The 137,162-nt window shown below is 39.0% G+C and overlaps 1 protein-coding gene across 2 annotated transcripts; it reads left to right on the top strand.

Annotated features, from left to right (window-relative positions):
- The first annotated feature begins 20,153 nt into the window (after positions 1-20,153).
- Positions 20,154-101,272, top strand: tmtc2b (transmembrane O-mannosyltransferase targeting cadherins 2b). Of its 2 annotated transcripts, XM_068312878.1 has the most exons (12): positions 20,157-20,687; positions 58,816-59,392; positions 75,335-76,184; positions 77,703-77,817; positions 78,268-78,353; positions 80,019-80,203; positions 81,610-81,688; positions 84,944-85,065; positions 89,800-89,881; positions 91,107-91,221; positions 95,260-95,323; positions 99,071-101,272. In XM_068312878.1, the coding sequence occupies exons 1-12, from the start codon at positions 20,605-20,607 to the stop codon at positions 99,248-99,250; spliced, it is 2,538 nt and encodes an 845-aa protein (XP_068168979.1). In that variant the 5' UTR covers positions 20,157-20,604; the 3' UTR covers positions 99,251-101,272. The 2 variants fall into 2 exon arrangements, with proteins under 2 accessions (XP_068168980.1, XP_068168979.1); XM_068312879.1 differs by lacking the exon at positions 99,071-101,272 and having other exon boundaries at positions 20,154-20,687; positions 95,158-95,286.
- The last annotated feature ends 35,890 nt before the right edge of the window (positions 101,273-137,162 follow it).

Raw genomic sequence — 137,162 nt, forward strand, 5'->3', positions numbered from 1 at the left:
CACTGAGATAAATGATGAGAGTGGATGATATCCATAACATCTGTGTATGTAGTAAAATAAAACTTGGCTCATAAGTCTCTCATCTGTTGTACTCCCAGACAAACAGACACACAGGGTGAGAAGGGCGAATCAGTTCTGGGCGTCTGCTTTGCTTCAGATAATGAATACAATACTTTACACAAAGGATCCACAGTGCAGTTTAGCTAAATTGTCCCAAACTTGGCTTTGTGTTTTGTGTCCTCCATCAAACCACTGTGCTTTCTACTAAACATGTGGATGATTTCCTGGACCTTCCATTAAAAATAGTCTAACTTATGTTTTCGAAGCTTTTTCGGTGCCTTCAGCAAGGCTTCGAACCAAAACCCTTTGTTTACAAATCTGCTCCCACAGAGGAGCTGTATAGGAAAATGTAAAAAGAGAAGAAACACACATAGAAACAATGTAAACCCCCCAGGGCAGCTACTTTTTAAGGGTTTAGTGTGAAATTAAATCCTCCTACACGCAGGAAATTGCACCCTTTGAGCTACATTAAATATACACTTGTACTTGTGATGAATTGCCATACAGCTAATGAAAGAAGGGGTAGCGATTGTGAATCACTGTATTTTCTCTGTATTTGAAATCAAATGAGTGTTAATCTGCTTGTCATACAGACAAATGTAGCAAATATGCAGGTAATTTGACAGGCTGGTTAATGCTTCTTTCATGCCATTCATGTTAATGATCAAATAAATGTATGATGATTAGTTCAATGTGTGAGAAATGTTAACTTGAATTATCTTCATTATTATTTATTATCTAATAAATAGATTTAGTCTTGTATTAATTAGCATTTACTCTTGTCTTGTGTGTTTTTCATGAAAATTTTTTCGTCTCATTTTTTATTTTTTACTTGTTATTCATTTAAGTGTGGTGGGCAGTGTTGCTGCCTCAGAACTAGGGTCCAAAGCCACCTGAGGACCAGGGACTTTTCTCTGTGGGTTCCCTCTGGCTTTTCCGACCACCAAAAAAATACGACACACACGTGAGAGTGAATGGTTGTTTTGTCTTTTTATATACAGCCTTGTGATGAGCTGGCAACGTGTGCAGGATGCAGGGTGTTCTCCACCTCCCTCCCGGCCAGCTGCTACAGGCTCCATGCTTACAGACGGTTGACCTCCAAAATGTTACTAAAATAAAAGATGATCGAAACAGCTGCTTTTCAAATCTAATGATGTTCTGCTTATATCGGATTTTTTCTCCATCTTGTTGAGTTACTGTCAGTATGTTAAAACCATGGCTATCATATATGAATTCAAGAGGCAACACCAGAGGTTGTGATGATTTGAATTTGATGAATTCAACCTTTAAACCAATAGACATCAAGCAGACAAGCCTCAAACATTACTGGACAGGTTTATTGGTTTTTTGCGAAATAAAAGCTGTGTAAAAAAGCTTTACAGACAGATCATGAATAGTTTTGGGGGTTTTTTTCATTTGAGCCTGCTGAGGTTGAGTTTGCTGTAAAGTGAGTTCCACTGACTCATCACCAAGTTTGTGAAGCTGTGAAAAGTGATGCAGGCCATGCATTCCAGACTTTGCATATGAGGAAAAAAATATCAAGTTAATGATGATGATAATGATGATGATAATGATGATTATCAGTGGGTGGAGCAGCCTTGAATTTTTCATTGATAATTACACAACAAATCATTCTGTCTTAAAAGGCTGCACAAAGTTCAGGCTAACAAATTGTTTTCATAATGGGAAGAAAAATAACAGAAACGCCCTGATGGAACAAAATACCACAACATTTTATTTCACTTCTACCCAAAGTCAAAATAGACGAATGCAAACATTTGTGCACACCCCTGCATCGAGGCTTTTTTCTGATGGTTTGGGCAGGTAAAATAAAGTGGATAGTAGACAACCAACTCTTTGACTAGAATACATCAGAGTAAAAAAGGGAAAGAAATTAGAGGGGGGGGGGGACTATGTACGTACGACAGTTTATTAGGCCAAAAAAAAAGAAAACATTTTCAAAGCTGTCTTTTTAAAATCTTCTTCAACATTTTGGTTTTAGAATGTGAATGAATCTTGTTTATTTTGAACTAATATTTCAAAATGCATGTTGTTTGTGTTTTATATAATTGTGATAAACAATCTTTTATTAAAATTAGTTTTTTAACCTAACCTGTAAACTATTTTCCGATTGTTCCTGTTCTGGTTACGTTGGCATTGGCCGAGGTAAGTGGTCTCTGAGTTCTGCCATCAATGCTGCGTTGAGCTCTCCTCAAGCTGTTTTCTTGTCAATCACAGTTTGTGTCGGAGCCCTAAAAATGTGTTTTCTGCTCTCAACAGTATAATGCCTCTTTAGAATGCCTCGGCAGGTCACACATCTGAACACCAGGCCTGTCCTTAAACACAGCCAGTGTGTGCAGTGAGCTGCTTTGTGTGTCTGAAATTAACTAGCTCATCCACACTTGTTTTCTACTACATAATAATATGACACAGAAATGTTTTTAGGTCTTGGACAGGTTTTGCGTTAGATGTTGAAAAAGACCTCTGGAAGCCAGAACTCCCCTCTGTTACACACTTTCCACATTATTTGTGGAATAATTTCACTGTCTTTTCAGCTCCTATTAATTTCTTTGAAGTACTCTTCCAACCCTCTATTCTACTTTTTAATTTCCTCAAAATGTTTTTTAATAATTCGTGTCCTAAATCTAAGGGCAGTGAAGGATGTTCACAAGTCCACTTTGCCAGTGTGTATCTGACCTGGCAGATCTGGGTGCTTTGCACGAGCATCAGAGTAGGAAAGCTCACACCATTACAAACAACTGCACTGCCCCAAATGCCCCCCCCACCCCCACCCTCTGCTTTCAGCTTTAAACCAACATATGAACATCTTGAAGTGCTTAATCTCATCAAGACTTCTCTTTTTCCTCTTCATGCAGCTGCTCTCTTTTAGAAGTGGCAGGCCGGCTGGATTGAACAAACTCCACCCATATGCAGCATCCCAGAAAGTGTTGACCAAGGCCTGCGAGAAAGCAATTAGACGCTGAATAAATCCTTTTGATGATGGGCACTAGTGAGCTGAGGAGATGCTCTTGAACCTAACAAAAAGTCCAACACTTCCTGCACGGCCGCAACACTGAGCAAATGAGACTGAATCCAGGTGTGCTATCTGCAACAGAGGCACCAGAGATGTAGAAAGTGCTCCATGGTGACATGATAAAATTTACACCCAAAAGTACCATGAGGCTGTAGGATGTGGAGGATTTATTTTTCGCTTGACTCTAATCATTGCCAGAGGTGTTTCTTTTCCTCTCCCACTGTCCTAGAGAATATATCAGGAACAGGCAGTTCCAAGGAGTCCCGGGCAGAAATTATCAGTACAGACCCGTCATTTGGGGGTAGAGAGAGAGAGAGAGAGAGAGAGAGAGAGAGAGAGAGAGAGAGAGAGAGAGAGAGAGAGAGAGAGAGAGAGAGAGAGAGAGAGAGAGGCACGTTTCATTTGTGTCCGAGCATCAGCGCAGGACTCACATCTCTCTCCGGGTCCATACACTCACGTTACAAAGCCACTGCTCATCCAGAAATCTCCACTATCAGGCCATCTGGAGCCCATCTTCACACTCTTCAGCACACCAAGCGCTCTCACACTGACCTCACAGGAGTCTGATGTACAGAATCCCAGTCATGATATCACTCCAGTTTATTTCACTGTACAAACACAAGATCATCTGTGCAAACATGTGGAATTTCATTAGGAAATACAATGCAAACACACATGCACAAGTATTGACAGACAGATTGGTAGGGGGTGTTGCAGCAAACAAAGAGAGGATTTAGAAGTTGAAAGTGCTGCAGAGCACAATCGCATGAGCTTGGTGTGACACAGGCTGTTGTGCTTATGTGTGTCAAGGTAGATATTCATTCACCTCCACAAAGAGCCACATTTCACTTTAATGGCTCGTAAGACAAAATTTTGTATTTTCAAATATTGCAAAAAAAGTAAAAGAAAAGCAAGCAGGTGCAGCTTTTGGCAGCTCTCAAACACAGAACACATGTAAGGGCATTAGACTAGCTTCAGCAACATAAATAAAACATCTATACAGGAACAGAGCATTGGAAAACTGTATCATTGCAGTGCAAGATGATGAAGAAAACTTCCATATTGTATTTCACCTGGCCTTTTCTGCCCAACTCATCTGAAAGTAAATAGTAATGGTCTCCACGGGAAAGGGAGCAACTGGGTAGCTTTTCTGTAAGAAAAAAAAAAAAACCCAGATCAGTCTACAAGGCCAGGTGAAGTCAAATCCATTTATTTATTGACAACACTCTGTGCATGTAGGTGGTTCAACATTCCACCTGGAGCCAAACAGGAAATATCTAGGTTTCTATTTTAAAATTAACCAAATTCAACCCACTTTTGTTATTTTCTTATGTTCTCGTCTTTTCAATACCAGTGAGGAGAAGTGCCAAATCCTCTAGTTGTTTAGATATTGTAGGTCTGATGATTGTTTAGTTTGTGACTAACTTTTTAAAGTGTGTTGCTTTTGTTTTGTTTTTTTCAGTCTTGGAGTAATTCATTTTTATTTTACTCGGTTCTACAGAACCGAGCACACTATTTACAAAATTTGATTCTTCAAGCATTTACAATTAGTGTAAACCAGTTTTCCCTTTTTTTATCCATTTGAGTGAGAAAATTTAAATTATCGTCACTTTATGAGGAAAAATAATACATCCAAAACTCTTTAAAGATGTCACCTTTTTAATTTGTTTCCGAATTAATTGATAACTATAGACTGGAGAATATACATCTTTTCCTCTACACAAATGGCGTCCTGTAAGAAAGTCAACGTTTTGCCTTCTGTCATCTGATGCATTGTTACTATACAGAATATCAACATTATTCTTCAACTGACCTAAAGTTCTTTATTAACTTCCTTCACCTCTTTGCAAATCAAATCAAATGAAATCAACTTTGTTCATAAAACACTTTTCATACAAAACTCTCATAGATACAATGCAAAGTGCTTCCATAAATAAACAATAACAATAAATAACAATAAAAAGAAAAAATAATTACAAAAAAGAAAAACAATTGCAAAGGTAAACCCCTCCCTCCCACCATTAAGACACACACACACACACACGCACGCACGCACGCACGCACACACACACACACACAAAATCATACACAATACAATACTCTTCAAAACAAAGTGTATTTTGAATGTCCAATGCCAGACAGTGTGGTGTTTGTGGTCCCAAGAGTCTCAGACTACTGCACCGAAACAACCAGTGGCAGACTTGCACTGCAGAAATCAGACACTACTTCCAGAAATATGGATTGCTATAATATTCTCATGTGACACAGAGATAAACTGTAATTCATTTATCTTTAAACATTTTGATAAGTTATTTTCTATAATGTTTTATTGTTACTTTAGGAAGATGGGTAGACCTGACATCCAGGTATATGGAGAGCCAGTTCAATAATTACTTACAGCTTTGTTGTCAGTATTTGTGAAGAACATGTTCACATAATATTCAGGCATTAATTCAACAAACCTTCACATTTATATTTACATGCACATTTTTGAAAACCTTGCAAAAAATATTGATTTCCCAATCCTGAAAAACTAAGTTATTTGACATGCAAACAAAGCAGTAGACTGAAGCAGGACTGTGTGTCAGACCATCCCCTCTTTTTCTGCACTGTTTCCATAAATCAATGCTCATACTCCCATAGAGCAGTATTTATATGGAACAATAGAAAATATATGAGCCTCATGGATGCACAAGAGCAGTTTCAGCCCCAGGTGTGACTGTTTATTAAGCAATTATAAGGCGAACAGGTCTCCCTCAGGGGTCAAAAGCAGTCACCAAGTGGCCTCTAAAACAGCAAGCTTTTAAACCATAATGGCTTGTTATTCCTGTCTGTCCTCCTGTCATTATGCATGCAGATGGCTGAGGTCCAGTTTTTCTTATCCAATGCAGGAATAACCCTGTCCTTCTTCCAGCTAACACCGGAAGTAGAGCAGGGTGTACCTCGAAATGGTTGCCAGTTCAACACAGGACCAATACATACAGACAATAATTTGTGCTCACAATCACACCAATCCTCATCGGATTTGGACTGGAGGAAGAGGAAGAATTCGAGGCACCCACAGCAAACCCACAGAGACACCCGAGGAACCCCCACACTCCCTCAGAATAACGATCTTGGAATATTTGTTATTGTGCTTTAAAAATCTGAAGCAGAAATATAAATTTAACTCAATTATTAACTCCAGCCGAGAGTTTCAGCTGTGTAGTTCATTCGTTGCAACTCAGCCATCTTTACTGCATTATAGAGAAATTCCACACAATAAAATGAAAACATCAACTTTGAAAATGAAGGACTGATAAACACAGGGAAACATTTGACCCGATGATTGTAGTTTCTGCAAGTCTTGTCTGGTCTGAATGTACTGCGCTAAAGTAGAAACAATACAAGAGAAGCTATGCAGTTCTGTTGATGCACACGAATAACTGTGAAGAACACCGGATACATCTACCTTGTGTCTACTTTTCTCAGTTGTTGATTGAAGATTATTTCCCTGATAGGCAACCAATAAACAAGCCAGTTTTTTACGCAATTACAATCTCATGTTATCGAATAAATTGATGTTTTGTTTTTATCTTTGTTCAGAAAGGAAGAGTGTGAAACAGACAAAATGCATAAGAAAAATTTGTGCATGGGAGTAATGGTCCAGATAATGTGTAGAAGTGATGGTCCAGTAAGACAATGGGCCTGTGAAACACAGGTCAATCCTCCAGTATATCTTTGCTCACAAGAGTAACATGGAATAAAAATATATCCCAACTCTCTAGATGAGACGATGAAATGAAAGGCATGTACTCCCTCATCACATATGGAGGGTTCAGGCACAGGTTTGCATCCATGGTAAATGCTCTATAAAGAGATGCCATTTCATAATGCTCATAATGTCAAGGCCAAGATGCTTATGTTTACCAAGTTTATTGTTTCCATGCTCACAACAACTCACCACAACGTACGGATGAGGCTGATTGGTCTTAATTTACACAGTAAAAATTTTGTCAAATGAGGTTAATTTAATTTTAGCCATAAATTAAAAAAAAAAAAATCTTAGCAATCTGTGCAATAGATGCCATTCATTACTGTAACCAGTGATGAAAAAGATGTTTTCATTTAATTCATGTAAATTTCTGTCAAATCACAGTTCTTACTGTGGCAAAACCTTGACAAAACTCTGTAATAATTTTGTTCACGAATCTTATTTTAATGAAGATATTTTATATATACTTAGCAGTTTTTGCTAGGCAGCCATAGCTGCCAGTGCTATCAGGGATCAGGGATTGCCACTGATTTAAATGGAAATTATGAATGTCAAAAATACATTTATTGTAAATCCATCAACTAAATGTTGTCATGTTTTACTCAGAGTAAAATACAGTGGTCATAATAAGGATTAAGTAGGAAATCATACTTTTCATGTACCGATAAATGTTTCCTCAAAAAACAAAGTTTATCAGTGACTTCAGGGATGAAGATCTAAAATTAAGCCACGAGTTAACAAAAAGAATGAATACCAGAGATTTATGTGTCCCATGTGATGAAAAGAAATTAATCTGACAACATGATGAAATTAATTGGGAACACTGAGTAACTTGTAATAAAATCAAATGAAATAGCTGTAATACCCCAGAACTGTTGATGCAGATAATATTGTATTCTCTCCATGGGAAACATAAACCTTATTACAAAAATAATAACATGACCTGAGATCCCCAGCTTCATTAGATGCATTTTTGATAGCAGCCACTAAACCCTAGTGGAGACGTGTGTTATAATAATCACGAGAATAACATCTGGTAGAGTGCTGCAGGAGCACCACGCGGCCCTCTGATAAACAAGCTAAATTACACAAAATCACAGGGTTTGCATGGTTCTTATTTGATTTTCTTGGAAGCACATATAAAATGTTTCAATCGCTCTGATTAGAATTTATCTTCCACAAAAAGCAGAGGGATTACTAAAATTATGTCATGTCAAAGACCAGTAAGTCAGTTTAATTAACAATCAACAGCATAATAGCCTCCCACATAGATAGTCTCAGATCTGCTTGCACCACAAATTCCCTGTAAAGTGTTGAAGAACTGCTCTTCCCTCACTCACTTTTTTGACTACTCGATTATAGCGTGCTCCCACTGTGTACTTCTCAGCCAGGTGTGGGATTGCACAATTGCTCAGGGCCCTGTACCGTGCATGATATACTATATATAAATATAAGTTACTCTTCTCAGGTTGCAATCATTGTTCATGTGGTTCAGAAAACTTTAACCACATCGCAAGGAATGCTTTACCCTCTCTGTTGATCTGTGTCTTGTATATGTAATCTAAATCGCACAGCAACTTTTCTGCTATTTCCGATGCAGTAAGCGTATTTCTCTAAGATGTATTGGATGTGTTGAAACCTGGACATGTGACATGGTCAATAGTAATAAACACAACAGCATTGGAGGGACTTCAGGGCTTTGCTCAACTCGCTGAATGAAAACACAGACGAGTCAGAGAGAAGTAACTGCACATGGCATCATCTGAAAAGTTGTGAAGCATTTAATTTGAGTGAAGTACATCCATAATATAGTCGTTTTGTTGATTGTTACTGCTTGTGTTTGTTTTGTTTTGTTTGAACATATATATTTATATTCAAACCCTTGCCAAAAAAGTTAACATACAGGGTAATGCTGTCACAGTTAGATTGGCTTCTCTGCATATCACAGTTATTAAATCTGTTCCAAACACTACATCCTGGCTCTGCACCAGCTCATGTTAAAGGGGTATTTTAACGACTATTGGGCACTAAAAAGTTAGCGGTGAGACCTGCTGATAAAAAGGGTGGTCAAAATTGAATCAGCAGAAGCCAAGATTACCTGACTCTATGGAGCAACTTTCGAAAACGCTGAGTCCAGCAAGTCGTAAAATATATTTTTCATGAGACTCTGGTGATGAGTGTCGAGTATTAAACTGAACTTCATATGTGGATTGAATGGCACAATATATTAGTCTGAATTTGATAAAACATGATGGTGTATTAATGGCAGTGGATCATAAATGCACTATAAAGTGATTTCTATTGCATCAATGTGTGAGACAAGCAACATTATAGAGCAGCAGGTCAGCAATTAAAGTCAACTCATAATCACTTTCCACTATGAAATACATAACATAAACACTACAGCAGGACGTGACATAAATATTTGCCTGGTTTCCAGCATTAAAGAGAAATATGTGAGTCTCATAAAATTGTAAAAGCTGTCCTTTTTCTTTATAGGTGAATGTGTGGTGGGGTGAGTGCATTAGTAAAGCCCCCATAGAACGAATGAGAAAGGTTGCGGACTGTTTGAAGCTTACAACTAAAAAATGTAATTATTGAATCTCTTAGAAAAATTGTGGGATTCCTATCTGTGTGTTTTTGTCTGAAAATGACCGACAGTTCAGCGGGGTGGTGAATGTTTGAGTGTCAGTGGGTAGTTCATTTATAAATATCATGTTACGTTACAGCCATCTGCACAACAATATTGTTTGCATGGAATGATAAATTTACAAGTCATGTATGTTTCTGTGCAAAAGCTGAACACTTTATAGAAACAAAGTCAAGCATGGAATCAGGCAAAATTACGTGAAAGACGGCAAGCCGGTTGATCAAACTACTAAAAGCTGCAGCTCCTTATCGAATCGCTCCCAGATGTTTAGGACAAAAAAAAGTCAACTCAGACAAACACACGGACCTGCAAAACACAATCTCCTTCAAAATGAAATGTTGTAGAAAAATGTCCAAACATTATCAAGACACTGTTTATCACCATTCAAAATATTTTCTTCAACATCCTCCACATCTGTCCCCACCCCTGTCTGCTGCACCCATTCCCACTGTTGAAAGGATGTGCAGATTAAAGGGCCCATTGGTAGTGGCCTCGGTGACACTGTACCACGTATCACTGGGGAGTCTGGGTTGGACTCACAGAGCAAAACGTTCTGTGTAATCTTTCTTGATGATGTAAACAGTTAGAAATAACACACGAAGAGCAGCAAGAACAAAAGATATCATTATGTGTAAGGAGGAATTTTCCTCAAAGTCATTATGTGTGATGTGAGGCTGCAGAGCTGCAGCATCAGAGCGCTTGAGATAATTTCATACACTGGAACCATTTTTCTCTTCTCATTATCTCCCAGGCTTTGGTGATGAATACGTCTGATTGTGGACTGATTGTGGACTATGCATTTTTAAATACAATCTGCCTGCCACTGATTCAGTCCGGAGTAACAATAATGGCCTACCACACTTACCACATCACTGCAATAGAAACACACCACCATACTTTATAATATCTGCTCTAGAGGCACATATGAATCCAATTTTCATTTTTAAACCTTGTGCTTGAGAAGGACTTTTTTGCTCTTTTCATTAATTTTTTTACAGAGAGAGAGATAGATATAGATATAGATGTAGATATATAGATATATAGATATATAGATATATTATAGATATATACTGTATATATATATATATATATATATATATATATATATATATATATATATATATATATATAGAGAGAGAGAGAGAGAGAGAGAGAGAGAGAGAGAGAGAGATATATAGATATAGATACAGTATATATTGGTACTTCAACATTCACTTACATTAAATTGCTTCGGAAATATACATTCAGTCATTTTAAGAACTTTCTAATCAAATTAAATCATCTCAAAAAGTACATGGACATTAGGCCTGCCAGTCTTTGTGTATATACAACATTAAATCCTTTTTCTTAACTCTTGACTGAAATATGTAGAGGCTGTTTGTGGTATTGTGGCATTTTAAGTACTCAGCTTAGTTTAGTGTCTGTCATCTTTTTGCCGTTGCATTGTGTGCACTGGCAAACGTGAGCGTGCTGAAATCCCCCATGCTGCTGCCCTCAGCTGGTTTTTGAGAATTGCACAGTAGAACCAAAGACATGTCGTATAAGATTAGATCATTTTAGCTACAATCCATCTTGAATCCAAAGGCCACTGGTGAAATTCATGTAGTTAGAGTACCTTATTCTCAGTCTCCCGGCTTGCGAGGATTATATTTTCTTTATTCATGCTGTTTCTCATCGTACCTCCACTGTGAGAGATAGAACACCATGTTCTGATGAACCTGGCTTAATCCAGTTAAACTCTTTTTTGTTTTTTGGAAGTTTTGTGCTTCAGTTTTTTGTCTGCCTGTTACTCAACATTCTCAGATTTTGATAATGGTTTTTTTTTCGTAAAACAAAGATGAGAATGCAGTAGACTGCATAATGTAACTGAGATAGGTGACATTATACCTCTTCAACTAGATGTCAAATTAGTGACGTATAGGTTTCAGTGTGTAGGTTGTCATGGGAATGTGCAATATCAGGTGCAATATCATAATGGGAATGAGAGCTTCCTTGACTGCAACTTTTCTACATGCTATATTATAGGTTCTATTTGACTTTGACTTAATTAGTATGCATTGAATAGATATTAAATAGGTCCAGTCATGCCAATAAGGAGAGGAGAAACTCACTGAACCTAAAGTTAGATCTCTGACACATAAAAATAACTATGTTGCTGTTTGCAATTGTGTTACTTTATGCTCTTTATCCCAATTGTTTGTCCCTGAAATGACTTGTCTCTGTTTTTCATGTAGCGACATTATTACCAGTATAAAGGATGTTGGTTTTCATTTGATGGTCTATGTCAATGATAATCTGCTTGACCATATTTGACAGACAAATTATAGTTTTTGAGTCATCATAAAGTGAGGTTACTGAGCAATTCTTCCATATCAACCCTGGTTTGTGTCTCCACTTCAGCGCTAAAGCACCTTGTAAATATCTGCATCCGATCACTGAGAAAAAAGAAAGAAAGAAAGCAGCAAGAGAGCAAAGGAAAAAGTCAAAGCCTCTTTCCCTCCCAGTTTATGTGTTATTGTGTCCACTGATGAAACTATTTGACCAGAGAACCTGAGAGGAGCTCAACAATTTGTCAGCATTGTGTTGTCACCTGAGAGTGTGAAAGCTGGAGCAGAAGAGCAGATATAAAAGAAGGAAAGAGAGGAGTGACTGAAAGAGGAGCACTTCAAGAAGTGTGTTGGCAAAAGCAAGACAGGGAAGACATTTGTATGCAAGGCCTAACTTTGGCACATTAGTATTCAGTGACTAGTCACTTACCACAGTGTTCACAAACAGAATGTTTACAGCATGGCAGCGCACCGAATGGGGGATTATTGCTGATGCCAGGCACGCCATGAAACGGCTCTGAGCGTTACTCATTTGATTCTAATTTTACGTGCAAGGCCAGTCTTCTCAATGAAATTGATTTGACCAATAATACGACACACAATAAAAACCTCTTCCAGTAATTCATGCAAATCAGTTAAATGATTTTCCATCTCAGAGTTTCCACTGAATATCTGCCGTAAAGACAACACATTTAAAAGGTCCAAGAATATCACTGTTCCTCAGGCAGAGATAAATGAAAAGTCTCAAAGTTCTTCTACCCTTAATCGATTACAATGAACCATTGAAGAATTATGTATTAAATTAAATTAAGTATTAAAGTTAGATTATGAAAAGTTGGTTAGCTGACACAGCTATCTCATATAGATCTTAGTTTACATGGCAAACTTTATTGTACATTTGGAGTTGTGTTTGTGATTGGCAGGCAATGCCAGTTTTTATCATTTATCATGTTATTTGTTTTTATTAACAGCTCAATGTGCAGCCACTAGTCCCAAAATTAATCTGCCTCTTTTGGTTCTGGGTGAGTTTATTGTCCTGAAAAGTCTTAATGCCACAATTCGCTAACACACTATGAAAAAGGTATGTAAATATCACACAGCACTTGTACATCAGGCCCAGAAGATGCCTTTGTGGACATGTTAAAATTCATATCCAGGTTTCTAGATTTCCATATCCATGTTTTTGTTTACGTTTGGCAGAAAATGTTTGTAGGGTACTTGCACCAAGCCAGTTTAGTGAGTTTTATTTGGAGAAAGGGGTTTGTGGTGTTTGTCCTGATGGCAGAAGAAAATAATGTCACAGTTAATGGTCTACTGTTACTGGCAGCTCATCAGCTGTCCTATATGTGTGTACACATAAAGCATCTATATGTAAGTATATGAATGTCCTCAGCCAAGCAGCAGCTGAACATTGGTGGTGGCATTGGGGATAGATGTGGGGGTTTCCACAGTAGTAAAATTGTCCTACAGGCCAGAAGTGATGCAAATACAGTTGTATGACTTTAGTTTGTGTTTGAAATGGTTTTCATCTGTAAAACCAAACATGGCATTACGCTGGCATGGCTTTAGATTTACCCTGCAGGCCCCAATGAGTGTTCCAAACAGGATTGTCTAGTAACTGTCAAGTCGAGGACAGGACCAGGAAACATGCAAAAGGTTGTCTCTGCGTAGAGGGAACACAGCAGCACATCATGATGAGACATTGACCCCTTTAGTGCTTAAGTCCAATATTCTGCAGATAGACTCATAACAAGTTCCTCTTCTCATTCAGGTTTGATGTTATACAGTTTTTCAGTGCCTGTATGCATTAATTGGGGATGTAATGGAGAAATAAAACCTTTCCTTTTAAAGGTCATAGCAAGCTCCTCCAGCACTGTGGCAAGAGGGTGATCAGGAAAAGAGGGAAATGCATTCTTAACAAAATGTTGATTCCAAATTTTTTAAGAAATAATTATGCAGGAGGTTATATTCTTCAGTAATGTGGATAAATCTGTGATTTATCCACATTCAAACCATTGTCTAAAAGTTGGGTCAGGTGTAGAAGATGGAAATAGCTGGTTTCTAAAAAATAGCACCTAAAATGGAAACTTACTATGAGTTTAAAGTGACAATTACATTGACTGACAATTTTGTGAGTGGACCCCACGCCGGCAGTGAGGGGTATACTGAAGTGAGATGAGGGTGGTAGAGGTGCTAATTTAACACTTTCACAGTGATTCACATATAAAGACTGGTAAAGCCTTGAATCCAACCCCGGTGCTGTTAAAGTTCTGATTTCGAATTTACAGTGTAGCTGCTTCCAAGCCCTTATACACACACCTACAGTAGTGTGCACACTTACAGATGTTTTCACTCACTTTTACTGTTTAAAATGTGTTGGCTGTGAGGAGACTGTGTCCTCACTTTCTCTTGAACGTCTTTAGACAGAACTCACACTTATGGTTATGTTTTTGCTGGCAGTGTGTTGTTCCGTCAGCAGGATTGCTAAAAAAAACAGAAGAAGTCATGAACAGATTTTGATTGATTGTTTTTGGGATAGGTATGCTGCATTCAGGATGGCGGTCAACTCGGTGTTTGTAATTTGGGAATTTCTGACCTAAAAGTGTTTGTTCAACTCAGACAGCAATGCAGATGCTGTATAAATGACCGACTGTGGTAACATCATTAATGTTGGAGCTGACAAGTCAGCCAAAATCAGTTATTGCAGACTTTGCTAAAACAGTAACAAAGAACGCTCTTCTAAGTGTGCAACTGATATCAGCTGCAGTAAGAAATGATTTCTTAAAATCAATTTTTAACATTTTGCAATATGGATTTCACCAGTCACTTGAGCAAACAAATATGAACAGAGGAAAACAAGATATAGAAATGGTTTAACTTTCCGCTTTTTTCACGAGAAACAGTTTTTGACTTGTCACCTAATGAAAAGCAGAGCTGTAAAGAACAACAAAATTATGACTTAATATCATTCAGTTATTTCAGTTTCAATGGCCTTATTGTGCAAAAGTGACTCACTGTCACACTGTCATAACTTGCTGGGACAGACATTGCTATGTCATTAGCTACCCACGTGCCTTTCCGACCAGTCCAAATATCTGCAATGAAAAAGACCAGTTGTCATAGCAAAAATTGTAATCATGATAATTTTAGTGACTGGTCAGATAGGGGGTCTTCCTCAACATGTTTCTTGAGCTCTTTCTTCTGGTTGTCATTTTCTTAAAAACCCACTCATTCTAACATCTGCTAAACTGCAGCTGAACCGTCAGATTTGTGACCAATGACCGTGTAATTTTGTCTCATGATACGACATCCAAAATACATAATTCCTTTTCAGTCACAGTCAGCCCCTTCTCTGGTGTGCACTTACCAAAGGAGCTGAGGCTGAGAGGGGGGAAGAGACCTGAGCTGATGTTTAAAGGATACCTCAGCTCGGCACTCCTCTTCAACCCTCTGCAGGCAGCATTAACCCAGATCAGCTGCGGTTCTCATCAGAGGCACTCATGATGAGGGCCAACTCTTACACATCAAAAATGACTGGGATTTATGTATAAACCTCTGTTTGTATAAGCAGATACACCTTTTAAGGTGCATGGGATAAACACACATTACTTTGCTCACATGCCAAAGGCAGCGTACTTATTTTTTAACACACATATGAGCACAACCACTGCTTTGGGATTCACAACTTGCTCTACTTGCTGGGACAGGGTCAGGGAGGTGTGTGTTCATTAACATGGATGTAAACACTACTCACTGAATACATTTCTGGAGTGGTGGAGACGGATGTTCTTGCTAAGCCAAAGCAGTCCACTGGGTCTCATTAAAATTATTATCCTATAGGTTGTTTCCAGGGATAGGTCATATTTTGGGTTGTGATTTCACACATACTCACAGTCTATGTTTTATTTACTGATGCATATATCATGGCAGGTTTACTCACTCTTTGTTGCAGTTGATTGTGCACTTAAATGTCTTCAAATCTCCTTCCAAAACAAGCAACATGTCTGGATGCATTCAGCATCTGAGAGATTTTCTGACGCAAATGTCAAGCATACTGCAGCAGATGCCATTTCAGGCTTTGGAAAAGCACTTAGCTGAATGTCCTTGCTCTGAAAATTGGATGTTTTTGTACTTTTATACTTACAGATAGGATCCAGGTAAGCTCCAACATGCATCGCAGCGTGGCATCTGCTGTTTATGAGGGTCTCAGAGGTTAGAAACAGCAGAGGTTTCAGCAATTGGCTCTGGAGTGGAGAAGTTGAATCATCAGTGGTAAGACCTTGCTCCGGGTAATTTCATTATGCAGATGATTCGTAGTGCTCCTGTGTCTGTGACCGTGCTGAAAATGGCACAGATAGCATCCAGCTGGCAGGATATGTATGGGCTGGCAGTTGTTCACATACCATCACCACCACTACAGTGGTCTCCTGATCAGTTAGAGTTATCCATTTTCCAAGGGTTTACAGGAAAAAATTGCATTCTGAAAAAAGCCACAGCATTCCTCTCACAATGCCTATGTCTGAATAGCATAAACAGATGGGAGTTCTTGGCTGTGCAGCGCCTCAGCTAAAACTTTTTTTACTTGAGAACCTATTGTTTTTATTTATAGAAGGCGGCTGCCGTCTTGGCATATTGATCCTGAGGAGAATTTGGTGCCCAATCAAACAGAATTCAGAGTTATTGAACCTACTGACCCTTTATTACTAATGATTACAAAAGTTAAAGTACACATTAAAATAAAAAGCTCCATACATGGTGCTGAAATACGTACAATGTAAGCTGATGATTTTGGGCATGATCCATTGGCCTTTCTTTAAGCAGCTTTAAAACTGATTATACCAAAATGTCAAAAACTGATTGCAAAGATGAAAATCGCATTGCATTTTATATGTACGTATGTCAAAATGAAAAAGGAGGACATTCTTAAGTTTCTTCTCATGTCATTAGGTTAGAATGTTTCTGATTGAAATCACCAAAATGTCAGTATTGGCATTTCACTTGAACATGAACAAATATTCAAATCAGTCACAATTTCTGTTTTGTTCTTCAAACAGGAGGCACTTTTGCCAGTTATATGCTTACATTCACTTAATCTCCGGAGCTCTTTTTTCAAAGGGGGGAAACTTTCAGTAATTACTGAACAATAGAGAGTGTTTCTGACACGGTAATTGCATTCTCTTTCTGGAAACACATCATTCATGGTTATGGTCAAAGTGGTTCAGAGACTACAATCACTTTATTTTGGGAATGTCATTATAGGTGGGGTTTCTTTTTTCTTTTTTCACAAAATTAGGGTGAAGTGGACTTGATTAAATAGTTTTTTTTGTTCTGCATCTTGATAGTCTTCATCCCTTCTGTCAAATGTGTTGAACAGTTTATCTTCCTGACCTTTAAATTTTGTGTGAATGAACAAATCTGTGTGTATGTACTGGATGCTTTTGCAATACAATTTATGTGGATAATGTTGCAAAAATAAAAAATGGCAGTATAAATTCAATGTTTTCATGCAAGTGTCACCCTCTTCACTTGCTTCAGTTTAAAATAATTACTCTAATACCTTTCTGAATGAAAAAAGGCTGGGTTCCCTTTCTAGCCTAAGATCAAACCTTTTCCACCCTTTGGCTTGTGTGAAAGATGACAGCGTTGCTGCTGCTGTAGGGGGCATCAGTGTTCCAGAAGGAATGAGCTGAAGAGTCTTAAGATGGGGATTTTTATTTGCCAAGTGCTAGTGCAGCTCTTTTGAAAAGACAAATGGTCCTTGGATTGTGGCTGATTTAAACAGGATAATCCAAAATATAATAGCAAGTGTGGCTTTTCATAAAATATTCATTCTCCTATCACTTTTCTGCTTAAGATTTAATTGCTTTTTAAATTAGAAATGTTGTCTGCACATCATTGCATCCTGAGCTGTGGCGAAGGGAAGATGTGCAAACATACGAGTGTGTGAGCTCCATGTATTTTGACAAAAACCAGGTTCCATGCAGTCATTATCTCCAAACATAAGGCGGCCAAGCAGCTTGAAATTCCGTAGACCAGTGCATCAAAGTCCCTGCTCCTCCAGTACCGGTAACAATTAATGGACCTGCCACATGGATTGACTACCTACCGCTGTAATGAAAATGAGAATGACAAATTCGATTAACTGAAATGCCACTGCATTTGTTTGATAGAGACACTCTTCGTACACCTCCACTCCATTTGTCTGTCAGCCGTGTGTCCTTTCCGGCTGCACTATCAACTCCTAAAAATAACTTAGGAATGACATCTTACTGCTGAAGAAGTCACATCAAGATGAATATTCAGACCTCATGTCTGAAACTATTGATCTCATGTTTTTCCTCACAAGAGGATCTTCTTTGGAGTACAGTACACAAATCACACAAGGATGCTTTGTCATACATGCATTATTCATACATGCATTCATAATTTTGCCTAAATTTCTACTTTATGTTTTCTTGTTAGATATTTGTCTAAATGTCAGTCTTTCCAAAACACCCAGTAGATCAGGCCTCTTGGCTTTGTGCAAAGCCATACTTAAGAAAGCCTCTGTTAAGCATCACTTTCTATTTTTACCACACTCATGTTTCTTCTTCATTTTTTTTCTACATGCAGAAGTGATTCAACCCTCGGACATGGGTCCAAATCTATAATTATCTAACAGACAGGACCCCTATAATTCATTCAAACCATGCGGGATCCGAAGACATTCATGGAGGTCTTCCTCTGTCACCCCACCCCTTTTCTCTTCTGAACCCACACACACACGCACATGTTTTCACTTTAGAGGACACTTCACATGTGTGAATCTGAGAACTTATCAACACAGTGTACAGTTACTGTTTTTCACAAGCACAGACTTTACACAGAATATTAACACTTTCATAAATTAATAGTGATCCAAATACCCATAGTGTACCCTTTTCTATCTGCTTAATTTCAAGTTGCAATAATGAACCGTTCTGTTTAGTCAATATATTTAGTTGTATAAGAGAGACAGAAATACTTTTCATTCACAGACTTGCAACGCTGGTCGCTGTGGGTTTACAGTTGCAGTGTCCCTGCATGTGTGTTATGTGTTTAAACTAAATCCATGGAAATTATTTATTGATACAAATACTGTATGTCATGTAGTCTGTGCAAAAAGTAAGGATTCTTTTTAAGATTTAGTTAGACTGGTAGTTGTTTTAATCCGTGTCATGATGTAATCAGTCAGCAAACAGATAAACGACCCTTTAAAATACCTATTTTTAAGACAGGTAATGAATAGTCCTTGTTTTTTTTTTCATGACAAACAGAAGTCATATGTCCCTGTTGTGCAGATGACATCATTTATATTTGGTTTATTGGACCAGACAAACATAAAAATACATTTTTTTTAAATTACAGTTGATGATTTTACATCAATTTAGCTCATATATTATTAATCTAAATTAAATAACTGTATTTAGGCCTACTGGTCTATACCCGAATGTGCTCTATTTAGATTGAAATCGTCCTTGTGGTCGTGAGTTTGAATTAAATTATAATGATGTTGAATAAAATATTAGCGGTTATGCCTTGGGGATCAATAGTGCGCAGCTGAGAAACTCTTGCGTGTCGTCGTACGTCACGCAGAGGACCACCTCCATTTTATGGACTACTGTTAGTGGTAATAAGTGACCCTTAACTCTCAGCATCATGTTGGTTGATTTATCTCCATCTACTTCTGTGTCGCAGTACGCATGCGCAAAAGATCTCCCACACCACACGGCCTCGGATGGTAACACAGTCAAACGCACGGACACGAAGAAGAAAAGGCGGAAGTGCGTTGGATTTAGCTCAGTGTTAAAGCATGGGCAGAGTTTCTCAGGAAACAGTCTGCTTCTAGGATATAACGTCGTAATATCAATACATTTACTGTCATTTATTGTCAGTTTCAATTGTTCGGTCTACTTTGTCACCGAGAATACTGGTAATATTCATCCACCCACCATGAAATATAACAATTCATATCCCGCTTTTGTTTGCTGTATGACTCGTTGTCATTTTCACGCATTTCCATCATTTTCACGTTCTCGTTTTTTTGTAATCGCACTTCTCTATTACAGTTCATGAAAAGTATGAGCTCCTTTAATCGGTATGTTTCCCTTGCATTTTGCATTGTTGACATTGTCTCTGACAGTAAATTAGAAAGGCGTCGATCTTTAAATGATCGGAGACATTTACTCAAGTAATATGCAGCTTTGTGTTTAGATGTAAAACATCAGATACAAACATCATACAAACGACATTTCTTTTCTTCTTTTCTTTTTTTTAACTTCTTTATCGAGGTTACTGCGTCAGTTTAACGTTATCAAATCCAGTTTGGTCCGATGCTGATAAAACGCGAGGATTAGGAGTCTTATTTTTAGAGCCCCGCAGGATGTAGTAGACGTGTTGGAGGCTGACTGGACCACAGTCTGGATCAGTATCCAGCAGCTGAGAATCAGATCGCTGATACTCTTGTGTCAGGAAAGCTGGCGGCATGCTGTCAGACATCCTCTAAACGCTGCTCGTCTTGGCGTTTAACTCCCAGTCAGATCAGACGTCTCTCCTCCCAGACGCAACATGGGTTAGAAAGAAAGCGACACATGGATTATCCACTTTGTGCACTTCAACGAGGATGATGGAGGACTTGTTTGCGCAGGGACATCCTGACAAAGACGGGGACTGAGAGGGAACAGAGATCACTGCTTATTTCCGGCTCGCTTTATTATTTTACTTGTTTTAATTTTTATTTCCTCGTTTGGGAGACAGAGAAATGTTTGCAGAATTGCTGTGCACCGCCGTGGCTCTGGTCCTCTATGTCAGCACTCTGGGCGCCGATTTTTGCTACGATGACAGGTACTTTGGAGAATGAATGACATCCAGCTCCATGTTCAAAATGTCACTGGCTTCCTTGATGTATTTTACCACCCTAAGGAATAATTACAAACTTTCATGCATTTGTATTCATTCGTGTGAGTCTGCCCTAGTCAGTACCAATTTATCAGTTGAGCACTAGAGGAGTTGCAGTAATTGTTTTCTCCTATACTGTGTTATTTATTATTACTTGTGTTATTAGTGCACATTTCAACAAAAAAAAGTCTTTAAAATTAGAAACTAAGTAGAAAAAATACCATGCAATTATTCATCCCTATGGTTTATTAGATTTCAAACTATTCAACAGCAGTTTGCAAATACAAAATTACATAGGAGCTGTGGTTCCAGATGACTTTACAAAAAAAGAGTTTATAATGGCAGTTCCAATGTCATTCAGCACCCGGTTTGAACGGAACACATTTGTAAATCAGATGTTGTCGAAACATTCTGCCAAACTTCCCATACTTACTCAATAGAGTTCTATTGTTCTTTTTATTTTTTTGGAGTGATGAAACAGAACTTTTAATTCTTCAGTGTATGGGTCGGCAGCATGTCTGGAGGAGGAAAAATGATGCACATGCTGGAAATAACATCCTACCTACAGTGAAACATGACGGTGGCTTGGTGATGCTCTGAAGCTGATTTGCCTCTGGCACTGCATCATGTAGATGAATGATGGTCGTTGGAGTCCATCAAGTATCAGGAAATCTTTGGAGAAAGCATGTCAGAGAGGAAGATGAAACTTGGGTATCGCTAAATATTCCAAAAAGCCAATAATTCCAGGAAGACAGTAAAAACCGTCAAGGCTTGGTTTCTGAGGAAGTCCTGGAACATTCGAGAGTATCTGTGATAGTGACATGATTTGACTCCCACTAAGAGTCTCAAATGGAATTTGAAGATATAAGAAGAAGATACACTCAGGAATGTAGTACTTCTAACAGTTAGATTTACAGCTATTTTGCAGTTCAGTACACCAAATCAACCCCTTTTAATAGAAAAGTTTCCAGAACAGAGAATATTTTACGCGTAACAATGACGTTTGGTGGCTGAAGAAAAAACAAGCGTGTTTTTCCAATAGTGTGGAATCATCATAAAGCCCTCACTTACATTTTTAGATTGAAACATTTGTGTTGTCACATCAGATTCAATAATCTTTCTTAATAGTATGCTGAAATAAAAATAAAAACTGCCAACATTCTGTTTCATGGAGCTTGTTAGATTCTTGATTATGTCAATATTTTGAGAAAATATGTTTCCACGGCAGTATTATGATCCTGTTCATTGGATTGTCAGTGAAATCAGTAGGACACAGACTATGTACTAGGGTGCGTCTGCACAAAGTGCTGCAGTCTCCAAAGCATGGACCAGCTCCAGGTCTTGAGTTTTGCTGAGGAAGTAATTGATCTCTTGAGGAGAAAGTTGTGCTCTTACTCCCCAGCACAAATCCCCCACTCATCTGTATGTGCAGCCTACTGAAACTTTGAGAAAGAATTTCATTAAATACTTCAAAATAGACTGTAAGCCATCATACTCCCTCCACCTCAGTCTGAAAATGCGAGGGCAGCGCATGGGTTCAGCAGGGTAATTCATTACTCAGAGCTGGCCTTTTGATATCTGATGGCTAAATGGATGTCAGTACTTCAGGCTCATTAATGAACCATCCATGCCTTCAAGTAGGTCAGAGTCATTATGTTCTCCCATTTTCATGATGCTGTCACTTACAGCTAACACAGATCAAATAATAATGAGCTATGAAAAATTATGGCTACTTCTATATAATTTGTGTATGCATATCAGGTTTTGGTCAACTTTAAAGATCGTGGACATTAACACTCTACATGTCAATTAGTGTTATTATTCTTTTTATGTCGTCTCTCACTTGTCTATCTAATTCACAAGAACACTTTCCCCAAAGCCTTTTTGGATGAAATACTGATGCCATTCTTCCAGTTGAATCACTATGCCTTTGCACTTTTTGCTATGGTCAGGTGATTCTGGCAACTCCAGTGTAAGAAATATTGTGCTGTGTGTCGATAAACCTGTCAGAGAGCTGGCGTGCTGTGAAGAGGTGAGAGGCTACTGCTGCTAATGACTGCTACTGCAGAGTCAGCCGCTGTGTGCCTGCTGGAGAGGCTTGAGTCAAAGTTTTTTAAATATTGGACAGAAATCCTGATTATACAGAGAAAGGGCGTTAGTATAGTGTTATTTATTGGAATGTGAGGTCCAGACCAAGTTATTACATAGTCGTTAAGAAACAGATGAATGTCTAATTTTTTGCTGAGGATTTTGTCTGAAGTTGTCTGTGACATGATGTTCATGTTGTTCTCTCTCTTTAACATTGTGTGTTTGGTCCAGCCTTGTCATTAACAGCCGGCTCCTGGGGGGGGGGGGGGGGGACAGAGGATGGGAGGTTGAGACAGATGTAATTATGCTAAGTAAAACATCCTTGGACACACAAACTGATCTAATTTGGTAGTCCTGCTTTGTGTGTGGAAAAAAGTTCATGTGAATTGTGATGGTAAAGAAGCTGTCATCGTGGAAAACACTGAATATGTGGATGATGATAAATTAAAGTGCAAACATGTCATTAAACAATACCCTGTGGTTTGTAGGCAGGATTTATTTCAGCTGTGTCTGACGGTAATGTTAGGATCATTTACATGATTTTATTCCGCAACTCAAAGGAGCCTTCCAGTTTTACAAAATGTGATACAGATGCCGCTCTTTAAATGATCTGTACTTCATGTCTTATTTGTTGGGTATTTCAAAGTCTTGAATTGAATTTTTGTGACGAACGCTTGTGGCAAGATTCAATAAGAATTGCTTGCCACAGAGGTCATTGATTCCTCTTTGCACATGAGACATAGCTGGTGTGAGAGACACCTGATGAGCTGTGATTGATTTACTGGCAGTCTAGCGTGACAGCAGTCAACACAACGATTGGCTGATTTCTTTATATTGTTTTCATTGTAGAAAAAAAAATAAAAAAAGACACTTAGATTGGAGTGACAATGTTCTTATGAAATGTGAGTCAACTGTTTACACATTTATTTAAGCAAAGTGTATAAATTCAAGCACATTCCTTTCATAGCAATAAAGGCCATCATGAGGTCACATTTGAAAGAAGAGAAAATATTCTTTTGGTAACAGAACTATCGTACTTGGGGTTGCAATAATAATAATAATAATAATAATAATAATAATACTAGTAATAATCATCATCTTACATAGGGTACTTTCCTTCCATTTAAAGCAGCTACTCCAGGGACCTTCCCTATCTCCCACTGGACAAATTCATCATTAACACACACACAGCTTTTATACCTGTCCTGGAAAATGTGAGTCATACATCATGTAGTTCATCTCTGCTGGTATAATCTATAGTTAAGCCAGACTGCAGAAATGAAAGAGCCCACGTAAAAGTCAGCTGAGAAATATGGTTGCAATATTTTCTGGCTCACCATGAACATACATGCTACAAATGTGTGCAGTAACCCGAGGTGTGGTTCTGTTTGTTTAAGTACCTGACGCACCTGTGAAGGGCAGGCTTTATTGTTCCCAACCAGATTGGGTGGTAATTCCAAAGCCACTAACCTTAAAATTATGATTACATGGCCTTGAGTTTGACTTTAGATAATTCAATCAAAAATTGTGAAAAGAATTTTTGTACACTGTCTGAACTTGCAGAATTACATCCATTTGCTTCTACTTGTTACTAAATATATATGTAATTATATGTAAAGTTGTCACACACGATTTCTTCTTGAGGCTTTTGCTTTATATTCCATGAGATAAATGTGATTTGTTGTGAACAATCGGACTGCTAAAGGTCTTGTACTGAAACACGGACCAACAAATATTTGATGTATTCTGGAAGTCCATTTAGAGTTACCTTGAAATAGATATGTGAAATACATTTTTCTTACTGGATAAGGCTTGATGTAACAGAAGGAACTGTAAAAATAAAGACACATTCTAAACGTCCATGCTTAAGAAGGTTTTGTTGTTTTTTTTCCGTGAAATGATCTGTACTGTCAACCACAGGAGACTCTTATGGCTCTTTGTCTGGATAATGAGGGGCATAAAAATGCTCAATCACATTTTTTATGAATTGCAAATATTTTTTTACTTTCTCACTTGGACAACTGTTGTGTGATCTGGTACATTTTGGCAACATTACACCTATAGTTACAACAACAAAACCTGGTGAAGCCCAAAGCCCTTTATTAACTTGGTTTTAGTTGTTCATCTATTATCGGTTTTCTGATAATAGATAAACATGCATCAGGTACTTAAACAAACAGAACCTCACCCCGGGTTAATGCACATGTTTCTAGCATGTATGTTCCCAGTCAGCCAGAAAATGTTGTCAGCCAGGTTTTCCATTTGTCACCTGTAACCACCAAACTCTCTTCAAGACGTATGATTATACCCGCACTTGTTGGTTTCATGAGTTACTGTTCCCTCATAGTTGATGTGATAAACTACACCTCATTTTTCTGGCCTGGTGCAATGCTGTTTTGACTTGTTAGGCTGTGGGAAGGTTGCCGGCGATGCTGAAGGGCACAGCCTCCCTGGGCGTTGGCAATGATTTATAATGCCCAGACAGTCGGTAAAGTCGAGTCGCTGCTCCGCTCTGTCCACCAAAAGCTTTATTAGAGAAGTCGGGATTGAGGGCAGACCTGAACACTTCATAATGATGCAGTTTGATGTGGGATCTGGGTTGATGATGGCAAGAAACCACACAGAGCTGTGGGCGGTGAGTCATGTTGTTTAATGATCATACCAACTGGGTTAAGGAAAAAACAGTTGGGAATATTTATTTATTTTAGTTTTGTGTTTAATGTGTTAGTGTGGTTCATTTTTGCTTAATTTTATTCCATTTTTAATCATATACAGTACTGTTGGCAGAAACTTAGACTGAATATTCAATAAAAATCCAAGTCTTTTGCCAGCGGAGTGTTTCCACGGTATTCGTAGAGCCCTTGTTAATTGAAGGCTCTGGGTGGTCTTTTTGTGGTAGGGAGCAGATTGTCCTGACCTACCTGGCCTGACATAGCCTGTCGTTGCACATGGCTGCCTTTCCCTTCACACTGTGTGTCAGTGCGCTGATCTAAAACCCCAGTTTCATGGCCTCCACTGCAAAATGGGCTGGTTGCGGTTATGTTGAGGGCAGCCCAGCAGTTTGAGTATCTCTGCTTTTTTCCCCAGTCAGGGTTTCTTTGTCTATGCCTTGTAATTAGCATCATGCCTGCAGAGCGGACTCACGACATGGTTTGCTAGATGTAGCTCCTCCACAGTTTTCCTCTCCTTCTCTGTCTGCTTTCCCTTTAACAACCCCGCAAAGCCATTTAGACCTCAAGCTCCCATCATCCAACGGCTGCCTCCAGATGGTACAATTTGGTAAGCAGCTCATGGTTGTTCTCCATTTGGAAGGAAATGGTTTGAAGTTCATTCAAATGAGGATGTTGTTTGCTTGTAAGTTTGAAAATAGAGGTATGAAAGTTCCCAATGCCGAAGACAGATGACCTCATGACCAATGCACATACATACTTAAAGTCACATTTTGCTGATGACTTTTGCTCACAAATTTTTTTCACCCCTTGAAAAGGTAGAAAGCTGTGTGTTTGCAGCATGTTTCTGCTGCACCACACTGACCTGTGAAATCAGGCATCACAGCTTTAAGCAAATGACCAAAAAACAAACAAATGAAATGCTAATAATCAGTTTAAATTACTGATACTGACAGTGATTACTATTTTATTCATGCACTTCTATTAATATACCAGTTCCTGTATTTATTCCCTCAAATCACAGGAGAAGAACACTGCTGGCAGAAGTGTTAGGAGACACAGTAAGTTCGCTTTCTCAGAAAAATCTTCTCAAATGATGAGAAGAGTGTTTGTGATTCCGAGTAATGTTTATACACAAGTACTTTGTGCCAAAATTTGGATTCCATCAACAGAAGCAGTTGAGAGTCAACAAAGTTGATGTCGAGAGTTTGTTGGAAATGTGCATACCAGACTCTTCGTCAATTTGCCAAACTATCACAGAAACTGCATCTAGTCAACAATCATTTAATCGTGTAAGTGAAATTGATGAATGCTTTGTTTGAATATTCTGCCACTGTATATGTCTGTACTTGAGTAGCACCATCCAGGAAGGGTTTGCTCAGTGTCAAACCATGGGCAGATTGGATCTCCATTTTCCAAACTTCTCAGTTTCCAGGAAATAGCCTGAGATTGTAGAAACTGTTATTTACCCTCACCATAATTGCATAAGTTGTATGTATTTGTGTCTAAAAATAAAATTAATGAGGGATTTTGATATGTTTTGGAGCTGATAGCCTTGTCCACAAAATCCTACAAAATTCTGTGTACATCGGTAATCTTGGAGTGAGTTCATATTTAGGTCAATAGGAAACAGCTGACTAGATATGATGCTCCCTTCTCTCTCTGAGAAGGGAGCATCTTATTAAAGATGAGTAACCCCTTATTAAATTCAATCCAAAATTCATTTAAAAAGTTTGCTTTTGTACTGCACTCCCTTTTCGTGAGGATAGAAAGGAAAATCTGAAATATCTATGTATTTGGAAAATGTGCAATAGCAATTACATTTGTGAATGGGTTTTATTTGTGCACTTCCTAACAAGTTAAACATGTGGGAATGCACATGCTGCAGCAGAACACCACATTCCTTTCGTCTGTGCATTCTACACTTACCTTTCCATTCTAGTTCATAAGGTTTCTCAATAGCCCCATTTATACATCCTATTCAAGATAATTTACCTTCATTCCATCTGGATGTTCTGCATAAACACAATGAAGCCATATTGAGGATCTGTTTTGTTCTTATGTTGAGAAGAGGATGCAGAAGACAGGGTTAGATGGAGGCAACTGATTCACTGTGGCGACCCCTGAAGGGAAAAGCCGAAAGGAGAAGTTGATACCAAAGTAAAGGCAGTAACACATCGGTGTAAATGTGGTAAAAAGATGTAGCTTTCATTGTACGTTATGAGTGCAGCCTAACCTGGATGACATAAGAAAGCAGCTAGCAGCACTTAGCAGCTGATTCAAAGAATAAACAAAATAAGTGGTAAAATTGGGGAGACAGCTCAAGGTCTTAGAGCTTATTATCCAATTAGAAGATAAGACTATCCGCCATGTAACAGGGAAGATGTGTTTTTTTTCCATATTAGTCAATTTTTTTACAAAGTCCTTCTCAACACATACATTATCACTGTTGTATTTTATGGCTACATATCTTTTGATCATGGAAGCCTGGGTTGTAAATTATACATTGGAGCAGTTTAATTAAGAAACCATCTTGTTCAGTGAAATCAGTAAAAAGTGGTGTAAAAAAAAGCCTAATGATTTAAACTGTGAAATTAGTTCCTCAGACTGCTGTGTAGCCCAAAGATGATAACTAGCTTCCACTTTGTGATCTACTGGTTGGTGGGTGTGTAACACTTCCAGGTACTGTCACAAGTGGTTTGGACTCACATGCAGTACACCAGTCCACAGTCATACTTTAAATTCAAACTAAATCCTACAACAGGCAGTCGGAAGATCAGGTAAGGGGCAAACAAACAGGCAAAATCCTGAAAGCAAGAAAGAAATCACTAGTAAGTCAAAGAAACCTGGAGAGTAGGACACTAGATCCAAACTAAGGTCTGAACCAAGCTTAAGTAGGTGGAGCCTGGTTGGAGATGGACAGCAGGTGGCTGCAGCAACACAGGTGAATGGATTGATTGGGAGTGAAATCAGGATACAGAGAACAGGAGGGAAAACTGGACCTGGTACATAGCAACTATAGGAAGAATCTCTGTCACTGCTCCGGATATTGAGAAAATGTTGACAATTTTTGGTTAGCAAGTCTTGTAATGTGTAGCACTTTACAAGAATTTTAAAATTTTGCTAGGGCATTTGGTCATGTGGTAAATAATTGAGGCAAAGAAATGCCAAATATTTTAAAAATTATATTTACGTATTACAGACCTGCATGGTCCAAGCATAGAGTCAAAATTTTCTTGGAGTCTCCCCAAGACTTATTTGGTAAAATAACCAAATTATTGGTGTTCCCTTTGTGTTTCCTGAAAATAAGCAACTGTTTTCATCTTAAGTCACAAAAAATATGTATGGTATACATCAGTGGTCCCCAACCCCCGGGCCTCAGACCGGTACCGGTCCGTGGGTCATTTGGTACCGGGCCGCTCAGAAAGAAGAACTTATTTACATTCTTCCTTTTTATTTATTTCGGAGTCTGAAAGACGTTAAATTTGAAAAGTGACGTCTGTGTGGAATGACGCACTGACAAATTCATGCATCTGTCCCGCTTGACGGGTCTCGGTCACGTGACAGGTTATCAACACACACACAATGAAGCGCCCATAAACGCACCAGTGTTCTGGATTAAAGTCAAGGCAGATTATCCTGAGATCGCCCAAAAAGTAGCTAAAACCCTGCTTCCATTTCCAACCTCCTGTCTTTGTGAAGCGATTTTCTGCTGTGACCAAAAACCAAACCAAACTGCGCAGTAGACCAGACATATGGTACACACTTCAGGTGTCATTGTCTCCCGTTACCCCGAGATCAGCGGTCCCCAACCACTAATTCTCATTATTGTAATTATTATTATTTGATTGACTTGTTCACCCCTCTATTGGAAATGATCAATATTTCTCCTGCGTTGAATGCACTGATTGTAAGTCGCGAAATTTCAAAATAAACCTCATCAGTGCAGTCACTTGAATCAAGTTTTTGATGTAATTATTTCTTATAATTATTTCGTTTACAGAGACGAAATAGAGATGTTGATTATCAATTTATGAAAAAAAGATTGTTTATTGTCTATTGATGTCTACATTTTACATAAAACCACTGCAGACGGTTTATTATTAGACTACAGCTGTCCTGGCGTCATTAACGATTATCGAGCAAATGAAGACCGGTTCGTGAAAATATTGTCTTAGATGAAACCGGTCTGTGGCGCAAAAAAGGTTGGGGACCGCTGGTATACATGATTGTTTTGTGCATGTTAGCATTTAGCTCCAAGCACCATTGTGCTCAAGTACAGCCTTGTGTTGACCTCTCACATTTTAAAAAAGAAATTTGAAATGTATTTTACAATAAAATATAATATATTGAACATCGTCAACCTCTAATTCAAAACATTTTACACAGGGAACGCAATATATTAATTTATCAATCCCACAGTGGGGAAGTTGCATGCAATTCTGATTTCATAGGATACCACAGAACTCTAGATCCTAAATATCAGTGATAGCCTGATGTGCATTTGATCACAATGTGGAGCTGAAAGTGCCTTCACTCTGAAGCTGCAACCTGTCATTGTCTGAGACTATAAAGATTTGTGTGAAGGAGCCAAATCACTCTGGTGATTGCCTGCCTTCGCTGATTGCCATTTGTGATACACTACAGCACCAGTCCACTGGTCTGTCTGTGGGATTGAAGGCTGATCATGAGCAGTCACCATGGCCATTGTTTCTTGAAAACCCATGCTGTGTTCAAGCCCAGCCAGAGCAAGCTGCTTTAAAGCTGCATTAATCAGGCTCTGGTGCATTTAAATCACCCAACTTCTGTGTAGGCTGATGAGAAATGGGCCATATGTAGATGTCGGGTTCCTGCCTGGTGGTGGATTGAGACATTAGAGATTGTCCTCAGTCCTCTTTTGGTATTCACCATGCTCCTTGCTGAGCTATTTAATTAAAAGCCAACAGATAATCTCTCCTAATACATCATGTGGACATAGCAACCAAGACACGGTATTCTTTATAGAGAAAGATACAACAATATTAATCACCTGAAAGAGAATAAGTTTCATACTGGGCTGAATATTCCCATAAGCATAGTTTTAAAAACAGACAACGTAGCTAACAGTAACACTAGAAAGGATTTAGCGCTACCAATGAATGGTAACTGAGGGTTTTTGTAGCTCAGACTTGACTTGAGAACTAGACGAAGACTGGTTCTAGAGCAGTCTGGACCATAAAATGGAGTGGTAGTTGAAGAGGGACCAGTTCACTTCCAGGGCACTGCCAAGATTAAAAAAACAAACAAAAACATACTAGGGTGAAAGAAAAGAATTTTCCCTTGAGGGATGAATGAAAAAATCTTAAATACTATTGTTTTTTTTATGGATCAAATGGATTCCCATAGATCCAATTATGGATCAAATGTGGAGCTTGAGAGATTAGTCTTGATTCTTGTGGTGTTTTTGCCCTATGCATTACTAAAACAAATCAGTGAATAATCACTATTAGATTATGCACCCATCATTAAACATCAGTGTCATTATTTGACTATACTGAATTTGAAAGTTGATAATGGGTCTAGACAAGGTTTTAAATTTCAAGGGCTAACACTGCCTGTTGGCCCTAAAGCCATGGTCACTTTTGGGCTCTCGGCCCTCTTCATATTAATGGGATTAGCAGGACTGTGGATGAGAGGGGCCATGACGTGTAAGCAGAGAACCCCAAGCCATTAGAAACAAATACTACCCTGTCCCCAAAGTCCAACTGGGCTGCCTTTAGTTTTCCCTTAAGAGGAGAATGCCACCACTCTTCAATGGGCCTCTCTGTCTCAGGAACTTTATTTTGTTAGCACTGGATTGTTTCAAAAAGGTTATGACACAAGTTTGCTCACAATGACAGTGTCCATTCTAAGAGCAAGGGTTCTGTGTGCTTCCTCTGTTCTCCCTAGACCCAATCAAGCATGCCATTTGTTCCCAAACAGAGGGGAATTAAGCCCTGGTTGTGTTGGTCCGTAGTTTATGAGGGACAAACAAGCAAAACTTCACTGTTTGAACAGAGCAGGAAATTGCTTCAGTTTTGGCAACCAAACTTGTCAGAACCAATTTTAGGAACTTATTGCAGTTGTATGTTTAGTGGTTTGTATTCAAAAGAGGTGAGATGACGGAAGAGGTAAAGTATTTGCGATGAGTGATTTAACAGGAGCTTCTTTGTGTTATGAATATGCATTTTCCTTTGTTGCATGTTACTGTCTTAAAGATGTTAAACTGGAAAGAGGATGTGCCAGTAAATACCATTGGGGGTATGATTAGAGTTTATTGCCAGGCTGAAAATCAGCCAATAGCCTTTTATTGCTAAAGTTGACAGAATGTAATGGGTTTTTTAAATTATAATAAGCCAATTATAGTATGATTTAATTTTTAACTTTATCTTGGAAATTAAAATGGAAATAATAAGACCACATTAGCTTATATGGCAAAACGCAAACATGCTTGCTAATTTTTCAGAGGAACAAGATAAACAATTAATACTCAACTACCATGTGACTTGCAACGACAGTGTCACAAAAACATTGTTAATGTGAAACTGCTTCATTTAAGGTTTTTATTGTTTTTAATTACTGGGTCCTATTGTTCTAGAGAGGAAGGCTAATTCAGTTCCTCAGTAGGGACCAAGTGAACAATTAAGATTTACAGATGTGTAACAAACCGAGCTAACATTACCAACAGCTTAACTCCCATCAGGTCTGTGTCTGCCAAAGAGTTTGGGAGGGACACTGACTTCTTATTTGAATGTACTTAAGTAACGCAAGCAAACACTGTTGTATGTTCAATCGATCAAGTGGAAAATAAATGTGATGTCCAATATGATATTATCTAACAGTAGACTACATAAAAAGTGGCTGAAGTGGAGAATGTGAAAAAGTGATGGCAGGTCTGATTATTTAAATTTCTTTTTTCAATATTTCAGCAGTGCAATATTGAAAATATCCTCTAGGAAAAGTGTTTGAAGAGGAATGTTTGTTCCACACGTGCTTGAATTTCTTTGACTTGTGTTATTGTTGTGGTTAAAAAAATTTTAAGTAAGATTACAGTAGCTGGGGCTTCCTAAGTGTGGTTGCTTCAGCACAGAAGTTCCTGTGGTCTATTCAGCCACTGTGGGTAACCTGCCGCTCCCTTTTGACTTATAATACTGGGACAAAACTAGACTTGTGCCCTTCGTGGCCTTTTTTGATGCTATGTCTTCTCCCAAATGATTGAGTTGGTTTCTACATAGAGGGATGATTACTGTCCTTTACAGATGAGAGAGTGCAAGTGGGAGAATTACAGGTATTGTAATAAACTTTTCTAACTTTTTTTGCACCTGCTGACAGAGCAAATTACAAGATGAGTAGTCATAGACCTGAACATCCCTGCTCTTAGACTTGCCTCCAACCTCTCTCTTCCCTCACTTCCTAGTTCTGACCAGACCACAGCAATGAGGAAAGCACATCTTTTCACTAGCTGACTCAAATTGATACCGTTGAACCTTGAAAACCCGGTGTGTGGTTTTAGTACTTTATAAAATGCATGCAAAGCACAATAGCCTGCATGCCACCATCCAGGACACCACAGGTTATTTACAACCAGACAACCAGTCTGGCCCGTGATCTTGTATAGTTTCATTTAAGTAAGTGTTTCAAAAAAAATACCAACCGCACTAGGATTGGCCCTTGCCAAGCGTTGTCATCAAATAGCTACACTGAGAAAGGGCAAGAGTTGAATTCAATCCAGGGCTGTAATCTCAGCTTCAGGGGGCTTTTGACTAAATGGTTATGTCGGTTATGAAAGAATGAAACCAGATATATATAGAGATGGAGATTTTGCTCATATTACTGATTTTTTGCTACTGTTTGTCTCAGTAGGTTTGCTGTTCCTCACCAACTACACCTGTAAAAAGATATTCAGAGCCAATAAATAAGTTGTTTTTTTGTAATTAGTCATGGCAAGTAAAGTTTCGGGCCATATGTATTTTATGTCATACACGTATGTCGGATCACGAAATCCAATCAAGTGTGGTGTAAATTGACAAGTTCTATTGTAGCTTGTCATGTGTTGGTGAGGCAGACAAGTCTGACATCTCTCCAGATGGAGAACAGCTTGTGTTGTATTGTATTTCACCGACAGAGCCAACTCACTCGTTTGCTCATTTTTTTCTCGTGCTCAATCTCTGTCATCATGAATAAAATCACACTGCTGACAGATTGATGGAATCATGATGGTTTACAGGGTTGATTTCAGTGGTTTATTTTAGCTGAGCACTGACCCTTGGTGTCCATGGTGTTTTTCCTCCTTTTTGACCTTTATGCATACGTGACTTTCTCCCCTGGCTATTTTGCTAAGTGAGGTTGTTCTCATCGGCAAGAGCTGGATGCACACAATTGGCGGGGGTTTATTTTTTATCTGAAGAGGAAGTTTTGGATGAGTGAAAGTGTGCACAACTGTTTTTCCTTAACCAGCCCCTGAGGTATGAGGATCTGAGAGAAGTGTTGTCAGCTGCTTGTGTAAGTGTGACTGTGAAGACCTTGAGGCTATCCATAGTGAACACATGTTGTCCTGACTGTGAACTTCAGCTTTTTAGGGTCTTACAGCATTCATCCGATGAGATGATAAGAAGGCCGATAAGCACACCAGATACCCCAAATGGCTATTCCAAACTTCCATGTTCAACCTGTACAGCAGACACATGTCTCCCCACCACATGGTAGAAACATCAGTGGTTTTTCTAATTAGAAAGCCTTTTCAGGGAAATCACTCCATAGCCCTGCTGTCTTGTAACATTTGTTTTCATTTGCATGTGTGACTGTGTTCGTGATGAAAACCCTTGCCTTCAGACACACAAGATTCTTCATGTTCACTCAGAAACGTCAAACTATCTTTTTTCTGCTCAAAAATGTTGTCCTTCTTAAGTCTTTTGGCCAGGTGTTAAGAAAAACAAGCAGCATTATCTCAGAATACATTTTCCTGAGAATAACACTCATCGAGAAACTTAGAGGTGGGTAAAACATGAAATGATCTGTCCCTACTGGCATATTTCTTTCACTCCTGTAAAGAAAAGTACATTATCATCACTAAACACTAGATTCAATGACATCTGTAGTGCTCCCTCTTCCTCAATTTCTCATTTAGTGCTACTCTTAGACATTTTCTAATGTAGTGTACCCATCTATCTACTTGATTGATGAAGCTGATGACTCTCACACATGAGGTTAAGTAAAGAAGGCAGGCTTTGAAGTCATTCTATGTGGCCTTGTTCTCTACCTCAAGACATGGCTCTGATATGGAGACAGTGGTGGTGTCTATGATTTTGTCATCTTCTAAACCACATTTCCTGCAGCTCACATTTTCATTCTGCTCCGGAGCTAACACATACACCAATGTCTCACTGTGAGTATTGATTTTTTTTAGCGCAGGAACAATCGACCATTGTTCCTCCATGTGAGCACAGATGGCTTATGAGGTAAGTGTGAATTAAATATCAATTGTCAGCTATTGCAGGGTGAAGTCACTCATTCAATGGATGTTAATGCAGTACTGTACTTATTGATAGAAAAAAATGGCATACTGTTGTTTACTGTAGTATGGATCTATTGATATTGATAACAGTAAAGCATAACACTCTGAGTCTCATATACTCATAGTTCTGTACCCAGAACGCAGAAGAAACTTGTTATCGACAAGTGCTGAGTTGTAAGTACAAGAAGGCCTCAACATACAAACATTTAATTTACGAATATTCAGAGATATGAACAAACATGTGCCACCATATCATATTATTGTACCGCAGTTCCCCATTCTGTCTAAACCCCAGCCGAGCAGCACTGCTTCATATGACAATTTCCATAACTTGTGTCCCCCTCTTGTTCTTGTTTGTTATTGTCTCTGTGAGCATCTCAGAGTATCAGGCTTCGAACGTTGGGTAATTAACTGTTTATTATGGATGATAAAGCAAAGGCTAGTGAATATGGTGGTGACGATCACTCTGATTACAACTCTGCCTCCCATCAATAATAACTGTTGCACTAGTTTCCATCCTAAAGTGGTTTCAAATTAGTATTGAGACAAATTAGTATTACCAGGAAGTAAAAACTGTTTTTATCTAATTATTCAAATAACCAACAACTGCTTATCCATAGTTCCTGCATAGTATCCACGTAGGATCTGATGATGTATGTTGAAGTCCACTGGTGGAGATTTCTGGCTGTTAATCATGAGGATGAATGATTGATGCAGGTTGCCACAATGAACAGATGAGGTAGTAGCACACACGCTGGCATGATTTCCTGCAGAATGAGCTCTTAATTTGCAGCAATAATGTCACATAAGCAAATCAGCTACATTTGGAAAGTAGAAAAATCTTTTTCAGAGGAAGAAATTTAGTTTTAAAAGTCATAACTAATATTCCCTCAAATATTCCCTCTTGCTACTATTTGGTAGATGGGGATTATTAACTTCCTAAGCATTTTGCTGTCTCACGGCAATAAGAAAAAATACATACCACCACAGTCCAATGTATCATAACAATGGATTTAGTATGATGCAAGCATATTGCAAAATGTGGGCCAACTGAGATACCTCACAATGTCGCCTTGTCCTTTCCTCATTCAAATGCTGAGGACTTCGAACACATTTCAGTAGACATGTGCGGTGAACAAAAACAGAATAAATAAAATGTTGTGTAATGTGTGTTTACGAGGTTTCAATGGATTTTCTTGTTTGCCGTATTTTCAGTAGCTGCAGTCTGGATTTTGAGCACGGACAGTATCATAATGTGTTTGTGGTTCTTAGGACTGTGTTTATTTGAATTTAAGGCTGTTTATTCGGGACCAGCTTTTACAGGATATAAAAGGCCCAGTCAGATAATCTTGTGATTTATGAGTGGGATAAAATACGAGCTCAGGGTCCAGCAAGTTTTCTTCCAGCTAAATCTGTTTCTTTAGAGATATTCATGAAGGGATTTTCCTTTTTTCAAATTATTCACTCAATGCCCCATAATTATGAGATGACATTCATGACTGGCTGATGTCTGTGAGACTGAAAACATAAATCATGTGTAAATAAGACAATTTTACAAATATGCACGTAGAGGGAGTTAACTCTGTTAAGTGTCTGGTTCTTTAGGTCTAGGTAAATGGTACAATGGTACTAGGTACAAGAGGTGTAAATAATGCTCTTATCAAGGACTACTTTCACTTGAGGATAAGTAATTATTTTACTGAGTAGAAATTGCAGTTTGACACTTTTTATGAAAATTGTCCATATTAATTACCACTACCAAGTAGGTTTGTTCATCTCCTATGTTTTTCCCTTGGTCGGCAGATCTTTCAGCAGGATTACACAGAAGTTGGTGAATCAGTTTCCATGAAATTAGTCAGGGATGCATTTTTTGTCAAAATTTACCTAAAAAAAAGATTTTTTTTTTCAATATTTTCTTAATATTTTTTAGGGATAAATGTATCAATCTTTAAACAAATTTAACTTATTTAAGGTGTTGGGGCTTCGGTCTATAAATGTGTCTGTTCGATAAATTATGCACTAGACTTAAATGATTGGTGATAGAAATTGAAAAAACTTTATATTTCCAGGATTACAAATTCGGTAGATGTATTCACTTTAGGTGGCACTCAAAAATGAAGCAATATAGAGCTGTTTTGGATAACTAAATCAGGGATATTTTTCACCAAAACAAGGAGTCAGTAAAAAGCTGGTATGGATGTGTTAAGGCCTCCCTGCTGGCTTAGTAAAATAATGTGACATGTGCAGTCCAGAGTTGACTGGAGGGAACAGTTGGGGGGGGGGTATCCATAACCCATGAGTTCAATACTACATAATGCGATTTTGGAAATGTTGCTGGAACTCCACTGTCCTGATGAAGTTTTGATTAAAAAAAAGAAATAAATTCTGAGACACATATCAACAGTTTTTATCATCCATATCTTTGACCGTGTGGTTTTCCATACAAAATTTAGACAATAATTCATTTTTGCTGCAAATCATGTGAAGTGATATGAAGATCATAAAATACAGTGTGTATCCCCTATGAAAGCTTGAAGGCAAGAAATTGAGACACATATTACAAAGATTAATGACCTCGGTTCTGCTCTTCTTTGATAACAAATAGATCAGCTCACATCTTTGGGATGTATGTTTGGTTGTAGTGTATTATTTCTGACCAGAGAGAAATATAGTGTCCATTAATTCCACTGAATTCTTCACTGGGTGCAAAGCATAAGTAATTTGTTAATATGCCATAAATTACAAAGTGAAGGACACCTTTATGGCGATGGCATGACCTGTTTCTTTTTACCATGTGTCACCAACTTTGGTCCTTTTCGCATGCAGAGTATTGAATGATCCCACCATGTACTGAAGCAATACCTTTCAAACAAGATGTTTCAGCCAGAAGGGGTGAACGGGCAATTTTAAGTACACTTTTCAAGTCATAAAAATCCATATACAAGTGTTTTCTTTGGGGTTTAGGGAAAATTCTTAACCTTCAGGAAAAATAGTTGAAGGTTTGATGGGCATAAAGGCTCACTTTGCACCTCATAAATACCTGTGAGCACACCTAGAGTGCTGCAGCTGGAGTCCTGTTCAAGGCCTTTACTTACAGCTTTAAAATTAGTCCCGGCTGATAATAGAAGGGATTAGGAGAGTGATGCAACAGTGTTGTCTTCACCATAAACACCTTCAGTGTGTTAGAAGAGTGACAAAGTGTGTGTGTGTGTGTGTGCGTGTGTGTGTGTGTGTGTGTGTGTGTGTGTGTGTGTGTGTGTGTATACAGTATGTGTATACGGTATATACAGAATGTGTATACTGTATGTGTGTATTTATTTATTTTAAAAGAGGATTGAGCAACCTTTTCGTGCTGGGTCTTCTTGACAGCCACAGCTGCTGAGACACTACTGTCTATTGGTCTAGATCAGTGGTTCTTAACCTTGTTGGAAGTACCGAACCCCGGCAGTTTAATATGCTCACTCACGGAAGCCTACTTTAGTAAAAAAAAAATTTTTTTTTTTCAAATTTAAGACCTAAGTATATGTTTTAATGGTGTATTTAATGAACCGAATTAATGTCACCTTTTTCAAAGAACAAAACCAAGACAGAGTATCAACTCACATGAAATGACCTACCTGCAAATCAGTGTGACTTCTGCTGTTGTTATTGAGAGACCAGTTCAGATATGTGTGGCTTCACCTTAGCAAGTGCTACTCTTATGTTATTTTCACAGCAAAGTCTGTTTCTTTTGTTTTCCATGCAGCTTAAGAAAGTATTCCTTTATTTTTGCCAGTGCGAGACTAGAGTTGCTCAACTTGACATTGCAAATCATGGAGATAGAACGTTGACTCCCACCATTTTCCGTAATACCTGTAAATCCATGTAGCACATATTGATCCGACCACTTTGTTTTTTTGCTCAACATTGTTATTATGAATTAAAATATTAAGAAAGAAATCAGACAACGTAGCATCACGACAGGCATAAATCGACTACTGAGCACGCAAAATCCCATGTAGCACAGGGTGATCACACTACCAGTGTAGCGTGATCACCTGCAGCCAGTGATGTCATCACAATGTGTCACACGTACAGTGATTCTTGTGTGTTCGGCAGAGGTCCAGACGAAACAAAACACCCGACACGTGTGTGAATGTTATCAAGTGAATTAGTGGACAAATGTATCTTCAGGTACATGATGAAGAGTCAGAGGAATTAGTAGACTTACAGTATGTATCTGGAGGCTTAAAATATCTGTAGCACATGTCGCACCAATCCGTCCAGCAGTCATTCTAAATCAGTGTGGTGGACAACGGGCCACCATTCAGTTCTGTAGTGCTAAGCCAATGGCAATGCTAAAAGTTCCCCGTGAAAAAAAATCTACATACACAACTGAATGTTCCTGCACCTGCATTGTAAGTCAAAATATAAGAGAGTGAGATATACTAGAGTATGCAGTATGAATCCAAGAGTGTTTGACCTAATCGTAATTCTGCGATGTTTATGGCTCACAAGGTAGGAAGCTGAAATAAAGCTTTCCTCCCACTTTTAAACAGACTGGTAAATCTTTCCTCTAAGAAGGCCTGTCCTCCCTCCTCTGAACTTTGCTATCAGTAATCTGACATGCTAGCAGGTTGCTACGGTTAAACCACCTCTCTGTCGTCATCTGCATGTAACTTGTTGGACTTGAATGATGTGTCCTAATGTCTTCGCTTCCTTATGTTTTGCTTAAATAGCAGTTTATGTTATATAACTTTCTGTGTCATGATATTTCAAGTAGTTCTGGGCTCTTCAATATCACGCTGATTTTAATTTGCAGATGAGATCATTTTTAACCTTAATTTTACTCCAATTTAAGTTTACATCTCTCTTAGATTCTGGTTCTTTCCAGATATGGAAATCAGTTTCACATCAGTTTTTTTCTGATCTATCTAGTGTGGTTTAAAATACCATACAAATGTTTGGACGCTAACAAGCTGAATTATCGAACGTGTGGTTTTTAACCCTACATGTAATCATTGTGTTCTTTATTGATTAATATATTCTTAAAAACATACTTACCATTTCAAAATATACTAACCATTTTTACAGAGAATAAAAGCCTGCATTACATAAGTTCAAGAAATCTTCAAAAGCTGACGGCTGATGCTTAACGTCCGCTGTATCAATGATCATTTTGCAGACTAACCAGCTTGTACTGTGGGTGCTACACCTGACTATCGTTAAGACACTACAACGTCGTTGAATATTTCATCACTATTAATCAGCTCCTGACTCAGAGGATTTCAAACCGCATACAGTGTAATTTCTCGCCACCTTGCTGTTTTGGCCATTACCACCTTGGCACTAACATCAAGATGAATGCAGAGCTTCTGTCAAGATGTTATTTTTGAGATTATGCCTTCCTCAACTCCTTCGTGAGGAAATTGGGTTGACACAGTAAATTTCTTTCCTTTTAAGCAACCTTAATACTTAATGCTGTTTTGTCTGCCCCTGGGGCCTGCTGAGTGTGATTTGCACTTTTCCAGTTTGGCACGGATTCTTGTTACCCCTGGAAAAACTTCCTGCGTTCATGCAAAACAGTGTAACCTAACCCTGAGTCACAAAATACTTTGTGGGAGACTCAACATCTTCCACAATCCAGCGGAGGTAACACTGCAGCCTAAGGCGAGCCACATAAATAGAAAATGGCTCAGCAGATGTAAAGAAACAGCATGTGCTTGTTTAACTCCTATAAATATCCAAGGTGAGGTTGACATTATCTCTCTAGTGAGAGAAGACACTTTCAGAGCTGTGCTGTCTCTGCTATACTGTATCTATGACCTCATCCCTAAATGTATATGTTGAGGTATGATTCAAAGACATCACCACTCATGTTTTAATCAGTTTGTTTAGGGGTAAGATCATAGGCTTACAGATTGATCGGATGGCATGTGATAGAAGGTGATGATGGCCACAAGCAACATGCTCAAACAAAACTAACATTTACAAAACATCATCTGTTATTTCCTTTTCCCCAGTGATATTTTAAGCAGCAACTTGTCACCCTGCAGCCAGGGGAATAGAAAAATCAACCAGAAAGACGCTGAACAACAGGCTTTTGAATCCTTTGGGACGGGTGATAGAGATTGTCTGTATTGTCTTTTGCGATATGTGTGTGTGTGTGAGTGTGTGTGTGTGTGTGTGTGTGTGTGTGTGTGTGTGTGTGTGTGTGTGTGTGTGTGTGTGTGTGTGTGTGTGTGTGTGTGTGTGTGTGTGTGTGTGTGTGTGTGTGTGTGTGTGTGTGTGTGTGTGTGTGTGTGTGTGTGTGTGTGTGTGTGTGTGTGTGGGTGGGTTGGGGGGGGCATTGTGTGAGCCTTTTATGAGCTTGTCTGAGTGATTTCCCAGTGAGAGTGTGTTTTATAGGCAGATTCCTCCAGGATGAGTCTGACTGTTGGATGGAACAGCCCTGTGGCAGCCTCCCAGTCTCCAGTCTAATGAGTTGCCAGTCAAGCAGGTGGTCCATCAGATCAATGAGATCCAATAAGCAAATGGCATCCAGTATGCAACTTTTCTTAGATGGGTGCCTATGGAACCGATCAGTTTCTGAGAACCTTAAAGTTGTTGTTTCTGTTCTACTATGAGAGAGCCATCTGTATTTTCATGAGCCCCTTGTGAAGAATGTATAAAACATGGACAAAATTTACACATCAGAAACAATGAGAGCTGTAAAAGTCATAATTGTTTCCAGTTGTTCTTCCAGTTAATATAAAGTAAATGACACAGGTTTATTATGTAGTATTTGGAAATTGTCTGTTGATTTTCAGCAGTAATTGAGTTAATGACTTATTCAGAAACCAAATTTTCAATAGATGAGCACCACAACCATCCAGCGAAGCCCCACTGGTGAGTTATTTTACTTTTGATTCCAGATTACACATACAGAAAGGTTTATTTTCATTTTGTCTTGTAAATCTTTGTGAAATGTTTATTTAACTGAGTTTATAATGTTGGTTAATGTGCTAGCAGTGAGCCTAGTCAGTCCTCAGCTTTGGTCCAAATTGACTAGCTCACAAAGATGTTGCTGGATATCCGTGATACTGTCATTGTCCCCATTGGACGTATTCATATGACTTTGATTGTCCTTTTCCAGTAGCTCCACGATCTTCTTCTTTTCCTTTCGGCTTTTCCCTTCAGGGGTCGCCACAGAGAAACAATTGCGTCCATCCAACCCTGTCTTCTGCATCCTCTTCTCTCACACCAACTACCTATGAGGTTTATAAATGTGGTTTTGAGTGAACTTTCTCACACGCTTCGCCCCGTCATCGATTAATAATCTGTCTAATTTCAAAAACAAAATGACAAAAAAAAAACTAATGATGTTTCCACTAACCTCTAATTGTCTTGTGGTTAGTTTTAATTAGCAAATGTTACACAGTGTGTCTGTGTGTTATCATGCTGAGATCAATGCTTGGCTCAAAGTCAAATCTTAAAAAGGGTCTCTCAAACATAAATTCTGTCATAACACGCTGTAAGTTTGTTTTACCAAGAATGCTCCATTGACATAAGCATCGGCATCTAAAATTATTATCAATAAAAGCAAGTACATGACATTTGGTTTTTGTACCATGTAACCCAGTGGTAACATGTTACTGTCTTTCTTTGATAAATGTATTCAGTCTCTACGCTCAACATCTAGCCATCTTTGTTATTGCAGATAGAATTCTTCTACATTCTTTTCAATGAACTGCCCTTTGTGACAAATCTGAGAAACCCTGCATTCTCCTACTGATCACTGGGAGCTCAGAACAATTTAATAAAGTCTTTCAAATTAGATTTGCTTGGATCAACTGATGGGCGGCATGGTGGCGCAGCGGGTAATAGTTCCAGGTTTGAGTTCCGCTCTGTGTGGAGTTTGTACTGTATGTTCTTCCTGTGTCTGTGTCGGTTCTCCCTGTGCTCTCTCTTCTTTTTCCCACCTCCAAAAACATGCACTTTAGGTGAATTGGCCAGCTTCAAATTGCCTGTTGATCTGAGTGTGTGCACTCATGTTTGTCTGCATGTGGCTCCGTGGTGCACTGGCGTCGCGCCCGGAGTGTCCCCCGTCTTACGCTTCCAGTCAGCTGGAATAGACTCTAGCACCCCGCGGCAGCGGATGAAGCGGGTCATGTCAATTAAGGAATGAATGAATGGATCAACTGATGGCTCTAAAGTTTGATGCTTGTGTTAATTTTTCTGTAGAGGCCTTTAATGTTTGAACATTTCATGTTGTTTTATTGCGGATTTTTGTATGACGTGTAATTTTTTTGCATTTGACATATATGATTGGCTTCTACTTTGGTATTGTCTCACTTGTAAGAGAGATTTCTTATGTTTTGTCTGAGTGAGACTTCCTGGTTAGATTGTGGTGTAATAAACACAGTTTTCTTTCTAAGAGTTACACCTTAAAAAACGTTACACAGGCTTTTGACATAAAATTTTTCTGTCTTGAGAACAGGTGTGCAGTTTTTCTTGTGTTGTTCACCAACATCATTTCATGTAACGACAAAAGCTGTGTTGTAAATCCTCCATGACCAGCATACAGTATATCAGGAACAAACCACAAGTGTTTAGCATGGCTGTCTCTTGTTTTGACAGTAGCTCATTAAATTATGGTGTGTTAGAATGCAGCCAGCTCAAGGTGGGGTCGAGTGCATGCCCCCCTCCTCTGCATTACTACTGCAGCTGACTTTTAATGGAATCTTATTTCAAAGCTTGTGAGTAAGTCCTGTGGGCTTGTGGTTTGTAGGTCATTGTGCCATTATGGTCTGTCTGAGGGAAGAAATATACATTGGAGTGTGTGTTGATGGGGGAGGGAGAGTTGGGAGCTGAGGCTTCGTCTGCATGTCTGCATGCATCGTAGCGTCACTCTATATTTTCTCTACTGCTGGAGGTGGACAGAGTGAAACCCCCACCCACCCCTTCCCAAACCCTCAGAATTGACCCACAAAATCCCTTCCACTGGGCAACAAAGGGATTATGGGAGAAGCAGACTAATCTACTTCTGTGAAATTACTTATGCAAAGTGTTTTCCACAGAAGCCATGGCATCAGCCTTGTATTAAAGAGCAAAAAATAAAAGCGGTTTAAATACTGTTTGCTGTTTTTATCAAATCATCCAAAAGCTGCACTTCTCTGGTCTTTATAGTCTCTGTTCAGAGCGAAGAAAGAAAACGCTGCAATTCCAATCTCGGAGCCTTTGTTTTCCTAATTTGGAATACTTGAGAAGAAACACTGGGTTTGCAAGAGGCCACCTGCAATAACAAATGACTCCCCAGTGTGTAGGGAGTCCAAAAACAGCAACCTGATGATTTTTTTTATTTTGATTTATTAATATTCTGCATATGCCCGAGAATTGTTGGTGATATAGCTTGAGGTTTTGCAATACTAAAAATATACATTTGTAAATCCTATAAATGCCAGCAGAACAGGTCTCACCTCCGAATGGTGGTGAGAGCTGACCAACTTAAACATATTTGATCAGTTTATCTGAATGTCCTGTCTTTATCTTCCAGTGAGCCGATGGAGACTGAATGATGATAAACTCAATACCTTGTCGGTTCTTTTGCCAAGCAGATTGTGTTTAGTATTTCCCCATAGCCAGCTCCGCTTTACTTGTTTGAGTGCTGCTGTCATGATGGTGTTACGCAGAGTGTCCCAGGCTAGGCCGAGGGATTTTCTTCAATAAAAGTTTGCATATTAGTTTGGCTGAAAACAAAGACACAGTAAAAGCCTTTTGGCAGGCATTCCCCTGAGACTCGCTAGACTTTTGGAAATTAGCCTACATGTTTTCACATACTGTAAAATGATTGTTTCCCCTCCACATTTGGTTCGTTGATGACAGATGGTGCGATGTTCTTGATGTGTTATATTTATCTTAGAACAAAGAGATCTGACTTTGCACCACAAGAAGAACATGTGGGTTGTCTTTGTGGTGCACACTGTTGGATTTGTTTGTGTCATTCCCAGAACAGATTCCACTCCAGATGCTTAGGCCTAGGTGGTCACACCCATGTTGATGTTGCACAATGCCTTTTCAGTATCTCCTTTGTTGAGCAGATACTGTTCCTGTGTTTCCTTGTCTGCGGAAAAAACTGACCCCCATCAAAGATGTTTAACTAGGAGTCAAATTAAAAGAGATCGCCACTAAATAGTCAGCATGATATTTCCCTTCCAGATGTTCTAATGATGGCCTCTTTAGCTCACACCACCTCTTTTTTCACTATGTGTTCACAAGGCGAGCCAGATGGGTTGCTCTCTTCTGAATGTGGAACAAGATGCTTCAACGACATGGGGCAAGCTACAGTATAAAGTATTCTTCTCAGAATGGGAAATGACAAGATGACCAAACATTTCTAGCACATGTAGTGTTTAATTAAACTTTTCTCCTAATAATTATATTTATTTTAGTTGTTCTGCCAGGAAAAGACACGGTTAATCTACAGAAAGGATAATCCTAACCTCCAAGGACTTTCCTTTTGTTGAGGGGAAATATCTCAATCACAGCGAAATTCTTCCGAGCAAACTACAATTCAGCTATTTTTTAATCAGTCACAAACTGTTGTGCTGTTGGCGAAAGACAAAATCAATTTCTTCAGTCAAAATAATCACCTCACATAAATCATCAGAAACTCTTGTGCATTAAAATAAACTTCCTAAACTTCTAAGGAAAACAAAATCTGTGAGAGACCATAAGCACGGAGTCATAAATTAATTGGCTTTGTTAGATTTAGTCAAAATAGAAGAAAATGACAGTTTTTGCAAAAATGTAATGGTCCATGTCAAAGCAGTTCGTCTGTGTTTTGCCCAATACATTATCTTTTATAATTATTTTGTGCTAGAAAAATACCTAAATCAAGTTACATTAATGTAGCCATTTTTTTCTCAAGACATTTGATTTAAAACATCACATAATGAGAAACAAAACTCTGTGGTGGTAAAAACCGTTCCTAAAATGCCTCTCCCAACATGTGTCAGTAAGTTTTTCGTATTGGCTTGCACGAACATGAACAGTTGCTTGTATTAGCTGATTAAGCATTGTTTCCCATTTATAGCTTTAATTAATACTTATTAGCAACAGCAGCATTTGATTCCATTAATGAAAAGAAATAAAAAAGGAATGTTTTTTCTTTCCCCCTCTCCCAATTGACGTTAATAATTTTGAATATTGCAGTGAGAGAGGGAGGGCACACAGATTTATTGGCTGTTAATGGCTGAAGTTAATGAAAGAATCATACATGGCAGCTTTTACCAGCTCTTGGACTCCTTGCGAGCTTTAATATCCCTTCTCTCTCAGGTCTGCATAAGAATGAATGGCCCTCTAGTGACTTGTTGATCTTGTTACTTGTAGAGTGAACGCTCAGTTTGACAGACTTCTTCATTTTATCACTTAAATGCTACCATGAGAGGAGCCCGGATTAAAAAATGAATGTGTTGCTACAGCTGCGTAACATTAGTCTCATATTTTAACATTTAAGCGCTCTGTCTGTGTTGCAGTTTATCTAACCTCATCTGAACTGATTTCAAACATGGCTGTTTCATGGAAATGGTACTGTTAAGTTTCTGGAGCACAACAAGGCCACTCACAGATACCCATCAGTGTTTGGAACGAGCTACTGAGTGTATATGTGCCGTGCATGCTCAGCGCTGACAGATATGTTGTGACAGTTGTGAGATATGGCCTGCTGGACATCCAGGGCAGGGATTGCAGTGGCTGATGAGAGGTTTCATCCGCCTGCTGCTCTCTTAACCCTCTTCTCATCTGCTGTTAGTGGTGGATAGTACTGCTCTAAAGCCCCTTGTGTAAGAGACCTGGTCACAGAAGATATAAGATGGGAGGGCAGGGGACAGGGAATGACGTAAGTGTCCTCCTATCCTTCCTTCCATTCTCCTCCAATCTGTGATTCTGATCACTATGGAGGTCAAGGAAGCAAAGCCACTGACCTTAATTCCTTAAGGAAAGATTTCCTGGGAAGAGTCGCTGTCTTCTTTTTGCTCCTCTTTTGGCAGTTGACCTGAAACGGGGGGCAGGGAGGGAGCAGCTGACGTAAACAGCGGCTGTGTGTTTTGAGAGCCTACAGACAAGGCGCTGAAGGGCCTGAACTGTCTCCCTATTTTTTCGGTCTGATGAAGGACGTGGTTCCATCTGTTTCCTGCTCCCGATGGCTTCAGCGTTCACTCAAAGTCAGATCGAATGAAGACAAATGAGTTAACGGAAGGATGAGTCACAGCTTTGTTCTTGTGTTATGACAAGTTCTTCTGCTTCAGCAACTCTAGTTTAAAATATTGACATGTTTGCTAAATGACTGCGAGGGTGGTTGTATGTCAGGCATCAATTCAAACAGATAAACAAACAAACATGAGAATGTTCCGGTGACAGTATTTCTTGCTAAAGCCGTAATCTAATTGAAGGCACCATGTTTACTCGGCTGGGTTCCATTGTTTACTCTGTTAATAAACCAGGCAACAAAAATGGACAGAAATACTTGTGTTCCACTCAGGAAGCTCTCAAGAGCGTCTCCCTTTTCTTCAAGCTCATCATCTACCTCCTCACTGAAACCCTCAATCCCTGTTCTCTTCTCTGTCTTCCTCCTACACCTGTCAGTTCCATTGTCCTTCCTTGAAGAGGAGCAAACCCATGCAGTCATGCTCCTGAGATCCTTTTCAATAACCATGTCCCAACGTGCTGAATGCTTTTGTTTTTGTCTGTTTTCATCAGGCTTTGGGGTAATCAGCAAGGGGGCATCCATCTTCCCATTGAGGTAGGGATGGTGCTCGATGCTGGTTGGGTGTGATAATGGACCACACATGGTTGTGCTCCAGCGGCTAAACAAGCCCAGGATCGGGCTGTGCCTCCTCTTCTTCTGACTGGCTCATAAAGCACTCTTCTTCTCAGCCCTTTGTCTGAGCCTTTTCACTTAGCCTGAGCTCTAGTGGGCTCTTTGTCCTCCTATCTGGGGGCCCAGTGCCTCATCAGCCACTCCCTCAGCTTTGTTCATTCTACCTACAATATGCCACCAACAAGTATTCCAGATATGCAATGAATGCAAGTCTTTCTATCAGTGTGACTGTGCCAAAGTAAAGAAGAAAAGGGGTCTGGGTTTCATGTTGTTTTGCTGATGATTTGGGCTGTTTTTTGAGCTTAGTTGATATTGTGGATAAATTCATTGACTTGTAAAAGAAATCCAAGACATTGCCACTTCCATTTCCTAAAGTTTACAGAATAATACAAAAAATGATTGCCATTTAAATTGTAACTATTCTTAAGGGGTCTTAAGGTGTCAGTTCATGAAACTTAGTGGAAGAATTATCGTTAAAACCTTAAAACCTCCATGAATCTTTCATTTACAGCAGACCCTAACCCTAACTGTCTCAGGCAGTTGAGTAACCCCCAACGTAGACCACATGAATCCCAGAAAGGGCTTTTTGATCAAAACTGTAGACATATTTATCATACTGGACTGTATTAAAATGCCAAAAAATAGACATCAGAAGTCTGGATAAAACAATAAAAAGTTAATATACATTCCTCTGTCTCCACGTCTAGTAACATGCTTGTCTTTGCAGTAATAAATCTTAAAATCTGAGACTTATTAAGTTTCCTTTTTTTCTCTTTTTATCTAGAGAATGCAGCTTTTTGATGTTTGACACACATGTTGGGGTGGTTGATTTTGCCTTGTTTTCATTAGAGGCGTTGCTAATTTAGAAAACTCCTGTCAAAGCCCTTTAGCAGCAGTACCACCCTGACACTTTATTAACATGGGGCCTGGAGGATGATAGTGATGTAAATTTAATGAAATTTCCATTCTTCTTTGATTGGATCTCATTGTAACCAGTAGATGGGATGTCATTCTATGCACCCCATGACATCATTCTCCAGGTTGTTCTGGTTTACCATTGGAATGGTTTTGATTTGCTGGTGCTGCCAGGCTGCCTGCACCAACCTGCAATAGTGAGGCTTAGAAGCATAACATGCAGCTCGTAGTGCTGGTCCACTTAAGTAATAAGCCCTCCACCACACATAGTCTTTTGTTGCTTTGCCGCAAACCAAAAGTACAGTCTGGGGGAAACATCAAAGGGAAATGCCTACCTCTTCGGTATCCATGGCAGGGGTCTTTACAAGTATATAATATATAGTATGCATATAGTATATAACACAGTTTCTACAAGGGTGGTGTATTTTGCTGAGGAAGTTGAAAAAGGTCTATCGACAGAGCTGTCTTCATATCTATCTGACTAAAATGTTCAACCTGTTTTTCTGAGCCACCAACTCTCTGCACCATCAGATATCATGGATTTCAAGTTTTTTAAGACCCCATCAAGAAAATGCTACTTTCATAACCTCACAACCCAGTGAGCTGCTCTTACACCCACCTCTGTAGTAGCATTTTTCAAAATTGCAGGTGATTGTAAAAGGTAGGTTTGGTCAGATTTCATTAGAAATGCTCCAAGGGAAATGATAGAAATTGAGCTCCACTAGCTTTGGAGTCACATGACTCAAGCCAATTAGGAAAAAGCAGATGAGCAGCTGTCAGTTAAACAATCAGACCAGCCCTCAGGACAGAGCAGCTAAAACCTGATGTTGTGTAATACCTACTCCCAGAGGAAACAGCAAACCACATTGATTGCTGTCTGTTTTGTCTATTGACTCTCTTCAGTTCATTGCAGTAATTCAGAGGTAATGATATAACATGATCGATATGCACAACTTTTTTTTGTGTGTGTAAAGTGCTATATTTTGTGATGCTGGCTGTTGTAGTATACATATATTGTGCCTAAGTATGGAATTCAATTAAGCCACACAATAGAACATGAAAACACTGTCTCTGTTATAGAGAGCGAAAATAAGTGACTGAAATAGTCTGGTATTGTTCATTTACTACCGTGACAATGCATTGCTGAGAACCCATGGAAACACAAGGAACTGCTGGTGTCCGCATTGAAGGATTTGCCTCTTTCCTGTCTATTAATAGTAATAGTATAATCCCAGAGTTCTATTTTTCTTGCCAAAGTGGTGTTGTAGTATTGCTTTTTTTTGTGATTTGTTGATTTCACAAACCATTGTAAATTGTCATAGTGTGCAAATGCTCCATTCGTTGCAATTAAAGTGTACTTTTTTGTAAGTTTGAAATACGCTAAAAGATAAGCCATGTCTAATGCTTGCTTTTTTATAGTTTGAACATAAGGAATTTTGTTGGATCAGCGTGTACAGTCATGGTTATTCATGCATTTGAGAGATTCTATGCTTTCTGACTGGAAAACTTAAAGTCTGTACAAAGAACACGCACTGGTGGTGTGGTTTGTGTGATTTGGTGGCCATAAAATTTCAAATGTGTAAATGAGCATCTTTGAAAAAACTTTTAAGTGACACCATGTGTAAGACAGAACATTTAAAAACACGTAAGAGGCTATTTGGGTTTCTCCAAACTTGTTTATAGGTTTACAAGGCAGTGCCGTCTCACGCAATGGCAGGCGGCACTGCAGAATCCTTTTGCAGTAACGGCATGTTTCAGGTACTTGGAAATGTATGAATTAATATCTTGCTTTTTCCTGAGTTAGCTCTTTCGGCTGTATATTTAAAAGATATTCAGCCTTCAGTGTACCTGATTTCTCAGCAGTCTGCCTAAAATGTAATTTCCCACTTCCAGCTTAACTTAAAATACATGCCATTCTGTCATTTCATTGATTCCTCCTTGTGCATTAGCTCTTATTGTCCTGAATTATCGTTCATCAGATAATTTGGGCATCCCAAATAATCTGATGAACACCATCCAAGGACTATGTTGAAACTTATGTGAATACCAAACCTGAGTTGTCTAGACATGTGGCTGTCGGGTTAGGGGGCTCTCAATCTTTTTTTGAAAGGGTTCCTTATGCTACTAATTAGAGCCTGGAACCACAGCCCAAATGAGAGAGTTTTAAAAAGGCTATATTTAGATCAGTTTGAGAACACTGGCCTGTCGTGAAGGATCCAATTATATCATTGGGCGCTGCATCCTTGCATGCTGTCATTGGTTCATTTATGCTTATTTGTATATTTGTGGATGTCTCAATTCATCAAACAAACTTTGATGAATCAATGGCAAGCTGACAGAAGCTGCAAGAAAAACAAATCAGTCAATTGCTCCGGTTCTTCTGGTGTCTGTCTGCTTACCTTCTCCTCCACTGTTAGCGCCTTTGATTGGTTCAATTCTGTTTTCGTTTGTGTTTGATAAATTGCACAGGGTTTCTTAGAAGACAGCCACAAATCAAAAGGTACAGGTAGATGGAGTGCCTGAATCCGGCACTTACACAGCATCTTCATTTTTAAACAGAAGACCCTCAAAGCAGCTAAGAGAACTGGGACAAGACACAGCTGTTTCAAATGCTAGAGATATAAGATGGTTAAAGTACTAAAGATGTCTTCCCCTTTCTGCTCCACTGGCATTCTGAAAGGCTTTTCATGCACCTAAGTCCCTATGCAATAAACATCAGTGAGTAGAGGCCCCATGCGTTGATGTGCCATGATTCAGACTCATCCTCCAGTGCTGTTGTGCCTCGTAAAAAGCCCCTCCATGCTGAAAGGTTCAGGAAAAAGAATGGTGAATGCTGAACAGACAATCCATTCACTCATTTGTTGCTTCTCTGCATAGGCTCTGGCTTCCATGGGATTTTTCCATTCCACACTTCTGGTCCCCTCCATCTGGGTCTCACTGAACCTCTCCATGGGTCAGCATCTTTCAAGCAAAGACCAGAACGCTTAATCGACCCAGTGGTGGGCCAGGCCCGGATGAGTCTTGCATGCAACGCGGCCACAAGCCCAGAAGGAGTAGCCTCCCCTGCATTGATTGTCCTCTCCTTGTGAAAGAGAAGCACTCTGAACAAAAAAGGGAGAACAAATCAAACAAATTTATTACTACATGGACGAAAAGGTCAGAGCGTGACAAAAGCCCTCCTGTTGAGAGGAGGAGTGCAGTGGAGTGGCCCCCCTCCAAACATAGCCTGGGTGACTAGCACAGCATTAGACATGGGTCAGACTAAGGGGAAACACTGAGGTAGAACAAAGACTTGCTTCTTGTTGATATTTATTTAATAAAAAACACTTTGGTGAAAAAATTTGCTGAATGGAATGAAAACAATGAAATATTTAATTTTTGAATTCCATGACTTTAAGTGAGCATTACAAGCATTTCATTTAATCCAAGGTTAGTTACATTTATATGAAATTAAGTGTTATTTTAGACTCATACAAAGCTACCTGAGGTAATTTTCATGGAATCTGCTTGGCGGTCTTTAACTTAATATGTCTTGATAAAAAAGAAAATAATCAAATTAAGTCTGGAGTAATCACTTTGTATGGGATGATCCCCATGTTGGGACCAGACTGAAATAAAAAAAAAATTATTGCATTTAAAAACTTTTATGTCATGTTTAGTCTCCATCATCTAACAGTTTTGAACTTCCCGTGCTTACATGGTTATATATTCTCACTCTCAAACATTGAACTAACATGGCAAACATCACTGTATCAACATTCTAATGTTAGCATTAGGATTAAAGTTTAACCCAGGTATAAGCCTCTTAGAGCTGCTAGACTGTTTGTTTCATTTCCACTTTTGTCCTCCTCTTTGTTCAAAAGACAGGTGCTTATGTGGAAGTGCGGGGGCTCCAATTTAATTTTACCCTCTAAGAGGAAAATAACTTTTATGAAAACCATCTGACCTGTAGGAGTAGAAAATTCCTACTTCTGACTGCCCACCACATGTTCCCAATGAGACAGACATTTGGAGATAGAGGTAGTGAAATATACAAAGCAACAGTTTCTGTTTGGACGAGGAAAAGAGAAGAGTTAATGTGTGTGTGTGTGCGTGTGTGTGTGTGTGTGTGTGTGTGTGTGTGTGTGTGTGTGTGAGAGAGAGAGAGAGAGAGAGAGGGTACCCTAGTAATTCTTTGCTGTCTTGCCATTGCCCCACAGATGATGACAGATTTATTGGATGCAATAATCAAAGTGTATATCAGCCCTCTCTGTTCTGCACAGACAGCTCCTGTAATTGGTTCCTACACCTGGAACCGACTATAAACATCCTGCAACTGACTTGGATTTTAAGTGATTTTTTTAAGACTTCTCCTAGTTTGGATGGTGATCTGATTTCTTTTCTACTCTTCTCTCTTTATCACAAGACGCAACAACATCTCCAGCCAGAGGGTATTTCATCTTAATGAAATACTGCAATTCTATTTATGAAGTGAAGTTGTTGGAACTACTCTTTGGATTCAAGTACTGTATTATTAATTTCCTTTTTGATTTGGGTGTCTTCCAGGTGAGACAGTAATGTTTTTGTGGCAGTTCCTCTCCTCCTGCATCACATGGCAGGGGTGTGTGAGGTTAATTTTTGAAGCACATCTTGTAAATTGTGCATTCTGTCAGAAATTATACAATTTATCAGACATTGTGGCAATTGTATTTTTTTAGTCGGAAGGCTCTGCTGGACATCAGAGGACTGAACAGGAACTGTTCCTGCCCATAGCAATTTAACACCACAGGATTTGGATGTTGGCTGCTAGGATTCTTGCGCCGTCAACCCAGTTCGCTGGACAGAAGTGTGGCTTGCTGGTTGGTTGGTTTCCTGGCTGGTTAGCTCTGGGGATCAGCATTCAGGTCATTCCCTACTGTGCCCACCCCTTGCAGGACAAAGGGCTGATCATGGATGCTGAACAGCAGGCACGGGGTTTCACAGAGCTTGAACACACCACTGTGCAGGGTAAGCCTGTTTGGCTCTGGTCTCAGTGTCTCGGTGTACTATTGTTTGATTGTCTGTGTTGCCTTGACATGGAGTCAGTGTGTGTGATTGTATCAGCAGAACAAGCAAATACCCTCCTTGGAGTTAAGTACTATTCCACTGAGGGAATGTAAATAGTTCAAAAGTGAAGGCATAAAAATTTATAATTCTGAAATAGTTTTACACCAAACCTTTCCCGTATTGGCCCTCTTAATGTGGTGGGGAGTATTTCCTCTCTGATATAGTCATAAGGGGCAGGACTAGCTAGTTTGTCTTTCTCTTTGGCAGGTTGGTGATCATGGTGGGGGGAGGGGGATGCAGCCGCCCCTGCAAATGAATAGTAGTGGAAACATTTAAAACGTACCTTTAATTACACTGGCTTTTATATCCACAACAAGTGAAAGACAACAACAACAGTTGAAACACCACCATTTAAAGGGAGATGTCTGCAGCATAGAATTTAAGTGTAGAATCAAATCAAAGTGCTTTTGGTGCACCTTGGAAGTAAAAGCTTGTAATTCTGTAAATTGGAAAGTTTAAAAATATTGAATAGAAGAATTAAATTATAGAGCAGTGAGTAGATTCAGCCCACATCCACCCCTAATTAACATAGTCCCAGACCTTTTCCCAGATTGTCCATTCTCACTACCTCATGCATCAATACTGTGTTCCCTCTCATCAGTTGGAATGATGGAATGATTTGTCAGGTGTCCAGAGTCGGAAACAAGAAATTAAATTAAAATCACTGCAAATTAAAATAATTTTGGTCAGTTTGATGGGAAGGCAAAGATGAAAGGGTGAAATTGGTGGCCCTGAAGTACTGTGAGAAAGCTCTTCTGCCTAAATGACAAATTACCTAAAACCCTAAATTCTGTCTTGTGTAAAAATACACTCCTCAGTTCTCCCTGAGGCTACAGTCTTTTCTCAAGAGCTTTCATTATGGGCTTACTAATCACATATGTCAAACAGGAGAAAACAGCCATTTACTCTTGACAATAGGGACTTTATGGCGCCCACGGCAGCAGTGTGTTGCGTATAGTTAAATACCCCACAACAACTTTGTTTGTCCTCTCGATCCTTCATAATCTTCCCTTCACCACTTTTGTAGTGTTAGAATGTTAATTTTTGATTACTCTAATTTACTTTGATCCATTGTCATTGACTTCTCCTAATCCTCGCATTGTTTGTAAGTGCCCCACAAAAACAGTTTTAGTTTCAGTTCACATGCAGAAGCACACCTTCATGCATTTCATTTCCATCAAACTGAATTAATAACAGAAACATTTTAATCAATTTGTGTTGTTCTTCTAATGCTATAAAACCCTGTCCCTAAAGACGCCAAAAAGAGTAGTATGTATTTGAGTTTTAATTGAAGGAAAATAATTGAGCCCAGTACTTTGTTATTGAATAGCCTATTAAAATGACATTAAGGTCATATATATTAATATACTTCCTTAGTTACACAATATTTAGTAAAGAAAACAAACCAAATATGTGCTCATTGCTAAAACAATAGTAATATCTATATTAGGACCATAAGTGAAGTTGAGGTATTCCTTTAATGAGCTGCTAGCTTGCCCATGGGAAGAAATATTAGACAAACTCCTTGCCGGAAACATTGAGTGGGCTTCCCTCTGTAGCCAGTCTAAAAATACTGTTGCGCGTCTGTCAGATATTGAAGCCGGGTGATGACATATAGTTGGAAGAATTTCGATCACTTTCCTCAAACTCCCAGCAGTTGATGATTTTCTTTACACATGCTGAAAGATTTTGAATGCCTCGTATTTTTAAGAGCCAGCGTTCTCCTCAGTGTTTCATAATTCAAATGGCAGATCCTCTGTGAAATCAGAGTGAATATAATTAATTGGTTTCCCTCTTGTCTTTTTTGTGTATCCATTCACTAGTGTATTCAATATACTGTAAATATGTATTCATACAATTAAGCGTTTTAGGACTGGAAACACAAGGACTATATTTTTTTGGCAGAGCATAGTGACTTCCGCAAGACTTGTCATCGTAAAGAGGTTGCCAGGTAACAAGCATAGACAGGAAATCACTGCTTCTAGTCAAGAAATAGTCTGGCTCATAATGTGGTGGGCAATTATTTATGCTTTGACAGAAAAATCCTATCATGTTACTTCTGTTCCAAGAATTCATGCTAATGCAAACTGAACACATGCCAGCTGAATATTGGCATAGCTTTATGTTGATCCTACAGCAAGAGGCAAAACTTGGTTTTGGTTACTAAGATTTAACAAGGAATACGTATGCTTCCGAAAAAGTTAACCTTTTAGTTTAAACTTCTGTTAAATTGGTTTATTTTCTCACCCAGTGGGGCTGGTTGTTTCGATTCCTGGTTACTTGGTGTGTCCTTTGGTTTATTCCAAAATGTTTAGCCACACAAAGTGTGTTATTTAAAATTAAACAGAGGGGTTTTTTCTCCCCTTTTTGGTGTCTCACTGGGTACCATTATATACTTACACTTCAGGATTGGAGAATAAACTTTCATTTCGGTCATAAAGCTCATTCATTCATTGATTCCTTGCAATGGGAAACCTGGTGACATGTCTGTGTGGGCTCAGCAATGCAAAGCCAATCAGTCATCAGTTGTATTAAACCTGTGTATTATTTCTAACAAGGATAAAACTTCACATATCTTCTATTCCAAATCTTTTCAAACAAACAGATCGTGGTCTGTGTTTGAGATGCAGGTGAGTTGTGGAAGATTGAAGTTGAAATCAAGAATTGGACGATATAGACAGAGTAACAGGTGGTAGAAATGTTTTTCGGGGATTTCGCTTGTTAGTGGCCACATGATCCCCCTCGTTCCTTTAGGAGATGATGTTGAGGAGTGTGGTTTGCGTAGGAATGCGTTTCTGGCTAGAAAGGTTTGTGATGCACAGAAATGGGACCAACAAGCCACGGAAACTCAATCTACCTCTCCAGCTTTCCTCTTAACTAGTGGAGGGTCCGATGATGATAATGATGATGGAAGCCTGCAGTGGATTAGTGCCATATATTGGGAACTCTGACCATGACTAGTTGGACTATGATGCAAATTTGTTAAATCAGATGTGGGTGTATCCCATTAGCTCACTCTGAGGAGTTGCGGCAGAATGGGCTAAGAGGTTAAACCTCATCCTTTTTCTTGTGTTCCTCAATTCTCTGCTTGTCAACCACAGAACACTAAGTGATTGCCCGCCTCCTGAATGAAAGCAGGAGACAATCGGAGAGGTGAACCTCCTGCATGGCCACTCAGGAAGCATAAACTGCGAACGTGGTGGGTTTTTGAATGACTGGCCCTGGCTTTTGCCTGTTTTGTTTTTTTATTCCAAAAAAATTTGATGTGGTTTTGAGGCAATATATAATATATCTGGCCTCACTGACTCCACTGCACTGTGCGATGGAAAACAAGGGCACTTGCCTCCAAAATGGCTTTGAGATGTAATTGAACCATAATGCCTCTTATGTGAGCATCTTGCGGTGGAATGAAGAGTTCACTTAACGAACGGGCCAGAGAAAATAGATTGGCATTTCTGCATCCTGTAGATGAGGTTTGGACCCTTCAGCCTGGAGCCTCTGTCGGTTCCTACAAGAGGCTAGTGAAACCAAATCATTTGTGTGCTGACATCCAAGGCATTCTTTTAGAATCCGCAAGATTATTTCTTTACATCTGTCAACATTTCATGGCCAGGTAGTAGTTATTTAATTTAGATCTATTGTTAGAGGGGCTCCATCTACACACCTAAATAGTTAGCTCACTTAGTGAGTTGATGAATGTTGTAACATCACCTGCTGCACATCACCAAATCTCCCATAGGCTTTTGGGGTATTTAGAGGTGTCAGCCACCAAACATAAGTGTTATGCTTTTATTGGTTCTTTCATTTTTGCCTCCTTTGAATGTTTTAATTTGCAGATAAAAATAATTGACTATGTCTTGTACTCTCTGTAGTACTCCCCCCCTTCCCTCCCCCCTCTCTATGGGAACTAAATGAGTGCATTAATAATGACTGCCATGGAGACTCATTACAGCCTGGTGTTCTTCGCTTGTTTTCGCATGTCATGTCCCATCTATCACTGCTTTAATTACAGAACCTCTGTTCTGTGTTTATCAAGCAGCTTCCTCTGCTGAGAATCATTGAGTTTCTTTTCAGTCATTTGCACCACCATCTCCCTGTGACAGACGTAGAGATCTTGTCAGAAAGACCTTGTAACATGGCAGAAAAGATAGAAAGAACGTTTAGTGCTCCTGAAGGGACAAATGTACCTCCATTTTTTTCCCCTTCCTGTTGTGCGCCGCTGACATGCACAGCTTGTGGCTGATGTAGCATTGTTATAGGTCACACTGGTTCATCCCTCACAGGGTGAGATGATCAGCCCCATACTCAATGGCCATGCCTGCCTCAGGCTCAAAGTATATATTCGGTGTGTAGAAATATCTTTCTGGTTGTATCTCTCTAATTTGAACGACATCTGCCTCATCCTCAGCATTCAACAGACAACCTCTGAGTCTTCATGTCAGTTGTCCCCGCAAATTGATTGTTCCCTCCATTTTGCCAGCATGGCATTCCCCTTTGCATACCTCTATTTGTCTCTGGTTCAGGGTGTGGCCCTATGTTAAATCCCAGTCCACAGCTGTAGAAGCTGTGACCAAGCCATCCAGAGCCTCAAACTCACCCTCTGATTTTCTCTTTGAAAATGTCACGTGACCAAACTCTCGAGGTAAAGCTGTATGCAAATGTAGTTTCATTTCATAGCAACCCATATTTTCTACATTGTCAGCACTGGTAAATAATTGCTGTAGATCCTCATCAGAGAATCAGCTGTGATTGCCACACAAAACGTACCTCACAAACACATTTTTCAGATATGGCACTGTTAATGAATATGAAAGGGTGGCCAAGTTGTCCATCAGGGAAGCCATGTGTTATCACTTAAATTGACAGTGTCAGTTCTGTGTGGAATATAAATCTGTCCATCTACAGTTTATACATCAAGTTCTGTAATCTTTTCTTGTTTCTTTACAGCCGTGCAATCAAGACTAATCAAGACCTTCTCCCTGAGACCCCCTGGATAAACATCTTTTATGATGACTTCTGGGGAACCTTACTCACGCACAGTGGAAGCCACAAGTCTTACCGGCCCCTCTGCACCCTCTCCTTCCGTCTTAACCATGCAGTGGGTGGGCTGGATCCATGGGGTTACCACTTTGTTAACGTGGCCATCCATGGGGCTGTGACCGGCTTGTTTACTTTGCTGGCTCGGTTGCTGCTCGGGGGAGGCCTATGGAGCCTTCTGGCTGGTCTTCTCTTCGCCTGTCACCCCATCCACACTGAGGCCGTGGCAGGCGTTGTTGGTCGAGCCGATGAAGGTGCCGCCCTTTTCTTTCTGTTGTCCCTGCTGTGTTACATACGTCATTGTAAGATGCGTGGCCAGGCTAGGCCCTTGTGGCTTGCAGCCTGGTTCCTGGGCAGCCTGGGCTGCGCAACCTGCAGCATGCTCTGGAAGGAGCTCGGAGTGACAGTCCTGGCTGTATCTGCACTGTACGATGTCTGTGTTTTCCACGGGCTCACACTGCGACAGATCATCATGCTTCTTCACAAGGTAAATAGTTTCCAGTCTCCCTGTGGTGCTACCTTTTTTGCTGGTAGCTTATTTCCTACCTTCATTCCATGAATCTGGCAGATGGCCATGGAATGCTAAGTTGTGTGTGTCTGTGTATGAGTGTTTTACTTTTCAACGCAATGTAATTCCAAAACAATTGCCAATGCATGTACCGCTGTGCCGTTTATGTCAGGTTGTCTCATTTTCCGTTACATTGAAGAAAACACACATGTTGAGAAAGCAAAGCAAATAGATTTTTGTTTCTGTGCAGAAGGCAGTTATTTATTATAACATCTATTGTTTAGAAATGAATACATAATTGTAACTGGTGAGACTGATGAGTTGATTGAATGAAGAATGGGTAATCACTAGGAGTGATTTTCTGAGTAAATCTGTCCTTACATGTAACATGTTTTCTCATCAAAGCCATTACTAAATTGGAACAAGTTGTTTCAGTCACATTTAACCCTTTCTTTTTATATTCTGAGAGTGCACTCATATGAGTGGGTCTGCCTACATTTTGTCTATCGTCATGACACACAGTAAGTGAAAAAGGAGAAAATGGAACAGAAATCCAAACAAAAAACTGAAATATGCTTTGATTTTTTTAATTCATTTATTTTTTGCTTTTGAAGCATTCAGACATTAAATAGCCTTTTTCCCTAACAGCTTCTGTCAGATGTTTTTACTGTTTACTTTCTAGTCCTTGATTCTCTATTCCATCATGACAAATTCAGTAGGACTTGTGCACAAATGTGTCAAAAGGGCCCTGGAGCAGTCAATGTCGGACTGGCTGTCTGCACCATCCAGAAGAATAACACTTATTTAAGTGTTATGAACTGAGGAGGGATAAGAGTCACTACAATTGTAGGTGAAAATTGTGAGAAATACAGACAGAGATTAAGGTTTCATTGAAGAACAAATTCTATCTGTCTTTTGCTGCGCAGCATTGTGTGAAAATGAAGCCAGAGGGCATCTGCTGCTGTGTTCTCCACGGTGTCTTCTCATCTCATGATTTAAGCCTTATCTGATGCCGTCCGTCCTCTGGAGAGTGGCCCATCTATTTGTGCAGGCAGACCGGCTTTCTAATGGCATGTCAGGCATGGCTAGACTGGAGAGGAAACAAGGGTAAGAGGGCCAGAGCAGATGATGCCTTATAGCCTGACAGTTCTTCAACCTTTTGATTGAAAATCCACACAGCCTGCTGATCCAAATGTCTTTGGAAGAAAACCTGAGCTGGCAGATATTTGTACTTCTAGCTGGAGAAAGCCCTGAAGATTTCTTTCATGGTTTGCCATCGTGGTTAACTAACTTGGCACACTTTTGCAAGGCCAGATGTGCAGCTTCTGAATTCCAGACGGCAGTGTTTGTAATTTTTGCCTTGATGCTTTGTAGTTTTGTGTAGAAAGCATGTGATCAGAATAATATTGAGTTAGTAGTGGCACTTCACACACTCGGGATACACTTTACATGTATTTACATAAATTTGCTTAAAATGTTTAAAACATATAAAAGATTAAAAGTTTGCTCTCGCTGTTGAATATAACAGAATAGAGTAGCAGAAACAGTTTAATGGAGGTGCTAAATAATTCAGAGCCCTCAAAGTAATGTACTTTTAAGGAATATACACTAAACGGATTTCAAAACGCACTACTGTGTTTATTTGTAGATTTGCATGGGCAATTTGTGAAAAGAACAACATATATTTTACTAACTTGTCATGGCTTACTTTTCAAGATCAACGAGACAGGAAGAAAAAAAGAAAAAGAAAAAACACGAATTGATGAAATTCCCCAAATGACACAAAAGGACTGTACTGCATTTTACACACTCAGTAATTAGTCCACCTCCATCAGCATTCATTCCAGCTGTAATCCTCCACCTTATGGACTTCCACAATGGGAAGTTCCACACAACTTCCACTTATTGGAAGGTTAGTGGTTCAAGCCACGGTTCCCCCAGTCAACATGCCAATGTATCCTAGGTGCCATAAGAGCTACCCACTGCCCCTCACGGATGGGTCAAATGCAGCAAAACAATATTCACAACATTGTGTAGAATTGTTTTTGACATTGTTTCTTCTTAATGAATGTAAACAGCATGTCGATATATCCTTGTCACCTTCTGGTTGGAGGAGTGTATTACCAGAACATCGAAAAGCTGCACTCAAGACACCAACCAAACCCAATGAGGTCCAAAGGGGTTAAAGTTGGTGTTCATCATGTGTCATTACTGAATAGCGCTATCGTTCTCTAAAATATGGGCACATGTGCATGCAAGTTACATGAGCAAGTATGATGGCAAATGCCTCACTGGGATGGATGGTGGTTGCAGGATATCTCACACTGCCACCTTAGCCGTACCGATGGATACACCCCATCTACTCAGCTGGCAAACACAAACAGGGCTTAATTGTTATTGTAACATTTCAGCGCATTAGTCTTTGTGGGCCAAGGGTAAAGCAGGCAGGTCCAGCCAAAGTATATATTGTAACAAGTGGTCACCTAGAAGGGAACAAAATGTCATTATTCCTCTGTTCACATAATGTTGGTATTTTTCCAATATTGTGAAAGCCACCACCCTCTTTACTTGTGCCTCCACCTTCACTTTCTTCGATGTAATTCTCTTTTTCTGCCAAATCTTCATAACAGTAACCTGTAATGGTGATGGGTTAGTTTACAGAGTGGTCATTTTGGATTAGTTGGACAATATAATCTATTTGTCTATAAAATATGTTGTTAGACCTTCATGTATTCTTTACATCTACGAACGAAACTATTCCTTCAAACTCATCAGTGAAATGTTAATTAACATGATGTAATGAACCTATAATTTTTAACATGCATCTATTCGAGAAAGTTTGTATTGGATTCAGTCCTGAGTATACTTTATGAAAGTAAAACAAATTAGTCAGTTTAAACATTCTGTTTAAGTCCTCCAGACAGTTTTATACATAAAACAAAGAGGAAATATTATGTGTTTCTTTCAACATGTTGGAACTAATCAAACCGCTAACACTTGTATAATGAAAATTTGGCTAACTAGCAAATTAAACTGAAAGTACTTTTTTGCAGCAAAGAGGGAAAATGAATCTACGTCTCTCTCCCTGTGGGTTATTTGCATGGAAAAGGCCAATTAAGAAAAACGGTGGGTTGTGTAGAAAACAGTTTTCTTTTTTTTTTCTTGAAATGACACATGACTTACTTACCATAGCATTCTATACAGTCATTGTCATTACATAAAACACAAGAGCACAGACAGGGAGCCGTCAGCGTCACATCAGTCATATTGGCTTTGGAAGTTTCTTTCACATCAGCATAGTCCTTCTACAATGTGATATTACTCTGTGGTCATAGATGAGTATATATGAGCACCGGGACATGATCTGTTATACTCATGGCAAGCAGCCCACCTCAACAATGTGTGCATTCGTCTCTCTCTTTCTCAGCTTCTTAAGTCATGGGAGTTATTCCTCTGAACAAGTTGAGCCTCCAGCTGAACATTAGTTGTCAACAGCACTGTAAATGATCACAATACTTACAAAAATGCAGTGTCCTCACAAGTTAGGGCTTGAGATCAATGAGGCACTGAAATCTTTCCCACTAATTCCCTCAACCAAAGAGAGTATAAATGAGTAAATGTGCTTAGCCATCTAATTTTAATGTTGTGTGATAAGAGGTTATAAGGCGTAAAGACATGGAATTGCAATTGTCACCACTTATTTTTATGTGTTAAAATACATAAAACTTAAGTCGAGTGAAGAATCCGCCTCACTGGATGAATGACAGCCCACAAAGAGCCTGCTCTATGTTTTATCACAAAACTTTCCAACCCGCTGATTTCATTTGTCATTTCACGTCGGACATGGTGAAATGGGCCTCCTTATCTGATTGTGGAGCACAGTCAATTACAGTTCACTTTATATCAGCTGCAAATCTCCCCTTGTGTCGTTACAGCTTCTGTGTGTGGTTTGAAGGTTGAAGGAAAGACACAGAACTTCTTGTAATAACATGCAGGGTCATAACTCATTTCGTCAAGACTTACGACTTTCTCTGCATGAAAATGTTAGAAAAAATATCCTGATTTTTTGGTTGTGGAACCAGAGGATCATGCACAACAATTAATCATTTTTAAAAAAATTACCATTGTTTCAACAATCCCACATTCAATTAATTTACTATGTGACATCCTACATTATTGCAACCTCTATTTGAATTAAGTTAGAGCTTTTCAGACTGCTGAGAAGATGCATTTGTTTCACATGTGTTTCTTCTTGCAGGCTTCTGCCTATGCAGTGCCGGCTTCAGAGATAATATGGATCCAATTCTTCCTTTCATTAACTTCAATTATTCCCCAGCTTTACAAAAACCTTCAAAGAGTAAAAAAAAAAAAAAAAAGACAAGCCAGATTGATTGTTTTTTTTTTCTCGAATGTTTTACATTTAATGTTCAGTTCTCAGGATAAATTCATATTATTATGGTGTTTATTACTTTGAGTTAGATGAGCTGTTGAACTTTTTTGTGGAGGCTGGCCCAATTAATGGGCTATAGGCTTTGCCTGCAACGCATCTTGGGCTTGTTAATTCTGCGTCATATTGACACCATTATATCAAATGTTTCTTCAAGTTGACCATCACAGTGGTGATGTTCTTCATATTTATTTGCGTCTGAATAAAGTGTTTATGGCCATGTGCTCTTATGGATTCAACGACTCCCAGGCAATGACTTTAAGAGATTCAAATGGAGCGAGGTTGGCACAGGAGTGAGTGTGTGGTTTAACCACAATTTATGTGGAAAAATGTGCTTTTTATGAGACTGTTTCCTGCATAGCATTAGATAATGGGCTCATTTTCACTAACAGATGAAACACAATTGCAATGCTAAATTTAGTGGAAGAAAGAATGCTTTTCAGCAAGATTTTGCCTTGTTCTTCCCACACTATAATGCTGTAAATTTTCTGTCCTGAGGACTTGCTCTCTCTTTTTCTTCCTGTAATATAAAGGTTTGGACAGTAGAAGCGTCACAAGCATCAGTGTGAAAAACAAGCTCTGTTTGGCTCTTTAACTCAATGAGAACATCTACAATTTGGCTTTACGAAACCACAAGGGTCCATTTTCTTATGTTTAAATGATGACATGATGCTCTTTACACAATGGAGAAAGGATACCATTAATACGTAGGTACAGTATGAGTCACTGTCCCTCAGGGGCTGGCACTGCTGACATGACTGCAATGAAAACATCCCTTTGAAAACACAATACAGAAATCTGATGCCTTAAAAGTGAAAACTGGATGAAGACGAATTATCTTGGTGATGTCATGTCAGTACTGTACATGTAGCGGGAGCTCTTGAGTACACTAGGGCTCAATTACATGTATCTTCAGAGAAACTTGAGATGTTTCTCTGTGATCACTTTTGTTCACATCTATGTTCCATCTATCCATCCATGCAGTCTCTGGAAAATTATTCCAAACCTGGGACAAGACCCAGCTGGCCCTCAGTGAATGTCATGCAGAGACACTCTATCTTTTCACACCTCCAGTTTTCTCTTCACACTTTGGCTATTAGCGGAAGGTCACTGCTTACTGTGTGTGTGTGTGTGTGCGTGTGTGTGCGTTCGTGTATGTGTGTGTGTGTGTGTGTGTGTGTGTGTGGCCACAATGACAGACTGGCATTACCTGTGATGAGAGGTGAGATGTTGTGGACCAGGTGTGACCAGAGTGGTGTGAAATATGGAGGAGATCGTAGGAGGGCAGCTATGAACTCTGAGGTTCCTCTGAACATATGTATGTGTGCTCTCTTCTGTGTATATATATGTGTGTATCGGGGGGGGTGGACTATAGACCCTGCAGACAAAACGTCAATACATACCTTGCATCTATATTAGATGAGGAAATGCAGCCCGATGAATAGATCCTTACCTGGGGGTCCACAGATGTGCTTCCGTGCTCTAATGACTTCTGTCACTTTGTGATGGATTGGACCCGTTGGGTCCAGCTAGTGCCCACTGCCCTCACCCACCTGCCTCTCACATGGGGATACACACCACCGCTTCTGGTCAAGATATAGAGACAAGCCATTGGAAACATGAATAATGGAACTACATTTACAGAGGAAAAATAGCATGCAAAGGACATTTTGGGGAAATTGAATTATTTTTGACTAGAATTTAGATTTGAAGATTGGTGCCACTTTCATATCTGTGTACTTAATATGAAGCTAAAGCTGGTTGCACAGTAAGTTGTGTTATTTGTTCATCCATAGTTATTAAATCTACCTCTTAGTTATTTAGTTATTTTTATTCATTTGGGCTTCAAACTAAAATGTGCCCCACCATGTGTTGTATATTTGGCTCTGCCCATAAAAGATCCACGATATGCCTGTCAGTAAATGGTAGAAGTACAACCATTCACTAAAGGTTAATTTTATTATTTTACACCTAAGTGATGTTACTTATGCTTGCCTTTCAGATATCAAAGACATATCATTATCACAAATGGAATGAACAGTGAAATAAATAGTCTGGATTTTAGCCACTACTGTGGGTTTGCTGACATTCAATGGAGACTCCTGGAAGACTCCGCATCTGGACCAAGGTTTTGTCCTACAGATAACCCTCTGTAAATCCCCAACCTGTGTTTTAATATTTTTTCCTTCTGAGAATGTCTTTTTTTTACACATCTATGATAAAATTTATCAATAAGAGTTAGTAGTTAGCAGTTTGTTTCTGGACAGAACCAATTAAGTTCTTGCCCCTCTGTCGCTCATCTTCATGCTGAGCTAACAGAGTCCCACACTTCACATTTGCATTATAAAGTTACTGATCTTCTCATCCTGATTTCACAGAGAAAGTCAATATCCCTTTCCTTATAGCACAAGAACACCACATACAGTAGCAGGGTAATAGTTAGGACATTCCAAAAGCACGATTGATCACATTTGAATGTCGACGCTTTGAGGTAAAATGAGGCAAGCGTAAAACACAGTGATAGTGACTTGCACTGGGTTTGCTTCAGCCTGCTGTTCATCAGGCATAAGTGAAACTGACAGGCAGGGTGCCAGCGACAGCCAATGCTGTGACCCTGACTTTACTTACTATATGACGATAGAAATGGAGAGAAGGAATGAAAAGCCTTGTGTTTTTATGAACAGCAAACAGAAAATACAGCACAAGCTTTGGAGTACACATTGTCCTTTTTTCTTCATTCCTTCAATAAAATGATTGGACATCCAGTTATTTTTATGGCCCAAATGTGTTTGAATGCATAGATGTTGTGTAAGACCTTGGTACAGAAATAAATCTTCCACAGTGCTTGTGTCCTGCAGCACTGCTGCATTAGTCTGTTCATAGTTAACAAACTGTCACGGTGTAACCGTCAATCACAAGGAGTGGACCAAAAAGTGGAGCAGAGGCTGACAAAAGGTGCAACAAAAATCTTTACTGTGAACCTAAACTAGAAGCTCATAATAGGTGTAGTCCAGAAAAACTCAGGAATATAAAACTCCAAGACAGTCAACTCTCACAGAAGCAGAAATTTGACCAGAATAAGTGGAGTTGATTACACTTAGGCAACAAGTGTATAGGTAGGTTGAGTGCCACAGCCACGCTGAGCCTGCAAGAAAATGCAGAGAACATCTCCACAAGGAAAACCAAGTCCTTCCAAAATAAAATTTGCATAATCACCACACAAACTCACCTTGGGTTGATTAACTAAGACCTGTTTCTGGTCCGAGGAACCAGATTGTTAAATGGGTCTCGATGAGTATGCAGTTCATGTTTCAGTGAAATTTTGATCAGTTCCAGATTTTAATGGGTTTGTATAACACAAGATGTTTATAGAGGAGGGGAGATGTAAGAAGTTGTCAAATTCTTCCATTTAAGTTTCATTCACTCCCATAAATGTCACTCAAGCACACATTTGTGCTGATTCTGTTGATGTTTAGCACTGTGAGACACTATAAAGCAGGAGTGTCAAAATCATTGTCACCGAGGGCCACATCAGCATAACGGCTGTCCTCAAAGGGCCAGATGTAATGAAGAAATGTAACTCAATGTAACGTATAATAAATAAAACTACTCCTTAAAGTTAAATAACTCTGATTTTATTACTTATTCAAGTTACAAACATTACAGTTGCGCAGAAAAATCTTTGGTTTTTTCTCTGTTATAACATAAATCTTTTTAATTTGTCACGTTATGAAACCCACATAACTCCACCAATCAAGGATCAAACTATACAAGTGAATGAAGACAAATAACATCAAACACAAGATAGGACATTTACTTGGCTCACGTTCTTGTCATTTAAAATTTGCTTAATGACTGCATTGTGGTAAATGTAGTTTTTGGTCAAAAACACTTTTGACCTATTTATTTTTAGACACTCTGACCTTTTATGCTCACGCAGGCCACATAACATGATGTGGCGGGCCACATATGGCCCCTGGGCCTTGAGTTTGACACATGTGCTCAAAAGCCCTCTGGGAGGCCACAATCAAATTACACTCCAGCAGACTGCCTCAGGGACATTTTAACTTTACCTGAAAATTCTTTAGGAAGGTGAACAACTTTCTTTCCAGCATTATGAATTTAAATTTAGACCCTTATCCACACAAATTTAAAATGTTAATACGATCTAGATAAAATTTATTACAAGGTCAGTTAATAGAATGCATGTCTTAGCAATCCCCTGAAATTTAATCAAGTATTTTCCAAATAGAAGTCAACCCTGTCGAAAAATGCTTTAGCTTGTTATGTTTCAAGTAAATCTGAAATTTGAAAAATTGAACTTACTTTTGAACTTGAACTTACTTTTCCAAATCCACACCAAGATCCATCCTCCCACCAGGTTTCATGTAGATCCATTGCAATAGTTATTACGAAATCCTCAGAGTACCCAGAGTTGGATACAGTACAAGTATGAGACTCATATGAATGCCTGTTGTAAGGAGGGTCAGTGTGCCCCATTTTACAGTCTTATCCAGTAAATCTGGTCATAATTTTACGATCAAGAATGTCTTTCTTTGTGAGATGAACACAAAGCAGATTTTATGAATTTTGAACAGTAAATCTGCAAACAGATCAGTCCATCTTCTGAAAATCCCAACTACTCTGAAATTCTTTTCCACTCAGTTCTTCTTCAAGTCTTCTCTATTTATCCAATTTGGAGTTAGAGTCACTTTATATCTACTGTCACCCTTTTAGATTATGTACTCTTTCATATGTCATAGCATTAAAGCACGGCCAAGAATAAGCATCCAGGGTATTCTCATGCCATGTGAATCTAAAAGCCTTTGAGATTGAGCTCATGCAGAATTTCGGGTATGTTGTGCAGCAGTGAGGTTGTTCTTCAGCTGTTTTCCTGCATGCTGTAATTGTTCTCCACGTTTACTTGTTTGACTTCTCAGCTGCAGTTTTTGTCTTTAATTGTGCAGTTAATGATGTGAACTAAATCTGGCCCACACCTTGTTCTGTTTTCTCTTCTGTGACACATTGGAATGATTTTTGCAGCAGTAAAGCAAAGACACATGGGACAATCCACCAGTTGTAAACATTAATGCAAATCATGGAACGAATCCTTCTCCTTAGGAGACTCTGTAAAAAGGAATTTCAGACGTGAGATGTTGATTAAATCCTGTGTGATTGAGCCCTCTTCTAGTCACAAAATATGATGTTGAGTTGAGCAGATCTGATATTTTTGGTCATAAAATATATTGTGACAGACAGGCAAGCAGGTGCCAGCACATGTGGAGATTATTCTCTCAATGTGTTCATTTTTAATCTCAGTCTATACTGATTTAGACTTGACATTTATCACCATTATGTGAACTAATATTGAGGATTTGTTTGGTGAACTCTTCTTATGCTCTTTACTAGAAAATATAAACAGAAAGAAATGGCATTCTTTCACTGAGATATGGTGGTCAACCGTAACAAGATGCACCAGGGTTATTTTAAAAATGTGGTACTGAGATAAAAATGCAATCAGTTACTTTCTACGTCCAGCATTTGCCATCCGTCTGACGGCAAATCTTCTCTGTCATGGGAGCTTTGGCTTTGTGTGTCTCATTCATGCATGTCTTGGAGAAGCTTACTGTTTCTGTAAATACTGTAATACAATGACTTTGATCCCCCAGATCCATAGTAATGAGTGGAAATCCATGCATGGACAGGACTAATCTAATTTTGCTACAAATGGCAACGTGTCGCACGAAGCATTTCTATTTGTGTTTTTCAGTATGTTCTTTTTTGATTATCATTTGAAGAGAGAGCTCATGAGCAGCTCTAAAGCACTTTCCTATAACACTCTCCACACACACACACACACACACACACACACACACACACACACACACACACACACACACACACACACACACACGTGCGCAAGAGCACAGCTTGAATCAGCGTCTTGTCACAGCAAATTTGCAGTAGTGGTCACACAGTCTAGTTGGCCCTTGCCATAGAAATAAATATGAGAAATGGAATACAGTACCAGAATTTAGGAAAATACAGTTTTCTTTTCGAACCATTACTGTGGTTTGACTCATTAGGTATCTCTTATAAAATGTTAATGGTTCTGACTTGAAATTGGTTTTCCACTGTCATTATGTGCTTACTGTTGGGTCTGCGGTATTCTTTTGCCTGTCATGAAGATGACTTCTGTTTGTTTTCAATGCTATTGATGATAAGTTGTAATTGCATTTCTGTGATTGTCACTTAATTTAAAGAATTGTGGTGCATTAACTTGAAGTGGCTGTGGGACCCAGTAAATTCAAATAACTGATAGATATTTTTTTTGTGTTTGCAAAAGGTGAAATTCAAAAAGAAAAACTGGAAAATTTGTTTTAATCGGCTTTTTATTTCTTTTCCATAGATTCTATTAGCTAATGTTTCAGCAATCATCAAGTAATCAGCAAATTAGAGGTTTTTCTGTCATTTAGCTGTTTGTGTATGTTTGCCTTGAGACGTCTTTCATCTTCTGTCTCCTGCCTGTCTTTTGGTTCTTTACTTTGTCCCTTCCAGAATCAAGACTTTGTGACAGAATTAGATCAGTAATAAACAAGTGGGTGTCTGATTGACACTAGTACAAAAGAAATATATTGCCATTATAACATAAGGATAGAGTAATCCTTTTCCAAGTCTTATAATGATCATATGAATTCAGCAGGAAAAGAAGACATTTGTGAGCATAAGAATGTTCAAAGTGAGATGACTTGGAATGAAGAGTGAAGGTTTCTCGAGAAATGAATCCAATGTTGGTTCAATGATTATGGTCAATATAAGGTAACCAAGAGAGCATGAGCTGGCATGTTTTACGACAGCTTGGTTGGAAATTTGGATTTGTTCTCTTGTGCAAACCCTTTTCACTGATGGCTATTGGCAATAACACCTAAAAGAAAAAATATTCCTTCTTAAATTCAGCCTAGACATTTAGCCTATCAGACTTTTTCCATTATAGACACTATAGATCTCCGTGTTTGCATACATACAGTTCATATCTACCTCACCACTGGAAGATGGTGAGATCATATGAAGATTATATATAAAAGCACCAACTGAACACAGATTCACAAGGTTTCCTGCTGTTAAAACTTTCTGAATCTGGATTTGATGATGAACTCCGTGATGTTTCACACCATGTTGTCCAAGATCCAGCATCTGTGAAACAGCACTACAAAGAAGACCTTACTCTTTTCTATCATATTATGTAACACCGCAGGTCATGATTCATAAGGCATTGTTTGGTTGGAAAATATGTCACACCCTTATCTTGTCTTTCCTGCTAACAGTTGGTGTTTTTGAACCCAAAGATTCTTTACTTCTTCAGAGGAACAGCTGCTCCTGATAAGAGTACGACAGATAGTTAGTTCAGTCTAGTTTCCTCAACCTCAAGTTCACTGATTGAAAAGTCAAGCAACAAGGACATGAGCTGACAGCATATCCATCAAAGCTGCAGAAAGATTTATGCTCACTTATTTTAGGCAATCTGATGGTCTTCACAATTATGAAGAGTGTGTTTGTGTTTGTGTGTGTGTGTGTGTGTGTGTGTGTGTGTGTGTGTGTGTGTGTGTGTGTGTGTGTGTGTGTGTGTGTGTGTGTGTGTGTGTGTGTGTGTGTGTGTGTGTGTGTGTTTACTCATTAATTGGTAACTTGTGCTGAATTTCTCTTCCATTACAAGTCCATCAATGTGAAGACGGTTGATGAAAGGCCTTCTGCAGACAATTGATTTCAGTAATGATGAAGAGGAGGGGAGAGGTCAGACAAATTACCTCTTCTTTCACAGGATTTTCTCTGAGGTGCTCGCTGAAGTGTGAGCCAGTCACGGACTGTAGTTTGATGGTTTAGTTAGAAGTGTTACGTGATGGATTGCTTTTACAATTCTCTTGAAAAATGGTTTGGTGTGATTCAGCGGAGTATGCAAGAAAGGCTTTTTTCACTCTGACAGTGGACTACCATCTTCTAATTACTGTAATTTGATTTTCTCTAAGCTTTCTGTTCTCATTTTACAGCAACTCTTCTCTCTCTCAACTATAGTGAATTTTGTCTTTTTGTTTGTTTTTGTTTTTTATTAATTCAACCTAATCAAACTATAATGAAAAAAGGTACAAAATAAGGTAAATAGGAACTCCATCATTGGCCTGCTTTACATTTACATATGCACGCACTTTCCTTATAAAGGCTAAATTGTTTCATTTCTAAACTGACTGTGCCTGGAGCTCAAATGGAAAAAAACCACACTGCCCTCATGGCTCCTTTGGGGTTGTGCAAAAGCACTTGTTTCTAACTAAACTGGATTATAGACAAAGTACACAAAGCTGGATTGCCTTAGCTTTGCATAATATGGCTATTGCACCCGGAGACGCATTGCCCATCTGGTTATTGAACTTATACTTTTGAATGGTATCCGTGAGCATACTGAAAGAATGCATGTTTGTTTATTTAAGAGGTAAGAAGGCTCATGTTGTCCCTCCAGTCATATATCCTCCATAACATCCCTTTCCATTTCCCGTTTGCGTACCGCCTATATGATTCTTGACTTTTACATTTACTTTCTTTAAAAAGTTAAAGGAGTTTAAAAAGTAGGCCAAGAGGAGGAGCAATGGGTTTACAAATGGGTGCTAAAGTGCAACCGAAGGATTGTGCTACACTTTCAATGTAGCCCATTCTGCATAGAGAATGTGGGATCTCAATGTGCGGCACAAGAATCATAATAAAACCCAGCTTTAAGCGTCAGCATTGACATATGGATGTGGTTAAGGTGATGGTGTCTGAGTCTGTACTCCGTCTGGGAAGAGTTAGGATGACATATTTGGATGTGTCACAGAACCAGGCATGAGTATGTATGGGAGTGTTCTGCATCAGCACTTTCATGCATTCAGAGGTGTACATAAAAGTTACTGCACCACTGACAATAGTCTTAAAACAGGAGCAAATCCACTTCAAAATGTATTTTAAAATAAACCCAAACTGCTCTCTTATTGTAAATTGGCCATATGACATTCAATTTACCAAAAATATATTTTCTTTTTTTTTCTCTTCAAAAACACTCAATTTTAGTTAGAAGTAGTACCACTGAAGGTTATGCGTATGCCAGAGAGGTGACTTGGAAGTTTGAGGAAAAGCCTTGCAATTCTAAGCTGATCTCCCTGGAGCAGTGATTGAAATGTTCTAACTGCACTGCAAGCATCTATCAGAAGGTCTGCACAAAGTGCTGCTCTGGGTCCCACAGGCAACTTCAGTCCACTTTATCTCTTTGTGGAGTTTATGCTCATATGCTGAGAATGAAAAGTGGCCACATGACCTTTTTCTCCAAAGAGTTTGTGTTAAGTTGAATCTGGCATATTCTGGCATTCATAGAGAGCATTCCTTTTGAAAATTGGTAATTTTAAATTTCTCTGGTATTCTTGGGTTGTTATCATAAATTACATTGATCTTGTAAGTATGTGTTTTTCTAAACACACATTGAGTCGAGAAGACACGTCAAGAAAGGTGCCAGATGGAGTGGATACCCGTGATAAGACAAATTATAATGGAACTTACTTTTGTTTTGAAATGGTTTTTTGCTTCATAAATATGTAAAATGGCTCTGTTTCAGGGACTAAGTGATTTTTTATGACAAGCCCACATTGTTTCCGATTTTGGAATTTTGCATGTTATTAGTTGTAGTGGTGGGTACAGACAGATGAATATTGTTTTGTACAGGTAACTGTGATTGATTGCCATAGTCAGTTATTTTAATACGGTACATCTTATGTACCATATTAAATATTTTATGGTGATAAATAGTTTTCTCTTTAAATTTCTTGGAGCCTGAATGTAACACATTTCCATTGCTGAAATTTATTTACATTACAAAACCATAATATGACTTGACCAATAACCTTCTGTTGCCTAGCAACTGAGTAGCAGCTGCAAAATTATCTTATGAAATACCAAAACACTGCAGGCTATTGTCAAGTTCTCCCAAAGCATATGACAGCTTTGACCTTATGTAAATTTTTGTTATTGTTTTTTTTAAGTGATATTTCATGTCAATGATATTTCAAAACTCAACCACAATGTTGTTCACATTGATGCATGGAGTCCATCAGAGCATGCCTACGCTGAATGGAATGACGTTCACAGTGAACTTATTATCATGTTCACTTTTCTAGTGCACCTCAATAAATATAGCAAGATGGCTAGAGGTTTACTCAGATCAGCGTCATGGTGTTCATCTGTGTTTCCATGGTTACTGAAGCCTCTCTTCACACATACAATGTGCAAATGACAATAGAAAGGACAGGAAATCAATACCCTTAAAGCAATGGTTGGTATGTATTTCATTATCACAGATGAGTCACATTTAAGCCCTTCGGCATATGAAAAATGATGAATGTAACTGTCAGTGGAATGAGAGTAATGTGATGATAGTTTGTGCTGCCTCGGGTTAAAAGTGATCATTTAAAAGCATCCCATCTCATATTATGATGACTCATTTTGCCGTCACGAATAAAACAAGCCATTGGTACCTAAATCGAATACTGTGTACAAATCTGTTTTTGCTGCATTCTGTTTTACTCATTATTTTTGAGTTTTATACATAATACTATTTAATATGGATTAACACAAGTGTGCAGCTCCAGCTGTGGAATTTAGATCTAAATTTGGTTCACTGGTTGGGTTTCCAGACTGAACAAAATAAGAAAGGTCAGCTGGTCGCAACGCTGGAACATGTTGGCTGGGAAATCCGTCCAGTAATTTTTCAATACTCTGCCAGAAAAGTATTAAACAACCAAACACTGTATAAATATTTTAGAGTTTCCACAATGCTTGGGAAAGGGCTTAATATCCAGTCTGTAATGTGATGAATGGAGCTCATATGGCTCTGTTTGTTTTGTCTGTGGAGGACATGAATATTTTTCATTAATGGTCATTTTCTATTCCAAACAATAAATGAATTGATTCAGTGTCAATGATGTAACTTTAAAAAGCATTAGTTTGCCTCCTGGACAGGTTAAAAGTTCAAAAATGGCAAAACTGCAACAAACCAACATGTTTTTGCCTTACATGTTCTTAAAAATGATCGCAGCATTCTAAAAGTACCATTTTGAAAGGAGAAATCATAATAAGGCATTATTAATTTGTAAAAATTTTCTGAATTGAATTGAATTGTTCTTGAACTCTATCATTTCTTTCCAGACGGCCTCATTGAGCTGTAGCATAGCAGAAAGTCTATTCTTCAGAGGTGAAGTGACGTAGGATCAGGCATTTATTCAATTAATTTCCGACCTTAACCGCTGGTATAGTAAATTAAATGAGCTATGACTGTTACTATTTGGGAAACTATGTTAGTGTTGATGCTGTCATGTGCTGTAAATTTTCTAAATCTTTTGTTCCTTTCTTTTCCAATGAATTAAGGGTTTGATCCTTGTTCCTGTGGTGTGTTTGTCTTTCAGAGGAAAAACGTCCAGCTGCTGCTGAATGTGTTTTTGCTGGCTGCCTGGGGAGCCATCCTGTTGGCCTGTCGCTTCTACTGGATGGGTAACAAACCCCCCAACTTCTCCAACTCTGACAACCCAGCAGCCGACTCACCCTCATTCCTCAGCAGGACACTAACTTTTTTTTACCTGCCTGCCATCAACTTCTGGCTTCTTCTTTGCCCGAACACACTCAGCTTTGACTGGTCAATGGATGCCCTGCCTTTGATCAGGGGTCTTGCTGATTGGAGGAACTTTCATACAATGGCTTTCTACCTTGGATTGTTCTTGCTGGCTTGGTTCAGCCTCCGGACACACCAATCAGCTAAGGGCAAGGACACCAATGGCAAATTACATCATTATATCAATGGAAGAAATGGGAATAGTAACGGACACAGTTACCAGTATAATAATCATGATACACTTGTAAGCAGTTCCCTCACAAATGCTCACATTATTAGTGCCCAAAATGGTACCAAAGAGCACTATGAAAGCAGGACTCCACTGCCCACCACTGGGAATGTGGTAGCGTTTTCTTTAGGTCTGCTGGCTGTCCCTTTTCTCCCTGCCACAAATATTTTTTTCTATGTGGGATTTGTGATAGCAGAAAGAGTTCTTTACATTCCCAGCATGGGCTTTTGCTTGCTTGTGGCAGTAGGGATGAGGTCTCTTTACGTCCGCCTGAGACGCAGGTCCTCCAGAGCCATGCTCATGTACTGTAGCGCTGCCCTGGTGGTGCTTTTTAGTGTCAAAACTGTTTTGAGGAATCGGGACTGGCAGAATGAGGAGATGCTTTATAAATCTGGGATTTATGTCAATCCTGCTAAAGGTAAGGTCCAACCCCAGTGAATACGGTCTTTATATTGTGATGCAAACAACTGTTTTATATGTTAAGTATTTTACCAGTCATGGCAGGTTGTCTGAAGACTGAGCTAGACCATTGAATCAGATGTCTGCTGCCTCTGTAATGCAGCCCTGAATAATTCAAAGTAAAGCTGTCTTCATCACTTACAGCCCTGCCTCTAGATGGCCTTAATGTCTCAGAAGCAACATAAAATAAGGTAGCACCACTTATTCTTTAAGGCATTCTATTATACGGGTGTTCCAAAGAATACAACACCTCTTTGTCACACACCATTTTATGCCCAGCATGCAATTTGATAAATGTCGGCTTGGAAGGACACCAGCATGAATCTTTGATTGACACTTTTAAGAGCAGATAAAATATTTAGGAGCCTTCAGATTCAAGGACACTTTTCTGATCCAAAGAAAAGTTCCCATAGCTGCACAGGGGTGAAGCAGGACAGAGTCCCCACAAGGCAACTGTGGTAAATGTTTTTGCTAATTTCCTTTTCCGATTTCACAGTTAAACTGTGCTAAAACAGCTGTTTGTTTTGGCTTCTGAACAAAGTAGCAAATATTTCCCTGATTTAGATTCACAGTAGCTGATATAAGAGCTTATCGCAACAAAGACGTACTCAAATGGATACTGAAGCTGTTTAATACCTGGATGCACAAAGAACATTATTACATGTAATAGAAACAACATCGATTTATTGATGTCGACCTATGCTTTGAACTCTTTTTCTGCTCTTTAATATTGAATATTCTTCTGGGATTTACACCGATTTTCTAAGGTTAAATGCTGTAGTGAAATTGCTTCAAAACACCTTGCATATTTTAACACTTAAGACTTGCAGGGATACAAGAGGAAATTATATTTTTCAGTGGTTCGATTCAAAGCATTAACAGTGTCCTCTTTCATATTCTTAAAGAAAGTAAAACCCTTTTCCGGATCTGCATAACAACCAAATTTTTGGTGATGTAAATATGACCTCCTTTGGCAGTAATTAGTTATCTTTTTGTCTTGTGTACTTAAGTTGATTGACTCTGTAGAATCTTAATTATTATGGAGTCTGTGCAGACTAAATAATAGCCTAGACCATATATTGGTAACATTCTGTTATTTACAGTAGGAATATGTTTTTTCACACTACATGTATTGTGCTGCAGTCTGCCATTCAACACTAATGACATAAGTTGTGCAGCAGAACTGCTGCAATTTTCTCCTTATTCACACTGTCATAAGAATGAGTTGTGGTTTTGGCGCAGATTTTGCCTTGTGTGTCAGCTCTTTTTAATCACAATGTCTTGGTGTACCAGCTGCAGCAGAACAACATTCTCCCCAGAGGTCTGTGGCAGTGAATCACAAGGAAAATCATTACTCGGGAGAGAAATGTCCTCTCAGGGTTTAATCTTAGAGGCTTTGATGGAGTTGTATTAAAGGATACAACAAATTATCTGTCTTTTAGTGCTCAGATTAACGTTTTTGTCTGTCATCCATCAGCATGGGGAAACCTTGGAAATGTCCTGAAGAGCCAGGACAAGATGCAGGAGGCTGAACAAGCATACAGAAATGCACTCTATTACCGCAGCAACATGGCTGACATGCTGTATAACCTGTGAGTTTGTGTTTTCTCACTTTTTCATGTTTTTCATGTATATTTTCTCATCCTTCATTTTCATTTACAGTACTCTGGGGGTTTTTTTGTTGTAGTTGATGTAAAATATGCCTTTTGTTTTATTTTAAGTGTATTTCTTCTCATATATATGATACATATTAATGATTCAGGAGTGTGCTTTTTTTTTCAGAGGAAGTGCCTTGTTGTCATGTATTCTCAAGGGTGTTGTCTGCCTTGCGGGACATTAATGGCCCTCTTTAATGCGGCGGGGCTCAAACATCCACCGTCAGCAGCACTCTTACTGTGCTTAAACATCTTAATAATTCTCAGTTTACTCAGCTGTGTGTGTTCTTGTCTAATCCTTCCAAATATGCTTTAAGGTTCAACATTTCCTCTTTTGAGACTGAAGCTCTAAGCTGCCTTTACCTCCGCTCTTTTCTTCTGTTCCAGTGGTTTGCTGCTGCAGGAGGGCAACAAGTTCCTCGAGGCTCTCCACTACTATAAGCTGGCCATTGGGAGTCGGCCAACTCTGGCTTGTAAGTACACCTCCTCTTTTTTTATTGACATCTCCAGCTCTTGCGGTCGCGGCTGTTCTACGTCTCTGCAACAGTGAGCACAGGCTGCGGTTGTATGAAGGCAGAGGAATAGGTGGCAAAGGGCAGCGAATATGCAACATTACAACAAGAATTCAGCAGTCGACAGCTGTCTGATTTCCAAGCCAGACCTTGTCAACGGATCAAGCATCTGCATGATGTCATTTATTATGAATTCAGGCCATGACATCCTTTTTATTTTCATTGCTCCCACATTTCCTACATCTACCGTACTTCTTTTCTCAGTTTGTACCATAACTCCCCCTCCCCTTTGCCCATCACTCCTTCCCTCCTTTCTTTGAGAATTCATCGTTCTTTCTCTGCTTTTCTTGGAATTGGTTTTCCATACGGTGTCATCTTCAGAAACTCCACTCCCTAATTTGTACAAATTGTTCACAGTCTTACCTGATCATGCAATAAATTAGTCTCCCATTGTTCTTGGCATCAGTCATTGACAGATAAAATGCGAATCCTAAAGGTCCCTTCCTTTTTTCTGTCAATTAATTATAAACCTAATCAAGATCCTGGTTAGACTAGAAAATTGTCATTCAGTGTTTAATTATTCAATCTGGTATAGCTGATAAGAAGACTAATTAATTACCTCAAGCAGCAAACATGTTGAAGTCAGAATTAGAATGTGGCAGTTTAAGCATTTTTCAAGGTTGTACCATTTTTCATTGCATGCTTGAAAGCTGACTGATGAAGGTTTTATTTCACACACAGAGCTGTTCTGTTTTTCATGTGATACTGAGTTCGTTCACATTTTGTGCACCCACAAGAAACATTTTATAAAAGTGTTTAAAATAAAACTTGCTCTAGTCTGTCTACAGTTTTATTATCTCCTCTTTCAGTATACATAAATGCAATAGACGTAAGGCCTATATATTTAAGCACAAATGTAAAACTACTGTACATCACATGGATGATACTATGAAGGGGCAGAAGAGGAAGCTGTTTGCTGGAAGTAAAGGCTTTTGATTTTCAGTCCTTCGAAGTGACAATACATCAGTATGTTACAGCGGAGACTTCCAGATTGATCTGCAGCATCAATTAAATTTATTCAAACAGCCAGTCTTGAGAGGGAGTTGTTTAGACAAGGGGGGTCCACAGTGGCTCATTAGTCTCTGGCTGAATATTGATCACCAGATATTGTCTTTCAGTCCAGAAAAGTTTGGAGAGTTTTATGGGATGTGCACAGAGGTCAAACATACAGTTATGTATGAATGGAGTCAGCAGCTGGTTATTGATTCTCACCCTCAATGATGTATGTCATGTGGAAATACTCATTAATCATCTTTTCAACAGTGTTGATCTCTGTGGCCTCTGGTCAATGAGACACACCGATCTTAGCTAAGGAATTGACCAAAAGAGTTAATAAATGTGACAGGAATGTGTGTCTGATTGGAGAACCGGTTCCCCTGAAGATTAGGTCCTAAGTTAATTCAACAAAGACTACAAACTATCACAGTAGTAGAGGTTTGTTGTGATGGAGAAAGCTGGCGGTTATATTATTGCACTATTTAGCCAGCTTTCAAATAATGTTACAAACCAGAGGAAACCAGATGATCAAGTCAGTTAATGAAAAGGTGTTTATTCATTTTGCACCAGCTGCCTACTTGAACACAGGCATCATCCTGATGAATCAGGGTCGCCTGGATGAGGCCAAGCGCACCTTTCTGACCTGCGCTGACATCCCAGATGAAAACTTGAAGGACCCCCATGCCCACAAGAGCTCAGTCACCAGCTGCCTGTACAACCTGGGAAAACTACACCATGAACAGGGACACCAAGAGGTAAAATGCAGAAAAATATAGCTTGTGTTTTGGCATGTGTTTTTGAGGAGTTATATAATCAGTGGCATTAAAACTGTAATTGCTTTCATAAATTTCCAACAGTGAATATTAATATTATAAAGGAAGAAATTAAAGCTGCATTTTTAAAAAATATTGCACTATATTGGTCATTTGCACCTCATACGGAGACCGCTGAGAGTGTTTTGGCTCATATTTCTACTTTTTTTTTTTTTTGCATTGGGCAGAGCTGAATACTTGGAAGAGTCTCCATGGTAATTGACTTCCAAATAATTCTTTGGAGCAAGGAAATGTTGTGTCAGCCATACTGAAAGAGGAAAAATTAAGATTAAGAGAGACAAATTGAGTTTTCTTCTATTTTTTTAGTATTTGAATTAGTTTCAAATCCTGCACACATAAAGAGAAGTGTGAGAGCGTTTCTTTTCCAAGTACACAGATGTGAACTTGGAAAAGAAACGAAAGAGAATTTACCTATGACAATTGAGATCGACCCTACATACTCACACTGCCTCAATACTGGCTTACAATTTAAGATAATAATTACAGTAATAGTAAATTATAAAAGTAAATAATCAACACAAATTGTGCAGGTTTTGTTATGAGTCTCCCGAATTCTCTTGCTGTTAATTTGAATATCTAAGTCAATTCTCAATGAAGCTCTGACTCCACAAAAATATTATTTGGGGCCTACTTTTGCATCATATCTATAAACTTATTTCTAACAGTGCCATTTCTTTTATATGTGGTATATACCTGGAAAATAAGTGATATCTGAGATAATGAATATAAAAGTTATTTGGATGTATTTTAAAAATTGGATGTCATTGGTAGACGAAGATACAGCCTCAAGCTCCCTCATGGTCTGAACAGCTATAGTGCTGGTTAAAGTAACTGGTTTTCAAATGCTCTAGTTTAATCACAAGCATAAATGCTGCTGAGTGGATGAGGACTGGAGTAATGGCACTGCAGATTTAATAAAGGTTTTTATAGATTGTCAATGTGTTGGAGAAAGAGACCAGTTCCACCTCCTCTGACCTTTAACCACAGCAGTTCCTTCACAGTTTAAGTAGTTCCAGCTCCTTCCACCACTTAAACTGAGGAGAATCTTTTTGCCGCCACTCTATACATACTATAGTCAGTATGTGTCACTGCTGTAGTTGTCTTAACAACCGTGACTCTGACGATAGGCCCTCTCTGCCCGAGTCTGTATGAACCACTCTCCCGGTGACCCCCCGATTCCACGCTGTGTATTCAGAGTGTCAGGGCCCTGGCTGCAGGGGAGGAATGACTAGTTACTCAAACACCAGTTCCTCTGGCAGGGTCTCCCCGCTGTGTAATGCAAACATCCCCCACCTTCCTTTTGTTTTATGTGTCTCATTCATTCACAGGAGGCCCTCGGGGTGTTTAAAGAGGCAATACAGAAAATGCCAAGACAGTTTGCACCACAGAGCCTTTACAACATGATGGGTAAGAACTGCTTTTTGTTTCTAGACTTCTGTTCATTTATGTTAATAGTGGGAATCAGAACAGACAGTAAAATAAAAGATTTTTCTGGAGGATTTGGGGGATTTGGGGGGCTGTACATCCATCATGAATTTTGATTTTATTTTATTTTTGTGATTCTTTTAAAACAAGTGGCCTTTGTGTTTCTTCTGGATAGGTGGTTAGCCTTTGGAAATACTAACTACAAGTAATAGCACCACTTTAAGCCCCTTTGGCTGTTTTATTCTGGATGTGGTGTAGCCCAGAGTCACTTACACCCAGTGTGGAGCAAGCAGACAGACTTCTCAGATTTGGCTCGGTTTAAAGTTGGAACAAAACTCATAGATGGGTTCATGTGTGTAACTGTATTTTCCATTAAATGTGGTTACTATCGCATTGTTACTGTAAGGATTCAAAACAAGTTAACTCCAGTTCATATTTCCTGCTACAAGTCTTAACCTTTGCATTTACTAAACCCTTAAATAATTAATATCACAACTAGATAACATTTTTTGTGCAATTCCGAGAACTGTTAAGAGAAACAGGGTCTAATAGACATCAAGAATCCAACCACTTGTAGCCCTTAAAAAAATTCCAAAAACCTTACTTGAGTCTTAATGCTTTTCAACAGTGTTTTGACCAACAGTAGTAAAGTTTACAGCGCCGTGTTAATTCGCTTTTCACTGAAAAAGCATCAGCTTGTTAGATCCCAGCTGTAGAACAGCTGCTTTCAGGCTCATTATAGCTGCTTCCTCCCTTTTCTCTCCGTCACTCTCCTGCTTTATGTCTCCCCAATTCCCATGCAGTCACACACACACACACACACACACACACACACACACACACACACACACACACACACACACACACACACACACACACACGCACACACTTGAAATGTGTCTTTAATCCAGACTCAGTAGTGCCATAGGTTCATTGACGTGTTGGCAAAAGTGCACATTGACAGACCGACTGAGATCGTGTCAAAATGTTGATGAAAGCTCCAGTTACTGTTAAAGAGCTGTGCTGCCTGTGATGCAGGCACCGAGCCAGAGATCCCTGCTTTCCGCAGCTAAACATTGTTTCCGTGCTGAACTAATTTGCACATTTGGCTCACCTGCTCTCATGTATTTCCAGTTTCAGTCACCACACTGTTTTGCGCTTGTTTGTCAAATGTCAAAAGAGCAGAAGCTTTCAGCAGCGGTGCACCAGCCGGTCTAGATCCAGGCTTCTCTGGTGGGCAAAGGAATGTTCCCCTCTGATGAGTTGGGTTTCTTGTACTGTACCTTCTAATTGCTTCATGATGTTTGTGCTAATTTCATGAAGATCTGCTGCCGGAATTACAAGACAGGTATTACTGCTGCTTTAAAACCTATCATGAAATGAAGAGGTCGCGTCAAAGCAGACCTTAACGTACATTTTATAAAATAATTTATTGTCATGGGTGACTTGTAAATGTCTGAAACCCAGATAATCCTGTCAGGTAGATTTATTGCTCCCCACAACGACCAGTGAGGCTGGGGTTTAAGGAATAGTCCAGTCCGTCCATCTGTTTGACTGTCACGTTTACTTTTAACTTAACTTGTCACTAACACACAACAACAGGCAAGCGCTCAAGTGATGCATTTTGCTGTGTATGAATTATTTAAGTAGTGTTTTTGCTTCATTCATGTATAAGGTTTTTCTGGTGGTTAATTTAGTCTCCGGAGCATAAAAAAGCGTTCCTTTCCCTATGTAAGGACTTTTCTTGTTTTTATTTTTTCTGTTTCCAAACTTAGTCTCATTCTCGTGGTTGATTTCCCTTCCGGACCAGATCTCAAATACTGTTAAGTGTTTTTCAGCAAAACCCTTTCCACACAACAAGCAAGTATTAAAGTAGAGCTTTGCTATTTAGGGATTTTTTTTTCTCCCTTTTTTCCTTTCCTTGGTTAGATGTTAAATTGAGTCTCACTCTGTGGGTGGGTTGTGACATTAGGTTTTCTATTGTTCAATGTCCTCAAAACCTAAGGAAAACATTTGCAATGTACCAGAGAGAGGCCTATTAACATTTTAAGATGCTTTTGTGGATTCTAATTCATCCAGGTCATCGTAATCCACAGAAGTCGATACTTTTGGATTTAGCTGTAAAGGCTGAAGTATCAACATGAACAATTTAAATAACATCTTTATGTCTTTCTTCAATCAAATGTACTCATGGTCCTAAGCATTTTATGTTTAAGCTAAATATATCTACCTGTATTTTTTCAGGCTCTGTTCTCGACTCTTTTACTTGTCAGACCACATCAAGCTCAAGTTAAAAAGAAAACACTAACTGACCATGGGAGTGTATAGGATAAGATTAAGAAAAAAAAAGAAAATTGCAAAAGTATGAAGACTGATTGGTATCAATTATCTTCTAATCCTCTATTTTGTTTTATTTGATGTCAGCTGTTGATAAGGACTTTTTTTTATGTAGCTGCAATAGCTTGGATTTCCATCGCTAAAGCTTAAGGCTGTCCCGAGGGATATGATCTTGAAAACATATTCTCATGTATTGCCTTACATCTCATGGGAATGGTCTTAAGTCTAGTGATTTTCCTTTTCAAAGTAAAAGGAAGTTTAAGTCATCATTTGATGTCTTTTACATGCTTTGTGTTAAAATGTATGCGGCCCATTTAACCTGTTGCTTATCACAGTTTGTCCACCCCCATGGGATTAAGGATCCAGTCTTTCTTGTCCACTAAATCATTTTTATCAAACAGAGGTGTGAGTTGAACAATACGCTCTTTCCTCTTTATATGCTAGAATGTTAATTTTAATGATGGTATGTCCAGCTGTCAGCTGAACTAAATTCTTGTAATAATTCAAGTGTTATCAGATGGCTGTGACAGAGAGCTTATTGTTTTTGCAGGTGCTGTCAGAGGATTAGAACTGGTGGGGGCGGGGGAGGGTATCAAATGATGTCTGTCAGATCAAGCAGTGATGGACTTTGTTCTCTATTAATCCACTGAACTCTAGGTCATTTTTGTTAAAAGGTTCATTACTTATAGGGTAGTGGGTACAGACTGATAAGACAATAACCGCTGAATTTGACATAAGAAAAACACAAAAACAACACAGGATTCAGGGCTAGATTTAATGACGCAATGGACTGAGGCCTTGCCTTGCTGTCATGGAAACCCTCAGCTGAACAAGTAGAAGATGTGTGATGTCTTAACCTCTGACAGCTTCACTTCTGACTCCATCATTTACCCCTCACAGGAGAGGCCTACATAAGACTGAACAAACTGACTGAAGCTGAACACTGGTACAGAGAATCCCTGCGAGCCAAACCGGACCACATTCCTGCACACCTCACTTACGGCAAACTCCTGGCTATGACGGTAAGATTTTGTGCCATCATCCTGATTGAAGCACTATGATTATATACAGTATAATAATATACGGGGTAAAGTCTTGGTTAAGATACCACACAGAAACAGATAGAACTGTGATTGTTATGTGATGTTATTGATATTGTTGTCCTATTGTATAACTCTTTGAAGCAATACTGTGTATGTGAGAGAGTAAAGATAAGCAAAAGTGATGATGAGAGAACAACAAAGGAAGGTGAACACATTGGAACTGTCATGGGAATAGGCCTTGTTAATTAGAAATCTTAAGCTGCTTGTCGTCTTTCTTTCCATATAAAAGCCATCTACTGCTACACAGATATCAGGCAGTTGGTTCGTTTACAACACTACATAACTGTATTCACTATAATCAATTCTTAATTTGACCAGTGCTTTCCAGGACAGCAGAGGTAATATCCTCTCATGGTTACAAAGCTGACCTGTGTTTTAATGACGAAGGGAACTGCTCTCTGGGGAAGGTCTCAGAAGACGTTTTCAGAGATTGTGGCCATGTGTTTAGGTCAAACAGTCATCTCTTACAGATCATAGATAGGTGCTTTGGGGTTGTGGCTGACTGAGGAGCTGTTAGAGCTGAAAAGGACTGTGAGAAGAAAAATAAACGCGCTGGACTCTGAAGGGAGTTAACATGTTCAAATGCCTGAGGCCCTTTGGAACAGTTGGAACTAGTAAGTTTGAGTCTGCCGAGACCTGTCCCTGTTCATTTCCTTTATGAAAACTCCTTTTCTCGCCAAAATTTGTGTTTTGTGAGTCACAAGTGACATGTTCAAAAACTTTACACAAGAATTATTCACCTAAGCTTGCTGGAAAGAATCTTCCTGAACATTTGTGTCCATCTTTCGTCAACACACATCAAGCTTTATTGCTTCTGGAAATATGTGTATTTGGCTTCTTGCAAGGAGTAACATGAAGAGATTAACTGTCATATCTTGAAGGAAAATATATACAGTATATAGTTTTCACTGGAAGCTGATGAGCACCCAGCTTGGAAACAGCTGGGTGTTAATCAGCTTCATCTGTTAAAATAGAATAATTGAGAACTGATGCGGTTGGGCAAGCTTAGTAACTTCTGTCATGCAAGTACACAAAAAATTGTACTTGATTTGTTGATTTGCTTTGGAAATTATGAATGTCATCCGTGTCTGGGTCAATAGTATCAATACACAGTGTGTCCTCAATGAAGAGGTCTTGGTATTGTAGATCATTGTGTGTTTAACTTAAATCAAGCTCCAGCACCACACTAGATTGATTTCCCCATTGGATCGGTGGTCAGCTTAAATAATAGCTCATCTGACAACATTGACAAAAGCTGCTTGTTAATGTGACATGACTTCCTCACGGTACAAAAGCCACCGAACATCTAAAAGTGTCTTACTTTCAGCAAAGGTAGTCAATGGGAACAAAACTATTCTCTAAAGGAGACTTAAGACTTGTTAGATTTGATGAAGAATGCAGTGGGCCACAAACAGGAGTGCATTTTGTTTCAGAAAGGTCTCATTGATTGTGGAAAGTGGATCTCAATCTGGAATACTTGTCTACAAAGTGTAGACATTGTTGTAGTAGTCCCATTCAGACAGCGTTTCCATTCTACGCCTGTTCTGGCCTTATTCCCCCTGATGTGTGTTTGAACACAATGGAGGTGTGATTGGGCGTCAGTTTGTTACACCTTTTTGATGCCTCAGGACAGCACAGAAACAGGCATCTGTATGCATCGAGTGCTCCGGTGTTTTCCGGAATGGTTTTGATGTTGTAAAGTGTAAAGGCACACACCAAGGTGATGATATGATACCTTATCTGGCCCAGTTTGATTAAAGGTGTCACAGTGAAGAGGGGGTTCGTTTCCGTGATGTTGTGCAGCGCCTGTCTAAAAAAGGCTTATGATAGACGGGATTTGTACCCCTGTGATCCTACAAATAATGGCTTCAGGCTAGGAACACATTTAGCACCTCTTTATCAAAGACAAAAAATTTAAGTGAAATTTGAGTAAAGATACAGTTTCATCTGAGTTCTTCCTGTTGTCGCTGTAGCCTCTGTATCTCTAAACCCCCCTGCAGCACCTCTGTGAGTGATGAAGACAATTCAGGCGATGTCAAGGGTCTTGAGGTTCAGATCTCCAAGGGAGAGGTAGATAGCAAGATAAGGTTATGCAGAAGGGTGAGAAAAGGCTGAGGAGAGGATGGTAGAGCTGAACTGGAAGTTGAGTTACAGAGTGCAAAGAGATGTGTGTGATTTGTGGGAGAGGGACGAACAAAATGGGGGAGGGAGAGAGAGTTAATCTATCGCCTTCACACTGCACTGACCCCTTCACACCTCAGCTATACCACCAGAAACCAGGATGTGTTTCAATATCTCTTCTAAACAGAGCAGGTCAAAGCCAGACATGACTGTGTTGGTGCTTGCAATATTGGATTGTCACGTATTCATCGCTTCTTTGACTTACAGAACAGAATGTAAGACTGATTCTTAATTCATATTCACCTTCCCATCCACAGAACCACAGTTCATCTGAGATTATCAGGAGATTTAAATGTGTGAGGCATGCATCACCAAATTCAATGTGTGTGTGTATGTGTGTGTGTGTGTGTGTGTGTGTGTGTGTGTGTGTGTGTGTGTGAGTGTGTGTGTGTGTGTGTGTGTGTGTGTGTGTGTGTGTGTGTATGTGTGTGTGTGTGTGTGTGTGTGTGTGTGTGTGTGTGTGTGTGTGTGTGTGTGTCAAGAAGGAGGTTAAAAAAGGGAATTAGAATTAGATATAATTGATTAGAATGACTGTATTTTTTATGAGTGGTGCAAAAGGAGCACTCATGCCCTCGGATTTTGAATGTGCTGCATGGAGACTGCCTGTGGTTTCCACTGATCCTCATTTTTTGTCAGTTCTCCTTCCATTAGTATTCATGTCGCATTCAGCAGTTATTTTTTATTTTGTCAGCTTATAGGTTCTCTTTAGGAAGAAAAATGGGCTACAAACAAGCTGTCAAAAATGCAATTCCACTCAGTAAGTCTTATGTGTGACTGAGAAAAATCTAGTTTGCTTTCACAATCGCTGCCCACATCATTACTCCACCGTATGGCATCAGCATGAATGTCAAACAGATGCTGTTCATTTTCCACACACCTCTCAATATACCTCGGCTTTTGTTTTAGCAAATGTTGCTAATGGTAACATACCACTTTGTGATCCCTGCGCGGCTGTGGACTCGTATTCTCTGCATACACTAAAATTGAGACCCGAACAAAGATTCGAGACATTTCTCTTTTTAATCATTCACTTTGCTCTCTTTACCTACACCAGGCTTATAATTCCAAAAATGTGAAGAGTTGAATAATAAAACAATGACAAATGAGTAACTTGTTTCTTTCATGAGTTCTTAGCCCTTAACATCCATGCAGCTTACTCTGAACATGGAATCCATTAACATGTCATAATCGAGTGTGAGCAAGCTTAATTCTGAAGTTTAATAAACAGCCCCAGCCCCGTGTCGTTACAGAACCAGCTGGACATCAAGCATAAACATTTCTACATCTGTGAATTGGAGTGTGAAATCACACAGATATTATTCTTTTCAGAGAGGAATTGTGAACGGTATTTAGACACTATCAACTCTGTTAAACATATACTTAACACAGGCTTCACTTTCAACACCATCAAGGCAAACACTTCTATTGTATTTACTTTAAAAGATTCTGTATTTATTGAATCCACAGCTTTGTGAAAATGTGTACTTTTACCCATCCTTTAGTCCTTAATGGTGCACTGAATTGGAGCCCATTCTTCTGTTTAAACAAACTGAAGTTGTTTGTTTAATTTGTATATTTCTACATCCTTTCTGATGACTTTTACCTCTTGGTACGATTCCAATTCCAACATTTAGGTGCACTATATTTTAATGAAATACATGCCAGTGGTGGCTGACGTTGAAGCATCAGCTTTTACAAATGAGTGCACACAGTTAATTGCTGATCAGATGGTGTCTGGTCCCTGAATACAAGCATGGAGTTGTAAAAGTCCCACGTGGCACTTCCATTGGCCAGCTGCTTTGTTCTGTTTCCAGTCTGATTGGTTAATCTCACATTGAAAAGCACCTGAGGGAACTCTTGAGGTCCACAAAGAGTCAGCGATGTGTTTCCTCATCGTGCTACGCTTAGTCTCCCAGTGTTGATTCTTTAAGTTCTCTATAGGCTAGAACAACACTGAACACACAATTAGACAAATCAGTGTGTATGCGCCACACACCTGTGTGCTTATTCTAACAAATTATCCCCATAGAAGCATTATCACGTTCTCATTCACTCTCTTTCCTCTCCTTTTCAATCTCCTTTTCACCACAACCTCCTCCCGCTCCATTTCCATCCACTGCTGTCTGTCTTCCCTCAAAGTGGTTGGGCCACACACCGACCATTTGCGGTTGGAATCTGGAAGTGTTATTTGCATAGATAAAAGACTGTAATGAATGAGGCTTTGCCCCATCTGGTCAACAGTATCATGCAGTGTGCACTTTGACAGAATGACGTGCGCTTTAAAGAACTGCTCTCACAGGTCATCTGCCTATTTATTAAGATTTATAGTTAAAGTAGGCCTGCGGTTTGGACAGGGGCATTCGGTTTACACAGAGGTATTTTAGTCCTTTAGTCCAGTGTAGTGTTTTTATAATGACTAGTTTTGAGGAGCAGTTGAAACAATAATGAAACTATGTAATCCGTCCCTTGCAGGGCCAGAAAACAGAAGCGGAGAGGTACTTCCTGAAAGCCATCCAACTCGATCCCACAAAGGGAAACTGTTACATGCATTATGGTAAGCATTTTAATTTTTTTAACTCTCAATTTGGCATATCCTGACTTGGTTCTTACATGTTCTAATATATGATTTGACCATTAAACACATGTGTTGAACACTCAAATCAATATATATGGCCTCACTCGTGTGCACTGAAGCGGGAACATACACCTTGTCAGGTCATTGGCTGACGTTTTCCCAATCATTCTTACTTATGTCAACGACAACCTCACTCTGTATGTGGAAGAAGGGGTGATAACTTCCCCTCTTTGATTTTACAGAAATACTGAACATGACAATGTCAATGTTTCTCATATTTTGCCTGTCTTTCCGTAGAGTTTTTTATCTGGAATTGACCTGTCAGCTCCTCGCTATCATTGCACCAGCTTGAATTTGACATTTAAAGTGATCAATACACCACGTTGCATTTTCTGTGTCTAAGGTGACACTTTTAAAGGTTAGGAACTTTGCTAAAATTGAGATGAATGATATTGATTCACACAAAGAGTAGTTGCAGATGCAAAAATCAAGTTATTGACGTGTAGCTGATAAATGACTAAAGAAAAAGACCCACGCTATATGTCAGTCTGAGCAGGTACTGCTAAATTCACATTTTACATCTTGGCACCCAACAAAATGTTAATTTGATGAAGTTGAAGTTTAATTTGTAATTTGTTCATAGATTTCATGTGTTTCTCTTTATTTTTCCATTATATCATCATAAGAAATCTCACTTAATATCTGTGTCTGACCTCAAATCTGTATTCTTGGCTTTAGTTCTATCCACGGCTGTTGAATAAAAGATGTGTAGGTTCATGTAGTGGTTTAGTATGGTACAGTAGTGGAGCCAGCCAAAGTCAACAGGGTATTAATTCCTCTGTAAACCTGGCCCTTACCATGGGGTCCACTCTCGGTTGTTGGTCTTGCAGGCTTCTACAATCCAATGTCTTTCCAAGTCCACAGACAAAACAGCTACATACATAATACATAAGACACAAACCTCCCATGAGAAACATTTTCATTTTAAAGAAATCGATCCGTCAAGGTTGTCTAATGTGAACAAATTGGTCTGAGTGATGGCCAAAGAGAGATGGTGCATTGTGATGGGAGCTAGTGTTTCACGGGCTGAGAAGGCTGTTCCATCAAGGTCCAACGCGACACTTTATGGACTTTATCCCCTTTAAGCCTCTGTGGGGATCCCTCTGCATTTTAACAGTAGACCTGTTCTCTCCTGCCCTACCAGGTCAGTTTTTGTTGGAAGAGACGCGGCTGCTAGAAGCTGCTGAGATGGCGGAGAAAGCCGCACGCCTTGACAGCGGGGAGTTTGATGTGGTCTTCAGTGCAGCTCACATGCTCAGGTGAGTGTTTGATTAGTCAGGGTTGTTGGTTTTTTGTTTTGTTTTTCTTTTGATTATTTCCAAACCCAACTCAGTACAAAGACACCGAATATATTTCATTCTTTGTAGCTGAGATGGGCGTGTCACAGGTTTTCATGGCTGTATAAAAAGGTTGCTGAGTATGTGAGAGGGAGGTCTACTGTCTGTATGCTTCATCCAGGGGCTTACATTACTCCTCAGCCAGTATGATTTACTTGGCCCTGCTTTGTAATCCTCTTCTCTGACTGCAGTGCCGGGCTGAAACTGTTGATTTTATTAAGCGTGCTGTGCAGCTATATATCTTCATATGCTAACTCACACTTACTTTACCTCTCTCACACTGTCTCACTCTTTTCTGCTGGCCCTGGCTCATAATTGAAAGTAGGCTTCCAAAGCAACACTTCAGCAGACAACCCTGGGCAGCAAAGCTTTTGTAGCTCACAAACTATTGTGCTCTTGAACACACACCATGCTTCAGAATTTGTAAATACAGTAGTGTGCCAATTCACAATGTTTAAATCAACTACCCCAGCTGAGTTTAGAATGATCCTGCTTTAAATATACAGTAATGAGTCACCCAGGAGTTAGATTACCGCTATCCTCTAAATTATGACCATCTTTAAACGAATAGTATTGTGTTTTGTGAAATGCACAAATTTAGGTGAGAAACTATCTATAACTAAATCTATAACTATAACTAAAAACTATAATTCATGAAGCCACAGCCAGCAGCTAGCTAGTTAGGTCTTGAAAGTCCTGGAAGCAGTGGAAAAGATCTATTTTCGCATTAAATTATTGGTCGAATAGAAAACAACTTCAAGTAAAAACGGGGTCTTTAGGTTGAGAGTCATCACTCTGAGAGTAATTATGACAAACCAAGGCAGAAATACTTCAGATCAACCTTGTATTTGTGCCTTTAAGAATGGGAAATCAGGTGTTTCTGACATTAATGATATTTACCAAAGGGTAATACATTGTTGCACAACTCTGGGTAAGAATTTTACCTGGTTGCTTTATACATAGACCCCCCCACCCCCCCACCAGTCTGATCACACAGGGTAGTCTTCACCAACGGTTTTCAGTATTGTGAGCCCCCTTCACGGTCCAGACCCTTGGCAGCTCAAGAGGGCATAAAGCACTTGGGGTCAAACTTTCCTCCGCCTGCTTGGCATGGGGTCTCACTTCTCTGGAGCTCAACTTCTTTCCATGTTTGTCTTGGAAGCAGATATGGAAAACCTGGTTATTTGGGACACAAGTGGAGATTAAAAGGAGGGGCTGATACTTTCTGATGTGCAAATGCTTTTTATTGCTCTCATGGGCACTTGGTTTTTGAGCATTTTGCCTTTAAACTAATAATTTCCTCCTGCCTCCTTTCAAATATATCTTCATACTAACACTAGTTTATAGAGTCAATGACAGACAGGACTGGTTGGTTAATGATGAGGCCAGTGGGGATATGGTAGTTCAGTATCTCCCATCATATACTAATTTAAAGACATAGTTATTCACAGCCAGCGGGGGGGGAACAAATCTCTATATTAAACAAAAAAAGCAGATCATTCATTCAAAGTTGACTTCATAGGTCAAAACCATGTGTTTTCTATAATATCCCAGTAAACCATACATACATATTACTACCATGTCATGATATTAGGTATGCCAATTTGGGCATATTTTGCTTTTCCCATTTCCAAGTGTATAAATTGTTTTAAACTGATAATCCTATAATGTTAATAAAATAAATGTTGGTTGTACATTACATTGGGTGTAATGCAAATATGATACCACCTTTAGGATATGTATTTGCATCCAGTGTAGCACTTTAACAGAGAAAAACCTGAATTTAATTTTTGTGCCCATGACAAATGGGGTAGCTGTGGTTTCACCCCAAATATCTGACTGTTGTTGAAATGTAATTTGTTCATTCAGTGATTAGTGTCCAACTATGTATACTTGCGATCAGTGCGTGTCAGCGCTGGGATTTGTACATGACTTGAGTTACTAAGCCATTTTTAGACAAAATGATGTCAAGGGAAGAGGTTGGTTGAGTTGCTGACATGAAATATTTTTCTCTTGAGGGATTTTATTTTTTCTGATCCCATACTTCCCATCATTCCCTTCTTTATTCCTGGGCTCATGTAGCCTCAAGCTGACTCCTTCTCAGGTCAAACCCAGGCAGCGGTTTATAATCTTGGCCTCCATAGTACTGTCAGAACCCGCAGTCACAGCGCTGTTAGGCTCCGATGTTCCATCAGCAGTTGTGTGGCAGATCTGTTCTCCTGTGATAATGTGTTTAGAAATGTGATAATGATATTATTGATTTAAATTAGTCCTTTTAAGGGTGTGCTTTGGAAATATTACACTGGCAAAAAAAAACATATGGTTATGGCTGGACATGTAACCCACATTTATAACCTCAAGACAAATTCAGCAACTCGAATCGGTCAAATCGGTGCCTGGATTGGCTCTGGAATGTAGAATGCCTCTTTGGAAGAAATCAAGACAAATTTAGTTGTACCAAAAATAAGCAGTGAGACTGTAAGTAGTTAAGTATAGGAAACTTTAATCAAGAACTAGCAGGAAGATTATCACTAAAAATTGTAAATTCTTGGTTCCCAGAGGATAAAACCTATAGACACAAGTTTTTTTTTATATGTTCAACATTGAGGTTGATATTTTTAACAGGTCAAATGTCTCATTAATGGAATGGATTGTAACATGACGGATCTTTTTACTCTCCACCTGCTTCAAATAGACAAACAAAACATTTGTCTTTATACCTGGAAAATCTGACATTCCTAGCTGTACTTTTTTATTTAGTGCTAATTAGCAAATGTTAGCACATTAAAACACTACATCAAGATGAAAACATCTTCTGCATATCAGCATATTAGTGTTTCACTGTTTCATGACTACTAGTCTGACATTGCTGATTGATTCTTAATTATGATGATAGGTAAAAGCCACTGGAGTTCTAAAGTAACCACACATGATTCACAATGTCTGGTGACTTTGAAGTCAGAAAGAAAATTTTTTTCAAATTTGTTTTTACCAGACTTTACATAAAAGGGTTTTAAATGTTAAACCTGGAAACAGCTGGTCATTTAATAATAAATTAAAAAACATTGGAACACATATGACTGTGTCCCTCAACCCAAATATAAATGCCCTGTGTTTACTTAGGCCACTGGCCCAGTCATCCTGAAATTAAAGCTTGCCTTTTATCTGCAACCGTATGGATGATGATCCTTTAATAGGATGTGACAGCCTAAATGAATCTGTGGTTCAAACATCCTGGCTTCCTTTGATCAGTCTGACTGAGGGGCTCTACAGCGGCCATCATTGACTCTTTCCTTGACTTTGGGAAAATAAGATTGTTAGCAATGAGACAATTGTTACCATCATTGAGGAGCATGCAGCTTCAGGCGCTAAGATGATTTCTAGGGAACCTGAATATTAGTAACAGGAAGTGTATTGTGGCACGTAAGCCCCATGTTTATGTGTAGCTGTAAGTAGAATGGGGAAAATGAAATGAAAAGATAAGAACCATTACATGGGACAGTCGTGTTCAAAACCTCTGTTGTCACAGTGTGGCATATGATTAGATTTGCTCACACACAGTTTTCATACCCTTTCTGTCTCTGCGTCCATGTAGCATATAAGAGCATAATCTCCTCCATATGCTTTAGAGAGAAATGTAGTGTGAATATTCCTGATCAGCCTTGCTTCATGAATTGGTTTTCTTGAAGTACCCAATACACCAAATGTTGTAACCTCAAGGTTCAATTAAAGCAGAAAGTGCGTGCTGTGCACTTCTCAGATGTTATCGAGTGAAAGATGCTATCGAACGAGAAACCTAAAGGTGATTGGTTTAGTCTCACTCATCCCTCATGCTGTTCCCTTGTGTTATTTTCTCAGTGACCCCTGAACGCCACTAAACTTGCAGAGTTCGAGGCCTCATCCGGAGCCAGCAGCAATAAAGATGAGTAATGGTTGCCTCTCCCTGTTTTCCCTTTGCAGACAAGCCAGCCTAAATGAGGCAGCCGAGAAGTATTACGGACAAGCTGCAAGCCTTAGACCCAATGTGAGTATGAGCACCACTAACCAATCATCAACCATTACCATTTATCTTCAAACATACTATGCACTCACGGTTTGGGTGGCTTACTTCCCGGTTTGCATCACATTAAAATGAGGGGTGGGGTTTTTACTCAGAAGTTTGTTTATGTGACATCCATCACCACCTTCAAAGGGCCGGCTGGAGTAAGTACATTGAAAAGAGTAATGACAATAACACTCCAGCAGGAGACTGCGTCTTGAAAATGAATGGGGTCCAATCTTGGAGCACTTTGACAGGAGGTCAAGTTGTTTAAGTGAGGTCTACAGAGGGACTGAATTATGTTTGGCATGCGGTCACCTAGTTTTTTCCTGTGTCTTGACAAGGGGAAAAAAATGGCCTCAGGATTAATTATCAAAATATGTCAGGATAATGCATTACAGATAATTAGGTTTGGTTCAAAATTTTTAGAAAAACGACATGATGTATACAAACAGTGACGAACAAAAAGGCAAAAGAAGAGCTTTGACTTGGATAGAATTTTTCTTACAAAGACCATGAAATTGATCTCTGGTTGTTTTCATTGTTTGTGACATTTATCCCTTGCCAAACTTCTGTTTATATTCAACACCTTATTAAATCCACGTGAAGGGAAAATAATGTGCTGCCTTCATCACAAATGAATAGATACAGTTGCGTACATGCCTTTGTATGCACGAGTTGGGGGAATATTTCCATAAATATTCATCAATGTCATCTTTGTCCTCAAATGTAATTTTTTCCATCCTATCTTGTATTGTGCTGGGTATCACAGACCTTTTGTTGTTAAAAATGGCACTCACCCTGAGCAAAATTCCAGTCAATCTTGTTTTTCTTATATGTTTTGTCTGACAGCATATAATATTGAGGTTTACCGTCTCTTTATCTAGAATGCTTTTTGTAAGAAGCACAATGCACTTTGGTCGCTAGTCATGGCAAATAATTCCTAATACTTTTTTTTTTTTTAAGTCACACATAAAAGTGCAGGATAGGACACCTCTACCTCTACCTATAACATTGTATCAAATTAAGTTTGATAGTTGTATGTCTCAAAAGCACATGTTCAACTAAGTCTGGTGGTTATTAAGAGGAGACAGGTAATACATTGAAAATGCCACTGGCCTGCTGCCACCTAATGGCTATGTACTTCTGAAAAAGACTCATGAAACTGTCTGCTTATTCAGGCTTCTATGTTCAGGGCCAGTTGTGGAACTTTCACATTTTTGTTACTTGGCATCTGTAAATTTTACAAACACTCATTGAAGGTTCACATCCAAACACAGAGGAGCTTGTTTGCCCTTCATCACTTTTTTCTCTTGTATTCCTTACAGTTGAGGCACAGTTTAATTTAGCATCTTCATCCGTCTTCTTAACCATTATCCTATGTTCTTTCCGATGTGACTTGACTTAAGCCGTGTACCCTGTCCATTTTCATTTGTCATTTCATGCTTTACTGCAGCTTGACTCTCTACTCTCCAAAGGCACTGGAGTTTTATATTAAGCACATATGTGTGCTCGCTCTGAGTGAGAGAGGACAATTCCCTCCATTGAAAGGATTTTGTCCATTAGTCCTACAATTCCCTCTCTCTAGATGAGCTAAATCCTATTGGATGCTTGGATTGCTTTGGTTAATCTTTGCGCCCTGCCATATGACATCTGTCCTTCCGAAGTTTCCCATTCCTAGATAGATTCTTTACCTTAAATACCAATCTGACGTCATTATGGTCAGGTCAACCTAGCTTTATTTTTAACTCTTAGTCTTTATAGCATATGTTGCTTTACGGTCTAGGCTAATATGCTCCACATCTGGCCTTGCCTCTGCTACTACATGCCAATTTTGGGAAGGGTAGGGAAGGCAAAGAGGCTGCAGAGCAGCAGGAAATGAGGGAAAAAATGAAAGCTTTTGACAAGGGAGCATTTCACACAGTGTTGCAAGCATGAGGGAGAATGCCAGAGTAGGGGTATAAATCACAAAAGTGTTTTCTGTCTGTAAGTAGGAGAAAGAAGAAATGCTTTAGTGAGGAGAAGTGGGAGCCTACAGGGGAGAGTTGAAGAACTTTTGCATGGACAGAAAAAAAAAACTTTCAAACCTCTGGTACAAGTGTAATGAGGTGAAGCCCTGATTCTCCATTAATCCTGGAGGATGTTAGAAGGCCTTCATAAGCCTCTTGTCTCTCTTGGTTTGCTCTTTATAAACATTCCACTTCAACTGATTATATCAATAGCTGGACTAAGGTAAAATTAAGTGGTAAGCAGCTGTTACAATGTTAGTAATGCCAGCATCGACTTCGGCCAAAGGCATATGTTTTGTGTGTTGAGGGGGGAAAGTCATTCTAGAGCCTCTTTGATTTATTATTATTATTCATCAGCTTCGTTCTCCCCGTGAGAAGTAGTGCATTTTCACATATCGTTCCCATTGAAACTCGGGCATCACTCATCAAAGCATGACTCTGATAAAAGAGATGTACAGAGAGGTTTGTGAGTGTGTGAGACCAGTGGCTCCCAAACGGTTTCCAGTTGTTTTGGCAGCTTCTCTTGAAAGGTATTCTCATCCAAATCTTAAATATGCACAGCATGAACTTCACACACAGTAAATGTGAAGCAAGTGTTGAGGTTTTCACAGCCATCTTTGGCGGATGAGATGCAAAACAAAGTTTTCATATAAAATGTGTTATTTGTTAATTAATTAATCATGTAGATAGATAAAGTGTTCAGATTAAATTTTTCAATCTTAATTTTTATGTTTTTAGAATCTTTCTTATGCACTTACTTTTCACAAACGCTGTCATTTCCTCACCTTTTTTCATTACATTCTCAGATGTTGTGAAACATTTATAGAAACAGTAACCTCTATTTGTAACAACGTCACTGAAAATTAGTCAATAGCTCATAAAAAGATATTAAGTCTTGCGAAACCGTACTTCGGTAAATTTTAAGATGCCATAATCAGTGCAATGAAAGGTACTTTCACCAAGACTGCTTTATTTATGCAAACCTTGTTTCCAGAACAGACCAGAAATTACAATAGTCTCAAGCTGTAAAACAGTAGCTTTGCTTTAGAATTAAACATCTTTTCCACACTCAAATGGAGATCAGATGTGGCCCTGCCCTGGGCCTGGATACTGCATGTACATATGAGGATTACACCAGGGACAGTTTTATTTTATTTAAGTCCTCATTACTCACTGCCTGTCACACTAATGATGCCTTTGCCCTTGTAATATAGGAATACATAATATATTCATCTAGACCCACTTCAAAGCAGTGGTTGCTCCCTCTGACATGACAAGACACAGAGACACACAAAGCAGACATGGTTACCAAACTCCAAACAAAGTCTGTGATCTGACAAACATGAACCAGTAGTGTGTTAGGGTCTGCTGTCGGCCTCACAAGACGATCATACGGGCTTTCACAACAGTTCCCCCAAAAGGACAAAATGACTCTCTTGTGTGACTTTCTCAAATAAGATCATGTCAGTCTTGATGACTTGCCTAGACCGGACATGGTGACATGGCCTCTGACGTAAAAATTTGAATTTTTGATCAAATAATTAATGAGTCTAAACAAACTGTTTCTAAGTGACTCACAATTTGTCCATGTTAATCCACTGTTCTTAGTGTTTTTACTTCTCAAGACAAGGGTAGTGTTGTAATTATTGGTCAGAAAAGATGGTGTATCTGGAACACAATGTTAAACTGATCTCATCCCAAATTTGTTCTGTTATGGTTTCAGTATCCTGCAGCCTTAATGAACTTGGGGGCAATCCTCCACCTCAACGGAAAACTACAAGAAGCTGAAGCCAATTACCTCCGAGCACTTCGACTGAAACCGGACGATACCATCACCCAGTCCAACTTGCGTAAGCTGTGGAATATTATGGAGAAACAGGGCCTGAGGACCACAAGTCCCTGAGTACTCTCTGCCTGTCCACCTGCCATCTGCAATCCAGACCTGGGTGAAAGGACAGCCAACAAGCTTGTTATTCCTTCTTTTCATCCATAAAAAATGGACGAGACCCAACTATGTTTGCTCAGACAGACCATGATTTGCCACACAGCCTCTCTAAAGACTTCAGAGTTCTGCATACACCTCAGGCCAGCAGCTTTCCTCAAAAGCATTGCTCAAAGTTTGGCAGGCACAACATGGTATTTGGACTTTTTAGAACAGACTTAATGCGCTCACAGGAAACACTTTTTTTTCTTTGTTATTTCTTTCTTAACTATAGAGCACTTGAACTTAAGGTACAGACATCCTTCGGTTTTGTAATTAATTACGGTTTCTTCAATGAGAAACTGTCAGAGCAGTGTTAAATAAAATATAAGAGAGAAAAGACTCTGATATATTTTAAAATGTCATTTAATTAAGTTTGAGACATTTCAAGATGAAAAAAAAGGAACCTGAAGAATTACGAAAGCATTAACTGTAAATCAGGCTTAAAACTCTAAAATATTCATTCACATCCTCATTGGATTGCTTTGTTTGCGAACGAGATTACATACAGTTCTTAAAGAACTTCTGAAATTAGCACCGTCATTTCAAAACCATTTTAGCAGAAGATGTCCTAATATCAACTTGAAAAAGGGAGTTTAAATTGATAGCCATCGTAGGACAATAGCCTAAATTGCTCCGTGACGGCTGGATTTTGTGGAATACCATGTGTTTTGTAAAGAAAACTCTAAAACATAGGCAATGGGCCTCATTAGACATCATATTGCCTTATATTAAAGGTTTGAAATCTTCTTTAACAGTGTACAGTAGCACACACGGGCGTTTTCACCACATCTGATTCTGCACTACACAGGAAATATTAAGCTACCTTTCCGTTGAAGTCACAGAAATCAGAGTCAGTTATGTTAGTTTTGGTGACACAATCTCCCACGCCTAAAGATTTCACAAGCAATGGTTTTACTGTCAGTAACAGTTCTTCTTACCAAAAACAAAAGCTAAGTCCATGCACACCTTCTCATCACAGAATAATGCGCAGACAAGGCACGTCTGAAGGAAGTGTTGTAGCGTCTCCTGTTTTGTTGGAATAAAACTGTTCATTTTATGAATTAATTCTAATATATACCTGCTTTGTGTACAGCATAAAGAAAACCATCCGACAAAAAAAACAAAAACTAACCAGCCTTTTATTTCAGATACTGTTTGGTTCCTCTCAAGAAGTATTTCCCATGTTGTCAGAACTCAGTCTTAAGGTCTCATTTTGTAGATATGTGTTGTTAACATCTGTTGTTTGTATATTGTTAACATAACAGTGAGTGAATTGGCACCTTCCCACAACAAAGAGTATGTACAGTATATGTGATCATATGTTTATCCTCAGCCACCAAAACCTCCACAATTCTAAGTTATTGATTTGTGTTACCTTGGCAACAGAACCAGCTGGCACTGTGTTTTAACAGCAAAAACAGTAAATTTAGTGGATTTTATAAAATATAGAGCATCACCCACAGTGGAGGTTAAAATGTTTTAATAGCTAATCCACTCACAGTGATGTCACCACTCCTCTGATTGTGATGTCATTAGTGGTATGTTTAGGAAATTACTCCCAATTCCACCCCTACCCCACACTTCATACACCACCCTCGTCAAAAAAGTTTTTTTTTACTCCTGTTTGTGTGTATGCAAAGTGTTTATGAACAAACACTAATAACTGCTGTTGCTTGAGCGAAGATGTAAAAAAAAAAAAAGCGTTTCACTTTGTGTCTCTGCTCAGGGATCTCAAGCAATGGGTAATTGCAGAAACTTGTTCACAGAGCGTTTACTAAATTAAAGATTTATTTTTTAAAGTTTTCGTATTTGTATAAATTATCAAGATTTGTAGCTTTTGTCTCCTTTTTGTAATATAAAGATGAACTATGTGCCAGAATAGACTTTCTCTTCCCAATGTTTTTTGTTTTTTTTTCACAACAATAAATTTATGGTCATCTGCTTTTGTTTCAGTTCCTGTTCAACATTTCTTTAAGTACACTGCATTTATATTTCAATGTATGGATCCAAAAACACACATTCCCTTCACACTCAAGTACAACTTCTATATTTCTCAGTCAGATTTTCTCAATAATGGCGTGGAATTTTAACTTTTAATGGGGTGGTCTTTCATGCTGCAGAACAGATTTTACAAGGCATTTAAAGTTACCCTCTGCAAATTTGCTAAAATGTGTCATAAAATCAACTAAAATGGATGTCCTATACTTTCATGTTTGTACTACAAAGGAGACATTTAAAAATTCCCAGATGGAAGGCGTAACACAGTTCCTACATATGGCTGGATTTTTCTACTCCAACCGCCCCCACAATTCAGATGCCCCGACAAGCAAAACGCCCTTCCTTGAGAACGAAGCAGTCTGCCTTGTGATGTCTCTCACATGTCTACACGAAAGGTCAGCTCCCATGATCGGAGCTCACTATGGTGCCAGGCTTTCTTTATTGGACTGGAATGTACAGAGGATGCGTGCACTGTCCTGTCCGGTTTGAATCTTCTTCTCAAAACACAGGTGCACCTCACTCGTCTTGACAAATAAAAAAACCATGAGGCCTGCTGCTTTGTTGGATTGTGGAGTCACGCCACAAAGGCAATGCATTTCTGCCCTGTAGTATCGGTTCTAGAAGAAAACAGAATCTGTCTTTTACATTTACAAAAATCTACTTTAAATAAATTGCAATCAAATTGACCAAAAGTCATATGTCTAACATCATAAAAATAATACAAGGCCAATTTTCAAAAATAATGTTATGCAGTAATGTAGACCCTGTGATGACATCACAAAGCCAGAGAAGACAGGGCAGCAAAAAATAAATAACATTGGTTGAGGAATTAATCAGAAACATTAAATCTCAATGCAATATGTAGACTGAAGAAACCAGCATCGGTGTAATGTCATGTCAAGCAGCTGATGTGAACATCGTAATACCCACTAAGAAAAAATAAAACATTGACTCAAGGTTATATTACTGTGTTCAAATATCACTTGATAAACACAAAAAGTAATAAATTTACTGTCTTGCCCAGAAGAAAATCAAATCTAATGTAGCTTTTGTATCAAAATCTTCACATTTCTCTCGAGGCATTAAATAAACCCTGGATTCCCCACGTGCAGGACCCAAGGAAATCAGAAATGTGTCTTCTATCCTCAAACTCTGTGGACTTGGTTGCCTTATACCATCAGGAGTTCAAGAAGGGATAAAGGACTTTCTTTCTTATTAGGCACCGAACAGGCAAATCTTTTTGGGCATATCAGCCGGCAGATATCAAATATTTTGTGGAATGTGCCGATGAACTATCAGTGCTATAATCTGAAGAATCTGAGCCAGGCGATCACGGCACTGCTTCGGCTTCTTTTGAGTGGACAGCTGTGCGTGATGCTGACAAGTCCTCCCCTCTGGGCCCAATACCCATTGTTATTACTTGACAGGAGAAGCATTACGATGAAACTGCTTCATATTATTGATGTCCATAAAGGAAATTGTTTTCCTTTACGTTACTGCGCAATATTGTCTACTGCTCTACCCCTGTGTGACAACAGCTATGACTTCAAACACAAAAGTGCATCATGACCTTTCATGATGAAGGGGATTCTTGACCTTTTTCTTTTATCTCGCAGCATTTGTACAGGTTAATACTGTCATAGAATTGTAAGCCACACATTTTTTTAACATTACTGTGCAAAATAAACACAAAATGTTACTCTGATAACAGATGTGTCATGTGACATCCTATTTGCGTTGCATTAAATCTTACTGCAGTTTTTTAATGTGTAGGCCTAAAATAGCCACATTGTCGCACTCAATTTAATTTTCTCTTTTTTTGGGGGGGGGGGGGGTCAATTGAATTTGAGTTTCTTTTGTGATCATGTAAGCCGCTCTATGTGACTGCTTGTTGGTAGTTGTGATGAATCTCTTAATGGAGGTGCTTATTCCCTGTACACGGCATGCCACACTCTGGGCTTCTTCTCTACTTCACGTACTTCCTGTGTGAGTGAACTAGGAGTGTGTGTGCCTCTATTGTAAATTAATTCCTAAAAACTGGATTTGACCAACCGACCTGTTGTCACAAAGTCAACAACATAATTGACATTACTTTGGCAGTACTTTTTTAAGTGTCAGTAGCAGCAGCCCTGCTGTATGGTAACAGAAATTTAAGAAAAGTGTGATGTGAATAATGTGTGCCTATGGCCACAGCTTTTTGTGTAGCAATGTTCCTGGTCATCATGCATGCTTCTGCGAACGTGAGATCTTATAGACGCCATGTGTGCTTCTGCAGGTGTGCAATCTTAGCAAGAAAAATGAGCCAGAGACATAACCCAGACCCCCATCCCTGGCCACCCCTGAAGATTTTAAGAGTGCTTTTAAAAGCCAAACCAGTGAGACCTTCTGAATGAACCATTATTTTTATTTCTTCAGATTTTTTCTTTTTTTGGGGAGGGTTACAAGAGGGATTTACTCCTCAGAAAATGGTGTGCTAATTTTATATGTTGCTCTGCTCTGACAAAATGCTCTTTGCCTTCCTTTTATGGAAAAGCAGAACTGCAGGGTTCTCAGAGCTGGACTAGTGAGGCATGTGTGTAGAATTATGTGCAAGCATGGTTGTGCAAATGCCATATGTGTATGTGGTAGCTAGATAGGAGGCAGGTGGCTTGTGCATATCATGGTGTCAGAATTGATTAGTTCCAGAATCAGAGACAAGATGTGAAGAGCCAGCAGCGTACTGTCAAAACAACAGACACTCCTCTAGACAGCTGGATTTCCACTCAGACCATCACATGGACAATATGCAAGCTTGGAAGAGAAGGACAATATTTATAGTCGTGTGTGTTCCAGTGTAGGTTCTTTGGGCAGTACTTACTAAAGATCAATAGAAGTAATGAGAAAATATTCATTTGACCCTAGAGAGAGGCGATCCCAGCGTATTTAACACACACTGACAACCATAAAGGAGATTTTCAATTGTATAAGCAGGAACGTATGTGAACATATTTTGCATCTAAATGTAAAACTTAGCTTCATCAATAAATGTCAAGATGCATCTTTAATTTTGGAACTGAATCATCTTAATCAACATTCATCCAACTTTGAGTCCTATTTTTGAGATGAGTATCCAACACCAAATTTTCCTTTGTAGCCATACTTCCACTCTTCAGGATTATTTTTTTAAAAATCACCGTATTTGTCTACAGACACTTGGTTTTATATTGTGCACCTATTCCCTAGTGACCTTGGTTGTTGCAATAAAGTGTGTCACAGCTTCTTAATCTTCACCCTGGATTGTACTCATTATCTTGCTAAAGACAGCTTTTGCAATTTTTTTTTTTTTTTTTTTTTTGCAGGAGTACTATCAGTCTGGTCTTTCTTTGCCGGACCCCCACTAAAGCAGAGCTGTCCAGCTTCTTACTCATTTTTAACACCATTGGAATGGCTGATTAAGTTCCTCAGAGACCCATTATCGCAGGCAGCCTGTCCAACTCAGCCACCACCACCATTCATCATGCAAATCTAGAACAAGAACACAGTGCTGATATCTACCACAGTCTGCTTTATTATACCCTCATGTCAAAAACCAGTAAAAAGTCTGTTGCTAACAATTCTGGACACTTCGTTTAAAAAACTCCCATAATAAGAGAAATGGGACACCAATGGTTGGCCATGAAAGGAGCAACAGGTCTTGCATGAGTTAGATTTGGTTAGCCAGGTTTGACACCCCCTGCGTCCTGCCCCATATCTCTTCTCCCTGCGGTAGCTGACCCAGGTAGCTGGGGCTAGGACAGATTGCAGGCTGCAGTATGTTATTCTACCCACAAATCTGGAGGCGGTAATTTGCAAATAGACTTCAGAACTCTCAGCACCAGGTTCCAGCCTGGAGGCCGTCTGACAGGTCAGATATGGATTCCAATGGAAAATTTCTCAAAGCTGTGGTCTGGACTTCTTCCAGTGGGCCTGACTAAACACCAGAAGAAATCCTTAGGTTTGAGAGTATTCCAAAGCCACACAAAGATGAAAATGACTATCACAAACAGAAGAGTAAATGCTAAAATATACTCAGTTGTTCTTTGACATCCAAAATTCCTAAGACATCCCAATAAATTCCACACAGCTTTGTTGTTTAAATTTTTGTAAACCCCAAAATCAGTTGTTTTTATCATCAAGATTTGCGCTCACTCAGATTGCGACATGGACTCTTGATCTGAGAGAAATAACCATGCATAAAACCTTTAATGCTAAAGCCATTTTGATGATGAGGTAAACTAGCTGCCTACGACTCGTTTTTGTCCTCAGTGGTTAAGTGTTTGTTTGGGCTGAAATATCTTTAGTGCTATTGAAACAATTAACAGACAACCAAGTTTTTATTCACTGTTTGCCAAGATGTATCAGTATTTTTCATCTGCTAAGAGCTTACATGTAGCTCCAGACAGATGTGGAGTCTGTCAGCTCACATGAAATGTGTCTTCTGTTTAACAGAAAACAAAAAACCTCTGATGCCAAATCAGCTCTATTTAAAGTAATGCAGAAAAAAAAACCTCGAGCTTGGTAACAACCTCAGGGCCACAGACCTGCATTGTTACAGCAGAAATTCCTAAAAACAGCACGCACTGCTGCTTCTGTTGTGTATCAAAGCAGACAGAAGAAAAACCAAAGTTTCCATTGAGATCAGCAGCAAAAAACAAATGCTCTTGATTATGACTGTTTTACAGCTAGAGTGTTAGACTGATGAGACAAAGTATTTTAAACAGCCTCTCAGGTTAGTGACAAATGCAGTGTTCCAGCACTTAAATGCATGTTCCAATGCTAAAGTATATTTAAACATGGCACAATAATAGAGAAGTTATTCCTCTGTGAACTAACTGATGTACTGGTGTCAGAAATCCAAATCAGCACTTTCTACAGGGAGTTTATGACTCTGCTGTTGGAACTTTTTTTTTTTTTTTTTTGGAGTAGTTTAATATTTTCCCATCATCGGTACTGAGGCACACAACAGTAACCCCTTTTTATCATGACATCAACTGACAAGTAAGTGGATTTGGTGTTTTATAGATCTGGAAGCAATCAAAGGATGTTTATACATCTGGAAAAAAAACCTGTATAAAATTGAACTTAGGTAGCAGGTGGTTAAACGCTCACCATCACTGTCATTTTCAAACCAGTTGTAGCTCCTCAGTAGCTGGAACCAGAGTGTTTTACAGTGTTCAGAGTGATTTTAATAATGAGTGCTCAACCCCGGGTAAAACTTTGCTGCACCTTCAGCACCTTCCCCCATCTCTATGTGAACAGTTGTCTTGAGAATGTATAGGATTTTCTTTGAATTGCATTTCAGATTAATTTTATTTTTTGATAGACTGTGAAATGTTGACATAAATTTTAAGTGAATTCTAAATACTATATTGTTATCTGTACTGTAGCTAACAGCAGAGCATCACTGGAAAGAAAAAGTGAAAGTGAATTGACACGTTAATGATGCGCCACAAATATTTTATTTATTTATTAATTTCTTTAACTGCTAACCGAAATAGACAAAAAAACACTTGAAATACTTTTATTTCAAAATTGTTCTGTATTGATAATTTGCTTCCAGTTTGAACCACTCACCAGAATCTTTCAAAACTTTTAGTAGGACTCCTACAAGTTTTAGACATTTTGGGTAGATGAGTTTTTACTAATGATTTTTTTGATTTTATCTCTAGATGTGTGCATTTATATTAGAAATTAAATCAGCGCATACAACTTCAACAAGTGATTTATACAATATGCAGCTCATCCACTGCCATGGTCCAGCCATGTGAGATGTATAATATCACACATTAATATACATGAAAAATAGCATTTATTAGAACATCTTTCATCATAGGGTAGCAGAAACACAACATTTTAATAGTCTGCTTGTTCAATCAGTTCCACAGTTAAATCCAGGCTTAATCAAAAACGCTTAATTATACAGCTACTGTGAACTATGGCGGGTGTATCCTTCATGGTGTTTTTCTCTACAGGAACCTAAAATCTCCAGCTGATTTACAAGCAGTGAATTTCTGTTTTAACTTTTTTAGTGGACTAAAATGGACAACGACTCTCTTTGTGAGAGTCCTGCTTTGTAATGACCCCAGGTATGGTTTGACTCACACAGCGGCTCTTTGTGCGATGGGCACCTGGAGGAAATAGTAAAGCAGAACGGAGGTGGTGCAAAGGCAAGCCTGGTCTGTTGTTCAAAGACTCGGCTTCTTCTTTTACAGATGATTTACTGTGTGATTAGCAGCCCTGCTTTCACTGAGTCAGTTACTGGATGGTACGTTAAAGTTAATTATATAAAAGTGTGTTTGTGTCTCCAGTAAAGAAAGGAAAACTACAGCCTTACAGACAACTAACTGGCATTTCCTTTGATATCATTATCATTTTGGTTGACAGTGTCAAATGAACTGTGTTAATCTATAAATTTTCCCCTATAATGACATTTCACAATTTCCTGAAATTCCCTACTGATAATAAATCACTGCTGGATGACTCACCGATAACACTTGTCTTAATGCAACACAAAAAGCAAATGACTTTTCAAATTGAACATCTGTGGTCCGTATAAGGCATGTAATGTAAAAGGCATAGATGATTACTAAACTAAACATAAAGGCAAGAAGAAAATAACCATAACCGTAATTTACAAGCTGGGGCAAAATTATTTTTTTCTGTCTTCCTACCTTGGCCTGTGTGTTGATTAAATTAATAGAGTGGCCTTTTGTTCATGCCGCAGTGTTGTAATCTATTGGTAAACTTGGTATTCAGGTGAGCATTACAGCAGTACCCATGACAACCATATAGTGAGCAGGCTACACCTCAGCTTGTTTACCATCAGCTGCCTCTAGGAAAAAACTGTGGAAGTTTAGCTGAACCACTGGCAATTAAGTTAGATTGCATTGTGGGTAGTTCCATAACATATGGAGAAGTCAATGTTTGTTCCATTAATTTTTTTTTTTCTAACTTTCCATACTATGTTATAATTGTGAAAGACGTAATTGGTGTGATTATGTTTTTATGCCTCTAGGATAGTCAGGAGTAAGCAGTTGCTTTTTTTTTTGTGCCGCCAATGAGACAAAGAGAAAGGCAGAGGCAAACTATGCTACATATTTTTCTTTCTTCATCATTTTTATTATCATTCATCAACATGTCAAAATACCTTTTCTAAAATGTAATCCAACTTTGCTCCCTACCATCCATCTTCACTTGTTATCCTGTCACCATGTTTGCCTCCTCTGCTCGATCCTTACGTGTGTCAGAGGTTATCAGCAAACAAATTGACCAATCACAAGATTATCCAAGAAAAAAAACAAGTTTGGACTGAAATATGAGCTTGTTTTAATGATCAGCATGTAATTACTGATGGTGTGCAGGTGTTATACAAGGTCTTATAAAAGATTCAAGATTCTAACTGGGAAATCTTGTCTTCTAGTCACAAGGTAGATAGATTTTATTTTCCACATGATACTTCAAAAGTTTTTGGCATCTTTGTTTCTAGGAAAGTTGATGGTTAAAAATACAGTAGTAAAAACAATAATACAATTATTTGATAAAAAACACAACGGGGCTGCTGTGTCAGCAGCATCAGCATTTCCCAAATAGTGGTGCAAAAAGTTTGTCAAAAATGTTTACAGATTAAACAAGTTTTTTTTTAATTTCAGCCAAATTGATGCACTTAAAACTTTTATTTTATAGACTAAAAAATAATGTTAATAAAATTATTCTTTTTTATAAATTGAACTATATTTCTTTTTTCCTTTTTTGTTTTCCTTTATTTTAATAAGGGTACAATGTTATTCAGAGGTGTACTTTAACAATTTTATAGACAATTGATATTAATTATAGTCGCGGCGGAGATTGGGGTGGCGCAAATTGTTTTCTTCTTGCTAGGGGGGCGCAACAGAAAATAATTGAGTAGCACTGCCTTACACAATATTTAACCATCACATTTCCTGACAAAAAAGGGAATCAAGAGTCAAATGAGTGTAAAATGAGATCAAATAATTTTACCTCCAGAACTTATTAAAATGAAACACAAGTTACAGTATATTCTCTCCCACATTACAATATATAGAGTACATTGCTCTATATTAATTAACTACAGTATATTTGGCCTCGGTCATTACCATTTAACACACACATCTGCTGGCACTATAATAACTGACATCATCAAGAGTGTTACGCTCCACCATCTGTGTCCCACAATATTCAGCTACTCCCTGAATGATTTTTTCCCCTGCTCATAATTTTTTGAATAAACATTCACAAAGGTCATCATAGGGGGCAAAAACAATGAACAGGGAACAGGTGGAGTTTGGTAATCAGCTTTAATAGAGAGCCAATCAAAACAAATAACATTTGGGAAATAAATGCACCTTATCAGATAAAAGTCCCCCAGTAGGCAGGATGCTTTACACGTTATGAACAGGGAAAAGTAAAACTGATTTTCTTTTCTGTGAAGCAGTCATCCATCATTCTGGGCTCAGACAGTGGAGAAAATGACCCGATACTTAGATGCAAATCTGTTTCATCAATGTGATATTAGCCTTGGAGATTTGTCTGTAATGGATGCCAAGTGTGTCAGTGAGGGGATCGTTTAAAGATAAGGTGCATTTATGAGGGAAAAGACTTAGAGATGTGAGTGATATCTATTGACTGAAGAGTAGAAGTGTTTAGGGGACAATACAGAATTGTAGGTTACATTGTTAACATTGTTCTGTGAGTGATGAGAACTCTCTACATCAAACCTCCACCAGACTGATGATGCATTGTGCTTACATTGTCCTCTTCTGGCGTGACTGACCAATCAAATCCACCCATTCAAGAAGACGCTTCTGATCCACAGTCACCCCGTTTCCCTTTAGAACACAACAGTTATAATGGAACATACATTATTTTAACATAGACAAGAATTAACCTTCATGCCATCCACAACTTTACACAACTTGCTGCTACTGTCATCTTTACCAAACTGACATAAAATTAGCATAAATATTTTCATCTCATTCTTGACAAGAAAATAAAAATCAATGAGTGATGGTAAAAGAAAAAAAAACATAACATAATAAAAATACATTTTACATGGTACGCTTCTTTGGTTTGGCCTGTTGTGAAGGAGGCTCGACCCACTCGAAAGGTCAAAAGAACCAGTTTCCACTCTAGTCATTCTTTTACTTATTCAATTAAAGTTTTGCAGTCCTAATTACTGACTCATTCATCCTCTTCACAGTCTTGATTCCATTCTTTCTTCATTATGGAGGGGGCCAGAATTTGGAAATAGTTCTTCTAACGTGAGTTTGGTCTCCAATTTACTTGAATAGATACAATCAACCTCGGAGAGTCCCTGTGGGGAAAAAAACTAAAGATGAGTTATGCAGTTGAGTGTGGGAAGAAAAGTGTAATGACTTACACCTGAATGCTCCCACTTTAACAAACACCATGGGTTTGTCATTCACAAGCATCAGACCCCCCTGTATTCAAAGACGGAGGCTTGCAGGGATGCAGCACTAATGAGGCAGCAGGCATTTCTCTGGCTCCTCACAAACCACAGTGTGTGAAGTCTTCTCCTGACCAGAAGCTGCACCCAGTACCAGCTGCTATTCCTCAGAGTGAAAAGGATTCACAATTAATGATGCAATTATGCAAATCAGTTTGCCCAGCCACTCGTACGCCTCCCCTCCTACTAAGTATCAATCCTATTGAAGAATGAGAGAGCGAAAGCTTCACCACTCAGACACAGAGCGTGGATTCGCCCATGAATCTCAGCTTTCCTTTAAGGACATTGCGAGCAGTGAAAATGTGATGACTACAAATAACAAATAACAAAGACAAAACTCTTTTTTTTTTTTTTTGCACATATCTCAGGAATCGGATAAGATAGAAAGACGAAACTAAAGGAGTTATATTCAGGGAGACAAGGGGATGAAAATTAGATTACAACCTTCAACTTAACAAATTAGGTCAAAGTCAAATTTTCACTCGTATACCTTTTTAGGTACACGTCTCTGAAACCTGATGAAATATAATCACAAAACAAAAAGCAACACTTTCAGGAAGCCAGAGGCACAAAAATGTGATTATGACCCTCACCTTTGGAAAAATAGGTCAATGCAGTCAGGGTAAAATTTTGAATTCAGGGGTGTCGCGGGATGTTGCAACCACTGACTGCCTTGTTGTCACTCATCTTGTCATTTCTTGAGAACAGCGCTGGAGGCAGGTCCGCTAAGATCCAGTCAAGCGTTGGCCTCAGAGTACTTTGTCTCATATTGATGTCACCAAATCAATTTGTTGACTCATGACAACAGGAACGGCTGACAACATTCTGCGTCTGTGAGAATGCTGTAAGAATACAGTGTTCAGCCGTTACTGTCCGACCTCTTGGTTTTCATTTCAATCATTTTATCAACACAACTCTCGCATTTTAAATACAGGCACTAGTGCTCACACCAAGGACAGTGTTGTTTGGTTACTTCTGTAATGATAGGAATGATTGATTTTGATGATAATGTCACTCATGTAGGGGTTTCATAATTTTATATACCTTGACTGTACCACCCAGAGCAGAAACAACACACTGCAGCCAATTCTCTAAACCACAATCACAACATGGGAATGGTCTGGGGTTACTTTGCCTTTATTAAATGTGGAACCACAATAAATGGAAATGTTACACTTGTGAGTTCCTCTATAATCATGTTACATCCCATGCCGGAATGGTTCAGCTCTTCAGAGACAAACCACCTTTGTGACCACAAGGTATTGTGTCTGTCAGCTGCAGAGAAATAAGTATTTTAAAGGTTGTGCTATCTGGTGGCTCTTTCCGTTTTGTCCTCACACTTCAATGCCTCTGTATCGTTAGATGCATTTTGATACAAAGTGTTACCTCATTTACACATAACAAAACGTTAAATAAACACTACATACCCCAACTAAAGGCTAGCCAGAGCCCGACAAATAGAAAGTGGAAGAAATAAAACCATGGGATTGGGGTGAAGTGGGGCAGGTGGGGGTCCTGCTGGCAGTTCCCAGGAGATTTCCCAATCATTAACAATACCAGTGTTTGCTCTTATTTGTATGCGTCAGTACTAGACAGAGACGAACTGACCCACAGATCATCCACTGAGCCATTTTTCACTTCACTCAGCAGCTTCCAAACTACATAAAAATAGTTTTTATACTCACACTGTTCTTTGGAAGATCCCACAGTTGCAATCACACAGTTGCAATTGTTTATTTTTGAACACTTTTTAAGCATTCCGTAATCATGAAATGCTTAAATTCAAATGCCTGCTTGTTTTGTTGTACAGCAGTTTCTATTATAAATCATGTCACGCTCTGTTTTTTTACATTGAAAGCTTTGTTAATGAAATAAAAACAACCATGTTGAAATCATAATAGCCATGATATTTTGATAAGCGCACTACAACAGCACAGAGTACATTCTAGAAAGTGTTCTTGACATTTGGTCCTCACAGACACTCACTTTCTCACAGAGTGGCGTTTCACGTGTATGATATATTGGAAGTGGAAAACACTTGCACAGACAATTAATTTGGAATTAATGGGCCTAAGCTCCAAAGATGATGGAGTTTAGCCATGAAGCTTATAATTAATGTTCCACTGGATCATTATTCTTCCATCAACAACGGATATTTTTTCTGTCAAAATAACTTTTATAACGGAAAATAAATTAGCAAAATGGCTTTTTTTTCTCTCAAGGGAAGATTGAAAAAATCTACTCACATCCAGCCCTAAAAAGGAAGCAGTTTCTATTTTAGTCCATTTTAGCTGTAAAGTTGTGAAGCAATCAGACAACCATAGACATTAAAATCCCTGCACTCTGATGGCCACTGCATGCTTATTATCCACAAAAATCCAGTGTTCTCCTCCCTTATGTGACCCTCCTTGTTTCATGTATATGCCAGACGCTGCACTGATGACATGGCTGGATAAAACTCTGAGCTGTCAGAGGATGACAGGCTTTGTCCTGTCTTCACAGAGTTCCACTGCCTCGCCACTTCAGTCCCACTATTACTAAAAGGCTCATCAATGTTTAAACATTTTCTATCTACGTTTCAAAGAAATCATGAGGGCATGACTACTGGGAGTTCTCTTCTGCTTGTTATAACAATAGAAATTCATTTTTTTGATTCTTTCGATTTCATTTTGACATTTTCATTTTTTTAACCACCCAATGAATTGTTGATAACACAAGTGAAAAAAAATGTAAAAGTGACACTGTTTCCTGTCAAACTAGGTTAGAAGGGCCAAAAATGTTGTCAATGAAAATATATGATATGATATGATATGATATGATATGATATGATATGATATGATATGATAAGATATGATATGAGATTAAATTTTAATGAGATTAAAATGGTTTTCATTGTGTAGTGACAGGTGTAAACATAAAAGGTGATAACAGTCCCTTTGGTGTCTAACCCCCACATGTCCAGGGTAAATAAGAAGTCCCTGTCATTCCTTCTGCATGTCGTCCTCTTTGCCTTGACATTTCAGTCATGTCCCCCCTCTACCGACTGTCAGCCTGAGCATCGTAACGTGGGTTATTAATCGATGCAACTGAATAAAGATGAAGAGAGACCACAGTGATGAGAAAGGACACAAAGGTGTCGGGGGTTTAATTTGATGCCTCAAGAGATTTATGGAAGAGGATGACACCCCATTTAGGACTGAGTGGGTGGCACGTCGAGGGACAAGCTGCAAAAAATGCCCTTTCAAGTGTTCTCCTTGCTGTACTCAGGGCGAACGCTCCTGCTGCACCTAGCATCGTAAATTCAAAGCCGGACGAGAGGAGAGGAAAGGAAAGGAAAGGAAAGGAAAGGAAAGGAGAGAGTGTAGACCACCCAGTCATTCTTTTGAGTCTGTTTTTCTGAATGTAGCACTAACTTGACAAATGAATGACAAACCCTTCTGGTACATGGTCTATTTCAAGGCTCATGAATCTACAATCCCAATTTTTTTTATAAGACTGGAGTTTTTTTTACTAAATATACTGTTTGATAAAACCTTTGGCACAGTGTCAATGAAATAAAACAGCATCCCCATTGCTGGATTTACATGATTCTGTCTGACATCAGTTTCCAGGAGTCTCTTCACAGTAGCTTAAGTGCACACACCTGTTTTTATGAAGCAAATCCTCGTTCCTCTTATTCTCTTCCATATTTCAAAGGGAGACCAATGACATTCACAGACACAGTGTGATTACATGGCATGTTAACACTCCTGAAGACAAAGTCTCCTCTCAGAGCTAGAGGGGAAGTTTATTTTCCAGCCGGGGCAGCCTGACACAGATGTTAGTGGAATCTAAGTCATCTGCCCTGAAGTTGCAGCACCACACCACCCCTGCTGACAATTCCTGATGTGTTTGCGTAATGTCACACTCTCTGCCACCAGGTGTCAAGTCATAAAGGAGCAAAGGTTTGATTGTGAACACAGAAACAGCGGGACAGGCTCGGCGGTGTGGCAGTGACTCCTGCTTTTGCCCTGAAATCTATTGCACAAAAGACGGTGACTGCAGGCTGGTGATTAATGAGCGTCTCAACATCCTCTGGGTGACATCACAAGATGTGCACGTTTGTAATATTAGATTTTCAAATACAGCCTCAATGCTGCCATGAGTGTCTTGCCAGAGTATTTTTATACAATCCCCAGGCTGACTGTGTGGGCTTGTTTCGATATGTGTGTATTTGCCCTAAATTAATTTAGCGTTCCCATTATTCCAACCTCAAGACGTCTAAGTTCAGCCCCGGGAGACTGCATACAAGAATATGTTGATATATAAGCATATCTTTCCTCCTCCAAGTTCTCCAATGTGCATTTTCAAAAGTAAATTCACGGAGCTCCAGTGCGGTAACTCTACGTACGCAGAGAAGCAAGGACCCCAGAGTTTGTTGCTGTGGCAAAAGCAGAGTCTTTTAAAAAAAAAAGCAGAAATCAGCAACAGCTGTTCTATGAAGGGAGAAGCTGCACGATTCTGGTATGACTGGCACTTAAAACACAGTCTGAGCTAAAAACTGTAAAGGAGCTCAGCGATCTGTGATTTTGGTGAAAAGGAGTGTAATAAAGGCGTAACCGGATGGCTGGGTGGAAACAAACAAAGCCAGTGTCCTGTGCAGTAAGTTCTACTTCATTATATCCCTCCTGTGTAATGAAGAGAAGTCAGAGATGCCTCACAGTCACAATGTTTTCGGAGCTTGTTTGATCGTCAAACATCTCAAGGCCTGATTGAAGAACAGAAGCTCTCCAACAAAGTAGTTGCAATTTGGTGTCAGCTGCAGGTCTCTACTGAGGGCTGTGCATGCTCACATGAATACATGCAGCTCGTGACCATGTTTAATTAAAAAGATGCAAAAACGGCCAGAAATTTGCTGTGTGAAAGCAAAAAAAAATTTTGCATAGCTTGTACTGTGTTTACATGAATAAGTGATTCCTGTATTCACTTGATAAATATTGACAATGCATTCATACTAGTAACAGGAGAGGTTTATGTGTTCTCCAAATTATGTAATAACTGATCCGGCTCTGGATTCAACTCATTTCTCATCTCAAGTTACTGTTTACATGGACACTCAGGCATGTGAAATCGACTGCTAACATTTTCTTTAGCAGTATAAGATTTGAGTAAAAAACAAAACTCAAAAGGGAAAAAAAAGGCATCAGAACTGGAAACACTTGCAAAAATAAAATGGAATTTACCAAAACCACTTTGGTTTGCCTTTCCGCAATCACCTCTGGTTTGGTTGGAATATATCCTCACTTCACGGAGTAAGATGAAATTTCTTCCTGTGTTTACCATTTTTCCTTGCTGCTGTGCTGGCTCTATTCTCTTCACCTCTCTCCTGTCTTTAACTGCTTAGTTTTCTTGTCCCTGGAGTAGCAGTCATCATCTGTGTCACTGTAAATCACCTCTGTATGTTGTCATTGGCCTGGCCTCTGCTGGTCTCTGAGGCTGGGTCCCAGGCCAGTGTCCAGCTGAGGTCCATGCTGGTTCCTTCTGTGATGGCAACTTGTGGTCCAGGAAAAATCCAGTACGACAGCCGTTAATTCCATGGGTTAGTGAGCTAACAGAAGCTACAGCTCCAACCAAACTACAGCAGAGTGGAGTAAAAGGTGAACAGCATCTTTAACATGGAAAGCAGATTGTGTTTTCTGGTAAAACTTCAAATTGTTTTGTTTTTTTAAAGTGATCTTACCTTAACTGTATTGGTCTCTGGAGTTAGTCAATGCTAAATACAGAACCTGAACACATTTTTCAAGATAAATTGAGGCCAGCTTGACCTAAGAGCATCCACTTTTTTTAAAAAAAAAAGTGGTTCGCAAAGTTACATGATTTCACATATTTTTCATTTCTCTTGTTAGCCAACACTACCTCTGTTTGTGATGCAGTAATATACTAATACAGTATTATTAGATACTGATCGCTGTATCAGCTGATTCAGCTCCTGGGTGCAAACCATTAAGTTGACTTCCTTGGGACTGAAATTCCTGACATTAAACCATTCTCTGGTTGGCATTTGTTTGGTTCCATCTAGTTGGCGAGCTCTTTGTGCTCACCAGGAGCTCCCAGTTGATCAGAGTCATCTAGGAGGGCATGTAGCTGCATAACTGGAGGGTTGGGGTCAGTACAACACACACAATCAGAGATATTTCTAGTGCCTACAGTAAACGTGAGGCAAGTCCTCTCCTACCTGCTCACTTTTATAAAACACAAGTAAATATGCAGAGGCAAATAGCACTTGAATAGATTTTTATACTCCTCATAAAATCCTCATTTTGTCTTTGCATGCTCAATTTCCAATTTTGGAAACAGGTCAAACTGTTGTCCACCATCCACTGTCATCATTTCCCCTATCCATCATGTGTGAAGTTAGGACCGATTTTGAGATATCAAGTATTTTACCAGGATGTGCCTAGTTTAACACTTCTCAGCAGACACTCTCATGAGTAGTTTACCTAAGAGACCAGATATTTTCTTTTTGAGACACAAAGAGAATATTCCAATTAGTCTCAAACAATGACATTTAATGCTTTAAAATAACAGTACAATAAAAAGGCTTTTGTCTGACCTGTAACAGAGTACACAAAAATATTTATCTAGTCACATACTCAATAAGATTTGTCCTTGGAAAGGGTGCAATGGTACAAATACACTATTATCACAGATTATCATTGCAAAGTTGAGGATTCCATCTGTGATGACAGCAGCACTCTAGCTAAACATCATCTGACTGGTGTGCCTGTGAGCAATGACCGCTGTCAGCATTTATTCCTTATTAGGAATGATGAGGTCATAAAGCGTGGCAAATCACAAACAAACCATCTGTGAGACAATAAAACTCTGGCAGTAGTATTCACCGCAACGGTGTATCTTTTCCGCACCTCAACTTGTAGTCTAAACGACTGTAATTTAGCATTTTCATTATCATACTTAGCTCTCAGAAATCTAAGCTTTTGGCTATGATGACCGTGCTAGCTCCTGAATCATGTTGTTGTTGAGTATGAAGATTTTAAATATTAGGAACAGTTCGATTGTCCCACCATCACAGTAGCTGATGTGTCCAGCATGAAGGGCTACATCTAAAGGCGTCATCCCGGTCTCCACTTGCACCCGTCCATCAGTCAAGAATGATGCACAATGGCTTAATCTGGTTCTGGCTTTTTCTTTCCATGTCTTTGGTGGTTTCTATTTCACACACAATAACACTTAATCGTGAAAGCCCCATTTTGATAACACATTTTGTAACATCCTTTGCCTCTAGTTTTTAACTGCTGAATAATGTATTACTAAATGTATGAGAGAAATAGAATTGTTATGTTGGTTCTGTCTCGAGCAGAACACTCTAAATTATGCATTAGTGTACTTGTTAGGCTGTTCCAAAAATGAATGCAGAAGCATTTGCTGATGTACAATTGTTTTATCTAAAACTTACTCAATTACTTGTGCACGCCGAAATTCATATCTTCTGTTTGAATAAAAACACAAAGTATCAAGAGGAAGACGTTTCTGCTTTCTGTGTCAACAAATATAACACAACCCTGAAATTTGTTCAGGGAATAGAGTCACATTTCAAAGAAATAACAGGATTTCCTCCTCACTCAGTTTCATGGGTGTGTGTGGAGGCTCCCATCCTTCCGTATGCGAGAGGAAGATCATGTGGGGCCAGCCATCCTTCTGTGAGTGGATGAAAAAGAAAACTCCCTCAAGATTAAGACAGATTTTTTTAATATCTTTGTCACAACAAACCTAGGTGCCTTGCCCTCAGCCTACACTCAGAGATATTGGCCAGTCAAAAATTATTACAGATCTTTGGTTAACCAGGGGGACCAGCCGTCAGTTTTCCCAGGACATTGAGAGAATCAATCATTGATGGGAAAGGGTGTAACAGAGACTTAGCGGAAAAGAGTAAATGCAGGGATGAGACATTGTTCACACAGCAAACGCCAATAGTTGTAACCAACAAAAGTAACAAAAAACCCTGTTGTTTTATTTCAACAAGCGCAGTTTTGGATGTGTTTGCCAACTCTTAACACCTACAGACTAGAGGATTGTGTTGAAAAGCAGCATTTATCATCCCTGTGGTCTGATACAGCAAAAATACAGCAATGCATTCTCTTGAAGCTAATGTTTCAGTCCAACTCTGATTTAGACTACCACTGCTCCTCTACTCACATAAACACTGACATACCACAAGCATGTTGAGTCCATTTCTCTGCTTTCTATCTATCTTTCTAAAACAAGAAATGAGAGAATATTAAAGCCTAGAAGAGTGAGAAAGTGATATGTGCTGTGATATACTGTATACGGTAGGTGCAAATTCCTCGTCAGCCTGTCTGAACATTTGCACAGCTTAATATTTAGTGTAGCTTAAAGTGGCCAAATAATGTAGTTGTGCAAGCAGCCTAATTGTCATATGTTCCAGACAACTATTTCAAATGTGATTTTTGTTTGAGATTTGATTTCCAAAAATGACATTCCAGAAATGGATTTTACAAAAATGTGATATGATAGGATAGACAGAAATGGAATCATATAGTTTTATCAGCCAAATGTCAAAATCATCTGTTATTTTTATCTTCTTCACGTCATGTGAAACCATCTAATGGCTGTTAATGGATCAATCCAATTCACCCCATAGCTCACCTTGACATAAAACTCACATTCAGTGTGTTTTATGTCACTTAAAAAACAATTCTGAGACTCACAAAAAGAGAAGCTAATCACATTAAAATAAAAATAATACTGTTTTGCGTGATGTCAAGCAGGTTGACTGCAATATACTTCTCAAAAACCATCTATTTTGGTGAATTTTTATTACCTTTTTAAAAAGAATCTTTTCTTTGTTTGCCAAGTGCTAATTAGATGGCTAGACTTCTGTCACATTAAACTGGCAGTGGATAACTACTAAAATAGACTCCTTCCTTCAGACAAGCACATTTTTGTTGGATCTAATTAATAAAATGCCACAGTAAAAATTGTTAGATCTGTATGACAATATTATGTCCTGCTATCATGGTAAAGCAATGAATTCAGCAAGTATTTGACTTCTTATTTATATTTTAAGTTGATATTCATGAAGAAATATATTTCTTTCTGTATGTACTGTGGGATGCAAAAATGAAAGATAATATACCTATTTTATCATGGGGATGAAATTGGGTGGTTTTGGCTCAGTGGACTTGAACTCTTAGAGTCCACTGCATTGTGGTTTACCGAGTCTCCCAAAAGACGCATAAGTCCAACAAATCTTTCCCAGGCTCAACGTAGGCCAGATAGAGATTTTCTTAATTATTCCCTTTATGAAGGGACCATTGAGCACAATGTCTGTTATTATGCTCATCCTCTGGGTGCCAGTTTTGACATTCGGCCATTTATGCAGGTTTTTCACTGTCTGTAATTTCCACTGGGTCTCTCGAACATGGCTGTCAGTTTGATTCTAGCTCATGGGTGGAGAAAATCGCCCCCTTCCTCTAAGCAGACATACCCTTCTTGCTTGCCTTGCTTTCGAGACAGCAGGGTTCCAGTTCCTCATCCAGCTTCCTGCTCACCATGGAGGCCCCAGATTGGTGTTCAAACTGGGAACAGAGGTTGAGAGGTTGGCGCGGGGACAGAGAGGAGGGAGTGGAGGCAGGAGAAAACATCCCATTTGAAGGGATATTTCCTTTCATTGCTTCCGATCGTCTCATTTTCTCCTGATTATCAGTTTGCTCGGTGCCAGACCTTCAGTTTGATCCATGAGTGGAGAAGGATGAGATACGAAGTGCAGACAAAGAGCTGACAGCTGATCATTTTGAGATGAGAAAATGCCAGCTCCCATTTAGACGTCTGCTTCTGATTAAGCTCTCCATGCTTCATCCACCATGAAAAAAAATGGCAGTCTCCATTATGCAAGAAAATACAAACAAGTTATTTATTCATCTATCCACCCTCCCTTTTCTGCAATAATCCCCAATTCTTCATCAGCAGCTTATTCCTCTTAACATCCCAGCATGCGTTTCACCTCTTTGACTTGAACTGCCTTGCTATGCTCTGCACCTCCACTCCCACACTCCCACAGGCTTGAAGGCAGAAAGAGACTGTTCTGATACTTGATTTACAATGCACCCTGCAGCTATACATCCACCAGCAGGCTATTGCCCTCCTCCACCACCGAGGAGCCTTTGCTGGCTGCCCATGATGAGTTGTACAGCCACAGCCAGCACTTTTGTATACTGCCAAAAAAAAAAAAGCTGGGCAGAGAACAAAATTGTGCTATGGGCTCAAGCAAGTCTGCAAAACTGCTGAGAGACTGAGTGGTTTCTGTACCGGGAGATCGGCAGCACAATGGGACGGAGGGGCTGCTGTACACATGCAGACATTCCAGACATGCACACACGTCTCTACAGAAACCACCAAGCCCTATAGAATTTTATTTGTCTCATCCTGAGCAGTGACAGGTTTGACCTGAACCGTAAGATAATTCAAACTCAATTTTTTATTTGTAAAGTGATTTAAGTTGTAATCCTGAGAATGTTTTTTGTCTGGTTTTGTTTATTGTTGTTGTTTTTTGGGAAGGACTCTTGTACAACCAGCAGTGTTACCCTAACTAGCTACTTTATTTATGCTATTAAGTATTCAAAATTACACTGTATTTTTTTTCTAACAGAAAACATGCCGCACGTGTTGCAATGAACTTTCTGTAAACCAAATTCATATATACAGTATTTCAAGTTTTTGGACTGTGTAAGGAATCATCTGGCATTAGCCCATGTAAAAACAAAGCAAACTGGATGACTGGATTTGAACCCGGAAACATCTTGCTATAAGATGACACTGCTAGTGACTGCATAAGTATGATAATCATTATGCCTTACAGTAGCAATAAATGTTGCCAAAACTAGTTACTTCATGCCATGATAAAAATTTTAGCCTGCAAAGAAAAAGCAGAAAAAAAACACTGTCTTGTTCTGAATGCAGGTGTTTGATGCAAATTTCTCACAACAAAAGTACATTCGTTTTACTTGCTTTGTAATAATGATAAGCGATATTATGATTGGATGTAATCCCTGATAGTCAGTAATTCCTCGTGGAAATTTTCTGGGATTTTGACTTGAAATGGCATCATGACACTATTTGTTTCTGATTTAGAGACAAATAGTAGCAAAGAAGGACTGGTACTGCCAAAACTAATCTTTCCCTCAGTCTCCGTGCACTGATTTTTAAAATGGTGTCACAGCATGCGTTTTGTCGGCAAATTTTTCAAGTTAGAACTGAAACTTTAGTTCTCTGCATTTGCTGCTGTACACTAAAAGCTACAAAAGCTAACCTGTTAAAAGACAGAGACTTTAGTGACCCAACCTCTTTTGGAGGACACTTTAAAAATACTAGAGCCTAGATTACAGCCTAGAACGCTTCTGATCATCACCGAGCTTTATGTTTACCTGTGATTATAATCTGTGAGCTTTTTGAAACCAGACTCCCCTTCTTTTTCACCATAAGTCATTGTCTGTGAAAATTTCACAGTCATGGGGTCATGTTAAAACATTATAAAAGGAGCAACTTAGACACTGATATTTTGCAAAAGGCACACCAGTAGAACAGCACAAAGGAGAATGGGAAACCCGAGACTACATTCATTATGCTTCCGTGACCCCCAAGGTCAGGGGAGGAAGGAAGCTGGTGGACACATAACCAAACTGGAAATGGGAGATTTTATTTTTTTTAGGAGGGGAGGGTTTAAACCAACCACAGACAATAACATTTAACAATTATTATTATAATGGTTAAATCACCTCTGAATATGGGTTTATACTTAATTGCTAAACATAACTGTTTGTCATGGTTCAGCAGGGCAGTGCTGGTGCATGGCAGGGAGAGGCCAAGCTGGTGGGTGGAGCCACGGCTCCCCACCTGAAGCTCATCCACACCCCGTGGTGATCATCTCACCTGAACTTGTTTTGAGCTAATGACTCTAAGGCTTTTTAAGCCTGGCTCAATGAGAGCTCAGAGCTGGTTCATTGCTCATGTTTGGTTCCTGGTAATCTGTATTGTTTTTTTTCTAATTCTTGTCTGTCTGGTTAAATTTTGAGTTTCTGATTAAATCATGGATGACAGTTTTGCCTTTGGTTTCCTGCATTTGGGTCCATACCCCACCCCACGTGACAGTATTCATGTATTTATTTTCTGAGAGTTATAGAGTTCCATAAAATGCATGTTGTAATTATGAGCGGTCACTCCCATTACTCCCTTTATAAACTTCTCATACAAATATTTGACAAAGGGCGACACAGTGTCGCAGTGAGTGACGCTGTCACCTAATTGCTAAAAGGTTTCGGTTTCAAATCCTTCAAATTCTCCCTTCCATTCTCCCTGTGTTTGCGTAGGTTCTTTTTCCGAGTTCTCCGACTTCCTCCCACCTCCAAAATCATTCAATTCAGGTGAATTGATTGTTCCAAATTTCCAGCACTAACACGGTTTCTTCCTCTCCTTCTTCGACCAACAGTAGTCCAATTTCCACCGGCACCCTGTAGGTGAACAGCAGTGATGGCGGTCGTTGCTAACCCAGGCCTCAACAGATCTGGTATGGAAGTCACTGATTTGATTCGCATGTTTGATTTGGCAAAAGTTTTATGTCGGATACCCTTCCTGACACAACCCTCTTTATTTATCTGGGCTTGGGACCGGCACAATAAGACACTAGCCTGTGCCCTCTCCCTGTGTAGTCCTCTTGCTCTTGGGCACCTGTATATCTTGCAGTCATACTCCACCTGCCTCCTCTCCAACAGACTCTCCTGTGTTTGCATTTCATTTCATCTTGAAGTAAACCTCAGATTTACTCTTCTGTCAACTGGTCCCTCACCTCTGTAATGTTTTATGACATTTGAGTTCAACAATAGAAATACTCAACAACAGGCATTCTTTTGTCCATCTGTGATCTATTTACGTATATGCATTGGTACTTGTCCTATTGTTTCAATAACAAGCTTTAAAATTCTAAAACCAGCCGGTATCAATACATTTTAGTCAGTATTACAAAAACACCAATAAATTATGGATTTCCTCGGGATAACATTTGTGTTATATATTAACTGCACATGCATTTAAAGAAACAGGACATTATATGTAATATATATAGCATAATGTTTATATTTCATGCATATGAAGGATCAAAATAAATTGCAACTCAGTTCTTATTTTCTGATCCTGAAGAAACAGTGATGTTAATGCTGCTCTGCGGCAAGGAATATTATAAACATATATCATGTAAGATTTCCAGATTGAAAAATTGCCTCATCTTGGGTCATGTATCCACATTTTTTGATGGTGGTTATTTATAAATGAACTATGAGGGGACGGCAGTGGCTCAGTGGTAAAGCGGGCGGTAGAGCGGGTCGTCCTATGATTTAAGATCGGCGGTTCGATTCCCGCTCCCACCAAAAAAAAAATACCCGGAGGTGAGCTGACAGTGGGAGGTGTCAGCTCACATCCAGAGCACTGCCGAGGCACCCTTGAGCAAGGTGCCATCCCCTTTACAAATTGCTCATTTGAGGCGCACCAAGAAAGAGCTGCCTGCCACTCTACCTCCCCTGCATGCCTACAGGCCCCCTTGTGTGTGTGTGTGTGTGTGTGTGTGTGTGTGTGTGTGTGTGTGTGTGATACACAGGCCTGTACTCACAAACATATATGTATGCATACGTTTGAATCATTAGCTAGAGTTTGCATTCTTAATTTCCCTTCGGGGATCAAACCAGTATATAAAATTAAAACAAAAAACAAAAAAAACTCCATCCTGACATCACCGTTAATCTTTTGTTTTCAGTGTTTATATAGCTATTATCTGTGTGCAGAACATTCTTCATAAATATAGACCACATGATTGTCTATGGATATAATGATGTGAGTATGATCCTCTCATGTGGTGCTTTACAGTAGATATTCATTTCAAATGCATTGGAAGCATCCCACTGCTTGTAAGGTAAAACTTTTAATACCTTACAGTCATGAATAAATGAATATAAACTGGATGCACCTCTCATGAGACTACACAAGTCATTAAATACAATGCAGTTTTGCTGAGAGAGCCGAAGGGGAAAACAAGGAATAGACAGAAAAAGTAGATGTAGAGGAGTGAAGGAGGAAAGGAGTGGGAGGGGAGAAGATGCAGTCTGGAGAGAGCAGACACTTCGCTGTAATTAAGACTAATGCGCATTGGGTACAAGTTATCATGTTTAAGGAGGGCTGGGGAGTTAGACACAGCAGGAGCTCGTCACTGTAAGGTTTCACAACAAACAAAGTATGACCTGGCATAATAAGTTTCAGTACCTGCAGCGTTGATCATGTTTCACCACATCCAGCAGGAACAGAAGATGACTGTCTGAAGAGCATAAAGCCATCTCTACAATAAGATTTTTTTTTTTCAAAAACTATTTGAAAGGCCCCTGTCTGTGTTCCATCGTTACACAACTAATGTGAATCATCAGGTCAGCATCAAGCAAAACAGAAACAATACATGTGAAGTTTTTAAATGTCTTTCATATTCTAAAACCCACACGGACAATCAATCTGAAGTTGTGGAAAGGGTCTAAGTGAGGGAGTGAAACTACATGATGTTAAATATGTGGCATTTTGTACTGACATAATGTCTTAACAATGTAAGTTATGATCCACATACTGTATGAATCTAAGAACAACAAACAATAACAAAATGTCTGTGACATCTTTTACAAAAATGGTCTTTCAAATAATTGCACATATTTAGATGATTGGTTGACTAATTACATTATTAGTACGGAGAACAATGTGTAAAAGACATTTACACTATTTACAACATATGTAATATACTGTATACTGTATTGTAATACAATAAATTTTACCATCTTGTTATTCTAACACTAACCTGTTGCTATGGTATTTTAAAAAAGTAAAAACTATTATACTTCATAATAGTTTAAACATCTATTTGGTGTCATTTCATTTCAAGTCAAGAGCCCAGTCAAATACAACTGCACCATTAGAAGGAGCTGCTGCATAACATTTCACTTCATGAAGTACATTTAGGACAACACTTGCAAGACAGTCTAAACAATATTGCATAACATATCAGGAGTATTGCAACCTTATTCTGCAGACAGAGTGTTCACTGACAGATGGACGGGGTGATATTATGTCCTCCTCATTATATGCTGCAGGGATAATGAATGCTGCAGTTTCTGATAAACGCTGGCATGGCTGTGATAAAAGAGGCACCCTGATACGCTGTCTGTGGGAAAGCTCTGCAGTCGACTCCCTCTGGTCAATGGTGACCTGTGCCCTCACAGGGATCCTTCAAGTTGATGTTCCTAAATGTCATGTACTGTGTATATTATGGGATAAAATAGCTGGGCCAGCTCTGAGCAAAATGAGATTTTTAACACTAGGGTGTCTTGTCTTAAATGAAAGAATGGCCTAAAAAATACAAGATGTCCAGCTTGTTTTATTACCAGCAGTTTATAAGCTGATGAATTTTTACCACACTAGTACAGTCCGAATGAGTATTCCCTCCCCTTCCCTTTTTATGGTCCCAACCTCAGTATTGTCTTTGTGTTTTCTTGTGTTTTTCATGTCTTATTCAGTAAAATTAAGTAATTATGGAGAAAAACCATTGTTCTTTGTTGTTTTTTATTTGGAACTGATAAGAGTAGCGTTGGAATACCTCACCTTTCTTTCTTCTCGCCTCTGTAGAGACTTTCACATGCACTGGTACCAATCAATGCAATTGATATATGATCAATATTTACCACACACTGAACACCTAGGTATGACAAACCAAGCCAAAACCGCTCTATGCAATGTTACACAGTCATTCTGTCAATCCAACAACTTCCTATTGTTTGTAGCAATAAAAGCTGGCTGCAGGCAAATAGATTTCTGACTAACTTGACTACTGGGCAAAAGAAAAAAACTGTAGACCCCCATTCCTGTTTTCTTCTCGGAGGATTCACGTTCATCCAGCAGTGAATCTATAAATATCGGATCAAAAGTGCACCTCTTGAGTCTAAAGAAGGTGATGTCATCCATGGCTACTGCCATACTTTGCACCTTTACTGTGGAGATACTGTCAGTAACCATTTATACAGATTTCAAATTCTCAGTTGTTCCTCATGTGTCTGACCAGCGTCGTCTTCAACATGTGGTTTTATAAACAAAAGGTTTACAAATGTGGCAAATTAGATTGTATTATTTAAACATTTTCTTACCCACTTACTCCATTTCATGGTCACAGGGGCCTGGAATATATCCCAGCATGCAGTTGGAGGCCAGTCAGGTTATGGCAAAATTAGATTTAAGTAGCGTGAGGTCTGGATTTTACAGCAGTCTGTGTCTAAACAGACTGTGAAACTTACATAACTTCTTCCTCTAGACTTTTTCAGAGACAAGTTTCACAGCAACTGAGTAATGGATACACTTCAAGAAAGGGGCACCCTCTGCCACTGTAATGAAATCATATAAATGGTTATTAAATTAGATCCTTCGTTAAATCTACAGCATTTAAAAGAGGGGGGCATGTGTGATTTATTTCTGGGGGGTTTTTTTAGCTCCTTCAAATTCTTGAACACAGAAGAGTTGAAATGCAACTAAAAAAAACGATGTGAGTGATGTGAAGTGATGTTCAGCTGCATGGTGGATTCATGTGATTTCTACATGTGTGCAAAAACACACACACGCATGCACGCACGCACACGCACGCACGCACGCACGCATGCACGCACACACACACACACACACACACACACACACAAACACCCCAGGCGATCTGTGGAGAACAAACAGCTGTTGTCACATATCCAGCAACACAATAGTTGCTCTCCTACCCCACTAATGTCCGTGTAAATGCAGTCAGAGAGGAAATGTCATGGCTCATAACAGAATGTTTGTAAAACGTTAATAAATAAATAAAAAGACATAGATGGAGCTGAAGTAACCCTTTCCATCCTAGGTTGGAGCTACTCCCAATTTTAAATTACTAAAACATAATGGCATTAAAATAATTGCATGGTATGTATTTTTCCACAAGACACGGCTGTTTTTGTTTTGTGATCCAAGTATGTAGTACATTCTAGCAGCATAAAATCTCCATCATTACTAGAAAATTTACAATCTTTACTTTGTATAGCATTTAATTTAACATCATTATCTTAACTATTCTGTCCACTTTAAATTCCAAACACCCAAACTGTAGCCATTACGGTGAAGTGATTGCTGATGATTCTGTGGTAGTTGTGGATGTTTCACAACAAAACCACAGCGTTTTGCATGATACATGCTCATGGATGTGTTTCTTAAACCCCCAGTCCAGGAGAGTAGGGAGAGTGTAACCAGCACCAAGGTCACTGATCTGTTCTGATGATAGGCTTCTCATATGATGTCCCTGTGTTGTTCTCTGACAAATCATCATATATTTCAGTACATAATATAGTATAATATAATATAATATAATATAATATAATATAACTTTAAAGTTCACGTCTCTTTCATTATCTCATTTGCCTGTACTTTTCTATCCCTGTTGATGCTGTCATCCGAAAGCCAATAGCAGACACACTATTTAAGGGATAAATAGATGCAGTGGAATCCATATCAATTTAAAAACTCCTCTAATTGAATATTGGCTTTCTGTTTACCCTCATTTGATCCACTGCTGTGCTGAAAAAATATTTGCCCATTTATGAGGAAAAAAACGCCCTTTAGCATGGCTAATGTTTCCTTTCGCCAGGGATTTTAATGGGTTACTCACTGTCATTTTCAGTAAAGCAGTTACTCATGGTCACTTTCTGTAAATACAGCAAATAGCTAAATCCTGTTTTTAAACTATAATCTCAACTTTCCTCTTCATGCGTGACACAGTAGCCTGTCAGACCACAGAGGGAGTAAAACACCCTCCAAATATTCCCATGAACAGGGAAGGTCCTTTGATTGGAACTGCATTGCATGAGACGGAGGAATTATTCCCCTCATCCTGGGAAAACAATCCGCCATGCCACAAGACTAATGTAATCATCCATGTGAAGCCTTTTCATGACTACTCCTATATATCTTTTCTTTTATGCCATTAAACTGTCAGCATGCTTGTTAATATGAACATTATATTAAAAAACTGAATGTGTTTTTTTTTCATTTCTATTCAATTTTTTTGGTACAAAATATAATATAACAGAATATTACAACCTCCACTGAAGTCCACCCCATCCACCAGCTTGCAGAGATCCCATCCTCAACCTCATCGCTCTTGGTGCATTACAGTGAGACCAACACGTTTAACGCTATCTGGGTCTGTGATTTCATTACAGATGCTCGACTCAATCCAAACAACTGAGATGACTTCAGGTCAATTACTCAATGACAGAGCATCAGGCAGCGCCATCAATCACCTACAACTGACCTTCATCTTGTCTACCCTGCACGTCTCCCCTCAGCCCGTCCTGTTCATCATGCACCCTGAGACCCTCGTCCTCACGCACAGCATGCCTGATCCTGTAAATACCACTCACTACAGTCTGAAGCATTCATGCCAGCTGCACAGCAGTAAAAATAATCCTCTCTATTGTTCCAAAATGGTTTTATGCTCAATCTTTGCTTGCATCTGTACTTTCACAAAATAAGAAGAGTGAGTCTCCTTATGTGTGATAAGAAGGTTAAGAAAGCAATCAGACTAACAAGATAAGTGCTTCCTGCTCAAGGTCAGACTACACCTGTCACACAGAAGCAGAGCTGTGTTTACGCTATCACACAGGAAGACAAAAAAACACCAGCAGTCTTCAGTCATACTGGAAGTCCTATAAGGCTCCTCTGGAGCCACATAAATGCTCCGTTAACATTCAAAGATGGGGTTTTTTTTAAGTTCACAGTAACTATGCTTGCATGCTGATGTTTGGTAGTCGGTTAACTACATTGGGTTGTTCAGAATGGTATCCTGCTACCAGTTGTTACTTGGTGTATTCAGTTGAAATGCAACTCAGTTGGCATAGAATCTGAACAAAAACTGGGATACGGCATGTGCTAGATGGATCACCAAAACTACCACAACATCATGTCTCAACCAGTTGGCATGGGTATGTGTCTTGAAATTGTCAAGATAATTTATTATAATAAACTATAAATGTCAACTTCGTAGCAGAGATGAACCAGGTGATCAGCATGACTGAGCCACTAAAAGCTAAAGTATAGAAGTTTGTGGTAATCCATCCTGTTGTTGTTGAGATACTCTGTCTGGGCTCATTTGGTAGTCAGGCTAAAAATTGTGTTTTTTCTGTCTGTGATGCCAAAAGCAGGAAAATGGAAAGGGGAAAAAATGATGAGAAATAAAGAGCTGGAGGGGGGAAAAGCTCATTTAGCAACATTTTTAATAACTTTAAAATCCATTAGGACATTCTTTCAGTGAAATAAACTAACAGAACATAAACATCACCCTCAGATGATCATTATGATGTGTACTGGCATTGTTTGAATCTGTATTCATGGTTACAGAGGGGCGGGGGGAGTATCTCATTGTTCACTATCAGTCTCAACATTTTCATATTTTCGTTCTGTTTCTTTGTAACAATGTGTTTAGTATGTACTGAAAGAATTAAACAATGATTCTGTGTGGTGGTGAAAGACTTCCCAGCTCCCAGCTGGACCCAAAGTTGTAACAGAGGTAATGGCCTCAAACTGTCTCCATCACATAAAATCTACAGTCACTTGCTCAGATTATTGCTGTGTAACAAGAAGAGGGGAAGAGAATTGAGTCAAATGGAGTGAGTTGAGCTGGTTCTGAAGTGAATTCCCTTTGCAGTAATAACATAAAGCAATGTTTTTAGGTGTAACCGTCTGTATCCCTATGCTTTCCCTCTGAACTACTAAAAAGACAGTCAATGGAGGGTGGTCCATGTCAAGGTCAAGACAGATGAGGAGGAGGTGATAAAAGCTTAAAACGCTAAAGAGGGTGTGTAAAGAAAAGAGCACGAGGCTTTGGATTTACATAAATTACTATCTAGAACATGTCTGAGGATTACCAGACGCTATCACTAAATTCAAATACAAATGCACACAAATTTCAAGAAAAACTCCAAGGGCTGAAAGTGAGTGATGAGAGGCTCATTCGAGGCCTCGCCACTGGAGACAACTCATCATTCATCCTCAGAGATAAGAGGCCGGGTGGCTCTGGAATGAGGCGAACAGTGTCTGTGTCTGAAGGCCACGCATTAAAGATTGAATTCTCTGAATAGCTGCTTTGAATGACTGACAGATAATATCGAAAAACTGTATTTTTGCTTTCTTTTTCTGCAAGGCCAGGGCTGATAATACGAAACAAAAATGTGAGGTTTTTTAAAACAATTTCTGATGTCATAATGCAAAGGTGTATATAGAAAAAGAAGGTAACTACGACTAAAGATAGAATGATCCAGGTCAGACCCCTCAATTTTTTATTTTCTAAAAAATATTTTGGCATTTCATTTAATCTGCTGCATGGATTTTCATGAAACCTGGTGGATGAGTGAGTCATGTCCAAAATGATACCAAGAAATTACAGATAAAAGACACACAATTTGTTTTTACATGCATTTTGTGAGAGGCCTGAGGTTAGCAACAAAAAAAAAAAAAAACAGAAGTCAACCGTAAAAGTACAGTAATTGTGTTCAGTCCAGAAACCAAAGTCTGTTCTGTTTCCACAACACTATTTTGGGTTGTGATTTAGTTGCAGACTGCCCTGAAATGTCATGTTCTAACTGGAGTCTGTGGGAGTTTGAACTTCTCCATGCACCTAATTACAATCATGCCTATGCTTTCTTGCTCTTTGTCGATGAGGAACACATGGACATTGGCTTTGTCAGCCTGACTCTGTTTCATGTTACTGCCTCAGCTATAGATTTCATAAGGGAGTTTGCCCCAAAAGTCAGAAATTATGAGTCGTTAGTATCATTTTAAAAACAGGAGGGTGGCTGAATGGATCATAAACTGGGTTTGGCTGGTGGATGCAACTTCTGCATAGTGCTGACAGATGGTCTGTGAGAAAGCTGGGAAGTCTGCAAGAGCAGGCTGTGAAGTGGAAACTGCCCAGGGTACTGCGCTGCTTGGATGGCGCAGCATCAACGATCACTTGCAGAGAAAATTTGTGTGTGCATAAAAGTTATTCAAAATTATGATGGATGTTCATAGTAGTAACACAGTTATCATTATGTCATAAAAGTAAAGCGATAGTTGGCCGTCCTTTTAAGCAGGTCACCGTATCTGAGGTTTAACACAGATACATACTGCCATCTAGTGGAAGAGTGTCGCTATTACAGCTTTTGGAGGCTGTGTATACCTGTACATAATCCCCCCCTCTCCCTTTCTCTCTGTCCCCCAGTGCTTGTTTGAATTCAAGAAAGCAAACAGTAAAGTTATGTTCAACAAGCTTTGGCCCCATCCTCACCGGTAGTGCGTGTGAACTCACCATATCCTGTTTACCTGTGGAATGGTCCAATCAAGTACAGACTTCCCTAACTTTACGGACCTTCATTGCTTTAGTCTCAACTTCTTTCAGTTGTAGTTGAATTGAATTCAGAAAAAAAAAAAAGGTTAATTAAATGTTTAAACGGATGAAGCACAATTTCCGATTTCTTGTCACTGTTTTTCATTTAATCTGGTTTATGTTGTACAATTATCAGTTTTTACAATATTTATATTACATTTCTATTGTTGTTCTATTATTTTTATTACATTTGAATTGTTATTTAAAAAGTAATCACTGTCCAAAACGCATATCTGTTAGGCAACAAATTATAATTTTTTTGCACAGTAGACATTTTAACTCATAGCATGAAAAGCAGAGCCGTTACAAATTCTGTTTGAATGCATTAATCCATGTAAGAGCCTGCATGTGCAATACTATGGCCTGACACTAGTGTACTAGTGTACCAAATGGAATGCAACCATAATTAACAGTATTAGTTCAACCTGTGTGTGACACGTCAGAGGGTTGTGTCCAAAGTCACTCCTCATTCCTTAGTGGGGAAAGAAATACCTTTACATGTACTGTAAGATCTTAGTCTGTAACACACACACACACACACACACGCATGCACACACACACACACACACACACACACAGACACATACACACAAACACACCTACAGATGCATTCACTATTTCTATTGTGATGATTTTAAAATTATTTTGTCAGTCATCTCTTACCAGGTATGAATTGGTTTCTCTGAATTAAGTGTTTATCAAAATGATTTTTGCTTTTCTACCTGGAACAAATATGAGGTTTTTGTACAAATTTTAATTTGTAATTAAATCTGAACAATTTTCAAACCCTGGATGGGACTGTATAAATATATGCAGGGGTACCTCTACTTACGAATGTCTCTTACGAAATTTCTCAGCAGGAAAATATTGCCTCTAGTTACGAAAGAAATTTCAACTTATGTAATGTAAAAATACAGTATTAGCTTATACTCACAGCTCCCACAAATTCCTGAACGCAACATTCTCATAGCTGCTCTGCCATTGGCTATTGGTATCTTCCTGGCATCCCATTGGCTAAAATGGATGCCACTCCACCTCTGTGTGGCACTAGATCGCTGTTTATACAGAGTCCTCCTCATTCGGCTCTCGACCCGTGAGATGTTCTGATAGTTTTGTGCAAATATACTTTATTAACTTTTTGAATATTCGCTGTGGACCCCAAGAAAGTGACGGAGATAAGAGGAAAAGAAAAGACACAGAGTTTTTTGTCCATACAAACAAAGCAAGAGATAATAGAAAATTTTGAAAAAGGGATGGTTGATCTCGCCAAAGAATATGGCCGTAATGCATCTACAATCAACACGTTATATAACAAAAGGAAGTTTAAAGAGTTTAAGGCATGGCGTGGGTGGTTGGAGAAGTTCAAAAGGAGGACTGGAATTCACTCTGTTGTTCGTCATCGTGAGATAGGACCGCATGAACCAAAGAGGGCAAAAAACAATGAGGACAGCTGTTAAAAGGTAAATGACCGTCATTATTATTCTTTACTCTATTCTTTGTTTTTTACGTTATGCACAACTCTCATTTATTGTGTAATAATCTAATCGTAACATGTATTTGTTACATGTTTCGCTGCATTTTTATGCTTTATAAAACATTTATGTCGGAATTTTTGTGGGCTTGGAACAGATTAGGGCATTTGCACTGAAAACGCGTCTCTACTTAGGTAATTTTCTATTTACGTAATTTCTTCCGTGACCAATTAATTTTGTAAGTAGAGGTACCACTGTATATGGGTAAGAAAATGCTAAAATATCTGTCTCATTTCTACATTCAGCTGTTCTTGCTCACAAAGCTGTAGCTTTATAAGGATCCTAAAGAAAGTGGAAAAAATATACGGTGCAGCACAATATAATGTTTGTATGTGAGCTGGCACTCCTCCCCTCTTAGACTGACAGATTGGTAAAGTTTCTACACAACACAGATCATAGGCAGCATGCCTGTAAATATGAGCATCCATTCATCCATTTTCCATGCTGCTTGTCCACTTACACGAGTCACGGGGGTTGCTGGTGCCCATCCCAGCGGACTAACAGGCATGAAGGGGGGAGATGTTCCAAACACATTGCCAGTGCATCGCGGTAAGTATGAGCAGACATCACATATCACATATTGTTTTGCTCAAGTGTTGCAATTGAGCTTGCTTATCAGGGTTGTGATGGTAGATTCTATTGTATTGACACTAACTACCGTTACATGTTAGCATTAAGCAAAGGGAACAAGCAGTTTATTTATTGTTTACGTTTATTTTTTCATGAATTTACAAAACAGATTTTAAATCCAACTTTCAAAGATATAAAAAGTGAATACTCTTAATTTTTTTTCCCATTCCTTAGAATTACAATTACAAATATAGAAAACTATAAGAATGATAATTTGACGGTTTGTATAACTCATCCTCCCGTGATGGGACAAATGACGACATGTCTTCTGGTAGTCAGTATGAAATTAGGCACATTTGAATCTTTAAAACATAGATCTTGCTTTCAGATTGAACTCTGCTCTATGAAAAGGTCTTCTGTCTGGACTTATGGAAAATTAACATCAGTGTTTCGGAAAGAAAATACTGTGTGTTGTGTTATGTTGTGTTGTGTTGTGTTGTTTTTGGACAGCTATGCCGTCCTTAAACTTTTTATCACCAACCGACACTGATCCACCCACCAGGGAACTATTAAATGAAACGGTTGGTTCAGCTTCTTTTCAAAGGACGGAAAATGACGTGCTTTTTTTTTCCAATTACTGTACTACTTTAAATTTTATAGAAGATTGTAATAATAGAATGTAACTTAATAATAGCTAATACTAAATGACTAAAATCATCATGCATGTGTATTCATCTTGAGTGTCTACTGTAAACATGAAACTCATGGATTTTTTTTTTTTAATCTGGTTTTAAGACACTTTTTATTCCTTACATTTGGGTCCTGGTTGTTTGTCTCATATTTTTTTGTAAGCTTTTAAGTTTTAATTTATTGTATTTGACCATTAGCTGAACTCAGCCATCTCCTTTAAAGTGCTTTTTCCTTTGACCTTTAAGCTTTAATTAACTTTAAAGACTAACTGAGCATTGATCTTACCAACTTACCATTTCACAGCTGAGGGAAACCATTGCTGGTCAGGGAACTGAGCTCTTTCTGACTTTTTCCACCTTCACTTCAACCCAAGATAAACACCTTGCGGGCCGAACTCATCTGGGTTTGACTACCTGGCCTGTCCATTACATACCATTAACCAGTCATGATGATCCCACTTTTCCAAGGCACAGCTTCATCATCCTAGGAATTCCATAGCTTGGAGGTGTTTCCTTGCAGCCTGAGATCCAAAGCACATCATGGGAGCAAGAAGCTCCCTGCTGTGTTCCAGTGTAAGCACCGTCATTAGGAAGGGTAGCGTTCACTTGTTTTATACTCATTCCTATGCTGTTTGGATGACGTTGCTCCTAGTTAAATGAGACTTGATCCTTCTGCAGTCATTCCTGTATTTATATATGCTCTTGTAAATGTGGGAGGGTAAAGTGTTTGGGGAAATCCACTAATCTCCTAGTTGTTTATTACAGAAGTCTTATAACAGGGTTCCTTGTTGTTTGGGATGCAATGGCTTCTTTCTTTGTTGATGTAATTTCTTCTCTAATTTTCAAATATTAGTAATATTCCCAATATTGTCACTATTGAACATCGTAATATTTCTTTTCAAATAAAGTTTGTAATAACTGCTTCCCTCTTATTGCTTTTGAGGTTATACATTTCAGTCCTAGGCATTGCCTACCTGGCTGTCACTATTGAACAGCTTCTCTCTTATTTCCCTTCAAGACCTTACTGACGTAGCCGGCAGTATGAAACTTTACTCATTCTCTGAAGATAGTTTACAAGTGTCCTGACTGAAAGGCTCAGGCATTGTTGGATTACAGACCTCTCATTGAATTTCAGTGTATTTAGTTGTGACCCTCCACAATATACAGTAATCTGAAGTTAGAAATCATGATGATCAGCCCATACACCATGTTTTTAGACACTGTGTTAAATTAAGTTCCATCCTATCTCATCCTAAACTACAGACAGCTATTCACAATTTCATATGATCTCATTTAGAATAGATTAGACTTTAATTTCCTTTCACATGACTTCATAAAGGCTTGTCAACAGTCTAAACGGCCCATTTCATGAGGACATCACATCCATCAAAGCCCAAATCCTGTACTTCCTTTCATTTTTTATGTTGGCTTCTATACATCCATGAGGTGGTGCTGAAGAGTCAAAACGTTTGATGAAAAAAATGTTGCCACAGAAGAAATGGTGATAATCTACACACTAAAGCAAAAGCGGAAGTGAGGACATACTCATCGTTGATTGACAGACTGATATATGTATAGAAGGAATGCAGCTAAGCCACATACATCTTGAACTTCGAGCAGAAATGGACCTTAAGCCATTGGGTCTTGTCTGTTGATTGTCTTTAAAGTAGACTGACACATCCAGCAACATTAAATGCACCATTATTTCACGGCTCTTGCTCTCACCTTTAGAGCCCTACAGTGAGACATCTTACCACACAACGTTGTAACCCTTTTCATTATAACCGTTTTTGCATGTACCAAGTAGCTTTGTGTTGTTTGAATCGTTATAAATTTAGATGTGTGAGAATCTGCAGCATGTGACAGTCGACACTCTGTGGATCATTTCCTGATGTAACAACTGCTGAGAATTCAACTGCTGTCTTTTCACTTATCTGTGCTCACTTCAGACCTGCCAACTTCTCTTTTCTGAAGAAAGAAGTGTGATACACTTTAAACTATTGATCAT

Source organism: Antennarius striatus, chromosome 4 (genome assembly GCF_040054535.1).
Source record: "Antennarius striatus isolate MH-2024 chromosome 4, ASM4005453v1, whole genome shotgun sequence".
NCBI lineage: Eukaryota > Metazoa > Chordata > Actinopteri > Lophiiformes > Antennariidae > Antennarius > Antennarius striatus.

Coding starts and splice junctions, on each gene's coding strand:
- tmtc2b (XM_068312878.1), top strand. CDS start 20,605: ATGTTTGCAGAATTGCTGTGCACCGCCGTGGCTCTGGTCCTCTATGTC. Junction 80,204..81,609: donor ATGAACAGGGACACCAAGAG/GTAAAATGCAGA, acceptor ATTCATTCACAG/GAGGCCCTCGGGGTGTTTAA. Junction 81,689..84,943: donor GAGCCTTTACAACATGATGG/GTAAGAACTGCT, acceptor TACCCCTCACAG/GAGAGGCCTACATAAGACTG.